Source organism: Miniopterus schreibersii, assembly GCF_964146895.1.
Source record: "Miniopterus schreibersii genome assembly, chromosome: 2".
Taxonomy (NCBI): domain Eukaryota; kingdom Metazoa; phylum Chordata; class Mammalia; order Chiroptera; family Miniopteridae; genus Miniopterus; species Miniopterus schreibersii.
In genome coordinates, this window is record NC_138102.1 from 181,061,585 (window position 1) to 181,162,807 (window position 101,223).

Genomic DNA, 101,223 nt, shown 5'->3' on the forward strand with positions numbered 1-101,223 from the left:
GAAAAAGTGAAACAACAGGAACAGAAAACTGCAGAGGTGCCGAGCACAGCCCTGCGGAGGAGGAGGGAAGACAGGGTCTGGAGACGCTGGGGAAGGCAGGCCACGGAGCCGGGGGTTCCTGGGGGCCCGGGTTTGGCTTCATGCTCCGCGGCCTCCGTTGGAAATTCTTTTCTTTTTTTTAATTGAATTTATTGGGATGACATTGCTGAAATTCTTCATTTTCTCTTTGAACTTGTGTTTTGCAGGTAAGTCCAGTGGGACAACGGCGCATAAGCAGAGGAGGTTACCTGAAGAAAGGAGACGCTGTAACTTTAGTGTTTTTAATGGCAGTTTCCCCAACTTTTGAACAAGGGACACACATTTTCACTTTGCAACAGACCCCAGAATTGATGTGGCCGGTTCCGCGTGCGGCGGTGGGACGGGCTGGGACCCAGGGCAGCGGGATCCCGGCTACGCCCCTCTGGGCCTCAGTTCCCCCACCTGTAAGTGAGGGGTCGGCCCGCTGGGCGCTGTGCTCCTGTGAACATTGCGTTGTCATTAGAAATGGAAAGCACGGAGAGCCCATCAACACCGAGGGAAGCCAGTACCCAGGGAAAGCGACGGCGAGAAAGCCAGGCCCGGGGAGCGGACGATCACAGGCAGCGAGGAGGGGACTCAGGCGGCCAGGCCCGGCCAGCTGCCCACCGCCTTCCGGGCTCTTCTCTCTGCTTCTTTAAGCGATTTGGGTCCACAGGGAGAACAAGTGTTTCAGGCGTGGGCCGGAAGGAAGCAAAGGTGAGCCCCCAAGAACTAGGCCTGGATGGTGGGATTTTAGGCAAGACAGGGGGCAGGTTTCAGCATCCTTAGGCTACGCTGCCTCCTCTCCCCTCCTGCCCCCCCTTCCTTCTCTCCTGCCTCCCACCCCTCCCCTGGGCTGTGACCCGAGGGGGAAGCGAGAGTGCAGGGCAGGGACGATGGGGGGTGAGGAAGGGGCCCCTTCAGCCAGTCCATTTCCGCCAGTCCAAGCGCCTCGATAGCTAAGGCTCGTACACCCCCAGATACAGTGATCCCCCTCTCAGCGCCGTCAGGAGCCTGCAGCCAGGGAGATGGGGCGGGGGCGGGGGAAGGCAGGTGGGAGGGCTGTGGAAGGGGAACAGGTGGGAGCAGGCAGGTGAGTCAACAGGGAGCCGAGCGGAGCCGAGCAGGGCTGCAGCCGAGCCTCCCAGCCCCCCTGCAGCTGTGTGCTAGCCTCTCCCAACCCTGTGGCCCCCTCTCCCGTGCCCTCCCCATGCCCACCCCCAGTGCCCACAATGGCACTTCGCTTTGGCACCCCAGAAAGTCCTTGCTATGGGCTCTTGTCAAAACTTGCCTCTCCTGTGTCCCCCAGGTCAGCTCGATGTTGACAAAGAGGCCTCCTAGAGGAGTCACTGTCACTAGTGTCTGAGCCAATGACAAACTGGTGACGAGGAAAGTGTTTGGGAGGGACTTTGAAGCGCCCCCACGTCACTCTGGATGGGAGGCCATCTTAGGAAGAGCCTTGCGTGTACCTCTCCCCTCCTGTCCTCGTGGGTGTGGGCTGGGTAACCTCTAAGATGTGTCCCAGGTGGAAGGTCCTGAGGCTAAGTTGCTTGAGCCCGAGGTCATCTTTAGTCACTGCTGCTCACCCAGGTGTCTGCCTGAAGGAAGCAGACAGGTGAGCTTGAGACCCTGTGAGGTCTTCCCAGGGCCTGCAGGGGCTGGGTAGAGGGACATCTCTGATGAGCCCCTGGCTTGTGGGGGGTGAGACCCCCCGGGGTGCTCCCACCTGGCAGAAGGGCACCAGGGGCCCTTCCAAGAGCATTGGCAGCTGGGCTGCTCACGTAGCCCCTGCCTGCGGGGGGATGGGAGTGAAGGGGAAGCTGGCAGTTGTCACCTTGGTTCAAGCCAGCCCCTTAATTCGGGGTCTTCAGGTCCTCATCTGAGGCCAAGTCCTTGTCCTACCTACCTCTTGGGGTTTGGCAGGAACTCAGTGAACTAAAGGATGTGAAAGATGTTATGCAAATGAGAGACATGATGAGTTATTTGTTGGGGGACTTGGATCCCAGGGAGCCTCTATCTCCAGGAAAGACGCCTCATGTTCTTTTATTAAGCTGTTGAAGCACATGGGACGCACAGTGATTTACCCAAATGGCAGCCATGCTGCCAGCGCTGGTGAAACGGGTCATTCACAAAGCAGTGCACAGTACTTCACAGTGGGTGAGCTTGCCTGTTGGTTCCCTGTGTTTCCTGAGGTAGCTGGCACCTTTGCATAGAAGATTCCTGAGAATGAAGAGGGTGCCCTCTGCTTCCTTGCACACCGAACGCTGGGTACACAGTTGAATAGAGCTAGAGATGGGAGTAACCCTCAGACCCAAAGGTTCCGCGGTAGACGACCAAGTTACGGCCACAGTCCCATCCTGGTGCCTTCGCCCTCTGCAACGTGACTTGACCAATCTCCCAAGAGGCGGAGCCCAATTCCCCCCCCTTTGAACCTGGGTTGGCCTCGTGACCTGGACTGGTTCAAGAGGCCTTGCAGCTGCTGCCTGAAACACCACGAAGGAATTTGGTGAAGGAGAAGAGGCCCCTGCCATAGCCAGACCAGCTGCCTGACGTGGCGAGGCCATCTTGGCCTCACAGCTGAGCTGACATTCCAGCTGAGCATAGCGCCTGGAGTGAGCCCAGAAGAAACCAGATAAGGAGCCACCCAGCCCACCCATAGAGGCTTGAGAAAAGAAACCCTTGTCTGAGTTTTGGGGTGGTTTGTTACATAGCACTGGCTAACTGAAGCCCAGAGAAGGGAAAGGACTTACTCAAGGCCTCACAGCAAGGCAGAGACCAAGTCTGACTATGACCAGGTTTCCCAGCTGCTCCCAGAGCCCTTCCCACCACAGTGTCCTGCGGCCAACTTGATCAGCCCAGCCCGTGTGTGTGTGTGTGTGTGTGTGTGCATGGGTGTGCGGGGCTGTAAGTCAGTGGGCCCTTCCCACTTCCCCTGAGTTATAAAGGGTTGGCTGACATCCACACAAGATTCTCCTGTCCCTCACCTCTTGGGAGGGAGGAATGGTTCATCCCATTCTACAGGTGATGAACTGAGGCAAAACTGATGGACAACTTGCAGCCACACAGCTAGAAGGTAGCAAAGCTCTAACTCAGACCCACTCAAGCCTCTGAGGCCCACTCAGAATCCTTCCCACTGGCTCCCAGGAAGGGGAATGGCAGGTGACAAAGTTCCCTCCAAGGGTTGGTGTTTCAGAAAGGGACACACACACACAGACACACACTTATCCATATACACATATGTACCATACACACATCCATACCCCCCACACAATACACACAGGCATGACACACACAACACACACACACACATAACATGCACATGTACACACACAGCATACTTACACACCACACATACACACATATGGATCACACACATAACACACATACACACATACACACATACAGATCACACACATACAGATCACACACATACACACCATATACACATACGGATCACACACATACCACACACATACACACCATATACACATACGGATCACACACATACCACACACATACACACCATATACACATACGGATCACACACATACCACACACATACACACCATATACACATACGGATCACACACATACCACACATATAACACCCACATCACGTTGGCCTCTCTCTATCTATCTCTTCTTCCCAACCCTCCATCTTCAACCAACCTACCCCAATGGACCATATACTTTATTAAAAATATATAGTTACAAACTCCATTGTCAATCTGGGTTGGGCCCGGGGGGCTTGGAGAAACCACAGAGAGGGATGGCCTTTGTCCCTTGGGGTCCCACCTCTGCACCCAAACCAGCACCATCCAGGCACCAGGATGGCTGGCTTTGAGGGCTCAAGGGACCAGCCAGATGGGCAGGGGAAGGGGCGAGGCTTGCGGGGGGTGGGGGGTGCACAGGGTGGGACTGCGCCTCCTTGTCCTGCAGGTACAAATGGCAGAAGGTGGATTGGGTGCCTCCATCTCTCTCCATTTATAGATATTTACAAAAGAAAGTCATGAACAACAGGTCACAGTCATGCAAAAGAAACGCACTCCTCCCTCCCTCCCCCAAAACTCCCCCCCTGCCCACCCCAGACCCTATGATGCCCACCCTCCAGAAGTCCAGCCGCTTTCCCCAAGGTTCTGAGAACAAAGGGCGCACGTCCTTGAAGGGTGGGTGGGGAAAGGGTGGTGAGTCTGTGGGCCCCGAACCACCAGCAGGTAGGCGTTGGGAACCCGGGTGACAGGGCTGAGGGTTTCCTGGGCCCTTCCCAGGCCTGCGTTCTGGAGTCAGTAGGAAGAGGTCCCTCAGCTTTGAAGCCCCCACCTCTCTCCAGAAGGTTCAAGGAGCCAGGGTCAGGTCTGTCCTGAGTGTGGAGGGGGTGTCCTGTACCCCACCCCCCAGCAGGGGCTCTTGTGGGAGGCGACGCGGGCAGGGCCCGGAGGTCAGATGGCCGACTCCCTACGGTAGGAGATGTTGTCCAGCGGGAGGGTGGCCTGCATGCGCTCCAGGTCCAGGTGGCTGCCGAACTCGAGCATCCGGATGATGCCCGCCTCCTCCTTGGAGCCTGCCTCCAGGCCCAGGCCCGCGGCCACGGCCGCCGCGGCCGCCTCCTCCTCCAGCTCCTCCTCCTCCTGGCTCAGCAGGGCCAGCTCGTTCTCGTAGCAGAAGGCACTGGGCGGGGGTGGCGGGGCTGGCAGCACCGTGATCTTGCTCTCCTGCAGCTCCCGGGCGGAGCAGCAGGGCGTGCCGGCCACCTCGTAGGTCTTGTGGAAGCGCGAGTAGTCCACCTTGTAGTGGCTCTTCTCCTCGAAGACCACGGGCTCGAAGCGGTGGCCCCACAAGATCTCGCTGGCCAGGTAGGAGCTGCGGGCCTGGGTGGTCATGGCTGTGGCCTCCACCATGCCCTCGAGGATGACCACGATCTCAAAGTCCTCGGACTCCAGCTCCTCCTTGCCCATGCCGTACAGGGGGCTGTCCTCATCTATCTCGTGGACGATGATGATGGGCGACACCAGGAAGATGCGGTCCAGGCCAATGTCATAGCCCACGTTGAGGTCCCGCTGGTCCAGCGGCAGGTACTCGCCCTCCTGGGTCATGTAGGGCTTAATGAGCTGGGCCCGCACGTGGGCCTCCACGATGTGGCTCTTGCGCAGGTTGCCCACGCGCCACATCAGGCAGAGCTTGCCGTCACGCACCGAGATGACCGCGTGGTGGCTGAACAGCAGTGTCTGCGCCCGCTTCTTGGGCCTGGCCATCTTGGCCATGATGGTGCCGATCATGAAGGAATCAATGACGCAGCCCACGATGGACTGGACGACCACGGCAATGACCGCCAGCGGGCACTCCTCCGTCACGCACCGGAACCCGTAGCCGATGGTCGTCTGCGTCTCCACCGAGAACAGGAAGGCGCCCAGGAAGCCGTTCACGTGCATGATGCATGGCTTGGGGGTCACTGGGGCCGCCCCACCGCTGCCCACGGGGGCCCCCGCCGTGGCCACCACTGGGCTGGCCTCCAGGTCACCGTGGAAGAAGGCGATGCACCAGAACAGGAGGCCAAAGAAGAGCCAGGAGACGAGGAAGGCCGCGGAAAAGATCATGAGCATGTAGCGCCAGCGCGTGTCCACGCAGGTGGTGAAGATGTCCGCCATGTAGCGCTGCGACTTGTTGCTCAGGTTGGCGAAGTAGACGTTGCATTGGCCGTTCTTCTTGACGAAGCGGTTGCGGCGTTTCCGCCGGGGCACGTGGGCCTGCCCGTTGCGGCTGTGCCCGAGCATGTCCTGAAGCAGGCGTGGTCACCTGGGAAGACACAGGGCCTGGGCGAGAGGGGGAAGCCAGACACGTGAGATGCTGGGGGCAAGGGGCTGCCGTCGGGGTGGCCTCTCCGAGGGCCCGGGAACCCAGGCTCCGGTGGCAAGGCCCCCACCCAAAGATACTCAGAAGGGGAAGAGCCCGGACTGGCACCTGAGACCTCCCCCGCCCTGGCCAGCAGAGCGTGACAGTGAAGGTGGTTCTGACGACAGTGTGGGAGTGTCGGGACCTGAGCCAGGCCTCCGTGGCTAGCCCAGCTCCGGGTTTGGGGGCTCTCTGCCAGGCCAGAAGCTGAGGCGTCCAGGATCCAGGTCCTAGTCCCAGCCCCTCACGCTGCCCCCCACAACCCTCCTTTGCCCGCGGTTCCAAGCCCGAGCTTCCCAGTGCTCATCTTGGCTCCAGCCTCCCAGCAGTAGCCCTGAGCAGAGGGAGCTGTGAGTGCTCTGGCCCCAGCTCACCTCCCTGGGTTCTGCCTCTGCCTTCTTGGGTCTTTGGGGGGCTGGATGTTCTCCTGTCCTGTCCAATATGATAACCACTGGCTACCTGTGGCTCTTTATATTTACTTAAAATTAAATAAAAATTTCACTCAGTTCCACGGTTGCACAGGCATGTTTCAAATTCAGGTGTTCGTGGCTGCTGGCGACCCTCCTGGACAGAGCTGATACAGGACACTTCCATTGTTGTAGAAAGTCCTACTGGGCAATGCTGGAACCTGCATCCCCACCTCTGTTCCTGTCGTGTCCCCAGACTTGTTGGGAGCAGTGGTGGGTGAAGACAGCAACGGTGGTCAAGACAGAGGAAGGGGGAACCCTGGCCTGGCTCCTGTGTAGGTATCACTATTCCCATAAGAAAGGGAAGAGGGGCTCAGAGAGGGGCAGTGACCTGCCCAAGGCCACACAGCTGATAGGTGGGTCCAAGCCCAGGCGAGTCTAGCTCTTAGCCCCCACGTGCTGTCAACATCGATGAGTCCACGGTGTGGAGACTCCGAGTGGGGGAGGTTACACACCCACTGACCAGCAGTGTCACCTTCGGACAGTGCATTTCACCTCTTTGCGCCTCACTTTGTTTATCAGTAAAATAGGGACCAAACCCTACCTCACAGGACTCAAGGAGATGGTAGGTGCTCGGTGAGAGCCAGTTGCCCTCCTGCCTGCCTTCCCGCTTCCCCGGAGCAGGAGGAAGCTGGCAGAGGCAGGACTGGGCTGTCAGCATCCCCAGCTGTTTCAGCAGAGGCGGCCCCTCACCCCACCGGGTGGCGGGTGGCGGGTGTTGGGCGCACCAGCTGGGCCCCTGGAGGGCAGACCCTCCCTCATCCCTCCCTTCCACTGCCCCAGGAGAGAGAGATGGTGCTGCCCCAGCGGCTGGCAGGGCCGGCCCAAGCCTCGGTTCCTGGTAACGTTTTGGCCCGGAATTATATAAGGCTGAAAGTTTCTATTTTCTGTTCTATTCTTCTTCCTGATCTAATTGTGCATCTGTGGCAATGTTTATACACTTCCCCGGTTCAGGACAACTCGGTTGCCGCAGCAACCGGTGCGCACCAACGCTGTAATTTAGAGATCAACAGCTCCAGAGCCTGCCTCTTCCAGGGAGAAACGCCCTCTCAGCCCAGGGAGACTGAGCCCTGCGCCCACCTCCCCCACGGTCACCCCACCCCTGCTCTGGGTTCTTCTCCCTTCTCCCCCTCAGAGGAGCTCCCTGGGTCCCACAGTCCTGGATGGAAGTCCAAGGTCCACCATGTAACTTGCGCAAGTTACTTGATTGACCTGAACCTCAGTCCCTTCATCTGGAAAATGGGATCGGTGAGACTCATCAGCCTGAAGACCTAACGGGTAATGATGGCGCATGATGCTGGCCCTTAGGGATCAAAATTTCACCTGGGCATCCCCGGCTCTCTCTGCCACCTCTCCCAGAGTCACAACAGCCAGGGTGCTGGGTGCACCTTCTAGGCCAGAAACAGTTTGCAGGGAGATCCTCCTTCATTCAACATCTCTGCTCTGTCCCTTCGTCGTAAATGCCTCTATTAATGTCACTGAGGAACCAGAGCAAGTAGGAACAGATGATCCCTGATTTTAAGACCCTCATTTTGCATCTAAGGCCAAGGAAGCCAGAGCTGGGACAGACTTGCTAAGAGGGGGTGGACCGGCCTCCTCACTCCCACTCCAGAGCTCCTGGCAGAAGGTGAAGGTGCCCCTGGGAAGGGGAGCTTCTTCCCTGGAGGGCACTGAGGTGAGGTTTGGCCCCAGCAGGCCCTGGCCCCACAGACCACAGGTCTCCAAGAAAGTGGCAGAGGGGACAAAGTGTGGTGACCTAGCCTTTCATGGATGAGGTCACTGAGGCCCAGAGAGGGTGAGAGCCTTGTCCAAGGCCAGGGGACCCCTGGTTCTCTGCCCAGAGGGACTGTCCCTGAGCTGGAGGAGGTTCTGGTCTGCAGGAGAGGGCTCTCCACGAGGTCCCCGCTCCCCAGCACAGTCCACTGTTCTCAATTTGTGAGTAGAAATGACAGGAGTCTAGGCCAAGCCCATGCCCAGGGTCAGCCCCAAGGCTCCACATATCCCCACCCCTACACTCATACTCCCAACTTCAGTCCTCACCCCAGCCCATCACCCCAGGCCCAGGCATCACCCCCTCCCCCTGCGCCTCCTCTCCTGGTCACAGCAATGCTCCTGAGCCCCTGCTCCGTGCCCGCCCTTGGCCCGTGCTGCCTCGGGGTACTCAGAAATGTTTATTCCTGGGCGGTGGGGAAAGCTGCCTCCGGGCACAGGTGCGCCCCCCAGACCCAGCACCCTCCAGCACGGAGGAGCCTGTGTGTGGCCTGTCCCCCTAAAGCCCCTTGCCTGCAGGGACCTGCACAAATAAGAGAACACCTCTGTCACTCCGGGCAGAAACGAGAGGCCCACCTGCCAGCGCGTGGGCAGACTGCACCGTGCCCGACCAAAAAGTGAAAAGTACGAAGCCTGGCCTTGTGCCTCCATGTGACAACTACGGGAAGAGGGCCAGGTTTTCTTTCCCTTGTTTGTCACATGGGGCTTCCTGATGAAGGCACAATAGCCCGAGGGAAAAGAGCAACAGAGAAGGGGCACAGGCGGCAAAAGATGGGCGAGAGGCATTGGCAATTCGGCACCATGCTCTTCTGAATATATGTGTTGAGAGAGAGAGCACGCATGTGTACCCGGTTGTTTAGGGGCCTGTATCACGTCTGCAATAAACTGCACTTTCCTGGAAGGCAGGGAGCTGGTCTAATCTGCTTGCTGGGACGTGGAGGCCCCGGGAGGCGGGGTCCCTCTCATAGCCTTGCTGGGGGACCTCAAGCAAGTCCTTCTTCCTGCCTGGGTGCTTCCTCTAGGCACTGCCCTTTCGTCTACGGCTGCATCCCGGGACTCCTTTTGTGGTAAAGATTCTTTCTTTGGGGCAACGATGGGGATGCGACATGCTGGCTGCTTTTTACAAATTTAGTGTCCTTTCTTGGCAAAGTGAAGAAATGACAATGCTGTGTCAATTACCACTTTTTAAAAAATTCTACTGTGGGACTTTCAATAATAAAGATTAAAAAAAATTTTTTTTAAAGTTTACTGTGTTGTGAATGTCCAAAATCTGAAGCCCCTAGTCCAGACTTCATTGGACAACTAGGGAAACTGAGGCAGGGAGCAGGGATGTGGCAAGGTGAGTCAGCAGTTGGCCAAGGACCCCAGGGAGATAGTGAAGGTGACCAGCAGGGGGTAAGGGGGCTGGAGACCCTGCCTGCCAGGGGTCCAGAGGACATAGGAAGAACACCCCGCTCCTGTCACCTCTGCTTTTGTGACCCTGATTTTCCCTCTGATTTTGTGACACTGAATGCCTCTCCTCCTTTGCAAATGAAAAGCTGATAGAGTGGCAGCAGCCCCGGTGGGTTCCAGCAACCGGGCGAGTCTCCCCGTGCGCATCCTCACCACGCGTGGGACACATGGGGGCCGCGCCTCGGGTGGCCTCCAGCCCCAGACAGCAGCAGCAGGAGTGAGTCTGAGACCCAGGGCGGCTCAGTCCACACTCACCCCCCAGAGGGCAGGAGGGAAGGGGCAGAAGCCCACACTCGGGGGCACTTTGCCAGCCCGCAGGGCCTTTATACATCTCGTTACTGGGCCGGACAACACAGGAGGTAAAGGGATTTGTCTGAGGCCACACAGCTCAGCCACGGGGTCCAGCTGGACCATCATCTGCGGCACCCAGGAACGAACCCTCTAGAACTGCCTGGTCCATCTCACTGAAGCATCAGCAACCTTTCGTGTACTTAACAGGTATTTGTTAAGCACCTACCATGGCACAGGCAGGGCTAGTATTTCTCTTCCCAGCTAAAGAATCACAGGCTGGGATGGGGGAGGGGGAGGGGGAGGGACACAGATTGGGGGTCACACAGTAGAAGTGACAAAGCTGGAATTCCAACTCAGGTCTGACTGGCTCCGGGTCCCTGACTCACCCTGGTCCCCAGCCCCCCCCTTCTCCAAAGCCTTCCCTGGCTGCACTGCCAGCTGCCAGCCCCACCTCCTCTGAGCCCGTGGACCTCACTGTCTGCACCCCAGACTTCTTTTCCACGTTATGAAAATAATGCGCTGGTTGAACGCTTGTGTTTGGGTGGCAAGCCCTGGTTCTCAGTCTCAGCTCTGTCCCCTCCTAGTGTACCCCCTTTGGACCTCAGGGTCTTCATCTGCAAAGTGGAGACAGTGATGGCGGGGCCTCCCTCCCCGTCCGACAGGCGTTGGGGGGGGAATGCGCAGAATACGAGGAGGGGGCCGATGAAGAAGAAAACCGGCTTCCAGCCCTGGCTCCACCGCTAACTGCTCAAGCCACGGGCTAGCTACTCCTGTCTGCCTGAAAATGGGGCGCAGGGACATAACTGCTCCCTGGAAGGAGAGCTGGGAAGATGTAATGAAACAAGGCACCAGCCTGGTCTGAAATAAGGCCGGTGATCCATTGGGTGTTCCTGTCTGATCAGCTCCCCCATCCCCGAGCCTCTCTGGGGTCTGGATGGGGAGACTGACTCTTCTACCATAGGGAGCAGGCACAGGGGGGTGGGGCGGGGCCAAGGGACCAACTCCGTGCACCCAGAAAGGATTCTAGAGGGTGGGAAGGTCTCCCTGGGGAGGTAGAAGGAACTCACACCATTGTCCCATTTCCCAGTCCCCGAGGAGCACAGAGCCTGCCCCCTACTCCAGCTCTGAAGGAGGCCTTTTGGGCCTGACTACCTAGTTAGGGTGGGGGTCCTTTCAACTCTAATACACAGGGCTTTGCAGGGGAGGGAAAGGGCTCAAGGACTAGGCAGCTGAGCTGTGTTCCTCAGAATAAAAGGAGGCTGAGGATGGATTTAGCCATGGGGGAAATGGTGACAGGGTGTCCCCTCCTGCCCATAGCCCTCTACAGGCCCCTGTCCTGCTCCTTGGATCCTGGGAGATCTGACTCTCTTCTCGTTGTGAATGTTGAGAGCCCATATCTTCCCCCTCCCAGTGCAGTGGCTTTGACTACGGAGCCTCTGTCCACTTTCTGCCTTTGTGACCTTGGGCAAGTTTCTTAACCTCTCTGGTCCCTGCACTCTTCATCTTTGGTGGGGCTAATAATAGTCCTTACCTCATAAGATCGTAAAGAGGGCTGGGCCGGAAGCAGGCTCCAGCAGGTTCCTTGACCTCTCTGAGCCTCACTGTCCCCATTTGGGAAGGAACATAGTAATTAATGCCTACCTTGCACAGCGGTCCTGAGGGCCAGACACAGGCTGTCAATTGTCATAAAAGTGCAGGCCACACAGTGGGTGCTCAGTGAACGCTGCTCCTCCCCCACACCTTCTTCTGAACCCTGACATCCCACTGCTCACCTAGCACCTCCCTCGGCGGACAAATGACGTTGCAAAATCGCCCGGAGCCTCTAGCACCCACTTCCTCTGTGCGGGCTCAGTTCTGAGTGCTTCCCTAGGATCAATGCCTGCCATCCTCACCATGACCTCAGAGGAAGGTACCATATTATCCCCACTTCAGAAGGCACAGAGAGGTCCAGCAACTCGCCCAAGTTCACACAGCTCATAAGTGCTAGAGTCAGGATTTGGACCCCCATGGTCGATACCAGAGCATATGCATTAGACGCTGTTCTCCTGCCTCGAAGAAACACGGTCATGTCCCACATGTCTTCCACTCAGTAAACATTCATCAAGCCCCACTATGTGCCGGGTCTGTTAATTCAGTCCTATTGGGATGAGGAATGGGGCCATAGGATGTGGGAGCCAGGACTCGGGTCTCTGATTTCAGGTCCAGCCAGAGCCTAGACACACAGGCGACTCGGCTCCAGAGGGCCTCTGAGCAGTGGGGTGAACCAGCTTGTTCTTCCAGCTCTGCACCCCGTCTCTCTCCCCCAGCCACTCAGCCTGCAGGTGAAGAGGTTTAGAAAGCAAGTGCCCCAGAATGTCAAACAGGACTTCTGGTCATGGCCAGGTGGTAGCTGGCTGGTGGCTGGAGGGCTCAAGGGCCACTGTGCCAACCTGCCAGTAAGCCCTTTGCTGCATCGCTGACACCTGGCCCCTGATGGAGAACTCACCCCGCCCCCCCAGGAGCCACTTCTAATGGCTAGACTGTCCCACCCATCAAAGCGGCCACCCAAACACCTGTGACCCTCCTCCTACAAGGATCTGAAGGCCAGCGGGCTCCCCGAAAGGCTTCTCTTCTCCAGAACCCCAGTCTCACTGGCGGCGAGATTCACGCCCCCACCGCCTTGCTGTGGCTCAGGAGCTGGCCTGCTGCGCACTCGCCCTGAGGTCGCTCCCTCAGTGACTATTTACTGCACACTTGCTGTGGGTCAGACCGGGCGCAGACTCACCCAGCTTATGGATCAGCTGCGGAGAGAAGCTCTACACACAACAAGCAGAAGTGACAGCCAGCAAGTGTAAGCTCTGGAAGAAGAAAACGTCTTTCATGGTGAGAGAGAAGACAGGAGGCTCTAGTTTCGTGGGGGGGTCCCCAAGGCCTCTTTGAGAAAGTCGCATTTAAGCTGAGACCTGAGTGATAAGTGGGAGTCAAGTTGTCAAGAGAATTGTGTGTCTGTGTGGACAGTGGGGTGTAGAACATTCCAGAAAGTTTGGTGTCCTGAGAATCTTCAGCAAGGACAAGTAGCAGGAGTGAAGTGAGCAAGAGGGAGAATCGCCCAGGCCGAGGCCCCAGGCCGTGGGTTTCATCCTCATGGCCGTGGGAAACCGGCAAGCGGGTTTCGCCTGGTTTGGTCTTTTGAATTTTCATGTGAATCTTTAAGAGAAGGAGGAATGAGAAGTGATACAATAACTCCTGTGTATCCGCCACCGGGCTCAAGAAAATATCCTCGGTGTAGCCCAGGGGCACCCGCCTGTCCGGCCTCGGAGGCCTCCGCTGTCCGAGTACGGTGCGCACACGGGAATAAGCGTGCGGGGCACAGTGAAAGCAGGAGGCCGGCGAGGGGCTCCCGCTGCTGCCCACGCAGGCGATGGCGGTGGCTCAGAGCTGCCAGGCCGGGGCAGTGGAGCTCGAGAGAAGTGAGCTGATTCGGGACACTGGACAAGGAGCCGGGGTAGGGGTGGCTTGGATGGGGAAGTTGGGAAGAGGGGTGACAGGAGTGGGCCACTGAAAGAGGACCAGGTTTGAGGAGTGACACTTTCCAGCACGCAGTGGCCTTGGAATGTCCCGATGGAGATGCCCAGGCATGTCAGGCCCAAGGTCTGGGCGGAGTTAGACTGGCTAGAGCTTGACCGCCTGGGAGGGTGGACGAGACCGCCTAGGGCAGGAATGCGGGACAGGAAGAGAAGAGGGCTCGGACCCAGGCAGCGCCTCCCGCACAGGAGGCCCGGACAGGGGCGGGAGGCTGTGCTGCCCAGCGAGCGGAGCAAGGGGACAGCGGCCGGAGCCAGGAGAGGGCGGTCCAGCAGAGCTGCCCAGTTGGCCCTGACCAGCCCAGGCCTCACTGTGCTTCTCCACTTGGAGTCCCTCCCTCCCGGGCTAGAGGGGCGGACTCCTGAGCAGAGGAGAAGGGGAGGCGCTGGGGCTGGGGTAGCTGTGGTGGGCCAGGGAGGGGAGCAGAGGTGACCCCCACACAGCTCACGAATGCCATCCCAGCCAGGGCTGGGAACGGGCGTGGAGATCGCTGCGCCCTATCCTTGTCCTTGGCCTCTCAGGAAACAAGTCTCCAGGACCTGGGGCAGCTGGTTGGGGAGAGTGTCTCCCAGAGCTTTGGGGAGTGGGGGCTGATGCCCCTCATTCCCACACACACAGGATTCCCTGCATTTTCAGCTGGGCCCAGAGGATGCACCTAAGGAGAGGTGTGGGGAGACGGGAGGTTTAGGGAAGGGGAGTCAGAGCCAAGTGCCAGGATCACTCCCTCCCTTGCTCCCGGTGGCCCTGGGTGGCTTTGGAGAGCCATGGAATTGCTCGTGACACTTGTGTGGGCTCCTGGGACCTCGGCCTGCAGACAGTCACGCCCACAGGGAGCCCAGCCTGGAAGCAGCCCGCCGCCCCTCCTGAACAGCTCACCACGCAGCCAGCAGCAAGGAGGAGGGAGCCCTGTAAGGAGCGGTGTGGGTCTTCAAGATGTGTTTTAAGTGAGAAAAGGCAACAGTGATGAATACCAAGTATAGTATCTACCGTTTGTACAAAAAAGGAGAGAAAGAAATTTTTAGATACACATATTTGCTTGTCTGTGCTTGTCTACGGATGGCGACCCAGGAGACTGGTGCCACTGGCTGCCTCCGGGGAGGGGAAGCAGGTGGCTGGGGATGGGGTGGGAGGAAGAATTCTCACTGTATTCCTGTTGTGTCTTTTTAATTTTAGAACCATATGAATGTATTACCTATAGGAAAAAAAGGCACATAAAAAGTTTTAAAATTAGTGTGTACATATGTGTATTTTTCTGAGAAGGATCACAGCATTCATAAGGTCCTCAAAGGGGACTGTGATCCCAGGAAACTTGAAAACGCTTCACTTCTGTGCTGTGCAGCTTTGAGGAAATGCCTTAACCTCTCTGAGTCACATCCATAAAATGGGGAGGAATAACATTCACTGCATAGGCATGTTGCGAAGATGGACAGTGATAGTGGAGGGTAAGGGTTTATAAACTGTAAAGTGCCGAAGCCCTTGTTGAACAGGATGACAGTGTTACCGTCCACTCTCCCCACAGTTCCCTGCAGGGTGCCTCTGAGCCCACCATCCTCCCAGCAGCTCTGATGGAGGCCCTGGCTGGCCCTGGCCTTCCTCTGTGTCCTCCAGGCCTGAAGGCCCCTCTCTGGTTGCCCTCCGGACTCCCCCACCTCCGGCCTCCATGTGCACACCCCGCGCAGTGCCCAGGCTCACCTTGGCTGAAAATGCCACCTGGCCCCTTCACCCTCCGCAGCAGGGACAAGCAAATTCGGCTTCTGCTCCCGGTGTCTGCCCGATGTCTAAGAGGCATCGCAAACTCAGCATCGCCAAGACCAACCGGTCGCCCCTCCCCTCCTTCTCCATCTCAGTCTGTGACCTCCCAGGGGGTCCACTCAGGCCTAACACCTGGTGTCATCCTTCCACCCTCTCCAAAGCCAATCACTGTCAGTGGTATAAGTAGCATTTAGTGTCCAGGTCCTCATGACATCCTGGAGGGGCTGCTGATATGTTCATCCCTGCAGGGGGTTCAGGAGCTCCCCCAAGCAGGAGAACCCCCAGGCTGGGACCTGGACGCTGGTCCCACACCCAGTCCACGCAGCCTGCAGAGTGCTCCCTGCGGAGTGCTCCCTGCTCCGAGCCACGTCACTACCAGACAACTCCGCAGCCTCCTCCCTGCACCTCCTCTCCTCCTCTCCCCCTGCAGTCCCATCTCCATGGTCTGAGGACCCCCTCTCTGACCTCAACCCCTCCGCTCCCCACCCCCACCCCCACTCCCAGCCACTTGGGTCTTTCTTCTCGAACACACCCAGTTTATTCCTGTCTCTGGCTCTTCACACCGGCTGTCCCTTCTGCTTGAAATCCCCCAGGACTACTGCTCACACCTTCCTACCATGCGGGTCTTGATGCCAAGGCTGCCTCTTCCGAGAGGCCCCAGGCACTCTCCGTCCGCCTGCGTCCTGACCTCCTCGCAGCGTTTACCCCATTTCATTTGCAATCTCCTTAAGTGCAGGGACCTTGAATCGCTGCCTCACCCCTGAGCCCCAGACGCTCAATAAACATCTGATGACTGACAAAGAAACAAGATAATTTCAGCCCGTCATAATTCCCATAAAGGACCCAAGCAGGGTGATGTGACAGAACGTGACCAAGCAGGAGTTATTTTTGTCACCGTAGTCAGGGAAAACCTCTCAACAAAGGTGGCCGCTGAAAGGAGACCAGAAGGAGACCTTCTGTGACACTGGAGTGGGGGCAGGACATCTGAGGCCTCGGGCCTCTGCCTCACTCTCCCACAGACCACTAGCTTCTCCTCTGGCGTCCCTCAGGTGTCCTCCCGGGGGTGATCAGGGCATCCTGGCCGGCTTCATACCCAGTGTCCTAGGCCCAAAAGATAAGCTCCAAAGGGCGGCGGGGAGAAACGTGTGCAGGGCCGCGCAGGGTGCAGCCAACGGGCCTTAGAAGGGTCAGAGTGAGCGGGAGGAGCACTCAGCCCCACTCCTGCCCCAACGTTCCAGCTCATCCACGGCCACGAGTGACTAGCGCTATCAGAATGCCTTCTAGGCGCAGGCGAAGAGCTAGGTGCTTACCCATCATTTCTGCCCATCTGCCCAGCTGGCTGCTGAAGTTAGAGACTCTCAGACTCCATTCTTTCATTCATTCATTCATTCATTCATTCATTCATTCATTCATCACCCTAAACGTATGTTGAGCTGCAGTGGCATCTGCCCTCCTGCCTGGTATGTCTCTAACACAGTACAGTGCCTTGGCTCAGAGGGCGTCTAGAAATCACTGTGGAATGAGCATTTACTGAGCACCTACTACGTGCTGGGGGAAGAGAAGTAAGACTCAGCCCTGTTTTGTTGAGCTCTGCATGTAAGCATACGAGGACAGGAGAGAAAGGGTCTGCACAGCCGGAGGGCTTAGAAAGAAGGTCCCCAGGAAGATGTGGGGCAAGCAAGGAGCGCAAAGGTGAAGCAGGGCTGGGCCAAGGCTGGGCTGGGCAGAGAGCAGGACCTAGGCCCCGGGGTGGGGGTGTTGACAGTAGGCTCGGGGCCTGGAGCTAAGTGGGCTACTGGGCAAGGGAAGCAGCTTTCAAACTTTTTGACCAAGAGCCAGAGTAAAAACAAACATATTGTACACTGCTATTCATTATATAATATATATTTTAAAAGCTGAAACAAAAGCATCACAAAATAATACTTGCCCTCACTACATGCAAAAGTGCTTCCTATTTTAATTTTTTTTTTAAAAAAATAAGTAGTGAACTCACTAAATCAATTTCACAACTACCGACGGGTCAGGACCTGCATGCAATTTATTTATTCATTTAAAATATGTTCTTATTGTTTAGAGAGAGAGGAAGGGAGAGGGAGAGAGAGAGAAACATTGATGTGAGAGAGAAACATCAAGGGATTGAGCTCACAACCTGGGCATGTGCCCTGACCGGAAATCGAACTAGTAACCCTTTGGTGCACAGGACAATGCTCAACCAACTGAACTGAGCCACACTGGCCAGGGAGGACCTGCATGCAATTTAAAAAACACTGACCTGTGGGGTTTTAGGAGCTGTGAGTGGGTTGAAATGGGGATCTAGGGCTTGTCTTGAAGCTGTGACTGACCCTGCTTGAACCATGGGCTTTGGGGGGGGGGGCACAACCATGGGAAGAGTTGTTGGAGGTCATGGGGAATTCTTGGAACAGGCTGTTAGGTCCTTAAGGTCACAGGACTGCTATGCTGTGGCCCAAACAATAAGAACTCTGGGTTCTGAGTCCAATCCCTTCTCCCGAACCAGTGTGAAAACCTGCGGCTCTGCTTCCCTAACAGATGCTACTCGGCAATTGCTGGCACACCTCCAGTGACAGGTAGCTCACCCCTTCCTCAGGCAGACCCCTAGAGTATGGGGAGTGAGGCTCTGCCATGCTATGGATGCAGCTGGTAACTAACTCTCTCCTTGGCTGGCCGTCCATTCCCCTCTCTGTCTCCTGGCCTGTCATTTCAGGGACCCAGGCCAGTTCCAGCATGAGGTCATGGCCCACTCTGTACCCCATCCGGTTCCCTCTCTTCCCTCTTGCCCTGTTCCTGCCCCAAGTCTGGGGGATGGACAGAGGGAGGTTCTTTCCAAGGTCAGGTGGCCTTAGGAGCTGCAGCTGCACTGCCTGGCACTGGCGCTCAGCCAGTCCTGCCCCCACCCAAGCAGGTCAGGAGGGCTGAGAGGGTACAGGGGCAGGACTCAGCACAAAAGTTAGCCAGAAAAGCAATGTCTGAAGGTGATGGCTGGTGAGCGTGGGGGCTGGAAGCCTGGAAACCTGCCAGGAGTTGTCACTGAATGGTTGGGCCACACAGCAGCTCATGTCAACAACAGGCCTTGTTACACACAGGCTCATGGGGTCTTCCCAGTGACCCCCCCAGCAGATGCAAGGGCACAAGCCCACCCTATGGCTCAGGGCAGGGAGGCTCAGAGAGGTGAAAAGGCTGCCCAAGGCCACACAGCCACTCAGGGGTGGAGCTGGACTTGAACCAGATCTTCTGTTTCCCATCCATAGGCCTCAACTGGAACTACTGAGGGCAGAGGAGATAAGCCTTGGGGAGGGGGGCAGGGGGAAGTGGCCACCCTTCCTGTCAAGAACAGGCTGGGTCCCTCAAGTCCCAGAGTGCAAAGCAAAGGCCAAAATGGGAGGTAGGTATCAATTAGCAGAACCTTCTAGAGACAAGTGGGCTGCCCCGGGAGATAGTGAGCTCCCCATTGGGAGGGGTGTGGAGGGCTCTGATGCCCATGTGCCAGAGTGGCGGCAGCCCCTTCTGTTCCCCACAGCAGCCATAGCCAGGGCCATTCTAGTTCTGTGCCTGCCACCTCCCCTGTATGGCCTCATGGGGTTCCTGAATCACTGAGCCCCATTCCATCTGTCCTCCAGGCGAGCAGCACCTTAACTCTCACTGGGCAGAGGGGGCCCAGGCTTCTCAGGCCTGTGGTGGGAGAGGAGAAATTCCTACAGGGAGTTTGGGGTGGGGATTGGGAGAGGAGCTGCAGGGTGGGGTGGGGGAGAGACTGCTGCGAAGTCCCATAGGCCAGATAGGAAACCTGGTGCTGACTCTGCCACGAAGTCAAGATTGAGCAAACTCCCTCCCTCATGCCTCAATCTCCCCATCAGTGAAATGGGATCAGGCCCTCACAATGCATGTACCCCTCCTCCCCAGACTAGCTAAGGTCCCCTCCCATCCTTGCAGCCCAGGTGGAGCCTCAAAAGGAAAAAGCCAAGCACATCTCCCTATCACCACAGGCTGTCCATGTTTCATAGAGGAGCTAAGGAAGGGGTACAGTAACCCGGTCAAGGTCCTGTGGGAAAAGTGGCTGAGCTGGGATTTGATCCCGGGCCTGCCTGACTCGGGCAGCCTTCCTAATTCAGCTGCACCAGCTGGGACACAGGGCTGCTGCCCCTTCCCCTCACTCCAGTCTGGGGGGTTTCCCAGGAGAGGGACTGATAAGATCCAAACCCGGTCGTATAGGGAGTGTCTGAGAAAGAGAGTGAAGGTGTCGGCAGCCCTGGGGCTGGAAGGCAGAGGAGTCAGGAGGAGCCCTGGGTTCTAGTCCAGCCCCAGCTCTGCCACCATTGCTGTGGGACCCTGGGCAACCACTGTGTTCTCTGGGTCCAGTTGCTCCAGCTCCCATCAGAGTGCTGGAGGAAAAGCAGACATAGGAGCAAATCAAGGTGACCAGGTAAAGCTGGGGAGAGCTTTCTCCATCGTCCCAGGCCCAGGGGGTGATCCTGCCCAACTGCACCCCTATGCCCCGCCCACTGGGCCCACCTGAACAGGCCTAGACCAAAGCTCCCAGCGGATAGGTCACCATGACAACGCCTTCTCCCCACACAGCTCCGGCTGGGGCTGGAACACCGAGGCCATCATTCCCAGGAGCCCCTCTCCTTGACGTGCCAATGTCCCTCATGGGCACCTCAGCTCCCCCTGCCCACTGAGGCCAGATGTTCCTGCTGCTGGGATTAGGGGTGGTCAACAACTGGCCAGGTAGCCACAGGGAAGAGGGGGAACCATCGCAGAGAGAAAGGGGAGCCCCGGGCTACCAGAGACTCATCATCCCACCTGCAGGAGGCCAAATGGAGGGTTCCAGAATGGCTGCAACTGGGAGCACAGGTAGGACAAAGGATTTACAGCCCCTTCTACCTGCAGGGCCTTGGGCAAACCCTTGCTTCTCACTGAGCCTGTTTTTCATCTGAAAATAGGAGTGATGGGTTGGTCCTCACAGCGTGGCAGGGAAATTACCTGAAGTAATGAATATAAAGCTCAGCTCAGGGCCTGGCACACAGGGGTTGCCCCCACTCTGCAGCTGGACCCCGAGAATTCCTCTTTGTCACCCCAGCCACCAAGCAATATCACCATCTACCCGAGCAACTCAGGTGTGCATGTGAGTGTGCAAGTGTGAGTGTGCGTGCACATGACTGTGTGCGGGTTGGGAGGAGACAAGGCATGGATGCGAAGGGAAGGGCGGGGGGCCACACCCCAGCGTTCCTCCTACCCATTTGCCTGGCTTGTGTGTCCTAAAAAGAACGGTGGTCTGAGAATCAGGCAAAACCCACCAGTTCCAATCCAGTCCCAGCCACTTTCTACTTGTGTCCAGCCAGCCACTCCCCCTGGCTGAACCTCAGTTTCCCCTTCTGCAAATGGAGAGAACTGCGGAGGCCCCAAGTCTTCAGGTTCACCACGGGGACCAGACTGTGGGACACAGGGGCAGGACTGGCCCAGGCTTTTGGGAGCTGGGGTGAAACCCATGGCAACCTGGAGCGTGAGCCCACCCTGCCCCCCACGCTGTACCCCACCCACCACCCCGTGAGCCGCGCGCCTGCAGGAGCGCGCGTGTGACTCAAGGCCTATTCATAGCTGCGCTCCACCAGCTGCATCGTCACAAGCAGAGGGGCCTCAGCCCATATTATTATTTCAATTACCATCTGAATTAAAAGTTTGAGCAGCGATCAGCCCACATAGCAAGGGGAAGAGGGAGCAGGAGAAAAATAAAGATGAGAAGAAGGGCTGGGCCCGGAGATCCCCCCACACCCCAAGGAGGGCTGGTGGCTGACGGAGCTTAAAGGTTAGACCAGCCCCCAGGGTTCCTGCCCGTCCCCTGCCCAGGGCCCAGGGTCCTCGTGGGGATGAAAGAGCACTTTGGGACCATAGCCCAATGGTGGCTACTTTGTGGAAATAATTCATAAAAGCAGATTCTTGGTCACACGGATGAATGTACCGCGCTAGAGAGGGTGAGGTACTGACCCAAGGTCACACAGGAACCACGCCCAAGGTTGCTGGCTCCAAGACCCTCTCATTGGGCAGGTCCTACCCAGTTTCCCCTGACTTCACAGGCTGCATGACACACATCTGTGGGTGGCTCTAGGGCAGGACCAGGGAGGACAGACGTGGACCTGCTGTCCCTGCTTGTTCCTCTTCCTGTTCCCAAAGCTTGACTCCCCTGCCCATGGTCCTAGCCTCTCAGCCCTCTGCCAAATCACCCAGCAGTCTGCACCCCCAACCCCAGGCCTCACGCCACTGTCAGCCCCAAAGCCCCTCCTCGCCCACTGGTGAAGGGGACAGAGCCCTGGCCCAAATCGAACTCTCTGGGTACTTTTGGGTGGGTCATTCTTGGTCTCTGAACCTCAGTCTTCCCATTTATAGAATGAGCTCTCCCTTGGGTGTTTCTTCAGAATGGAGCCCCCAGAGGGTCCTTGACGGGGTGACATGCTACGCAGGCGACAGACCATCTCCTGCCAAGATCCAGCCCAGGGGAGGGACGTTCTCCATTCGTCCCAAGGAACTCCTGGAGACAGCCTCCAGGAATCAGACTGGCCTGGACTCAAATCCAGGCCCCTCCATTTCCCTGCTGTGTGACCTTGGCAAGTCACATAGACTCTCTGAGCCGTGGCTCCCCCATCTGTAACACTAGGACATCAATTCCACATTGTGGGGTTGCAGGATTAAAATGAGAAGGGATTTGCAAAAGCTCCTAGGCCAATGCCTGGCAACAATGTGAGTTTCCTTGCTGGGAAACAGGTACCTGATGGGAGCTGCTTCCCAGCTCCTCCTGGGGGGGTATCAAAGACTCCTGGGACTTTGGAGGTGGAGATGTCATTCAACCTCACCCCGAAAGGAGTCACCGGGTCAGGATTCCTGGCAGATACTCATCTGGCTCTGCTTGAATAGCTCTGGTAGGGGGATTGAGGAGCTCCCCATTTCACACGGGATCCATAGATCCCCCCCTCCCCCCCGCTTTCTCTACCTCCACTCGGAATCTTCTAGAAGGGCTACAACCTTCCAGCTTAACCCCAACTCCAGCCTGCCCTGCCCTGGGGCTGCCTGAAACTGACTTCTAAATGAACCTGAAAGGGAGATTTTCAAATAGACCAAATGAGGGACGGGATTAATGTCCAGGGATGGTAGGGATGGGGCCAGGGAGCAGGAAGGGAGACAGGAGGGAGCCAAAGTGAGAACTGGGCCCTCGAAGCTCCTGGGTCCTGCCTGGCTTGCCACTGTGTCCCACGGGGGTGTGCACCTGCCTGTCCACTTCCAAGCAGGCCTGGGAGCCAGGAGCCCCGGGTTCAGGCCCCAGTTCTGCTTCCTCCACCCCCCCAAACCACCACTGTGACCTTGGGGGGCTCCACTTCCCTCTCTGGGCCTCGATTTCTACTTTTGTAAAATGAGGGCACCAGAGCAGTAATTTTAAGCTCCAAGCCTTGTGTCTGAATTGAGACACTGTCCTACTGCTCCTTCCAAGGCTAGGCCTGGCCTGCCCCTACCTCCAGCCTAGCCTGCCAGGAGCCATGGGCCCCTGAAGAGACCCTCTCTCTTCTCCGGTACCCCTCTTTCACACCTAGTACCTTTGAAGTACCTTCTGCTGTCCCCATTTCACAGGCGAAGAGATGGAGGCATAAGGAGGTAAAGTCACTTGCTCAAGGTCACAGAGAGCAATTCAATATTCAGGACTCCTCCCCTGTGCCCAGGAGAGCAGCAGAACTCAAGGGCATCTTTTTTCAGGAAAGTCACCACGATCTTGAGTGGCCAACTGTTCTCTATACAGATGTAGACTCTGCATGGGGTGGGGGTGGGGGCTGACCAAGGTCATGCACGTAGCAAGGCAATGAAACAGTGGGGTCCTGAACATAGGCTCCCGGCCTCCCAGGTCCCACCTAACCACGGGAACAGCAACATGGTCTGACCTCCTGCCCTGACCCTGGGGTCTCCCCAAGATTAGAGCCCTTGTCCTCCCACTTGGCTGCTCCCAGAAGCCCCCCACATCTGGGGCTGAGGCAGAAAGAGTGAGCAGGAAGACAGGAAACAAAGTTGAGGGTTGGCCGCTTGTCCCCTGGCCCTCTGGCCCTCCCTCTCTTCTCCCTGTGCAGGGGGAGCGGTGGTGATGTAATGCACTCAGCTTGGTCCTGGTGCCAATCTCAGAAGAGAGACGACAGATTGCGTGAGCCAAATTTGGCATTCTAGGGGGAGAGGCATGAAAAGTGGAGATGTGGAGGAGAGGAGCGAGGAGCCTGGGGAGGTGCAGGAGAAGCCCCCTGCCCAGCAGACCCCAGCGGCGCCTGCCCTCTTTCCACTCCAGCCTCCCTGTCCCCAACCCACCTAGACTGGAGGCCTCCCCTCCTGACTCTGAGAGGCCAGCCTGGCTGCTCCCTGGCCCCTCTAGCCCTGCCAGTCCTGAGCCTCCCCCCAACCAACACACCGTTCCAGCTCCATTTCCCATCGCCACTAGTCTCCTGGTTACCATGTTGCTGGTTGTCATGTCGCTTACATGTCCTCGTGACTCAGTGGTCCCTGCAGAGGGGCCCCCTCCTCCTCACACCCCTCTCAATTCTCGCCCCCGCCTCCCCCAGATCCACATTAAGAACCAACCCGCCCTGTGAGCCTACACTGCTCCTCCCCCCTTCCCTCTTATCCTAAGCTAAAAAACCTTGTCACAGCATCTCCTAAAGCTTCTCTATTCTCTTCCACAAATGTCTAAGAACCTACTATGCTCCAGGTTTGTGCAAGCTGCTTTCAGAGACATCGCATAGTCTGTAAACCACTCAGCAACCCAATGAAGTCAGTACCATCATCTCCAATTCTCCAGTTGAAGAAACTTAGGCTCAGAGAGGTCAAGACAGCTACTCAAGGTCACCCAGCAGAGACTCAAGGCCAGCGCTGTCTGTTCCCAGTCAGCGGGCTTTTTCTGGGAGAGGAGCTTCCTTTTCAAGGGTAACCCAAGAGATCCTGAAGAATGGCTCCCAAGCCCCAGATCTTCCCTCTAATTCCTGGACCCTCCTCTCCTTGGTCAGCCCTCTATTTCAGGCCATATTACCCCTCCCCATTAGCTATGCATTTTCCCAAAGGTAAAATGAGTCCTTACTCCCATCTTCCCAGCACCTTCCCCAGCCTATGAATGGCTCACGTGAGCCCAGGGGCCCTCCTTGGAGGTCAGTGGGGCAGGGAGTGGTGTCCTCATTTCACGATATGGAAATTGAGGGTCAAGGAGCAAGTGACTTGCCCAGGGTGCTGGTTCCTCAACTAGCTAAGCGGATTTCTAGGAGCATGAATGGAGGATATATAAGACCTGCTGCCCAGTGTAGAAAACTCCAGAAAGAGCCCCTCCTCCCAGTAGAGAACAGAGTGGAATGTTCTAGGCTCAGTCCTCCAGGCTCTAGTTTGGATATGGGTCAGCTCAATGGCCAACGGCCTTTCTCTTGCCATGTTGCACCCCAGCCCTTCTTCCACTGCCTGCTTTGGCCTTTTGTTCCCCTCATCCCAGTCCAAGCCAGGGCCATAATGTGGTTCTCGGGCCCCCAAAGTCCTGGCACCAGGCCCCCAAAGTCCTGACCCTCTGGAGATCACAGAACTGGATGCGGAGGAGACACAGAATAAACATTTTACACACGCATGCACACACACATGCACGAACTCAGGGTATGGCTCCCTCTCTGGGCCTTGCCAGTGTGACCTCCCTTCCTGAGCCTCTCAACCTGCTGCTTGACATCTTACAGCTCTTCAGGCCCTCATCTGCCAGCTTGGCCAGGACGCCCTGCCTCTAGTCCCTCCACCACACTCCTGCCTCCTACCATCTCCCTGCACCCTCTCCCCACCCGGGAGCCTGGGCGAGGGGAGGAAGTGGGATGATGCTGGTAGGGGGACACTCAGGCACGTTGCAGGGAAGTTTCCCTGCTCCGGGGTTCACCCAGACCTCTCTCTAAGGAGGGAAAAGCAGCCTGTGCCTCTCCCCACAGCTGTCTCCACCACTGTGAGATGAGAAATGCCTCATTTACTGGATCCTGTCCTCTCTCCCTGGGGTCACCTGGCCCAAAGTAGGTGCTCAAGACATGAGAAGTGGGATTTTATTCTCAGTCGGATGGAAGGGCCATCAGCAAACAGGCTGCAGCTGGGGAGGTGGGAAGGCGAGCTCCTCCACCCCCTTGCCACTAGTCACCTGCCTTGAAACTCCTCTGAAACCCGGTGAGAAACTGGGGATGGGTGGAGGCGGGGAAAGGTCGTGACCGGGGCAGGAGGTCAAGGCCAGTGCAACCCACCTCTCCCCCGTTCCTGGCATCAACCCAGACCTCGCCGCTCCGGACAGACGGAAAGACAGAGCTCGCCAGCTGCTGGGAATTCGCGGGAACCCGGTCGTGGACAAGGTGCTGAGCGCGCGGGGTCAAAGCAGCTGGCGCAGGACACACAGACTTCCGCGGAGCGGGACAGACGGGCGGACAGCGCCAGCGGAGGGCACGGGCCAGGCTTACCGCGGGGCAGAGGTCCGGCGAGTGTCCGGGAGGCAGGGAGCCGGCGCTACATCCCACGGAGCGGTCGGGCGGCGTCCCCACCGGGAGGGGGAGTCCCGCAGCCCCCTCCCCGCAAGCCCGGCGGGCCGGGCCCGGCCCCTTCCCCGCCCGTCGGTGGGTATGTCCGTGGGCCTCCGGGCCTCCGGGTCGCCGCGCCGCCGCACGGTCCCGGGCCGCTCCCGCCGGCCGCCCAACTTTCAGCGCCGCCCCGCGCCGCGCCCTCGGCGCCGCCTGGCTGTCAGCATCGTCGGGCCCCGGGCCCGGGCTCAGAGCGCGGGGCTCCGGGGGCCCATGGCTCTCGTCGCCCGCGCTCGCCCCCCGCCCCGCCACGGGCGCCTGTCCCCCAGCTGTCCCCCAGCTGTCCTCCGCTCTACGCGGTCCCTCGCCCCGCGCGCCACTCCCTGCCCCGCTGCGCTCGCCTTCGGCCCCGAGACCCCCTCGGCCGACCGGCCGGGGCTCCGCCGCCGCCTGCCCCGCCCGCCCCCGGGTCTGCCCCTGTCGGTCTGTCCCTCCCGCCGTCCCTCCAGCCGGGTCTGTCTCCGTCCGCTCGTCCCCCCAGTCTCCCCTCCGCTCCCTCTCCCTCTGCCCCGCGTCTCTCCGCTGCGCGTCTCAAATCCGTCTCCCGCCCCGTCTCTGTCCTTCTCCGTCGTTCTCTCCCCGCGCACCCTCGGTGCGGCCCCCGCGGTCTCGGACCCAGGCCCCCGCCCCGGCCGCGTCCCCGGCTCGCCCGGGAGCCCGAGCTCCCGCCGCCCGCGGCGCGCCGAGAACTCCCAACTCGGCTCACGCCGCCCCGCTTTGCGAGACTTTCGCCCCTCCTCACACGTGACCCGCGCCCCGCTGCGGGGGCCGCGCCGCCGGCTCCACCGCCGCGCCGCCAGCCCCGCAGCCCCGGGCGGCCCGCGGGGCCCAGGCCGCCCCGTCCCCGCCGCGGCGCGGGGGCGTCGAACCCCCTCGCACCAGCCCGTCGCGCGGGGCTGGGGGCTGCGTGGCCCCGCTCCTTCCCCAGATCCTGCCCGGGTTTTCCTCCCGGCTCCAGGAGCGCTCCTCCCAGAACCCATTCCTGCACCCCGCGCCCGGGTTTTCCAGGCCCCCTGGGGCAGGTGGCAGGGGTTCCTCCGGCGGCGAGGGGAGTGGGTGCGAGAGGGTCGGTGCCGGGCTCCCTGGGGCCGGGCCACTCCCTCCACCGCCCGCTTCCCCTCCCGAAGAACGGCGGTTAAGGACCCTCCGCACCCAGCTCCTGCTGGAGGGACCCTCACAATCACCTAGGGCAGCACCGTCCCATTTTACAGACTGGGAGACTGAGTACCGAGGGTCACAAGCCTGCCCGAAGTCACCCAGAGGTGGCAGAGATGGCCCAAACCCCACTCTCTTGTTTTCTGCATCCCTATTATTTCACAATGTCTTTATATGGGAGGGTCACGCTGTTCTTACTGCCCTGTGCCCCAGGTCCAGGCTCCACACACTCTGGACTGTGCGGGGAAGACCCCAGCACCCCACGGCCCCTGGAGAGCCAGCTACTTCCGTGGCCATTGTGCCACCTCACCCCAACCCTCTGAGAAAGCAGGTGGGAAAGGGCTCCTCCTCCAGGGCAATAGGATGAGAGAACACCTGCAGTTAGACAGCCAGAAGGACTTCCCAGGGAGCCTGGCCATCTCTGATTACCCCCAGTTAAGAGAGGGAGAGGCTGAGGTTCCCCAAAGTCGGACTGAGAACTCATCACATATGAAATCTCCAGCTCCTTCAAGCTGATTCCCGGAACAGTGACTGCTTCCCTTCCCCTCAGACCCTCCCCACCTGAAAGGACCTAGTCCCAACTCCTTGGGGTGATGTACAGTCAGGCCCCACCTTACCCCACACCCCTTATACCTACACATACACCCTGATTCCCACAGATTCCAGAACACTCCAGATGCTTCCACACCTTTCTGCCTTTGCATGTGCTGTTCTTCCTGCATGAAATTCCCTCCTTCCTTCTCTGCCCAGAGAATTTCTGCTGTTCTTCAAGTCCAGCCTCCATGCTACCTCCCCTGGGAAGGTCTCCTGACACCCCCTGCAGAAGCCATTCATCACCCACTCATTCATTCATGCAGCACTGGGCACAAGTTTGGTTCTTGTTAAGTGAGCTTGGAGTCAGGCTAACCTGGGCTCAAAAACACTTAGGAACCGCATGACCTTGAGCAAGTATTTTATTAACCTGTCTGTAAAATGGGGGCCCTAACAGTCCCTCTCCTCACAGGAATAGATCAAGTGAGGTAGATGCACAAGAATGCATAGCTCATAGTAGATGCTCGATAAGTGACTATCCCTCCTAGGTCCTCCCTTCACCACTGTGCAGACCTCCACAGTGCATGTCCCCTCCCATGCCTGTCTCCCTCATTACCCGGCTGTGCCCTCGCAGCCAGGCAGCCAGGACTGAAGTTCTGTTGCATAAATCTTGGTGTGTGAATGAACGGGGGAACTCAAGCCATCCGAATGCTGCTGGTTCAGCTGCAGACATGTGCCTGGTACCTACCACACCTTTCCATGGATTGAGAGTAGGAGGTTGCAGGTAAGGCAAATGACCTGTGGTCTCTTCACCTGGCCAGAGGCCTGGCTGGGTAGTGGCCCTGAGAGTGTTGGATGCAGGGGCAGGAGGAGGGGCAGGAAGAAGGGAGAGATAGAGCCAGGGGTTTCTGTAGACCCAGAGCATGTGTTCCTGATACTAGGTCACTGGGCACAAGTTTAAAGAAGAGGTGGGGACTTGAGGCCAGTGACTTTTGGGAGAAGAGAAGAGGCCTGGTGGCTGTGATGTCACAGGGGTTGAGAAGAAAGGTGATGGCCACCTTGCTAGGCCTGGGGCTGCAGCCTGGCCCCCATTGCTCATCTCCTGTAAGGAGGGTCTTATGGAGGCCGAGGGTAGACTGGGAGTAGGTGGGGAGAGGCAAAGAGGGCAGTTCCAGGCAGGTAAAATATCATGGACCCCAGGAAAAAGAATCCCTTCTCCACCATCCAACACTTATGTGACTGGGCAGCTCACCTCTCCTCTTCCTCTCCGGGCCTCGGTTTCTTCATATGTAAAGTGAGAGGATAATACCCACTTTAAGGGGCTGTCCTGAGGATGATTAAAGTCTCAAAGGGGAATGCACATTGTTCATCCCACGTTCTAGTAGCTTCTAGTAGGCAGGGGTAGGGAAGTGAGACAGGTGTGCAGAGGCTGGGGGGGGATAGGGGTAGGCTTGGCTCTCAGAACCTGGGTGACCCCGGGAAAGTTGCTCGTCCCCTCTGGGCCTCAGAGTAACATCTAACACAGAAGCACCCCCTGGATGGAGTTGGGGGACAAACACTCACTGAGTGCACAGCATCGCCCAGCACTATTCTAAGCTTTCACAGTCACTGTGTCCTTTCACCCTTACCAGAGCTCTGCAATACAGGAAATGTTGCCAATGGGAAACCGAGGCAAGGGTTGTTAATGTTACAAGTGGTGTGGCCTGGGTGGCCAAGGACAACTCTGTAAGTGTGAGACTTGCTCTGAAGGTTGATGGAGATCAACGGTAAAACCTTTGTCTCTTTGGCCAAGCATCCTGTTCATTCTTCATTCTCATCTGGGCCTCACAACAAGCCTGTGAGGCAGAGACTGTGACTAGCCCTAGTTCACAGGGGAGGACACTGAACCCAGACATGGAGAAAGGAGTGCCCAGGGTCACTCAGGAAGTAAGCACCTGTCTGACCCAGGATTTGAACCAGCTGCTAGTTTCTGGGGAAAGATCATTCCGGGCCAACAGAGCACTCGCTAATGGGCTCATTCTAAGAACCCAGTCAGGCCTCTCTGGTCCTACAGGGGCCCTAGGAGCGTGTGCCAAGGGCTGGGAGGACTGGAGAAGAGAGGCCAGGAAGGTGGGACAACTGGGGAGGGAAGGGAAATGGCCTATTCAAAATGCCAGAGTCACAGGGTTTAAAGAGTTTTGGCCTAGAGGGTCCCTTAAAGTCCGGCCAGCCTATTCTACCGATGGGACAAACTGAGACAGCCCAGCTGCTTAGATTAGAAATCAGACCAGGACACAGCTGGCTTGTCTCAGGAGTCTAAAGTCTGAGCAGCCTTGAGGGGTGAGGACCAGAGGTAGGGAAAGGCGATGGGGGGTCCAGAGGGTCAGGATCCACCCCAGCAGACTGTGCCCTGGGGATAAAGGACTGTAGGGGTCTCTCCCACCCTCCGCTTCCACCCTCGCCCACCCCCCAGTACTCAGTAGTCACCAGGGTGGAATATTTTAGCACCTATAGGAAAACTGCCACAGACGGCCTGTGGCAGCTGTTGCTAAGGAGACGCTCCCAAAATAGCCCCCCTCCGCCAACCTTTCCCGCTGCTGCTCCTGCTGCGGGGAGGGGAGGATGGCACACAAGTCCTGGCCCCAGATTCACCCACCCACCCTGGCCCCTGGTGCCTACATCTGCCAAAAACCTGGGCAACCTAAAGACCTGGGCAGCCTCAGGACTGCAGAGGGGACAGGAGCTAGCCTGAGCATGCCTGTGGCCTCAGCCAGGGGAAGGTCACCCAATTGAAGGGAGATGGGAGAAAAGAGTCCTGCAACCAAGCCCCCCAGCACGTGCCTACACATGCACAATCAGACCTCACAATCTTACACATCCACTGTGCACACAAGTACAAACTCACAAATGCCCACCTAGATGTGCATATATACCATCAAAGATACAAATAGATGCAGGGGTAAACACATATGCCACAGATACACAACACAGACCTGCAAGCACATCACGCAGCCATAAACACACATATTTACATACACGTACACAAATATGTGTCTTAAGTAAACACGCACATATACCCTCCAACATATGCATGCCTGGCACATACACACACTCCAGTGTATACACAGACTCAGCCCATGAACACACAGCGGTCCAGACATGCCCAGCATGTGGCATTCAAAGGGAATTAAGTGGTACTACCCATATGTCCGGGGTCATATCCTGGGTCTCCAGACATCCTCACTTAGTGGGGAACCTCTATGATCCAGCCACAGGGTGGCAGATTAGGAAGCGGTATACAGGAGGGTGTGTGTGTGGGGGGGAGGGGTAATGTCCCTGTGAACCCCTCTAAGTGGATGGTCTCGGGACCAAAGGATCCCTGGTGCCCAGGAGAGCTGCCCTGGGCCCATTCCTTGGCAACTGAAAAGTGGGGGGGAGGGAATTCTCACCTGCAGACTGGAAACCTCTGGGCATGGAGAGTCTGAGCCCCAGGTTCACTGTGCAGCTGGTTGACAATGAGGCTGCAGTTGGGGCTGGGGTGATGCGGGCAAGAAGGCAACAGGGTGGCCACGGTGATGGTCCTTGACACGTGCAAAACACTTCACAGTTTGTAAGCCACTTTTACACGTTATTTCACAAACTTGGTAAAAGCTACTCTGAGTGGTATTGTTCGCATCTCTGAGACCAAGACAGGAGAGGGGATTTTGAAGACCACACAGCAAATTACTAGCGGAGGCACCAGCACCCAGCCCCACGTGCCTTCCGCTCGGCTGCGCTGTACCAGCTGGAGGGCTTTGCCCCCGATTCGCCCTGGGATATCGGCAGCCAAGCCAAGTCCTTCGTCTCCCCACCTGAAAAGCTGAGAGTGAATCCCCAGGGGGGTGTTCAAGCAGCAGTTTGTGGCCACAGGAGGGGCTGGGGGGGGGGGTGCCTGCGAATGCCCTCGGAATGCCCGCGCAAGGGCGCCGAGCGCCGAGCCGCTCCCCTCCGCACTCGGCCAGCCGCCGTCTCTTCCAGCCCGGCTCCGCGGCTCCGGTTCGTGCATCCGCGTTCCGGGTCTTCGCTGGCGCCTCGTCACTGGGGAGACGCGGCCAGCGGCAAGCGGTTGCCTTGGGAACCTCGCCCGGAGCCCGGCGCCGAGCGCACCGCTCCCAGCGTAGGGCGCAGGGCCTGCGCCGCGCCCCGAGAGTGGCTTTTGGGATCTAGTAGACACCTGTGGCCAGCGGCCAGAGGAGGGGGCGCTGTGGTTAGGGTTGTTACGTTTTTCTATTTCTTTTAATTAAGGAGTAGCTTAATACATACATGTTGAGAGTACAGATGGATGATTTTTACGTCTAAATAAAACCCGCGTAACCACCACTCGAATCAAGATACAAAACACTTCCAGCGCCCCAGAAGGCTTCCTCGGGCCCAGAGGTTATTTTTAATTGTCTTTTTTGCACTTCTCCGGGAATAAACCGGCGAGGGAGTGATCGCCTTCCAAGGACACAAAATTTCCGTTTCTTCTCCAGCCTTCCATGGGCTTCGATGTCGCGAGGCTTACTCCTTGCAAAGCGCTTTAGATGCTGAGCTAACCTAATACCCTATGAAGTCAGCACGACTTGGTTTATATCCAGGTTTTCGATAAGAATACTGTGACTTGGAGAGGTTGAATAAATTGCGTAAATGGTGGAGCTTGAGACTCCAACGAAGGTCTTCCCCACCTTGACGTCTATCTCCACGTCCCCTCCCTCCCCCTTTTCCCTGGTCCTTGGCCTCTTTTAAAGAGCTACACAAATAAAATGAACTGGGAGCCCTGGCCGGGTGGCTCAGTTGGTTGGAGCGTCCTCCCATGCAGCAAAAGGTTGAGGGTTTGATTCCTGGTCAGGGCACATACCTAGGTTACTGGTTCGATTCCCGGTGGGGGCGCGTGCAGGAGGCAACCAATGGATGTTTCTCTCTCACATCGATCTTCCTCTCTCTTTAAAAATCAATAAAGACATTTTTTGAAAAAAATCAACAGAAGCATATCCTCAGGTGAGGATCTAAGAAAACGCACTGGGAGAGTGGATCGTATCATATATCTGCACAGTTGTGCGTGTAATTCCTTTCACTTGGAACTCTACTCTCTTCCCCCAGGTTTTGTCCCTGAGGCAAGCAAGCTCCTAATCATCCTTCAAAACCCACACGGGCATCTCTGAAGCTTTACTAACTGAAATCCTCCCTCATCGCTCCCCCCAACCCAGGGTAAGACTCTCTCCACTGTGCTCCGTCCAACACATGCACAAGCACCTACCTCCCACAGCGTCTCAAGGGTTCCTCGAGGCTGCCTCTAAGCTAAACCTGCGAGGAGCCAGGCACACAGCTGGTCTTCAACAAATGTGTTTGGAACTGAAAGTGGAGAAGAGGTTTTGGATCCTTGATCTTGCCGCTCTGCAAAAATGGGGCCTGCAGTGGCCCTGCCTCATGTCACTCAAAAGGTATTGATTGGGGAAAGAGCTTCACGACCACCTGGGGCAGAAAGAGAAAAGCTGGATTCAGTTACAGAATGGGCTCGTCTGCGCCTCCCAGGCCAGACCTCGGGGCTGCGTGGGAAGAGTTCATTCCTTCCACCGGGGAGCGTCCACTCGCCCAGGCCAGAAGAACCTATAGTGGCCCCTAGGGACCCGAAGGGAGCCCCAGGAGCCCCAGCCCATACCTCCACCTTCCCTCCAGGGCCCTGCCCAGCGAGAGAGACACCGATTAAGTGGTAGCGTGTCCTCAGGATGGTGATTTTTACGTTACATCCACACTTCCCTTCCACACAATTGGAGGCAGTTGACAGGATATTTGATACAGTGGGGAAATACACCAAAGGGCTACGACCAGGAAGGAAAAAAGATTACGTATGCTTCTCTGGGTTTTTATAGTTAAACAACTCCCCCATTCTCTGCTCCATAAGTCTGACTTTGAACATACGTTTTGCTTTGCTAATGACAAAAAAAAAGAATCCGTGCCTTTGAGCTGAAGGAAATTTCCCTCCTGGCTTCCCTTCAATCCCGTTTTTACAGCAGACACATTTTAAGTGTCAGGAAAGTGAGGAGCTGACGGGTTAGGGACTTGCCTGGAACCACCTGGCACCAGGAAAGTGTCTGATGGTGCAGGTGGCCAGTGTGCTGGCATGGGCTACAGCCAAGGGTTTTTAATGAGTAGGATTTTCCCTCTTCTCCAACGGTGGGGTGGTGGGGGATGGGGGGTGGAGGGGTGTTCAAAAAATGCTCCACCTTGGAGATGGGCTAGATATGAAAAAGGCAGGGCTGATTACTGAGGACAGAGTGGTTGAACTTTGGGGAGAGGAGATCCATGGGATCTGGGGAAGCAAGAGACAAGTCTGAGTTTCAGTTTCCTCATCTGTAAAACAGGGGAAATGAGCTCCCTGTCTTAAGACATAGGGAGTGTCAACTTCATAGGAAAGACTAGATACAAAGAAGGCCAAGTAACCAGTCAGCAATACTTCTGTCTTAATTATCCCCATTAACAGATGGGAAAGCTGAGGCCCAGACAGGGGACATGGCAGGCTCAAGGCCACTGTGGCGATGACAAGATCTTGACCCAGGAGTCATTTGGCCAGACTTCTTTCTCCTCCACTGATGTAGTGATCGCTCCTCAGACCTCCCCTTGCCTTGGCCAGTTCCCCGTGGCCCGCCTTGGAGAATCAGAGGGAAGAGGAGCCTTACTTCAGCCCCCACTGGCAGTTGGAATCGCTTCTCAGGACAGATGTTTCACCAAATGGCAAATGCACGTGCTTTTCCCTGGCTTGGGGAGGAGGTGGGCGCTGAGAAGGAGATGCCAGCTGGTTGGGCAGAGAGAACTATAGCCACACCTGAGGTATTTAAATAGCCACCGCCTTCTCTGGGCACCAGCTGGAGGGGAGACATCTGGGAGGGGAAGGGGGGTGCAGGGAACAGAGCAGCCCATTCACAACCTGTCACCCAGGCTGAGTGCCTGGCTCCTCCTCCCAGAGGGACCTGGACCACCCACCTCACCTCCTGAGGCCTCAATGACCATCACCTGCAAGATAAGGATTTGAAGCCTGCTCACAGGGAGCCTGCTGAGGCTGAATGGAGAGAACCTGACTAACGTGTCTGACCTGGGCTGACACCCTGTAGATACTCACTACCTGATTGCTATTGTTATCCCAGCCTCCGTGCCAGCGCAGGAGTCCCCACTGCAGCATCCCTGACAAATGGGCCCTCACCCCCTGCTCCCCCACTTCTCATGACAGGGAGCTCAGCACCTCTCATGAAAACCCACAGTGTAATGTAATGAGTTAATTGCATGAGCCCTGAAGTCAAACTATGCTCTACTATTTAGTGTCTGTGTGACCTTAAGCAAACTATTTAACCTCTTCATGCCTCAGTTTCCCCAGTGTAAAATGGGAATAATAACAGTACCTCCCTGGTAGTGTTGTTTAGATCAGTGCCTCTCGAGCTTTCATATGCACATGAATCACCCAGGGATCTTGTTTAACCAGAGATTCTGATTAAGTAGGTCTGAGGTGGGGCCTGGGATTCTGTGTTCCCAGCAGGTGAAGCAGATGCTGCTGGTGGTTGGAACACAGTTTGAGTCTCCAAGGACTGCCTTGTCCCGGAAGTCATGATGAGGGGGCCATGCAGGGTCATGAGTAGAGAGGATGGGGTGGGAGGCCAGGAATTTAGGGAGAGATTAAGGTCCCGAGGGGGAAAAGGGAAAAGGGGTGTGGTAAGGCCCCTTGGCTCAGGTGGTCCACTCCTACAGTTGCAGAGACCAAGGCCCAGAGAGGGTGGCTGACCCTCTCAGGCCACACAGCACTGGGAGGACTCCTGCCCACCTGTGGCCCTTCACCCTTCCCTTCCTGCCTCCCAGCTTTCCCGCCAACAACCCCCAGCCTCCTGGAGTGTCTTCTGGCCTGTGCTCCAGTTTTACATCTTGTCATACCAAGAAGAGGGAAACATTAGCGAGGTCAACCTGACTCCAACCTAGGAGTCCTCAGATACCACTGTCCCCCTCCAACAGGTCAGGTTGGGACAGGGTGGCTATTTAAATAAACATGAGGCTGTGTGTGTGTGTGTGTGTGTGTGTGTGTGTGTGTGTGTGAGGCTCCAGCTGTTCTCACCCCATTAAGCCCAAGGAGGAGGCTTCAGACCCCCAGGATGACAATAGCAGTGGGTCACCATGCACCGGGCGCTTCCAACCTGCTAGGCTCATGCCACCAGTGGCAGGCAGGACTCCACCTCGGCACCGGGGTTATGAGGGGCCATTGGCTTGCCCAAGGCCACCCGCTGGAGGACCCCCGGTTCCGAGGAGGGGAGGCAGAGCCCAGACTCCGGCGGCCACCTCTGGGGGCACTGGCGGAGCTGGACCGCGAGCCCCTCCCCGGCCGCGGGGGCCCCGGGCGGCAGCCCCCCTCCCGCCAGGCCGCCCCCCGCGGGGGCCGCGGCTCGGGGGGCGGGGCCGGGGGCGGGCCCTGGGCGGCGGCGCGTCCCGGCTCGGGGCGGCGGCCCGCCCGCCACGTCACCCCGGCCGGGCGCGCGCCGGCGGCGTGCGGAGCGCGGGGGCGCGGCCGGGGCGCGGACGCGGCCGGGCGGGGACGTGGCAGCCGCCGCGCCCGCCGGAAAGTTTCCCGGGAGTTGGCTGCGCGGAGCGGGAGCGGGCGGGCGCGCTGGACATGAACGTGTTCCGGATCCTCGGCGACCTGAGCCACCTCCTGGCCATGATCTTGCTGCTGGCCAAGATCTGGCGGTCCAAGTGCTGCGCGGGTGAGGGACCCCGAGGGGGGCGGAGCACCCGAGGGCCCGGGCCACCGGCCTCTGCTGGCCTGCCCCTGCCCCTGCCCCTGCCCCTGCCCCCGCCCCCGCCCCCGCCCGTGCCCCTGCCCCTGCCCCTGCCCCTGCCCCTGCCCCCGCCCCCGCCCCTGCCCCTGCCCCTGCCTCTGCCCCTGCCCCTGCCTGCAGGGCTTGGGGGGCCTCCTGGTGTCTGTTCGGGGTGGGGACATCCGCTGGGGGTGAAACAGTTTTCACAGCTCAGCTTGCAAAGAAAATAGAAAGTTGTGCTATATCAAAGAAGGAGACCCTGGAGGTTAAGGAGGGCGGGCGGGCTCGGGCCTTTCACAGCCGCCCCCCCGCCGCTGCTGATTGGAAGGGGGGGGGAGGTGACACCCCTCTCCCTCCGGGCATCCCCTCTGCTCCACGGGGCAGCACCGACTGAGGCCCATTGTTCTCTGTACTCTCACCCAGGCCCAGGGGGGAAGGGGAGGTGGGGGGCAGAGGAGGTATGAACACAGTGGCCCCCAACTCTGTCTTCTCTTTCCTTCCCCCTACTCCTGCTCCCTCCACCTACTCCAAGGATGCCCCCCTCGCCTCCCCCCCCTTGCCTATGTGTGGCACAGGCATCTGTGATGTGGCAGGAGGGGCCAAGCCCAGCCCAGGTGGGCATGGAACTGCCCCTGAGCAGAAGCCGGGGGAGGGCGGGAGGGGTGGGTCTTTTGCCCAGTAGTCTGGCTGCCCTGGTGGGGGTTTGGAGGAGTTTCAGGGCTTGACTGGTGGTGGTCAAACAGGCCCAGTGCCTTAAGAGGCTGCCCGGGCCTCCTGCGGCCATCTTTGTCTGCTGGGGTCCTGCAGGTGCCACCTTGTTCTTGGCACTGGGTTGAGGAGATACAGAGGTGAGTGTAGGCTTCTTGCGGGGGCCAAGGAGGCAGAGCGCCAGCCCCTGAAGGCTTCTTGAAGGGTGCAGCTCTGTGCTGGGTCCTGGAGGTGGGCAGGGTGTTACCCAGGAAGGTGTGCTGTGTGAGGACACCGGGATGCAACAGTCCAGAAGTTATAGAGGGCAGGGCATGCCCCTGGAAGGGTGAGCAGCCCTATTTCGGGGTGGTCTGGAAGGGAAGTGAATCTGGGGAGAGGGTTGTCCAAATGTGACAGGAAGCTAGGGAGTTGGGACTGTAGAGCCATGGGAGGTTTGGGAGCAAGGGAGGGGGCTCAGAAGGGGACCTGAAAGCTGTGCAGAGGGTCCAAGAGTGGAGGCAGAGAGCAGTGTGGAGGCCACCAGCTGGGAGGCTTGGTGGGGAGGAGGGGTAGGTGCTGATGAGAGGGTCATTGCAGAGGGAGTGCTTCTGGACTGGGAGGCCGTTCGGGTTTGGGGTTTCTGGAGAGACATGCACTCACGGTTCCCACTCAGGGGAAGGGGGCCAGGAACGCTGAGCAGGGAGATTGGGGGCAGAAGGACCCTGGGCTGGGTGTGCAGCCATGACCAAGAGGGGACTCTGTTCTCCAGTCCATTCTGTCAGGCACTGTACTAGACTCCTGGCATATAACACGGGCAGCACAGGCAGGATCCTGGGCTGCGGAAGCGGACTTTCTAGCAGCGGGACACCACCAACAAACAGTGGTAGCGACTGAGTAAATGACATAGTTTGAGGCCCTAGGTGCTGTGGGAAGAGAAAGGATAGCCTGTGAGTTCTTGCCATGCTGGTAGGAAAGCTGGCACAGGCCTGATTGGAGTGTGTGAGGGTGAGGTGCCTGGATGCCAGCCCCGTCGGCCCTAAGGAGCAGGGCCTGGTATGACCCTGCTGACTCAGCCCTGAAGGCAGCAGGAGACTGGAGCTTTGTTCTTGCTCTGCCCCTGACTCAATGTGTGACCTTGGGCCTCAGTTTTCCCATCCGTCAATTGGGAGGAAGGGATGCACCTGGTTGGTGGTCCCATATGTGCTTAGGAGCCCTCAAGGACTCTGGCCAGGTACTGACTCATGTTCTCTTCCATGCTCTGGGTCTCCATGCTCACCTTGCTCTGGTGGAAATTATTCATTGCTTTCAAAGGAGTGTGAAAAACATTACACTCCAGATCCCCAGGGCTCCTCATCATTGAGTAAAGTGTAAGTAAAGCCCAGGAGCCTGGCAGACTGAGGATGGAGAGGGGAGGGGAGAGGTGGGGGAAGGCTGTGTGAGAGGGGTTGCCAGGCATCCCCCACCAGGGCTGCTTCCTGACCCTCCTAAATGGGGCTGAGGCCTCCCAGCAAGGCCTCCACGAGGGCTCAGTGAGATGGTACAGCAACAGGCACAGCCCAGAGCTGGTCAGTATCATCTCCCCCAGGGGGCTCATTCCCATTCCTGCAGCAGCGCCAGACCCCCAGGGAGGCACTCACCTTCCCATTGAGTCCTCTTTAGCCCTCACATCAGTCCTGCCCCGTATGTGTGAAGAGGCCCATTTTACAGATGAGGACTGTGAGGCTCAGGCTTGCCATGCTGGTAGGAAAGCCGGCACACGGACCCAGCACTCTCCGGAATGTGAGAGGCTCCAGTGGTGTTCATCCTCAGTCATTAAATCTCTCTCTCTCTCCCCAAATGTCTGTCACCAGAGGAATAGTCACATAAGGCACAGTTGAGGCGCATGAAGGAGCCAGGCCCTGAATCAGATAATTCCACTTCTCAGTGCTCAACTCCCCAGTTGTTCCATTACATTTAGGATAAAATCCAGACGTGTCAATGGCTGGAGTGAGGGAGTGAGGAGAGTGATCTGACCCAGGCAGGCCCTCAGGAGCGTGATAAGGATTTGATTTTTTATTTTAAGGGTGCTTGGGAGCTGCTTAAGGGTTTTAAGCAGAATTTATTTTACAAATAGCCCATTGGTTGCTGGTGGTGGCTAATAGCCCGTTGGAGGAGTGGTGGGTGGGAAGCAAGGAGGAACTTGGGAAGACCTGCTGGGGATCGTTGAAGTGGGATGGCTCGGCCGAGTGGGAGCTGTGGAGCTGAGAAGCAGGTTGGGGGACTCCAGGATGGCTCTGGATTTTCTGGCTTGAGCACAGAGGGGATGTGGTGGCATTTGTGAAGGGGAGACAGAAGAAGAGGGTTTTAAGGGAGATGATGAACTTGGAGGGGAGTCCAAAGCTGGAGTGTCCCTGGCATGTGGGCTGAGATGGCAAAGGGACAGAGGGAGAAGAGAGGTTTAGGTGGCGAGGAGGACAGGAGCAGCTGGAGGAGGGGAGGAGCCAGCGGTGTGGACAGTGGTTCATGGTAGACATGGTTCGGGATAGACTGGGAGAGCGAGGATAGACTTGACCTTTGGAGGCGGAAACGCGGGCGCATTGATGGGTATGGTTTGGCGGTCTCCAGACTGGTGTGGGCTCGAGGAAACGAGAAAACGGAGGCAGGGCCTCTGCTCTCCCCATTCTGGAACCATCTCCATGACGTATCAGAAGTGGCCCACAGGAGACCAGGAAGCATGCCAGCTGAACGCAGCTTCAGTTCCTGGACTGGATCCTGGAACAGAGGAAGGGTGTCGGTGCGAAAAGTGCTGAAATCTAAATAAAGCCTGGAGTTTAGTCAGTAGTGCTATACTGATGTTAATTCTTAGTTTTGGTAGATGTTCTGTGCTTATGCAAGATGTAAATAGTGGAGGAAGCCGGGCAAAGGGTACATGGGAACTCTCTGCACTGTCTTTACAACTCTGTAAATCTAAAGATATTCTTAAAATAAAACGCTAAAAAAGGTCAAAGCAGGTGAGGAAATAGCATAGAAAGTAGACTCTAGTTTTGTCATCTTGATGCATCCATACATGTCATATGTGTGCACATGTGTCATGTGTCGGATGAGCCAACAAAGATTTGGAAGGATGCAGATTGAGGCTTTGGGATTCAGGTGATGGCTGCTTTCTAATTTACAGCTTTATGTATTTTCTGATTTTTGTTTTACAAAGAGTAAAAATAGTCATAATGTTTATGACTAGAAAAAAAGGCTTTTTTACTTTTTAAAATCTGGAAAAATAAAATAGAATGTTTCCCTGGCCCTGTGCCTTCCCCACCTGCTCTGGTCTCCCCAGTGAGTCAACCTCATCAAGTCAATGAGCTGTTCTCCAGAAGACCTAGCTTTGGGGATTGTCGGTGGGGCTCTGCGAGTGGAGCACAGAGAAGCCTCAGGGACACCCCCAGTCCCCATCATACCACCCAACACCCTTTCCAGAGCAAGAACTGAGGCGGGCACACACGGGGTGCTGGGAACTCAGTGTTCCTTCTCTATTTGGAGACTGGGAGACAGATTGCAGCCTGGTGAAAGGAACAGACTCCAGTGACCCAATGAGGAGGGGTGTTTCCTGTTCCCTGGGAGCTACAGTGCCTGGACGGGGGTCTTCATTAAGGGCAGTTGGACACTTTAAAGCCTTTCCAGCTCAGGCTCGGGGGCCTGGGAGTCTGTGTTCTCATTGTCTCCTGTCCCCCTCTGGCCATAGGCATCTCTGGGAAGAGCCAGATCCTTTTCGCTCTGGTCTTCACCACCAGGTACCTGGACCTGTTCACCAACTTCATCTCCATCTACAACACAGTCATGAAGGTGGGTGAGGGGGATGGGAGCCCGTGGGGAGGGCCTGCTGAGGCCCCCCACACCATGGGACATTACACTTGGGAACTCGGGCTGTGGAGCCAGGCACACCTGGTTTGAGTCCCGTCTTTAGGGAAGAAAGGCTGCATGGGAGGGAATCCTACCTATCTTGCAGGGCCAGCGAGGATTCCATGAGATAAGATATGTAAAGTGCCTAATACCCACAAGATATTTAACCAAAGCGAGCTCTCTTTCTTCTCCACATCAGAGATGTCCCTTTGGGACTCCAGGCGTCTTGTCTCTAGGGTTGGTGGGAGGGTGCTGTTGTTACCTGTGGGGTGTGAACTTCAGTCAGGTCCCAAAATCAGTCTAGTTAAATTCCACACGCAAGTGGCGCACAGCACCTGCTCGCTCAGCTCACTCCCTGCCCGAGGGCCTGGCTTGCGCACTGCAGACCCAGCCCCGGGCTTGATGGAAGGTCTAGGAACAGCCAAGAGGTCGGTTTCCACATCTTTCCACTTCGATTCACTCACTCATTGCTGGGCCCTGAGTTCGGGGCTGGGAATTCAGAAGTGAACAGAACATGGTCCCTCTTATAGGAATCCCCTCATCGGGGAGACATTATTACACAATTTACAGAACATGTGACCATGGGTAGCAGTGAGATTCTTACATAGGGCGCCATGGTGACAGAGTATGTGTGCCTCATTCTGGTGAGAAAAGACTTCGAGGAAATAATCTATAACTTGAGTTTTTAAGTACAAATAATTATTTAGGCCAGTGTAGACCCGGACCAGCAGCATTAGCATCACATAGAAACTTGCTAGAAATTTAAATCCTCAGGCCTGCTCAGACCTACTGCAGCAGAAACTGGAGGCAGGGCAAGCGGCAGTCACCTATGTGATTGTGATGCACATTCAAGTTTGAGAACCTCTGGCCTAGAAAGTGTGAGAGGCCAGATCTACAATCATACGCTGAAAGGCAGCTATTAATTAGAAAAAGAGAGCTTTTCTGAAGGAGCAGTGATCAACTGATTCAAGGGGTGTTAGTCCTTGCAGAAGGATGCTCACAAGTCACTGATGTGAACCTAGGAAATTGAGGTTTTAAAAGTGCCCTGGGTGCGGCCGGTGTTGCTCAGTGGTTGCGTGTGGATCCATTCATGGAAAGGTTGCTGGTTCATTTCCTGGTCAGGGCACATGCCCGGGTTGCGGGCTTGATCTCCAGTAGGGGGTGTACAGGAGGCAGACACTTGATGTTTCTCTCTCCCCCTTCTCCCTCTCCCTTCCTAAAAATCAATAAAAACATATTTTTAAAAATTAAAGTGCCCTGGAATGCCACTGCTAAATCCTGCCACGAAGACTAAGCCTGGCCTTTTGCCTAATGCTTTACTGGGCACCTTTGAGTCCTCACGGCAGCACTATCATCCCAATTAGAAGCACAATTACTTAACAAAGGGGCATCAGCTTCAGGTTCTAGACTACTGGACCTAAGAGAAACTGCGAACACGGTTCACCTCTTCCCCCTTACGGCAGGCAGAGCACTAGCCATCAGGCTTGGTAGGTCCCAACTCAGGGTGGCTTTGAAGCCCAGTAAATAGGTTGGGAAAAGGCTTCATCAACTTCCAAGTGTCTCTGTCTTTTTAGGTGGTTTTTCTCCTCTGCGCCTATGTCACAGTGTACATGATCTACGGGAAATTTCGGAAAACGTTTGACAGTGAGAATGATACGTTCCGCCTGGAGTTTCTTCTGGTCCCAGTCATTGGCCTCTCCTTCCTTGAGAACTATAGTTTCACTCCCCTGGAGGTAAGGAAAGAGCCCCAGGAGACTAATTCTCAAAGGCGAACATGCTCCCTAACATCATGCCCTGTGGACCTCGTAATGTCTGGGCTTCTTTGTTACAACCGTGACTGCCACTCATATTGTTCAGCTAGTTTAGAAATGAGCAACAAGCTGTCCATACTGCTCGTTGAAAACGGGCACACCTGAACAGTGATGTTCATGCGCAAAGTGTCACGGCACCACTTAGGCTCCTGAGACCTGTCCAACAGGTGATTAGCGGACACCAGAGCGCAGTCCAGGCTGATTTCAACTCGGTAGGTCTGAGCTGTGGCCCAACAGTGTGGGGCGACAAGCACCTCAGGAGATTCTGATGCTAGTGTTCTCGGACTGTATTTTGAAAAACCATGGCCTCAATTAAGGCGAGTTTATACAATAAAACTCTGCAATTAAAAATGCGTTGTAGAAATGTTCATGCTGTTGTGAAAATAGCATGCTTCTTTAGAGGTGGAATGATATTCAGATTAAAATAGTAAAAATTGCCTGGCCGAGTGTGGCTCAGCAGTTGAGCATCAACCTAGGATGCAGGCAATTGGGGTTCGATACCCTGTCAGGGCACATGCCCGGGTTGCAGGCCCGATCCCCTGTGGGGGACGTACAGGGAGCAGCTGATCGACGACTCTCTCATCATTGATGTCTCTCTCCCCCCATCTCCTTTCCTCTCTGAAATCAATATATATTTAAAAATAAAATAAAAATTAAGAACATTTTTACTTCACTGTATTCTCTCCAGTGAACACGTTTTAGTGATTTTTTTAAACAAATGGACCCTTCTTGATCTTGACCAACTTCCTCTGACCACTTATCTCCTTGGCTCAGATCCTCTGGACTTTCTCCATCTACCTGGAGTCAGTGGCCATCCTGCCCCAGCTCTTCATGATCAGCAAGACAGGAGAGGCCGAGACCATTACTACTCACTACCTGTTCTTTCTGGGGCTGTACCGGGCACTCTACCTAGCCAACTGGATCAGGCGGTACCAGACTGAGAATTTCTATGACCAAATTGCAGTGGTATCTGGAGTGGTACAAACCATCTTCTACTGTGACTTCTTCTACTTGTATGTGACCAAAGGTAGGTGCTGGGAGGACAGTGTTGTTGGCACCAGCCCAGAGGCACTTACCCATTTAATATTTGAGGGCAAACGGCAGTGTGAACAAAGGCAAATCTCTGCCCCTCATGGGGCTTATTCTAATGGCAAAAGACAAACCCAAGTATTTTCAGGAAATGGTGCTGTAGTCCAAATGGGACGTACTATATGCACAGTGCTCACATTGTGCACAAGGAAGGCCGATATGAGGTAACACAATTTAGGGAAATAGAAACCACTCCAGAGAAGGGCCTACATGTAAGCCCTAAGGCAGGCAGCAGCTTGGTGTGGACAAAAAGGCTGGTGTGGTCCACATCTATGAACAGATGCTGGAGGCCGAGCAGGGCGGTACAGGCCAGGGTGAGGGGTCTGCAGTGCGCTCTGATCGCAAGGGCTGCCGTTGGAAATCATTTATACAACAAACCCACCAACAGCCAAAGCGTAGTTACAGGGGAGTCGCAGTGGTTCGGAAGAGGTCATCAGTGGAGAGAGGTGGACAGATCTCTTGGGGGCAGAGTTGAGGGACTGCTGAAGGACTGCCTGAGGTGTGGGCTAAAGGAATCGGGTGCTAAACTTAAGGCCTAAGGGGGCCGTGGTGGTGATAGCAGCAACCAAGATGGGGTCAAGTGAGTCTGTAGTTAACTTGTAGTGAAGTTTCCCCTTTGGCTTTTTCATCTGAACAGCTCTGAACTGGGCATTAAACTATTTGCACAAAGTTATAAAGGAGTCCTCTCTTCAGTACAGTGAACTTTTTTTTTTTTTCTAAAGAATTTTAATATTCTGTATCTCTATTTTCTTCTAGTCCTAAAAGGAAAGAAGTTAAGTCTTCCAATGCCAATTTGAGGGCCCTCAGGGAACAAGGACATGAAGCCAACTGAGATGTTCTACTGAGCGACTTATACGTGACTCAGACCAGTGTTAAAATTAAAGCCAGAAAAATGCTCAGTGTGGATGGATTTCGGCAAAGCACTGGTCATTTTATCTAGAAGACCTCACCAATATCTCCTTTATAGAGGTATTGAAAAATCCGGGCCAATTACACAAAAATGGTGCCATATAGCATCAACAGGAGCATTAAGAAACCTTAGGTGCCTAACTCACGAATGGGTCAAATAAACTACTGTTTCCTAAGGCCCTAGCGTGAGACTGCGCCAAAGCCAATCCCAGTTGGGAAGGATGTCCTTCTGAGTACAAGGCAAACAAGTCACCAGCTCCGGCAAGACTTAAGCAGTCTCACGCCTGACCTTTAAAATCAACTCGAGTCTTACTGTGGCTCAGAGTAGTTCCACACTCAGTACTTTAAGTAACAATCCTAGGTGAGTACCATTAGCATGATGACCATTTTACTGATGAGAAAACATACCCAAGCCTTTACCTACTAGGTCGTTTTATTGCTTTGTGACTTGATTTTTTTGTATTAACATCAATCAGTCCCAACTCCTTTTCACATTTTTAGGTGCTAACTAAGGCAATTTCCAACATCCCCAACCCTGATCTTGAAGCAAATAAGAACCCTATGTAAGAGGACTACCATTGGACTACAGTCAGAATTTTTAAGTAATAAAAAGCTCACACCTTATTGTCAACAGTGTTTATTTATACCTACAAAAGAAAACAAGATGGTATCAAAAAGGACAACTTACAAACTAAGAATAGTAACATAGCTCTTAGCATCCTGTGCCTGAACATCACACATCTACAAATCTTTCAAGTCTTAATGCAACAGGAATGTGTTCAGAGACCAGCAAGGACATGAATAGAGAGCACTGATCCCAAGCAAAAGCCACCAACCTTTCAGATGAGAGAAGTCCACACAATGAATTGTTGGGGAGGGACTGGGGTGAAGCAGCCCCATAGCTTAATATTGAAATCCTTTCCCTAAATGAGTTTTAACCATGACCGCAATACTTAGCATCAAATGAGATCTCATTTGCTCATGTTCTGAAGTAAAGACAGAACCTGAATTATGAGCGACAGACATGGAGGCAGAAGTGTTACTCTAGAGCTATAGAAAAAACTCTGCTAGATTCCAGCTGTGCTCAGGCCACAACAGCTTTTGAGATTTGGAACATGCTGTTATTTTGACTATGTGATTACAACATCCCTGGTGGAAAAAGGGAGGCAAGCAGCAAACTATTGCTTGCTTGCCCAGAGACCTTTCCTAAAAGGGGACGCTTCTCAGACCTGCAAGTGAGTATGACAGCCCCTCTGGTGGCACCTGTTTAAAAAAAATAAATAAATCAGAATTTTGGTGTAGAAGTGTCCACAATGGACTGGTCAGTACTTAAACAAAAAATAATTTTTCTGGGGGGAGAGAACACTTTGGTTTAAAAGCACAGAGCAGTTTTGCCACATTTTTCCTGTGCCTACTTTACTCTTTCAGCCTCAACTTCTATAAGGGGAAAAAAAGAAGTTAAGAAAGAAGAAGGGGGAGGATGTCAAAGTTCTCACATGCACATATTTCAACTTATGCTGACAACCTACCTGTATGTTGCACAGTCAACCATACTTTCAGAACCCCTCAGAAACAATCCCTTCTCTCTCCCTTAAGAATTTCAAAAGGAAAACAAAAAAAAAACCTCAAGTATTTAGATATTTGGATCTTACAAACCAGTAAACACCTTAGCCAAAGAATGCAGTGGAGCCTTCCCCCTTTAACTACATTGTGAATGAACAATACTGATGACATTAAGTCTCACACTAGATATGGCAGAAGTTTCTGAGTCTGTCTGATCTCCCTGTCCTGTTCCAGTGAACATGAGAGCAGAAAATCCTTTCGAGGCCTGTTATAGGTACAACAGTCAACATTACTATGAAGGGGACAAACTCACCTACCTTCAGATGGAGGAAAAGTAAAAGGACTTATGGTTTAGTCTTCTGTAACTTTTCTTAAGCACTACCTACCTGTAAAAAGCTGAGTGCAAAAGGATGCAGGAAAACTTGCACCCAAAAGCTGTTACAAAGCACTGCAGAGAACACAGTATGAAGAAAGAGGTCTTTCTTAATAAACCCTTAAGATTCTTTATTCAAGATAACTTGGCCAAAAGGGCTTAGCGGGCAGAGTTGCTTTTATTGACGTCTACAGAGTTAAAAAAAAAAAATTGCCCATTGAGTATATTGCTTATAATTAAAGGTGGTTTTTACACTGCAGGTGAATGCAATTAACTGGTTAATAAAAGTAAATTTTCAGTGAGCATTTATGTTCATTCTGCTCACAGCTGTCCTGTTGAAAAATGAATTTCACAGATGGTCCCTGTTTGTACGGGGAAGAAAAATAGGCAGCTTCCACCCAGATGCTGAGATGCTACATTTAACCATTGCAATAAACACTTGGGGTTTTCAATTTAAAATACTCAAACTTGGCAATTCAATTTCTAACCTGACACTAAAATGATTATTTTTCAGTCACTGGGAAGGGGGAGGGCAGAGTGTAAAGAAAACCAATAAGGAATTTTTCAAAACTGCGAATGCACTCAAAAAGCTAATCAGCCAAAACAACAATGGCAAAGCACTGTCTTAAAAACTCATCAGGCCTGTTCCAGCTTGGGAAACATTAGAAAAGCATTATAGAAAATGTGCAGGGAACTCCCTTGGTTTTCTAACTCAGTAATGAGAGCAACTGAAAGCACAGATGCCATCTTCTTCTGCAGAGTCCAACCCTTTACCCTCCCCACCCACTCCCAACTCAGGACAATGAAAGGGCTCCCCCGTGGGGCCTAATACCTTGCTTTTCCTTTAAAGATGAAAAATAGCTCAAATATCCTCAACATGCAAGAAATCGGGGAGAGAAAAACCTCTGCCAGTCGGCTATATATATATTTTTTACAAAATCTATTATTACAGACTGGATCAATTTGGCGGGCAGAAGAAACCTGGCAGTGAATTCTAACTAATCTGCATAAAAGACAAACCACAATGGTTGGGGGGGGAAATTAAAAAAGAGAGGGGGAACAGAAAAAAAGGGAAAGACAGCGTTCCTTTAAATGTAGTAAGTCTGCACAAGTCACTACCACTCGAGTGGTTTCATTTACGTGAAGGGGGAGGGGGAGGGGGAGGAGGGGGGTATTGGTAGGCAGTCTGCCCCATGTAACCTATCATACTGGTAGCTCCAGGAGGCTGTGCAAACTGTTGTGACATCAGTGGCTGTGGTTGCTGCCCAGACCGGCCTATCCCACTAAACTGCTGGCTAGAGCTCTGTGAACTTCTCCCAGTTGAGGTGGTGCTACTAGCCCCGTAAGTGCCAGCGGCATATTCCTGGGCTGTATAGCCACTGGTGCCATAAGCAGCTGCACCATAGGTGCCTTGACCATAGGTGTATTGGCCTGCTTGTGCTCCAAAGGCAGAATTTGGACTTCCATAGCCACTGCCATTAGCGTAACCAGCTCTATCGGTTTCACTACGATCCCGATAGCTTGCAGAGTCTCTCCGGCCACCATCTTTGACTCCTCGAAGCCTCCGGTCACACTCATCCTGATACATCAGATTGGGATTATTGGCTGAAGAAGTGGTCCGGTATCGAGAACGACCTCCTGACAAAGGATACGATGAATTTTTAATGCCAGACTTATGATGCAAACATAACCAGCCATATGTAAATATTCTACTAGGTACAAAAGTATTCAATGTTCTTTCTCGATCAAAAAACATACCTATAATTTGAACCTTTAACAGAACTTATTCAAAAGAATGGTAAACATAAAGGATACTCAACTTCCTACCCACTTAGGACCTGTCTTGGCTAAGAGGTATGTGATTTAGCATAGGCTTAAAAAAAAAAAAAAAAAGACAAGCGGCTAAACTCACAACATCGTGAAAGACCTACTAGTGCAAGTGGTACACAGGTGTTGCTTTGTGGTCCTAACTGCCTCAGAATCCTCCCACAAGCTTTAAGGAAAAATGTTCACGCTCCTAGCTCAATTCTAAACCCAAAAAACCTGTATATGTAACACCTCTCAGGTAATTCCACTGTAGAGCTTAAACATGCATGCAGTAAGTTGGAGAAAAGGAAATACCAAAATGGTAGTCAGGAGGTGTAGATCCTAGTGTATTTTGCAACTAATTTTTAGATCTAATAGCTGTGCCTGTTCTACTACCATAAAATGGTGTAAAATTAGGTATTAAAGTAACCATAATTCAGCTTAATTTTGAATATGCACCATGTACTTCAAAATACAAAGGTCAGTTTTACATTATCTACGGAAATAATATGCTGCAAAAGTAAGACAATCACATTGTCTTACTCAGAAGAGATTATGAAAACCATTAAGCACTGTCCTTTGTTACTAAGCAACATACTTAATAAAAGCCTACACAGAATTAAAAAATAAGGCACAATGAATACAAAGAGATACCTTGGCAGTACCTGGAAAACTCCAGGACTTACCCTTACCCCCTCCTCCGCCGCCTCCTCTGTGGTCCACCAGCTGCATCAGCTTGGGGTTGATAGCCTGATTGGCTTCTTCCAGCACTTTGATCAACTCTCTGGCCTGCTTGAGGTTTCCTGGGGTGAAGAAGGTGTAGGCGGTGCCCTTGTTGGTGCTACGGGCTGTTCGGCCAATGCGGTGCACATAATCCTCTGAGCTGTTTGGATAGTCATAGTTGATCACAAACTTGACATCTTCCACATCTTCAAAGCCAACGACGAGTCAGTGTGTAGGTTGACGTGGCAGGGAAAGAGAAGGTAAAGGACATGCCAACAACAGGTGGAAAGCACAAATGCAGATGACAGCAAGAGGAGAGAAGATTAAGTTAGTGACCACTCTGAACAGGAACAAAAAAAGACTCATCCCAACAGAGTAAAAGAGGATTAATGATTCCTGGGACATGCATAGGAAGTGCATCTTTATCAGCTGTAAAATCCTAAGGGAATCCCATCCAACCAGCCGAACTCCTGCCTCTTCTGTATTTTAACCAATATACTGACAGGAGTTATACCCAATTCCAGCTCTATCCTTTCCAAAACTGGAACGAAGAAAGCGGTAGCACCGTTACGTTATATGGCCAAATCACTTCTACTCTGTTGGGAGAAGCCTGGCAAGATCTACCAGAAATATAACAAACTTACCTTTAAACCAGTCACAGAGCAAAATGAAAAAAGAAACTCCATATACTTTATTACTACATTTTAAGGAGACTTAATCAAAACATTTAAATTTTGCTCTTATATTTTAAAAAACCATCCAGAGCCCAAGTACACATCTAATTTCCTTTGCAGAACATCCAAATTATCTCTCCCCTTTCAATTACAAGAGCACATTACACTAAAATTTCACTGTACTACCAAGCCCAGCTCTGCCAAATGAAGACTTTTGCTCAACTCAAGGTTATTTTAACTCAGTACTTGCTTCAATGATCAGATTGTCTATATAACCTGGGAAATTAAATAGCCAAAGAGTGTGGGAAAAACCATGAAACCTTGAGACACAAGTTTAATGTTCTGTCCACTGCTGGGAATAGGGTTGAATAACCTCCTAATGCTTAAAGTATGTAAATGTTAGTGTAATGCTTTCAGCTAAATGTATCTTTTTTACCTACTTAAACAAACAAATTTAAGAATATAACAAAGAATCCTAATGTTTTGTGGAAAAAAATCTGCATTTTACAAAGAATATTCAGAAAATATCCTAGATAAAACACAGATTTTTGTGATATAAAGAATTAAAAAACATTCTCTGTTTGTTACCAGACCGATGCACGCTCCCTCCTCCTTTGGGAAACCGCTGCAGCCGATCCCGTCTCTTTGCCTTTTATTTTTGGCGGCCTCCTTTCGAAAACTCCGCCTTCTGACACGGGACCACTGGAGCGCGGGGAGCATGCATCAAGGGTCCGTGGCAGTGAGAAGTCCCCACACACGCTCGCTCTGTGAACTGGCTTAGATGCTTCTCTGTAGCCCCATTTGGTTGCCAAGCGCCGGAGAACCTGGGTTCGGGTAAAAATTTCAGGTCCTCCAACGCCTCCCCCAAGGATAATTGGGGTGATTGTAGAAAAAAATAATTAATAAAAAAATATAAGTTACATCCAAAGGGTCAGACTGCATCTATTGCCCAGACTGGATTAATTTCAGGGGGAAAGGGGTGAAGATTAAAAAAAAAAAAAAAAAAATCAGCTATTGTTAACGGGCCTGCGAAGAAAGGGGCATTATGTCTGTTTCTTATTACAATAAAGGCTCCTCAGTCTTTACTGACCCCTAAAGTCCTGAAATCACACCAGAAAGACGAGAAGGCAGTCATCACAGGGGGCAGCGTGAGTCTCCGGCTAGGGTCGTTGATGCAATAAAGGAAAAACAAAAATTTACAGGGCCAGGATGGATGTGAGATGGGGGGATGGGAAATTATGTTCCATGATCACATCTTCAGAGATTGGATAATGCTCCTTAGTCAATCCCATTGTGTATGACCATGGGCAGCAGAGCAAGCTGAACCACTGCACTGGATGTCCAGACGTGTGCTTTCCTAGCAGAAAGCACTAGGGACCGAAGTCAACGGTTCAGATACTAATACTTGGGAGTATTTCTGGAGGGGCTCAATAGGGGGCAGACATGGTGCAAGTTCTTCATACTAGAAAGGTGTCCTGTGTGTGCACACAGAGCTGGCTGAGGACACGTAAGAGCAAGCGCAGAATTTGATTTTCTCCAGTCAAGCCTGCCCTGATGTTACTTGTGCACGGCCACAGTATTATCTTGCTGCCTTTAGAGAAGATGCTGTAGCAGGGTGAGAAATTGAAAAGTTAATGTTTTGGCCAGCTGCCTAGGGTAACAACTTTTTGTCTGACAAGCCCTGTAACATGGCCTGAATCTCCAATCACTAATTGGGAGGGACAGACTAGCCAATAGGCTCATCTAGAGCTGCTTCGGGCCAATGTAGATTTGCCTCAGCCATGTACTGAGTGATCTGCAGCTGATATCAAAGCTTCTGTTAAAAAACAAAACAAAATAAATTCAATACTTTTAGCTTAACAGCATGTAGTTTAAACAAAAAAAATGGAAAAATCAAAAATATCCCAGTGGAAAGGGAGTAATAGTGATTTCCTGAGGGTGACTATTATAACATTATGGGAATCAAAAGAACTTACCTGAAGGGAACATTTAAGAGGCCATCGCTCGACAGGAAGTGAAAAAAGGCCTGGTGACTCAGCTGAAAATTGCACCCCTGTCTATGAGGTAGAAGCCTTCACTTTCCAGGATCTTGTAGGACCTTGGTCAGCATTCTGCCATTTTGGTGGGTTTTCCCCCTCCTTTTGATTTTTACAAGGCAGCAAACAAAGGGGCCCAAAACAAGCACTGATGTTGAGTAACAAGAAACAGACTCGGGTATCTTCCCTCTCCCCGCACTTGGATGAGTGGGGGTGGGATGAAGAGTCTTAAGTTATTCTAATGGTAGCCAATTGATTGGGTTTAGAAATGCAGGGGGCCATGGAACAAATATTTTTAATTGTCTAGGCAAGATGCACAAAGAAGCTACCAGCACATAGCAAGCCTGTTTAAAAACCACCATCACTGAAAGCTTTTATGTAAACTGCTTTCAGGCCTCAGCCTCTTCTCCCAACAGGCCCAAGTTCTAACTGCACAGATCCAGACATGACCTCAGAGGGCAGAGACAGTTTTCAGTCATGGCTGCAGGTCACCACCTCTGAAGGAGGGAATGATGAGTGCAATGTAGTCTTCGTTACATTTGTACTCCAGTTGTCTGAATAGTTGCTCTCTTTATGTCAAATATAAGAAAATATGGTACTTCTCATCTTACTGGGCAAGAAATTAAGTACCTGTCAATAATTTAAAGATCTCTGTGATAGAAATATCACCTTTTTAAATATAAGTTTTGACTTACCCCTGTTTAAGCTTAGAATAGGCTTAAGTACAACAAAGTATCTCTGTATATCTTAAATCATAAGTCAAAAACTCTAGAACACTACCAGCCTCAAATTAAGATTTTGAATTGGAAGATAGCATTTTGATGACATGAGTATGGGTAGAGGGGATGAATGAGTACCCATGATAATTTTACTTCAGTAAATAAAGTTGGGCAATGCAGACTTATTTGCAGAATGATATCGTGTCTATAGACTTATTAAATTGCAAGAATATATTGTCTGAGCATTCATGGCATTGGACCTCTCTCTCTATATAGCACAGACTGGTATAAAGAAAAGAGTAACTGAAAAACTAGTTCCTAACAGCTAGGTGCAATCAGGCTCATTCTATCAAGACAGGTAATAGAAGTTGAGCTGTTTAACTGAAGGTCTCCTCTCCCTCTAACTGTATGAACAGTCATGCCTAGGCCTTGCTGCAGACCAAAGTCTGTCTGTTAGGAGCAGGAAGAGACTTTGAAAATAAAATAAAATAAATGTCAAGGTTAAAAAAAATTGTGAGGGGGTAAAACAAAAAAACAAAAACACACTTTGTATTCTTCTCTTTTAAATATTTACCTAAACACACATATGTAGAACTCTAATTTGAAATGACAAACAAATTTTTAAACCAAAAGATACGTATACCATGGACAGAGACACCTATCTATACAAACCTAGCCCACGGGAGGCTACATCTGTGGCAATGAGGATGGGAGCCTTTCCAGAACGGAACTCTGCAAAACAAGAGCAATACTATGAAAACCAAGCTATGCAAGGCTAAGTGGTATATCTTTAAAAAAAATGACCAAGTAAACATTCCTAGCCTTTACCACACCAAAGTAAAATTTCAAGTAATGGTATCAGAGCATGCCAAGGTCTTTTAAATTTAAGGGAAATAGTAACTCTTTTGAAAATCTTTATTATATTCTCTTTTAGCAGATGAGCCAGAGCAGCAATAGACAAAAAGGTACCTCTAATAAGGGATGGGACACACACACACACACACACACACACACACACACACACATCAAGCCATGATTAGAAGCTTGGAACTCTCCCCCACCACCTCCACCCCCAGCCCATCCTTGGAGAAGGGGAGAGAGGCTGGAGATTTGAGTCAATGATCAATCATGCCTACACAATAAAACCTCCATAAAAATCCAAAAAAATACGAGGTTTGGAAAGCTTCTGGGCTGGTAAGCATATCCATAAAGGCAAGAACTTATGCCCCACTGGCGTGGCTCAGCGGCTGAACATCAACCTAGGATCCAGGAGATCACAGTTTGATTTCCGATCAGGGAATATGATCGGGTTTTGGGCTCGATCCCCGCAGGGGGCGTGTAGGAGGCAGCCTGTCAATGACTCTCTTTCATCATTGCTGTTTCTAGCTCTCTCCTTTCCCTTCCTCTCTCTGAAATCAAGACATTAAAAAAAAAATTTTAAAAAAAGACAAGAACTTATTACTTAAAAGTGTAAAGAGCCAGCATTACTGACCTTAAAGGACAACAGAGATATGCCCAAAATGCCCCCAATATATTCCATTAACTAAAGCAATGCTAGGCAAACTCCAGCTTGCAGGTCAAATCTGACACAATGCCTACTTTTACAAATAAAGTCTTGTTGGACACAGCCAAGCTGTTTCTCTACATACTGTCCATGACCATTTTTGTGCTACAACAGCAGAATTGAACAGTTGTGCCACAAACCACTATACGGCCTGCAAAGCCTAAAATATTTACTGCCTGGTCCTTTTATAGAAAGTGTGTCAATCCCTGAAATAGAGTATGAACAATGCTTAGTTGTGAACTCACCATTAAGTACCCAATCTCTTTCTGGTTGACTCTTGTCTCCATGGATACACATAGCTGGCCAACTGTAAGAAGTGACCAACATTTTAGAAATCTATTTTAATGAAGGAGGAAAACCAAGCTTTAAAAAGAAGTGCAGCCATATGGAATTATGAAGGTTTGTCATAGACTACACAAATGTATTACTGTCCATTTAAGAAGCAAAGGCATTATTGGCCATTATTAAAACATACAACATTCACAATACCAATTTAGAAATACCCACTGAACTATGAAACCTGAAACTAACCAATTCCTTCAGTGCTGCACTCACCCATCTCTGCGCATCCTTCGAGTGAGGTCATCACAGCGTCTTTTTGTCTCTACAAATATTATTGTCTTATTTTCCTTTTCAGCCATTATTTCCTCCATGAGCTGGATCAATCTGAAAACAAGACCAGCAACAATGCAACCATTCAGAGACCTACACATTATGCAGAAGCTGTATCTGCAACATCAACTCCCCACAGCACTATCTTTTCACATTACTTTTCTATACAGCTGGTAATTATCAGAGCTGGAATTTAAATCCAAGGATCCAGAATCCTTTGTCTTTAACCACAATGTTCTGATAAATGATATGAAAGATGGATTGTTGGAAAGGTAGCAATGCTTTTAGTGTTTTCAGACCCCAAAAAAGGTAGTTTCTCCAATGCCTTAATTTTGGAGGATTATTAAGGAAAGGTTTATGAGCATTATCAAAACAGTGAAATCATTCATACTTGTGGTCTTTTTCACTTTCCATGCAGACATCCACAATCTGGAGGATGTTGTGGTTGGCACTCAACTCCAGATTGCCTACATTGATCTGGGTATAATCACGAAGGAAGTCCTCTGCAAGCTGTCTTACTTCTTTTGGCCAGGTTGCACTCCACATCAATGTCTGCCTATCAGGCTGTAAAGAAAGGAAAGGATTTCTTTTAGGCTAAGGAACTGCAACAGGCAAAGGGTATTATTTAGAGCATACTACCAACTTTACATACCCTGATTTGGTCAACAATTTTACGGATCTGGGGTTCAAACCCCATATCAAGCATTCTGTCAGCCTCATCCAGCACAAGGTAAGTACATCGGCGAAGATTTGTCTTTCCTGATTCCAGGAAATCTATCAGGCGGCCAGGAGTAGCTATACAGATCTCAACACCTGTAAAACAAAACCGAAAATCTAGCAACTAAGAACTTTTTGTAAAAATATCCTCACCCAAGGATGCAACTGGGTTTTTTAAAATTGATTTTCAGAGAGGAGACTAGGGAGAAACATCAATGTGAGAAACACTGGTTGGTTGCCTCTGTAAGCGCCCCAACTGGGGATTAAACCTGAAACCTTTTGGTGTACGGCATGATGCACCGACTGTGTCATCTGACCAAGACAATTAAGAATCTTTACACACTGTCCAAGCCTCGTCACACTAAGAAGCACTGGCTCTGGTGGTTGAACTCCATGCTGCAGAGAACTAACTACATTTTAATACAGCACTTGGGAAAGCACGATGTAAGACCTTACACATAATCATCAAATCTTCACAGAGTATAAGTCTCTAGCCATGATGAACATTCTGAAAGTAGCATTTTAACCATATCTGAGAAATTTTTAAGCTGCTGTAATACTGAATTTTTTCACAAGAACCCATTATTTTCCTCTTAAATGTCATTCACAGAAATTGGCAAAATGAGATAATTCTTATAAGCTAATTTTAAAAAATTACCTCGCTCCAAGTCTCGAATCTGGGGACCTTTAGGAGCACCTCCATAAATGCAAGTACTCTTCAATCTTGAACACTTGCCATAGTCATCGGCCACCTGCTGTACCTGCTGGGCAAGCTCTCTCGTGGGAGCCAGAACTAGACACTGAAACAAAACACATATCCCAAGTTTTAAAACAAGTACAAAAGGCCATCTAATTATTTTTCTCCTGTCTAATTTGGTACTTCACACTTCTTTTGTATCCCCCAGAGAATCACTGAGCAATTAAGAACTGCACTTGAATTAATGCATATGAAGGTAGTATGCATAGTGGTTAACAGTAATACTGATTCCAATTCAAGCTCAGTTATTTAACAGCTGTATGACCTTAGGTAAGTCATTTAATTGCACTAAAATTTATTAGTAAGATGGGGATAATACCACTTCCAGAAATGAAAGATAGAGTTGACAATGAAATCTGAAAAAGTATGTAAAGCACAGTGCCTAAAACACAGTAATCCTTAAACTGCAGTTATTCTTAGAATTCTAAGCAAACGGAAACACACTTACGATTGGACCATCTCCCCTTTCCAAGTATGGCTGGTGGTTAATATGAACAATTGCAGGCAGCAAATACTGAAGGGAAAAAACAATGACAATCTTATAAGAAAATTAAGTCATTATCTTAACAGTTATAAATTATCACAATAATTGATTATGGCTAACTAGGAAAATGAAAAAGAGTACTCACAACTGTGACAAATACATGCAATGTGAATTTAAACATGAAATGTTTCCATCTATTTCATATAGGTAATAAAGCTAAAATATTACTTATACAACATGAATTAAAATTTTATAAAGAACTGAGGAATATATATGGATAATTAGAATAGCAAAATAAGTTACCAAAATGTTAAAAATCTTCCCATGCTGGTACATACCGCTAATGTCTTCCCAGAGCCAGTCTGGGCAATGCCCACCATATCACGGCCACTAAGAGCCAATGGAAATCCCTGGCACTGAATTGGAGTTGGTTCTGTGAAATGCTGATCCATCAACACGTCCATTACGTATTCTGTAAGAGAGTATTACTGCTTTTAAGTAAAACTAAGAACACAGCCAGAATTCTAAAAAACTATTTTTGGCAGGATTTGCCCAGCTTTACCTCTCCATGAAAAGTGTGGTTTTTTTCTTTAGTTACTAAATCTCTGACTACCTCTCAGAGGACTGCTCCAATAGCCATTTACCCTTCCCTTCAAAAACCTGAAAACCACTGCACTCAAGTATCTAACAGGGCACTGGCACATGGTAGTCACTTACTGTTAACCAAATTCAAATTATATCCAGCTAGAAAGCAATTCCATTCTGCTGTTTTCTAAAAGATAGAGGCAAAACCCCTAGGGCAGTGATTTTCAATGAGTACGCAGCAAGAATTTTTAAAACATGCAATACCTGAGTATCTAATCAGGGGCACTGAACTCTGTTCCCTTAGATTGTTAAATAAAAAATGGCAATAGCCAACACAATAATAACCATCCAGTGTGAATGAATCAAAATTCTACTTATTTTTTGGTGAGCTTGGCAAAAAATGTATTTTTTGGTGTGCCACAAAGTTTGAATAATTAGTTTGTGTGTGCCATGAGATGAAAAAGGTTGAAAATCACTGCCCTGGGGAAGAGGAAACACTCAAAAAAAAAAAAAAAAAAGTTCTAAAACAGATGAGCATAAAAAAAAATCTTATGCAACAATATATTATTTACTTCTAGCCTCGAGTAAGTTTTTAAAAGTAAAAAAATTTACATAATTACCTTTGTGAAAGGTATTCTACTTGGGTTTTCAACAAAATCCTGAGTATAGTTCAGAACCTTTAAAAAGATCTATTACCCATTTTTATCATTCAGCCCAAATTAACAATGAAGATCCTGGTGAGAACGCTTACGTGGGAAGTTCGCATGATGGAAGGCAAACACAGGTTTAGGACAAACATCTCCCCCTCTCACTGTAATCTCCTTCTTACGGCGTAGTTCATCAACCTCATACTATGGGAGAAAATGAAGGAAGACAAATTAGTAAAAAGGTTATTTTAAACATGCAAAAAACCATATGTAGCAATTCAGTTGAACAATTATTATCCAATCCAAAATTAAAATGGAAAACGTGCGAGGAGCCTCCCAACTTTGTGAGTCAATAAAGCAGGTGATAAGAGTTCCATTATTCACAGAGAAAACAGATCCTCAGACATGTTAAGTAGCTTGTGCAAGGTCAGAACTATGAAGAGGGAGAAAATGTAGAACTTGGGACCAAGTGTTCTTTCCACTATACTTTCTTCTGAACAAGTAGAGTGCAAAATAATGAGGTTAAAAAACCAGGAGTACACAATGACAGTATTTTAAACTTATTTAACTTACTTCATAGATGAAAATACATGACCTCATAGAGTTAAAACCATATGACAAATTGACTGGAAGCATGAACAACAAATGAGAACCAAGCAATCAAAACATGAGGTATGTATTTAAACTGGTTCCTCTTATGAGTACTAGCAGTGTTAAGAATTGAAGTACCACAGCACTAGAGTAAAACATGTAACAGCAATAGCACTGTATGTGTAAATTCTGGCTATGTCTACTTGGTTCATTACTGTGTATTAAAAAGGTAAATAAATAAACACCACCCCCCCTCACCGGAGTCAGCCTTGCCACTTCTGGATGTTCCACATAAAAGTTCTTCTCAAACTTGGGCAGCTCACTCAAATCCCACTTCTTTTTACGTAAACGCTCCCCAGGATTACCAAATTTCTTCGGGGGAAGGCCACCACCTCCTCTTGCTCCAAATCTAGAAATAGCAAAAATTTTAGCTATTAGTATTTTCTTATTTGAAGGTATGGAGAAGTTCATCCAACTTTATTATCCAACAATACTGTTACAGGTATGGTTACAATAGGTGAAAAATAAAAACTCTTAATATATCATGAGGATTACAACCAGATTCTGGAATCCAAAAAGGTTTGAATTTTAATTCTGCCACTAACAGTATGATTTTGAGCAATTTCTTATGCAAAGTAGAAATAATATTATCACCTACTTCAGAAATCGTTGTAAAGATAAAATGAGTAGCCCTAGCTAGTTTTGATCAGTGGTCAGAGTGCAGCCAGAGGACTGAAGGGTCATGGGTTCAAATCTGACCAAGGGCAAGTATTTGTTGCAGGCTCAGTCCCGGATGCTGGTCAGGGCATGTGCAGGAAGCAACCAATTGATGTGTCTCTACATTGATATTTCTCTCTCTTTGAAAAGCAATGGAAAAAGTATCCTCCAGTTGAAGATTTAAAAAGAAAAAAGACGAAATGAGTATATGTAAAGTGCTTAAAACAGTATCTGGTATAGTAAGCAGTCAGTACAATTTAGCATTCGACAAATACTTCCTGGGTATCGACTATATACCAGGTACTGTTTTAAGTGGTCAAGACACTCAAGTGAATAAAAAAGAAGTCTCTACTCTTATGTAATTGATATTCACACAATTAGGTAATGGAAGACATTAATTTAAGCTTAAGGGCAAGACTGTGACAGGTAGAAAAATATACTTTAAGAGAGTAGCCCCATAGTTGGAATAACTTCCTAGACCCCTTTACCCCTTTATATAGTGGCAATCACTCCTTTGTCCGCTGATCTGCTAAGGAAAACTACTAGGACCCCTAAAAAAGCTAAGCAGTACTATTAACTGAACCATAACTTTAGCCAAGAAACCACAAATAAGTCTTATCTAAGGTTTTTAAAACTCAGGTTTAAGACCTTTGATTTCGCTTTATCTTTCACAATGGACAAGTTCAGCTGGAACACAAATATGATCACCAGCAGAACCTGAAATGTTCTCCTAGAAGAGCCCTAATACTGAGATGGTCTACAGCATGTTTCCATTCTATTTCCTCACTCCTGACAACACTATACTGAACTTAATTTCCCTTTTCCATCCTAACCCACTCAAATCATGAACTTGCAGATGGTTCCACTTTATACTTGACAGGCAGTAATTGTACTATTTTAAAGGACCTTAATTTCCTGGATTTCAAACCATTCTTAAAACTCTGGCTTAAAGACCTAGCTAGACATTTCTCTAAATACAAGCCAATTTAATTGATGACAAGAAATTTTCTTGGGATTACTGATAGGCAGAACTGATTCAATTTCATTTATGCTACTGCTCAACTAGTAAGAGAAATTAGGAACCAAAACAGGAAAAGCATACAGATACATATATCAAAAATATAATATCCTTGACATTTTCAGTATGCCCTCAGGTCCAAAGCTCAATATTGACCCCACCAAAACCACCTCTCCCCCTCACTTATAAATGTCTCAACCAACATCATTTTAGATTATGGAAAAGATACTGAAGTGAGTCTTGCAAAGAAAGTAAAAATGACCAAAGACCAATTTTTAGACTGTCAGTATAGTTCATATAAATTTACATGGTTCTTAGAAGGTGCCATTTCAATGCTGCTGCTGCATCCCAAAGCTGCCCAGACCTTAAACGATCTAAGAAAACAGAACTTTTCAAAGTAAGGTTCCTTTTTAAGATTTATGAAAAAGTAGCCCTTTTTTCAGTTTTCCTTTCTTCCTATTGCATTGGCAAATTATCCAAGATACAATTTGAAACATGCAGTTCTTTAAAGGATGCTGTCTTCCACCTTTAAAAGTAATGCTGATTTCAATATATATATATTCAAGAGAGCCTTTTACTCTTCCATAATTTCTTAGCACATTGGTACTACCCTTTAAAGATGCATGTGTCCTAATTCCCGTGGCATACTATGCTGCTCATTAAATGCTTTACTGAGCACAAAGTTTAATTTGGCTTTACACTAAATGCAGCTTTGAAGATTTATATACTAACATGCAAAATCATGCTAGTTTAAATGAACAATGCATACTTTGGACTGTACATGTACACTAACTTCACTCATTCCCTTTTCAAAATAATCCATCTCAGCTCTGTAACAGTTACGGACAAAATAGCAATTCAAAACAAAACAATTTTTTCATAGTAAATGTAGTTAGAGTACAGACTTCGAGTGTCACTTCGCTTGAATAATTTTTAAAGCTTTTTAAAAAAATGCTGATACTAAAGAGTTGATATGGGATAAACTAAATATGGATCAGTAATTCACTTTTTCCCCTTTTCAAGTTTTTATTATTAAAGCATGTATATGATGCAATGAACTATTAAGTCAAACACCCATGGTAAAGAAATGGATATGACCTGTTACGTTGGTAGCTTCTATATACCTATTTCAAATTTACCACCCCTATCATAACTATCCCGAATTTTTAAAAATCCCTTGCTTTTTATAGTCTTATCATATTTGTAGGTATCCTTACATGCATTGTCTTACCACAACTTGGCTTTTTTACTGTTATATTCTACTGTATGAATACCCACAATTTATCCAGACATTTGAGTTGTTTCCAGTATTTTCGTGAATGATGCTGGTGTAAACATCTTCGTACATGAATACTGGAGCATGTACAAGGGCTTCTCTAGACCTTAGAGTTTAGGGTATAAAGCTTGAGAGGAATTATTGGACCATTTAACTTTAGTAGGTAATGTTCTTTTTCCTAAGCGGTTGTACTGCAATTCACTTCCACGTTTAGCTATACTGTGAAACACACAGAAAACGGTCCACTTCTGGTCCTCCAAACTCAGATAAAATACATTTTCCTTCCTAACAAGGTATAAATAAAAAGAATCCGTTTTTATTTTGTAAATTAAGTGATAATTGAGGTGCTTGTGACTAGTAGATCTGACCCTTGTGTATTGGAACCACAAAAGACAAGTTTGGAGAAAACAATCAACAGCACACCTACCACAGAGAGACAATTACATGCAATATTTCAATTCCCGAGAACAATGCAAAGTAAAGGCAACTTTTATTACAAAAAAGAAAAAGCACAAATCAGCATGGATTTATCTCTTATGCTACCTTTTCGTTTAGTCAACAGTAAGATTTGAATTTCGGTTATCTGGGAGGATTTTGGTTTTTACCCTGTTAACTTCCAACCCGGTAGCCGTGGCCTTACTACATGGAAAACTTTCTAGCTAGGCCGAGAAGCTAATGCTCCAGTCCAATTATAGAAAATAAGGCCAAAATATGGAAAAGTAAAAAAAAAAACTGCAAAGCTCCCTCTCCCCCAACCCTCCCTTCGCAAACACGGCCATCTAGATGGCAATTCCATTGCTTTATATTCCAATGTGAGTCCTTCCGATTACTTAAATACGACTAATGGTGATTCTTGAAAACTAGAAGGCAGCCTTTTTAGCCTCTAGTTTCAGACCAGGTTTCCAGTTCCGTTAACAGTTATCTCTGGCGACAGATAGCACAAGGGAAGCCATTTCGCGTTAAGATTTTCCTAGGCTGAACTTCGAGATCTCATTCTGTCCTCAACGAGAACATCCGTGTCGCACAGATGAACGCCGAGGCCCGGAGAGATCAAATGACTTGCCCAAATGGGTCGGGCTCGAAAGCCGGGAAGCGAGGCGAGGCCCGCGCAGGGTCTGCGACGGCGAGGCCGCCGCTCCCGTTCCCCGCGGGGCTGAGGCTGGGGCCGGGCCGCGCCACGACGGCGTCCGCAAGGAGTTGGGGCGCCGCCAAGCCACCGCCCCTTTGCCAGGTCATCAGCGACCCCGGGCCCAGGCCCACCCAGAGGCCCGTGCACCAAATCGCTATGTTCGAATGCCTCGCTTCCCGGAGTCGGGAGCGTTGCTCACAGGCCTGCAGTTCCTCTCAAAGTCTCCCGCTAGACCGCAGGCTGCGGTCTCCCAGGGAGGCAACCACCCCACCCCCACGGACACACAAGGCCTTCCCTCGTTTCCTCCCCCCTTACCCTCCACGGTCACGATCCCGGTCCCGGTCCCCAAAGCCGCCTCCGCGCATGGTCCCAAATGGGTAGAGATCTGGGAGCGGGGCACGGATGGCCGGGCTCGGGAGGGCCTGAGGCTCCGGTCTGGTGACGACCGATGGCGGCGGCGCCTCCGCTGTTGGGGCGGCGGCAGGCGCGGCGCTCTCTCGCTCCGACGCGCTGTCTCCCGTCGCAGACGCCACCGTCGCCGCCTCTCTCGTCGGAGACGGGAGCAAAACACAGAGAATCGGGGTTATAAAGTCAGTGGGTAGGTTTGGCTACGCTCAAACCCGGCAGCGCCGCGGTTTAGGCGTCTCCTTCCTTCCCGGCGACTGCACAAAATGGCGGCCGGCGCTGAGACTGCTCCGGCTCAATGCTACGTACGTCGGAGACGATACGTAAACAACGTGTCGGAATAGCCCCCGGGCTTCGTGGAGTACTACGGGTATTCTTGGAAGCATTTTACGTCAGTTGCGGAGATGGACGCATTTTGCGGTCGGTAGCCGGAAAACAAAATACGGAGTGGGCGTAGCGTTCTCGCGCCGCCTGAACTAGAACGGGGGTGGGGGTGGGGAGGTGGGGGAAGAGCCTCCGGTGCGACGTAACATTCTTTGCGTCGTTAGCCGGCCCACTGTTGCGAAGATGCGCAGTGTGCGTAACGCATTCTGTTTGAAGAATAGAGGCTTTTGCCGGGTTCGACCGCGGGAAGGAAGCCGGGCCTCCGTTTGCAAGTTGTTGTGCAGAGACAATAGCAGCCCTCCACATAAAGTCGTCAAGCTTCGGGGACTCGGGTGCCAGAAGCCCCGGAGGGCCTTCAGGGTCCCTGGCTGGCGCTCCTGCACCGCCCCGCCGCCCTGGGCCTGCCGAGACTGCCGCGCCTCCCGGCGCCATTTCCTTTCGGCTGCCTCTCGCCGAGCTGTCGCCGGCAGCCACGACGGAGGCGCCCCGTCCGTTCTTTCCGGCGGCGGTCGGGCAGCGACGGCCCAGCTGGGTTAAAGCACTTTCCGCTGCACTAGGGTCACGCCGAAGCTCAGGTCGTCAGGGGAATGTTTACACTGCCCGCGGCCGAGCGCAGCGACGAACAAAGAACCTGATGTGGGTGGAGCCCCTCTTAAGGCGGCCGCCAGGGTCCCTCGGCCGCCTCCAAATGGCGCTGCCTCCGAGCCGCCTCGGCCGCCGGTAGGCCGGCCCGCGGGCTGCTTCGGACGGACCATCTCCGGCCCTTCGCGCTCTCCCGAGGGGAGCGGTTTGCAAGCTGGTCTCACACACGCGCAGGGTGGAGGGATGTCCTGTTTCTAACCCGCCCGGGCCGCGGTCTCAGTTCCCTCCAGGCTGGCTTCCTTTTCCCTCCGGCTTCCTTCTCCCTCGGACTGCACTTGAAAGCCTCCCCCGCTTGGCCAGATACAGCCACAGAATTGTCGAGCTCTTATTTCTGTAGTTGGGTGCAAGTGGGGAGACTGAGGCCCCTGATTGTGGGGGCTGACTGATGTCTCTTACTCTGTTAAGTGTTTCTAAAGTTATTACGAGAGCAGCATGAGGAAAGGAGCTCCGTGACAAGCCGGCCAGATGTCTCCTGGGCCACGGGCGCAGATGAGTGATTGGATTCATTGGACGAGTGTTGGATGCCCAGAGAGCCAGCGCTGTGCCGGGAACTGGGGCGTAGCAGTGAGCAAGTGAGTTCCAGCACTCATGGAGTTACAGCGGGGGAGATGGACAAGGGTTTATGTCGGGGTGGCTAACTAAAAGAAAAAAAAAGCAGGGAAACGGGATGGAGTGTCTGCTGGTGACATAGTGTTACATAGGGTGTCCTGGGAATGGCTGAAGTGACACTTGAGCAGAGACCTGAAGTGAAGGAGTTAGCCTTACTGACATAGAGGAAGGAGCAAGTGCCAAGGCCCTGAGGCACAATGTGGCCGGATTAGGACAAGGAGGAAAAACAGGAGAGGGCCAGATTATGAAGGGCTCCTTGGCTACTGTAAGGACTTTGTTTTTTCCTTTCAGTAAATTGGAAATCTCTATAAGGTTTTAAGCAGGTTGACGTAATAAAAGGACCCCTATGGCTGCAGTATGGGAAATAAATTGAGAGTAAGCTAGGGCACAAGCAGGCAGATTAATTAATTAGGAGGCTGGTGTAGTAATCCAGGCAAAAGATGATGGGGCTTAGTGCAGGTTAATAGCAACCAGTAAGGGAGAAATGGTCTGAGTGAAAAGTGAGCTAATGATTTGCTGATGGTTGGAGTATGAAAGAAGAGTCAAGGATGAGTCTTGTAGGAATTGGCCAACAATTAAGCTCCTACTGGGATTTACATTGTATAGGCACTGAAGGAGTTTTCTGGACTGGTTTGCCTATCATATATGCTGAGTAATTAAATCTGAGGCTCTCTATGTAATAAATAATTTATGAAGTAAGGTAGACCCAGTGAAATCCTCCCTACATTTTGCCAAGGGAAAAAATTCATATTTAGCTACTAGATCAGATCCTTTTTTTACAGCATGTCATAACTACTTTGTCTTCGTAAAGCTTTTCACAGTATGTAACCATATATTTCTGCCATTTTTTTGCCCTCCAAAAAAATTAAACTTTTAGTCTTCCTCTGGCCGATAAATTTCTGATTATAAAGTGAATCCATAGCATGCATTTCTCATTCTTGATATATCTCTGTGTTTCTCTGCAAATGATAGTTGAAGCTTATTATGTTTTTCTAAATACAGAGAAAGATTTTCATTAAGTTGGACTGTCAGAGAACCTAGGAATTTCATTAGTAACAGGCAAGACCGTTGGTAAAAATTAAAATATGCTTTTCTTAATTCATCTTTTTGAAAACCTAACCATACCTTACCATGCCATCCCATCCACCAATCACGCTCATTGGCATTTACCAAAAGATTTGAAAACTTATGTCCACGCAAACACTTGCAGAAGGATGGTTATAGCAGCTTTATTCATAATTGCCAAAACTCGGAAGCAATCAAAATATCCTTTAGTCAGTGAATGGATAAACTGTGGTACATCCAGACAATGAAATATTATTTAGCGTTAAAAAGAAATTAGCTATTAAGCCATGAAAAGACATGGAGGAACCTTAAATGCATTGTTACTAAGTGAAAGGAGCCAATCTGAAAAGGCTACCTATTGTGTGATTCCAACTATATGACATTCTGGAAAAAGCAAAACTATGGAAACAGTGAAAATATCAATGGTTACCAGGAGTTGAAGGGAGGAAGGCAGGTAGAGCACAGAGGATTTTTAGGGCAGTGAAAACTATTTTGTATGGTATCATAATGGTAGATACATGTCATTATACATTTTCCAAACACATAGACTGTACACCACCAAGAGTGAACCCTAATGTAAACTATGGACTTTGGGTGATTATGTGTCAATGTAGTTTCGTTGATTGAACCAATGGGATGTTGATAGTGGGGGAAGCTGTGCATGTGTGGAGGCAGAGGATATATGGAAACGCTGTATTTTCCACCCAATTTTGCTGTGAGCAAAAAATACTCTTAAAAAAATACCTAAGAACTGACAGATGCTGCATGCTCATGCTCACTGTGTTCCAGGCCTGTGCTGAGCTTATATCCTCATCTGTAAGTGAGACACCAGTAAAAATAAAGATATGCACGGGACTGTTTGACAACAAATTCAGAAAAATGAATAATTCAGTAAGAAAGGAAAGAGATTCAATCCTAGATGATATTCGGGGATTTTCAATTTATTGGTAATGTTTCATTTCTCAAGAATTGATTGTATTATTGTTATACCTTTTTATCTTAAATACTTCATGATACATTTAAAATATGAATGAATGAGAATAAATGCAATTTGAGCTTCACATGAACTTGCTTACTGAGAAACTGGTTGTTAGATCACTCTTTACATCTGGTCTGCTTGACAGTGTATTTTATTCCTCAATGTTACTGGTGCCCAGTTATACTCTCCTTGTGTAGTTAGTCACACTAAGGCATCTTTCTAGAAATTAATCAATACTGGGGGGCTAAACATATTGAAGACCAAGGCTGAAGGCCTGACCCTGAGGCATGGACCATTCACACCATATGAGACCTTTTGGGGAAAATCCAACTAGCCTTCCCAAGCTGAACCCGTCTCTTTGCCTGCATTCAGACTTAAATAGTCTTAAAAATATTAAATACAGTGGTACCTCGGTTTTCAAATGTGATCTATTCTGGAAGCCCGTTTGAGTTTTGAAACGTTCGAAAACTGAGGGATCCGCAGCTGACAGCTAGGCCTCATGATCTTGCCCTCAGCGGAAGCCATGTGGCATGTTCGAATTCCGAGGCATGTTCGAAAACCAAAGCATTTCCTTCAGGGTTTACGGCGTTCGTAAATCGAAATGTTCGTCAACGGACACATTTGAAAACTGAGGCACCACTGTATTTAAATCTTGTGTTGCTATTTTACTTCCAAAAGTTTGTGTCTCATATCCCTGACCATATCCTAAGCTCTTGAAGATAAACTCTTCCTACCCCAAAGGTCCCAACATAGAAGACGCTCATACTGATGACCTCCAAGGAACCATGCCTCCTGGTATACAAAAGCCTGTGTAATCGCCTCCCACAATGACTCTGGGCTTAGTGCCTGACTCACTGGCCAATAGGACATTAGCAAAGCATGAGGCAAGTAGAGGCTTGATAAGCACTTGCCCTTTTGGAACCCAGTTGCCACATAAAGAATCTCAGGCTAGACTACTGAATGATGACAGAGAAGTCCTAGCCTTGCAGTGATCCCTGCCAAGACCCAAGATACATGGGTGAAGCCATCTTATACCCACCAGCTAACCCACAAGTTGCATGAGAGAGCTGTTTCCTTGCTCTGAAAGGAATGCTTCATCTTTTTCTAGGTGTTGTCATGTTAGGATGTGAAGGTAGAATTGCTATAGCCATCTTTCGACCATGAGTGGAACTTCTGGAGAAACAAAACCAGCACACTGAGGATGGGAAAGTGGAGAGAAAGAACCTGGGTCCATGATGACATTATAGGGTTGCTGAATTAACTAACTATGGAGCTAGTTGACCTCTGGACTTTTTATTATATAAGAGAGCATATTTCCTCCTTTTTTTTTTTTTTTTTAAAGAGAGAGTCCAAGGGGGAGAGAGACAGAGACAGAGACAGAGATAGAAATATCCATGTGAGACACATTGATAGGTTGCCTCCCTCATGGACTGGGGCCCCAGCCCACGTATGTGCCTTAACCTGAATCAAACCCCAGACCCTTCAGTCCCAGGGCCTATGCTGTAGCCCGTGAGCCAAACCGACTAGGGCAAGAAGCTGTATCTTAAATGGCCTTGCAGAATATAGAAAATTTGCTCCTAGATGACGTTATCTTTGTTTATTCAAAGAAGCAGTTCTGTGGTTTAAGAAACGTAAAATGAAGGGCGGAAAAAAAGCTCTCATTTCTCAGTACCCCGCGCTGTGAACAATTCTGGTTGGTCTCTTCTTTGCAAATTGCAGCTTCTAAACTTTGCACAAGCCGTCCTGCGGGTTACGCTTGCCTCTCCCTGTTTTGGAACCCCACAGTCCAAGACCACACTACTGACTAAATAATCATTTGCTCTTATTCTTTCATAAATATTAGTCTTTTCTCTTAACTAGTGTACACATACTTTGAGAGCAGAAATCATAGTCTTCCTGTATATTGTTTATCACTTGACATTCAATATCCAATTAGTGAGTGAATGACTTAATGATCAATTATCTTTTGTAACAAATGGTACTCTCAATGCTTGGATTTTTATAAAAGTTGTTGCAATATAAGATTAAATCTTTTTGAAGTTTATAAAGATCGTCATTGTAAATATTTTAATTTTTAAATATTTTTATCATGTACACATTTTGAAAACTAAATTTTTGCTTAATTAGAAAAAATAATACACTTACACATTTCTAAATTAGTATTTGGAAAATTTTACATTCGAATTAACTTTAACATTTAAAAAGATTTTGAATTCTCTACCCAAAACTTTAAAAAGTCATGCTAACTTTAATCACCCCAAATTGTAAAGTTCCTTATTACTGTCCTCTTTATCTTTCCAATAAAATATGTATATTTCAAAATTACATTCTTTAAAAGTATTTCAACTTGTCAAAAAGTCAAATGATTTTTAAAATCTAGCTTAATGTTTCTTTTCTGTTGCTATAAAGCTGAGTGTACTGTTTGATACTGTAAGTTAAAAAAAAGCTTTTTGTGTGTGTCCTGTAAATTTTTCTTCCTCAGATGTCTCCCTCCTTTGGAAATGTACCCTCTGTAAGTGTTCGAGGGGACCCTGGAAGAGAGGAACAGTTCTGAGCTCTCAGCCTTCCCTTCCGCCCAGCGGTTCACTTTAAAAAGCTAAAAGGAGAGGGGGTGGGGCGGGCGGGGCGGGGCGCCTGCGCCTGCGCCTGCGCGTCTTCTAGTAGTCGACGTCACGGCGCCGGCGCCGGCGGACTGTACGTGCGCCACGATCGCCGCAGCCATTTACTCAACCGGGCTGCTGTCTCTGTAGTCGCTGCTGCCGCTGCTGCCGCGTCTGCCGCCATGGCTCAGTACAAGGGCGCCGCGAGCGAGGCGGGCCGCGCCATGCACCTGATGAAGAAGCGGGAGAAGCAGCGCGAGCAGATGGAGCAGATGAAGCAGCGGATCGCGGAGGAGAACATAATGAAATCCAACATCGACAAGAAGTTCTCGGCACACTATGATGCCGTGGAGGCGGAGCTCAAGTCCAGCACCGTGGGCCTTGTGACCCTGAATGACATGAAGGCCAAGCAGGAGGCACTGGTGAAGGAGCGGGAGAAGCAGCTGGCCAAGAAGGAGCAGTCGAAGGAGCTGCAGCTGAAGCTGGAGAAGCTGCGAGAGAAGGAGCGCAAGAAGGAGGCCAAGCGGAAGATCTCCTGTCTTTCCTTCACGGTGGGTGAGGAGGAGGAGGCGGGCGAGGAGCAGGAGGAGGCGGCCACGTTTGAGGAGGAGTTGGAAAGGGAAGAGATGGCCGCGAAGAGGAGGAAATTGGGGAAGAACCCAGATGTGGACACGAGCTTTTTGCCTGACCGGGACCGCGAGGAGGAGGAGAATCGGCTCCGGGAAGAGCTGCGGCAAGAGTGGGAGGCCAAGCAGGAGAAGATCAAGAGCGAGGAGATTGAAATCACCTTCAGTTACTGGGATGGCTCCGGGCACCGGCGGACAGTCAAGATGAAAAAAGGTAACACCATGCAGCAGTTCCTGCAGAAGGCGCTTGAGATCCTGCGCAAAGACTTCAGTGAGCTCAGGTCAGCGGGGGTGGAGCAGCTCATGTACATCAAGGAGGACCTAATCATACCCCACCACCACAGCTTCTATGATTTCATCGTCACCAAGGCACGAGGGAAGAGTGGGCCCCTCTTTAATTTCGACGTTCACGATGATGTGCGGCTGCTCAGTGACGCCACTGTGGAGAAGGATGAGTCGCATGCGGGCAAGGTGGTGCTGAGGAGCTGGTACGAGAAGAACAAGCACATCTTCCCCGCCAGCCGCTGGGAACCCTATGACCCCGAGAAGAAGTGGGACAAGTACACAATCCGGTGAATGCAGAGCTGGAGTAGGCTTGCTCCCCGGTTCCTTCCAGGCTCCCCACTCCCCGCATCTCCAGGATTCCAGACGCCCGGCTTCACCCCTCCTGTGATGTGACTGATCATCCCCTGCCCCTGATGCTGTCATTTACTGCTTTTTTCTTTTACATAAAGAAATGCACATGTTAGAGTCAGAGCGTTGTGTTTTATTGTAAAAAATATTTTTGAGATAAAATTCACATAAGAAAGTTCACCGTTTTGGCCATATGCAAGTGTACAAATTCAGGGGTATTTAGTACATTGAAAATGTTGTGCAACCATCACCTCTATCTAGTTCCAGAGTATTTCCAGCACCCCAAAAGGAAACCTCTATACCCATTAGCAGTCTCTCCCTCAGGCCCTGGCACCCTCTAGCTTACTTTCTGTCTATATGGATTTGCCTATTCTGGGATTTTCACATAAATGGAATTATACAATTGAAAAACAGCTAAAGTGAGAGACTCAGGTACCCCTTCCCCAACTATTTTCAATAGGTTTATTCATTCATTCATATACATAGATATATTCCTGAATTTACATACAATGTCAAGTTATAAATCAGGGACTTTTAAGATAAATAAAAGATTTAAATCTCTGCCAACTTTCCTTTAATAACATGGGGGAAAAACAAACTCTTAAGATCTGAAATGTGAGACTTTTTCTATTTTTTCATCCCCTAATAAGCACTAACAAGCAATTTGCATCAATTCACCACCTACTCCTTGGCATCCCCAATTCCTCCAGCAGTTATTGCGAAGGTGGCTTCATTTTCAGGCATCTCAGGGCTAACAGAATGCAAGGGAACAGAAGTTTATAAAAAGCTCTATTTCTAAAAATACTATATTCATGCCACAGGCATCATATTCCTATTGAGTTTCCAGAGACATCTCAGAGTTGGTACAGCTAAATGTGGACTACAGAATTTACAAGTATCAACCCTCACAAACATTGAACAACTTTTTTTCTTTAATTCTTAAAAAGTTTATTTGAACCAAACTGAGGATATGCTGGGAAGCAAGATATCAAATGCTCCTGAACAACTATATGCAAGATTCTGAATGTCAAGAAAAACTTAGAAATAGGCACAAAGAATAACTGTTTTGTGTAGCAGTCCCTAGGGGCTTATCTGATTCTAAAGGGGTGTGCACCTTTTATTGACTAGACCAATGTAGGGAGAAACTGAAAGACTGAAATGAACTAAAAGATTACTAAAGTACCTTCAGTGGAAATACAGGTTGGCTAGCACATCTTTCCAGGTTATCCAACTCTTATGAGGACTCTGTGCTTTTCATTGTCTTTGAGCTATTATTTATAACTATAAGTTGTATAAAACTATGAGTAATATAAATTATTCTTGTCCACAGAAATGTAAATTGTGTGAGGAGGCATGTAACTGATTATTGTTCTATGGATACCGTGACCTGTTTTTGATCAGTTTATAATTCATTTCAGCATTCCTTATCTGACTACATATGTGTGGTAATCTGATTTTTCATCTAGTTACAAAATCTTATTGGTTACTGCATTAATGAGTTGAATAAACTCTCTGACATTTTATATTTGTACATGAGTCTTTATATGCTCTTTAAAATTTTAGCTTTTAATTCTACAACTCTGTAGAGTTAATTTGTAGGACACTAATAGCAATGCAGATTATTCCAGTCTATAGCAATGGAAATGAACTTCATTTCCATTAAATTGTGTAGAGAAGCTACTGATTTCCCTTCAGTAGAAAAGACAACTTCATTTATTGATTTTTTGATTTTTTTAGAAAAAGGGAAATACCAATTTGTTGTTCCACTTATGTATGCATTCCTTGGTTATTCTTGTACATGCTCTAACTGGAGATCGAACCCACAGCCTTGGTGTATCTGGACAACACTAACCGACAGAGCTACCCAGCAAGGATCAAAAAAGACAACTTCAAATATTACAATTTATTGCCTGGTAGGATATTAACCAATTCTGCATTTACTAGCAAATTTATTTCAGCATTCCTTTGACTGACTACATAAACCTCTCAAATTATCCTTTGAATTGGTGGTTTCCTCATTAATTGCTTAGTTGAATAAAATCTATGATGACTTTCATTTTATATTTATTTGCAATAAAGTAATGTTTTTAACTTTTTGAGAATCATACTTTAGCATATACTAGACCCTACAGATTTTACAAAACTGAGACAGAGTCCTTCCTCTCAAGTCAACAGGTGAGCTATGACATATGACAAATAAGCTGTTCAATAAAGTCAGTATATATGTTATAGAATTCTAAAGAAAGGAGACATTATGCCAGGTAGGTTGATTAAGAAACATTTGAAAGGCCTTTGAGGCAGAAATGGCAGTAATCCAGGTAGAGGAAATAGCATAAATTAAAAACTGGAAATAGAGAGCTTGTTTCATGTATAGGAAAGGGGAGAAGAACAAGTTATGCTTAGATATGTTGCACTTGAGGTACTTCTGGAACATTCATGCAGAAGAGTTCTGCAAGCAGTTAAGAGAAAAATGTACACTTGAGGGCCAGCTATAGCTGCTTACAGGAGCAGTTGCTATGGTGACATTTTAGGAAATGGGCTGGGTTCCTTTTTGTAGTCATTCCTGTATACCTGGGAATTCTGAGAATCCTTTTCTGCTCAATTCTTGGGGAATTCTTTGTTTTCTTTTAGCAAGAAATGTCTTACCTGTGTATAATGTGATAGTTGAAGACATGAGGGTAGCTATGGTAGACTAGCTATGACTACCCTAAAAAGATCATCCCTAATACACTAAGAAATAGTGTAATGATTGAAAGTGCAGACCCTAGGTTTAGACAGCATCGATTCTAATCCTGATTCCATACTTTATTAGTTGTGTGGTTTAGGCAAGTCCATTCATTTACTCATTAAGAAAATATTTATTGAGCATCTGTTATATCCCTGTTGTACAGACTTGAGATCTGTAAGTGAAAAAAATAAATACTCCTGCCCTTGTGGAATTTACATTTGGGGAGAAGGAGAGACAGACAATAAATAATGGACATAATAAATATATTATGCAATATGTTGGAAAATGATGTGAGGAAAGAAAAAGTAGAGCTGGGTAAGGGAAACTGGAAGTATGGAAACTGGAAGGAGGCTAGTTGCAATTTTAAATAGGCAGATCACGATAAGCATTGTTGAAAAGGGAACATTTGATCAAATTCTTGAAGTAGGTGAGGGAGATAACCAGAGGAAGGGTAATGGGAAAGATTAGTCCACTCGGGGAACAATAAGCGCAAGAGCCCTCAGGTAGGTGTGTGCCTGAGGTGTGTATAGAACACCAAGGTGCCCACTGAGGTCGCAGCACTGTGAGCAAGGGGAGAGCAGGAGGAACAGGAACAAGGCGATTCATGCAGTGCTCTGTAAGCCACTGTAGTGACCTGGGCTTTTATTATGAGTTAAGATGGGGAGCCATTGGAAGATTTTAAGCAGAGAATAAATATGATCTTAATTTCATAAAGGATTGCTCTGACTTCAGTGTTTAAAATAGACTATAGAGGAGCAATGGTTACCTAACTGCTTGGGGCCTTGGTTTCTTCGTGTGTAAAATGGGGATAATGACCTCTATCTCTTAGGGTTGTTGTTATAAACAATGAAATACATTAAAGCACTTGGTGTAGGCCTAGCACATAGTGGCACTCAATTGGTATTAGCTCTCACTATTAGCAGCAGCATCTTCTCTACCAAAAGTTGACATCAAGGAGAATTCTTTGTGAGAGATCTTTAGGGACCAGAAAGAAGAGAGTATGTGCTACACACACTAGAAACTTAGAAAACTAAGTTTTGACATTTTAAACTCTGACCTAGTTTTGCTGTTTTTATTCAAATTTATGAAACTATGACATAACTAATCTCTGTGATAACTTTATCCTTTATTGAGTCTGCAGAACCCTAGTATTCTCTTAGGACTGTAAGAAATGCAGAAGCTGTCTGTTCACGCACAGTTTGGAGGGCTTGATGAAATATACAAATGATTGAACATGGAAGTCCATTCATTTGTTAATTTTACAAATAGTGACTGAGTTCCTACCATGTACCAAATAGCTTGCTAGGTACTAGGGACATTAAAGAAACAAACAGTCCCTGTTGTGAGGGAGATGTATGTGTAATCAGTTGATTACAATTCAGACTGAAAAGTATTCAGAAAGTTCTAAGCAAGCAATCTGTCCAAGATATAGACAAATTTTAGTAAAAATATGAAACAATTCTACTATCTATTTAACAAAAAAACATTTGTAGCAAATTTCTAGAGCTTGTTGAAGCTCCATAAAACACAGCATTTGAATATTATAGTCTTCTACAGGACAGGTAATGGAAAGCAAAATGGTCTGAATAAAAACCATACAGATGTGGGAACTGATTACTTAATATTTATTCAATGACAATATATAATAAGTACTGTGATTCATTAAAAAAAACAGATTAAGCACTTGTCTGATTTCTTTTTCACTGATTCTTCCCTCCCTAGAGTAAAGAGTTATTATACATCTTTGCCTTGTTGCTCAGGGTTGGCTAATCAATCAGTCACAAATATTGCACATCTATGATATCCCAGGCAGTGTCCCTTAAGGATTTTAATGTCCAGCAAGGATGACATATGCTATACTATAAATCGATACCAATGGATTTAAGCTCCATGAGGACAGGGCCTTGTTTTTCTGTTTTGTTCACTGATCTATCCCTAGAACCAAGACCAGCTGATATGTAGTAGGTTCTCTTTAAAATTTATTGTTTATAATTCTTAATTATAAATTAAAGTACTGTGAAAATATATAAGGTGTGACATAGGGTACAGCCTAGGCTGCAAGGGTCAGGGGAAGTGACGTTTAAACTGAAACCTGAAAAGAAAACTGGCAGAAAGAAAGGAGGAGAACATATCCCTGCCATGCCCTATACTTCTCCTGCACTTACCACACTTCAGCTGGAATTGATTATTTCAGCATCTAGCTTCAGTATAAGCTTTGGAAGGTCAAGGACCAAGCCTGTTTGTCAACAGAATCTCTGAATCCCTACTAGTACATAGTAAGAACTTCTCAATTTATTGACTAATTTTTGAGAAGGAAATTTGAACAATGTAGTCCATTCCAGTGACATAATTACAGCCTTTCAGGAGAGGCAAGTTTATTTAATACCATATGTACAAGAATCTGATTAAGAATAAGAAAATATTTACCTGTCATAAATCTTGGCAATTCTCAGTTCCCCTCTTCCCTTCCGCAAGCTTATCCTTGTTGTTGAAGCATGCGCCAGGATGTGTCCCCCGATGGGTTTTTTGGGGTCTGCCTGAAAACTGAATTAAAAACACCTTTTCAGGTTACATTATACAGACTATATAGAGCAATATCTGCAATTTCAAGGCAACCTCTCTGTGGAGGATGGCAGGGGATGGAATAGGTGTGTATGTATCCTGAACAAGCAGAGTTTATTAACTTTGGAGTGAGGTAGGGTTTGGAGCCATCCAGCTCAGGTTTCTGAGATTCCTGTGATAAACAGTTCATGTTTTTTGTTTGTTTGTTTTTTTAATAGAAAAAAACGCAAATAAAACATTACTCGCTATCTTAAGATAACTCTTGGGGTTAAGCAATTATTCTTCTTTGCAAAATACAATTTATTTATTCATGCATATATTTATTGGAAATTTTATTAACAGCCTACTATGTGCCAAGTACTACTGTAGCCTAATGAGTAAGAAACACTCAACCCTCCTTCAGGATGCCATGATGTAAACGAGAGCAGACGGAGAACATCCTTCTTATGCGTTAACTGTATGTTGGAAGCCCTCAATATTGTACAGGTTATGAACTTGCCATGAGAATAATCTCAGATATGGAAGTTATAAAATATCAAGGAGAATATTGGGCTGTAGAAAGACTGAAGCTACCACAGAAGGTAGACCAGTTAGAAGGTTCTATCAAGGGGAGACAAAAGAGGGTAGTCAGAGTTAGCTACATGGGCAGAGAAGTTTTCACAGCTGTGTTGCAGATGGCCTCTCAATACTGCCTGGTACTTCTCCTATATGAGCAGAGTTAGCTTCACCTCCCCTTTGCAAAACGTCAGCAGTCTCCTTAAGTCCCCTTCTGTATTCTTGTCCCCTCATCTTTGACACCACCACCTGCTTCTTCACAAAGAAAATGAGGGCTCATGAAGAAGCTCCCTCAACTCCACCTTCTTTCTATCTGCCACCCACGTGCTTATTTACAGTTGTAGTCACTCTTCCTCCCTCCCTCTCAAACTTTTTTCTTATTTCGCAACTCTTTCACCTCGATGCCTTTGCACACAGGGTTCCCTCTGAAACGGAAGCCTCTTTCCCACTGTTGTCATCCCTTCTTGGGAGCCTTGCCTGATACCCTGAAATATTGTGTAGAGCCTGCCCCCTCTGTGCTCTCAAACTACTGTAGTAGTATTCCTCTGTTAAAGCACACTACATTGTAATTTTTTTTAATTCTCCCCTGAGGATACTTTTTCCACTGCTTTTCAGAGAGAGTGGAAGGGAGAGAGAAAAACATCGATGTGAGAGAGAGACATCAATTGGTTGCCTCCCACATGTGCCCCAACCAGGGCCCAGGATCGAGCCTGCAACCGAGGTACATACCCTTGGCTGAATCAAACCCGGGACCCTTCAGTCCGAGGCCCGAAGCTCTAACCACTAAGCCAAACTGGCCAGGGCTACATTGTAATTTTTAATTCATGGGTTTCACTCCCCCTATATTCTAAATCCTTGTTTGTCTTTGTAACTCCAGTGCTTAGAAAAGTGCCTATATATTATAGAAGGTACTCAATAATATTGTTGAATGAATAAAGAGAATTTGGGTCTCCTTGGTCCAGATAATTTTGGACACAGATTTGTGTCATATCTTTGAAGAATCTATAATTCAAGGAACTTTTGAAGGGTATTCTGACAGAAAGGCAAATGTAAAAGGAGATAGAATTTCTCCCTAATTGAAGTAATCTCTCCCAACCCCGGTGCAGATAATTGAAAGAAAAGCAGGAAGCTAGAGCTTCTAGATGTATAGCCATGGTGTTTTCTTAGCAAATTATTATTTGCAGTTTCCACTGTAGTACCCTGTGCACAAAGAGAATAGGTATTACTGCTCGTTCTTGATTATTCTAGGTGAAGAGCCTGAATGTTAAGAATTCATCTCCAAAGGGAGATGATTTTGAATGAACTAAATAGGGAGATATATGATAGGATTTGCAAACGTACTAAGAAAATATCTAGGAAGATATGGGGAGAAAAAAAGAAATGAGTCTTCAACTACGAGGTTATGCTTAATCAAATAAATTGCAACACAGCATAAAGCCTTAGCTCTGGGAGAACAGTAAGTCAATTCAAATTTCACCTGCTCCTTCAAGGTATTTGGGATTCTGTGTAGAATTTGGGGATGAATTTATGGCTCTTAACCTTTTTTTTTGAATCCTCATCTGAGGATCCCCCCCCCCCATTGCTTTTCAGAGAGAGTGGAAGGGAGAGAGAAAGAGAGACAGAGACAGAGACATCAACTGGTTGCCTCCCCACATGCACCCCAACAGGGGCCAGGGATCAAGACTGCAACCCTGGTACATGCCCTTGGCTGGAATCAAACCCGGGACCCTTCAGTCCAAGGGCTGATGCTCTAACCTCTGAGCCAAACCAGCCAGGGCATCTTAACCCTTTTTATAGGTCACTAACATGTTGATAATTTAATAAAAGATATAGACTATCTCCCAGAAAAATGTACATGTGTACATATATGTTTAGGAAATTCATGGTTTATTTCCCCTCTGGTATAGATAGGTATTAATAATAATAACAACCAAGCCCAGCCAGGAGTGGCTCAGCGGTTGAGCGTCGACCTAGGATCCAGGAGATCGGGGTTCAATTCCCGGTCAGGGCACATGCCCGGGTTGCCGGCTGCAGCCAATCAATGACTCTCTCATCATTGATGTTTCTGTCTCTCTCTCTCCCTTTCCCTTCCTCTCTCTGAAATCAATAAAGATATATTTTAAAAATAATAATAAAAAGAAATAACAACCAAGATTTATTGGGCCCTTACTATGTGGCAGCCCTTACTCTTCTGACTCATCTAATTATTTCCCTTTGCTTGGATTCCATGTTTAGTAAATAACTTTGGATTAAAATTTGGATTCCTACAGAGGTCTGCCTACACTGAGAGGATGTGCTGGTTATAAGAACCTCAAATGTAGTTACATTTTTCAATATCAGTAAATGGCCCTCTGAACTTTGAGTCTCATGAGCTCGATTAACGTGAGCCTGCCCCTGAGAGATGGACTAGTTCTTGGCAGGCTGACCAAATCAAATCTCTGCCTGCAAGCCTGAGGGCCCTGAACTCCGGTCAGCTCACCAGGGTCATGGACATATCTCTGCAAAGCCTCTCAGATGACAGCATGCCAACCTTTCCCGTCATATACAGCCCTGATGTACTACTGTGTGGTATATCAACTTTGGAGTTGGACCTGGGTTCAAAACTTGACTTATCAGCCAGACATGTGACCTTGGGAAAATTGTTTAATCATTTTAAGTGTGTTTCTTCATTTTAAATGGGGGATAACGAAATGTGCCTAACTAGCAGGGTAGTTGTGAGAATAAAATGAAATCATTTAGGTAAGGCATTAGCTCAGTGACTACAATTATTACTTGCTTTCTTAATCCTGACTCAAACATGTAATCTATGTTACCTTGGGCTACTTAGCTTTATGACTCTCAGTTTCTTTAACTGTAAAATGAGAACAAAAAGACCTTATGCCTTAGGGCTGTTGTGAGGATCCAAGATATATTTAGCATAACTCATTGGGAGCCTACTATATGCCAGGAACTGTGCCAATTAGTTCCACCCTTACAGTAATCTTGGCGCATAAGAGATAATCAATCAATGATAATAATAATTATTATTTAACTAAACAATCCAGATAAAACATGTAGACCAAGAAAATCTTAAAGTTTCTTTGAACTTCCTTTGAACCAAGTCTGGAGGTAAAGTACAAGAAGGGGTTACAGGATTGCACATTCTTTTAGAGGACTTCAATTTACTTCTATTTCTGACCAAGTAAAAACAGCTTCAGAAAAACACCCACATCCCTCCTCTAACCTGTTCTCTTATTTCCCCCCCTTTTGTACTTCCCTCTCCTCTTCTTTCCTCCTTGTCTTGGGGGGTGGGGGGGTGTGATGAGAAAGAGGAACAGATGGGGGTGGATATTATAAATAAAGAGGGGCCAAGAAAGATTGTTTTATTTATGCCCTTCTGGTTGAACAGAATACAGCCTATCATTTCACCGAGGGTAAAACCCGAATAGCCTGACCTTCCAACTTCAAATATGAGTGATGGGGTCATGAAGCATCAGTTGCGGCGATGGTAGGGCAGGCGGTAGCTTCCTGGGAGTGGGATGGGAGGGCAGCACAGTGAGGCTAAGAAAGCATACTTTCGAAGTCAGAGATGCCAAGGTTAAAGCCCTAGCTGTTTTTTAATAGTGCGATTGAGTAAGTATGAAATACTCTGAGCCTCTGTTTCCTCCTTTATAGATTAGGAATAATAACAGTGTACATATACCTGAAATACTTGTTGGAGTGGGGGCCTTGAGGGGCCTGGGCAAGGGCAAGCTTGAGGGACGGTGGGTCCTCCTGGTACTTTTGACTTGCTAAGGGGTAAGCTTACAGATGGAGTGTTTGAGCAGGGGTCCACCGAGGAGAAGACTGAGTGAGCATGCCCAAGAATAAGGGGGATGCTTTGAGATTAGGGGAGACAGGGAGAAAGAATACTTCCAAAAGAGGAATGTGGGAGGAAGAGGGGATAGTTTCAAAACAGGAGTATGTTTAACAAGTTTTGTTAGCTAATCTGCCCCTTTTGTTTCCTCCCAAAGTATGCAGAAAGATCTACACTTTTTTCCAACATTTTGAGGTGGAATTCTAGAGTGATGGGGAGCAGGAGAAGGGTGGAGCAACATACTGAGACCAACTCATAGAAAGGACAGGGAGGCCAAGGAGGCTGAGTGAATGACAGAAGGTAACGCGTGGAAGCACCTGGCACGTGGAGGGCGATCAGTAACTGTAAGCCCTCTTTGTTGCGATGGGGAAGACTGTAAGTTCAAGCGCCTTGGACAAGGGCACCATGCTGGTGGCCCTGGTTTAATGTTTGTATCAGACCACATTCCCTCTTCATTCATGCTCATGATGTTGAATCAGTGGGAGACATCCCTAGAGAATAAACTGACTCCACATTTACAAGACTGCAAGTGTCCTACAATGACTTTATGCTCTAGGAAGACAGATACACAAATGAAGTAGGCGGCGTGCTGGTCTTATCCATGGCTCATCTCATCATTTGCCCTGGTGTGGAGCTTTATAGCCTGATACTCTGACTTTTATCTCCAGACCTTCATCAACATCATTCGAGTTCTAAAGTCCGTATCCGTAAGCCTCGTCTAGGGGCTGCTGCTACTGCTCTGCTGTATCATCATATGGCAGCTCCTAGCCTCTATAATTTTGTTTCTTTTTAATACAGTGTGGTATCAAGTACAATGCATGGTATATAAGCCTCAATTATTGTCAGCATACTTGGGGACTCATACCAATTATAGTGATACTTCTCTGGCAGGCCCCAGGCAAGCTGTGGCTTGGAGTTCCTCAGCACTGAGAAACAAAGGTATTTTCTTTATGGGAGGTTTTCTAAAAGCATTTAAAATCCTTTAGTTTAAAACTGTCCTGTTTTGTTTTGTTTTTTCATTTAGTGTGGTAATTTATGTGTCTAATATAAAGACATGCATTGAATTTGCATTGTTGTAATTTTAAAATACTTTAGAATACACTAATTATGGTGAGCCTTGTTTCCTTACAACTTGGCTAGGTGGAGGAGATGATGTTTCAGAGCAGATTCACCCAGCAAAAATACCAGCCTCTGTTACCTTCTCTGGCTCTTTACTTAGCTCATTTCATTATAAATCTCCTCCCCTCTCTTACTCCTTCAATTATTTCCTTTCTGTCACCTCTCTGTTTCTCTTGTCATTGTCTTACTGGAGTATACACAAAATGGCTTTACTCTTTTTGGAACTTTCTACAAATATGAGAAAAAAAATCCCTATCTGTGACCTAATTTCCACTGATTTCCTTTGCCTTCTAACTCCAGATAGCCAGTGTTGGCCTCTCCTATGTTCCCTCCCCACACCTGAAGAAAGAACACTGCTCTTTAACTTGAACTGTTCTATTTAAATGCAACCCACTGAGCCAATGAGTCATTTTCTCTTTTTAAAGTAAGCCTTAGAAATCTTCCATCTATCTTCAGTTTAAAATTACTCTGTGAAGTGCTTCACATCCTATGTATAAAGACACCCTATAAAACAGAGACGATGGCCTCAACCACTCCAAGATGAACAGCAAAGCATGCCCTACCAAGACTAAAATTTTGAGTTCAATGTCCATCACTTACTTGTCTTTTTTTATGGAGGCAAGGCACATAGACTCTTTTGTTGACTAGTGAATTTTCAGAATCTTGATACATACATTTTCAATAAATATTTATTGAATGAATTCAATGATTGATTTTCCCATCCTCAATTTTTTTTAACTTGCCTTCTATCATTTGTATAATTAGTCCTTTCATATTGGAATCTCCTGTGATTAAGTAGAAAATACTCATAAAAGAGTATTGAAAAATGGGAGATATGCAGAAGGTGCAGCAACACTCTTAGGGTTAACTTAGAAAATGCCTAACAAGAGACACATTCATTTCAATACAATTTGCAGAATATACACTAGCATATCAAATATCTTCTAACATATATGTCAATCTCATGACTTTTTATTTTATAATTGGAAGTTTAGGGAATGTAATGTACAGCAGAGTGACTGCAGTTAATAATAATAAAAAATAACATGTCAATGACTCATTTATCTTCTACGCTTTGATGTACTCAGTTTTAGAGTAATATCACTATGTATTGAAACCATTAGAGTGATAATTGATGGAAGCAAGAATCTTCAATGAATGTTATTATAGAAAAAGGTATTTATACCAGCCTCCAAGTATCACCTCACAAATTGCTTATTGATTACAAAGGGGAAAAAGTCTTTTACAATGCAGAAATTTTGTGACCACCATCTTAATCACATGATCAAACTTAACATCCCTAATAATGGGACAAACTGCCTTATAGTTTTCCTGGGAAAAGTGTTTAGCATTTCAGATTTATTTATTTATTTATTTATTTATTTAAATATATCTTTATTGATTTCAGAGAGAGGAAGGGACGGGGAGAAAGAGAGTTGAAACATCAATGATGACAGTCGTCATTGATCGGCTGCCTCCTGCACGCCCCTGACTGGGGATCAAGCCCACAACCGGGGCATGTGCCCTGACAGGGAATTGAACCTTGATCTCCCAGATCCTTGGTCAATGTTCAACCGCTGAGCCATGCCGGCTGGGCTGTTTAGCACTTTAAATAATGAGAAAAAAAGCACCCCCAATTTGAGGGACATTCTGAAAAACAGTTGTATTGTGCTCTTCAAAAATGTCAGTGTCATAAAAAGTCTAACAAAGGTTGAGGAACTGTTCTGATTAAAGGAGTCTGAAGAGATATGAAAATTACATGCAACACATGATCCTCCCTTAATCTTAAGTCTAAAACAAAACAAAAAAATGCAAACAATTATAAAGGAAATTATTGGCGCAATTGGAGACACTTGAATACAACTGCATATTCGATAACATGAGTATGCCAATATTAAATTTCCTGAGTGCAATGATTTTGCAGGAAAATGTTCCTGTTCTTAAAAGAGATATGCTGAAGTATTACAAGGTGAAGTGTCATGATGTATACAAATAATTCGCAGTGGTTCAGAGGAAAAAAACCTCAAATGGTTCACCAAAATATACACACATACACACATTTTATATGAGTGCGTGCACACACGAGAGAAAAAAATGTGGCAAAATGTTAACAATTTGATGAACCTCGGTGAAAGATATATGTGTATTCATTATACTAGTTTTGTAACTTTTCTCTGGTTAAAAAATTTTCTAAATAAAAAGTTGCAGAAAAGACCTTTAAAAAGCAATATCATGGATTGAGGATTATTTTGATTGCTTCTTCAGATACATAATCTTCAGAATTTTTCATGGTAGCAACTAACCTTTCTTCAAATTTTTGGTTTTCATTACCCTCTATCACCTCTGCTTGTGTTTCCCTTCACTGCCATCTTTCAAACAGAGCCATCAATAGGTGCGTTATGTGTACAAATAGTTCAACAAATTCTACATATGTCTGATACGGACTGAAATTGTTCCTTCAAACAGTAGACTTCTCTCATAGGACCTCTTATAAATATATATATCCTGTAAAGAGCCAGCTTTTTTTGTTTTAGGCTAACAGCTTATCAGCGAAATAAAGCTATTCATACATCTGGAATATGTTTTAATTTCTCTGGGATCTTTTTCTTATCCTTTAATATCCTTTTAGTCCCAGACAAAAGCGGAACCCAAAGTACCTCTGACGATAGTTAAACTATTGCTTTATTTTATAAAGAACTAGAGAAAAATAGGTTCTGGATAACAAATAAATGATATTTGCAATTATAAAGTAATATGCACTGTGTAATAAAGAAATTTGTGATGTATATGTTCCCACATCAGGACTGATTATATTGGAATTATTTTCTGTTCTACACTTGAACTCTCTGTTATTAACCTTTGTGAAATACAAAAGCAGAATATTGGGGCTTACGTCATGGTTGCTCCTGGATCGGCAGTCATTTGGTTGGTCACAAACACAGCCACATTATATTCTGCATCAAGAAATAAAATTAAGAAACTAAGATAATGGCAAAGTAAATATAAACAATTCTTTGCTTAGATTTCAGAGCTTAGGAATATTGTGTCATGAGTTTATTTTATAAACAAAATTATATTCCTATCTTTTCTTTAAAAACGTAAGTTGATTTAAAGCTATTATTGTTATTATTTAGGTACCTTATTACATTAGAATCAATACTTTTGATTTTTTTCAAAAGAGTGGTATACCCATGAAGGTAATTTTAATTTTTAAAAATGTATCACCTCCTGACATTATCCTGAGCTTCTCTGCAAAGTCTACTCAGCAAACTGCCACAGGTGCTATTCTGTTAGTGTCATTTTATTTTCAAAATCTACCTTCTGAGATTTTTTGGAGTCGTGATAACATCTGGGCCAGTTTTTGTTGTCGTTCAGCCAACTCCCCACGACCACTGAAATCCACTCGAAAAAGTGCCATTATTGAATCAATGATCTGTAGAGTTCATGTAAAAATAAATATGCATTTGAAAAGGAAGAAGTTAATATGAATCAGAATCAAGAGAAGAAAAAATATATACTAAATAGCTCTGTGAGTGAGGAATATTTAAAAGCTTGTACCAATAGCTTGAAGATGCCAGCTTCTTCGTGGAACTTGGCTGCTACATAGTCAAGTAGCTCCATCTGATGTTCACCTAGTGGGAAATGCAGTGAGAAAATGTTATAAAAGCTGGAAGATGCAGAGTCTCAGATCAGTTATGTCCTTGAGAGTCAGGCAGAAGAGAATCCTGGAAGGGTTTTCTTAATTATTTGTAACTTTATTAAATATGATTCATATTCTGCCTTAGCATACATGCCAAATGCTACATTATCCATGTTACTCTCCATTTCAAAGACAAAGAATAAGAAATAATTTGAGGACATTTTAATATCTAAGGACTTGCCAGATGATACAATTTGTGGACTAAATTAATTTGGAGAAAAGTAAAATAAAAAAAGATAACAGTGTCAAAGTGTCATAAGTATCACTCATATAGTAAATCAGTGCTGCCAACCTGAAAACAGCCTAAGCATCCAACTGCATGGGGTTCTTACTAGTATATGCACGTGCATAAAGGACATTGTCCAGTACTGCATCATGGTCTACATTGAAGCGATCAGCAATATCTCGGAGGCGATCTGGACGGCTGGAAGGCGCCAAAATTAAGGAACTAATAAAGCAATTCCAAAAAAGTTTAGACAACAACTACAAAAAATAATACTGTAAGGAAAGCAACAAAGAGGTAAAACAATGTACCTGTAAAGGTAATCTGGAGGATGCTAATAATCACTTCAAATCTATACCAGATTTTATTTTTCATAAGTGCCTCATGAACACCTTGGGTAATGGTTAAAGAAATGATGAGGCAGTAATGCATTTAAATATTAAATTATCTAATCTTTACAATAATCATGGAAACCAGTTGTTATGGCCTATGTTACATTTTACAAATAAGGACAATGACGGAATAGGCAAATGACTCAGGATTATGCAGCAAATCAGTTACGAGAGAAAAACTAGATGCTAAGATTTGTGAATCTCTTTCGTTTTCATGTCTATAAAAATAGATGTATTCTAGGAAGATAACATCACTGAATTACAATTCAAGTTACTTCAAAGTGAATTAATTCATTCTCTTCACACTCCTCACTTGTTCAATATGAAATAGTTTATTATATCATTAATCATGTTTTGCCAGTGAATAATAAATTTCACTATATGAACTTAAAGGATCAGAAAAGTAACTTCAAAGATCAGAAGGGAATTACTGACCTTCTTCTAAAGGAATTGTGTTAGCTTTCTGAAATTAGTACATTCATAGGGAGGTGAGTTCAGTGTACCTGTAAAGGTATTCTGGAAGATGCTAATAATCACTTAGATCTATCTAAACTATAAAGGAGTAAAAACATTTTTAGGTCTTTGGTGATCCCAACAATATGTCTACAGTATATTCTCTAAAGTGAAGTGAGGTAAAATAAAATGCACGTCTGGGGTCTCATTTCACTTTGCATTCATATAACACTGATCACACTGTAAGTAATTGTAAAGCAAGAACCATTTATAATCTAATTTGTGGCACTTGCAACTAGTTCAGTAAATACTGAATTGAATTGGCTTTTCCTAGCCATCTATATCCTAACGCACTATGTATGTTCAGTTCTTCAGAGCTTCAATGACAGCCACTAAAATCTTCCATTGCTACTGATATATCCACTAGATGTTTTTGGTGGACAAGTCAAAGAAGACAAGGAATTAGAAGAGGCAGTAAAACCATTTTTCACCATGTCAGTGTTTACAAAACTTGGTTACTGTGTGACAAGAGTATAAAAATTGTGTTGATGCTGAAGAAAGTTCAAATCAATCTACAAATATTTATTAACTGAATACCATATGGAATCAATTACCATAATAATAAATTACCAGTGCAAGGCATTATGGAGGCTATAAGGAGTCATAAGATAATTCACACCAAAAGGTAAACATAAAACACAATTAGGCAAAATATAAACATATAAAATGAAAAATATCAAGAGAGAACAGAATATGTGTAAGAGACACTGAAAGAATGAGAGCATTCTGCTGAGGCCCTCAAGTGTCCTTGTCCCTCCCTAGTCACTCTTGTATAGGACTTGGCTTCTAAGTGTTCCTCTCCACCATTCTTGATAAAATCCAAATTGCCCAAACAGTGGTTTCTAATCTGTAAGAACACTTCCTCCCCCTCCAAGAACCATCCTTAAACAGCTCTTTCTGAAACTAGCTGAACTCCAGCTGAACTCCTCTTGCTACAGCCCTACACAGCATTCCACCCTCCTTCCCCAACTTAGAAGTTTCCTTCAGAGTCTTCTTAAGCCCAGTATTCCCAAATAAAGTATTCTGCAAACAGTTCTCTGGTGTTTCTTCTACTGGGGTATTGGAGTCTTTTGGACAGTAAATTTAGGGGATTGTATGATTCAGAAAGATTGTGAGGTCATTACCATGCAAATTTGTCTTGACAGGCCAGATGAACATTCAAGAGTGAGAGCAAAATAACGCATTTTCAGAAATGCCAGGGCTCAAGTTTACCACCTGCATCACTTTTCTGAAAAAATGATTTGAGTAGGTACTCCAGGAAAACAGAAATACAGGAAAGAAGATGATTTGGGATGCAAGAAACAATAATGAATAAAGAAAACAAAAACCTTAATAGTTAAGTCCAAATAACTGCTGATGGACAATGTTTTCAAATTTTAATAGCAAAGCATGTTTTAGGGGCAGTCTGACTGAACTAGAACAGACTGATCTTTTTGCCTCTAATAGTGGCAATTGTGAGTAATGAGCTTGGAGAATTAGGCTGGGGCTGCCTTGTGAATGGCCTTATGAACTCGTACATGTCTTCCCTATTGTTAATAAGTTTCCTCTGAACCTAATACCTCCTCAAATTACTGTATTTCTTCTTCTACCCACAGATTAACACACTGCCTCAGTTCCTTACTGCTTATCTACAAGCAGCTTCCATCATCTCACTTTACTGCCAGTGCTCTCTTGGGCTTCTGATTTCAAACCTCAGTGACCTTTCTCAGTTTGCACTTTCAGTCTGTCTGCCCGTCTGTCTGTCTGACTCTCGCTTCACGGAACATTGCTGACTACACTTTCTTCTTGAAACTCTTTTTGCTCGTCCTTCACATCCAGATTTCCTCCAACTTCCTCTGCTTCTGTAGGTTCCTCCTTTCAGTCCTTTCTAAGCACCGGCACACCCCAACGTTGTGTTCTCAGTTCTCCTCTCCTCTCCCTAAGCTCTCGTGCCCCCGTGGCTATGACATCCGTGTCTCTGGGCCCCATCCCTTTCTCAAGCTGAGTCCAACATTTCCACCTGCCATATGGATATCTTCCTATACCTCACATTCGACACATTAAAATGAAACATCACCTTTTCTCTGAAAGATGACCTGCCTGATTCTGTCATTACCATCATGATTCTCCCAGAACGCAGGCAAAAAACCTGTGTGGTTTCTCAAAGCTCTTTCCTTTGTCTACCAAGTTCTGTCATCGAGTCCTATCAGTTTTCCTCCCTCATGTTTCTTGTCCTTTTCATTCCTACTGCTTCCAACCTAGATCAAGTTCTCACTACTGGCCCAGAACATGGCAAAAGTATCTAATTTACATCCACCAAAAACATAGATGTGAGAGAGACATGTCAATTGGTTGCTTCCCACACGCACCCCAAAGGGGCTGGGGATGGAGCCTGCAACGGCGCTACATGCCCTTGGCTGGAATCTAACCCGGGACCCTTCAGTCCACAGGCAATGCTCTAACCACTGCGCAAACCGGCCAGGGCTGAACTGCGTTCTTTGTCACCCAGACAGGCGCTGCCCTCTTCCGTTCTGCGCTCGTTCTTTCACCCTTCTCCACCCTCCCCGACTCCCCCACCCTGAGCAAGTCAGTACCTTCTGTCTCCTTGTAAGTACAGTTTCTGGAGAAGAGGGTTAAACATGAATAAAATGTCATTTCCTCCCGTGTATTTGTTTTGTCAATTTCACACTAAATCCATTCAAAAATGAAAACTTTTTAAATAAAAACTGATTTGAGACCTTGACCAGCAATTGTTTTTCCCTTGGCTTTCTCATTATTGCTGGTTTAGGGGATGATTATAAAAATTATGTATTTCAAACAAACTCTTTTGTAGTAACATTACTATGTCACACCGCTATGTTAGCAACTTGTTTAAGTAAAAAGGTTACAAAGTATTTTCTGTATCAATGAAGATAATCTTTCCTCCTGAGTAGCCACCTGCTCCTGGAAGTTGAGCTGTCACTAGGAAGCAATGAAAAGTTAATGTTAGTAGGAATCTTTATACAGATGAATATATACATTGACATGGGATTTATGCTGGTTGCAGTTCTTTAGTCAAGGTAGCAAAGAATCATGATTCCTTAGTTTCTAAACAGCATATTCTATTTTTATAGTACTAACCAAAGGCAAAATTAAAAGTATTCTGCCAGCAGAGTAGTAATTCAACAAAGAATGTCAACATCTCTCAACAATGGGAGATACTCATGAAAGCCAGTTCTCCTAAAGAATAGAGGTAGAATTTACTAACTTTCTTCTTATAAGAAATAATCACAAATATAATTTATGCTATATAATTCATTTTAGTAACCTTTGATTAATTTATGACAAATTTTAAATGTTTCTTTATATGTAGCAGTAGTTCATATTAAGGAATTACTTTATATGAGGAACATGCATTATTTCATTTATTTTTCAAGACAACCCTAAATTTGGTACTATCATTATTCCTATTTTGCTGATGGGGATAATTAGAACAGTAAAGCAACTTGCCCAAGTCACACAGCTATTAATGGTAGAGCCAAGACTGAAGCCAGGGATTTTGATTCCAGAATCCCTTTCTTAATCATTTTGCCATGCTCCTTCTACTTACGTCAAAGAAATGCACAGTAACGTCTTTGTGCAAAAGGAGGTTTTTCCCCCTTACTTTGTTTTAGAAAAATTTGTTTTTTAAGTTTTTCTTAGGGCCAACCTTACTCCATGGAAAGTAAGGGATTCAAGGCCTCAACAGATTTTATGACATTCTTGAAGATACGACATAGAAAAGATGGAATGGAAAAAACTGAGACAGTGACAGCTCCTCCCCACCAACACACTCATATACCCATTTACTTCATCCCTGTTTCCATTCAGGTGTTCAGAGCGCAGCACATCGCCTCAAGCATCACACGTTCAAAGACTAGCTCTGGTATTTGTAATATGGGCAGTTAACCTCTTTGAAATTTAGTTTCCTTGTAAATCTGTTCAGATTACATGAGATTATATAAAGTACCAGGCACAAATTAGATTAGTAAGTGATAGCTATGATCGTTATTATTGTTATGTATCCTTACCACAGAGGGTATGAGAGAGTTGGGTTTTTCCAGTACGAAATTCTGTGAAATACAGAAAACAAAAACAAAAAGCACATAGTTTTTAAATATTTCCATAAAGAATAAAATATAGCCTCAGTGTACAGTTTTCTTTTCCAACTGTCAAATCTTACACATAAAGCACCACCACATCATGAATGGATTCTACATATATGGATACCAACAATAAAAATAACTTGTAAAGGTATTTTTTTCACAGAACTGTCCTTTAGATAAAAATTAAGTAAAACTAAGTTTTCCTTAGAAATAGTCATATAAATGAGAGTTTAAGACCCTTCCATAGGAAGGAGAGCCTGGGGTTCTCCCACTGAACTGAGATTCTCAAAGGGGAGCGGAAGGAGTCTCAAACTGGTGGGAAGATGCCCTAGCTACCAAAAAAGCGAATTCTCTCTGGAGGAAAACTTGCCCACTCACCAATTTAGGCCCTCTGAACTCCCACAGCTTAAAATCAGATAATAACCTCACAAATATTAATAAATATACAAGATGATAAGCCACTGAGACTGAGATAATGAAAACCAGATTTCTCTAAGTCAACAAAAACATAAATAAAACAACAGATTTAATCCCCAAGGGCTTCAAATACTGGAATTGTCAGGCACAGTATGTAATATAGCTATGCATGAATTGTTTTGAAGAAAAATAGAGGATATAAACAGGGAAGAGAAAATCTACTGTGTTTATTCAATATGCATTTCTTAGAAATAAGATGTTTCATTATTCAACTACCTTTTGAAAGAATGTGAAAACAATTCTATCTTCTATAGAAGTCAGAGATAAAACAATGAAAAATGCCAATAAGACCCATCTATTAATGTTGGAATATATTTTAACTGTAGCTTAGAATAATCGTGTATTATAATTGATATTTCATCATAAGTTCCAAATTAGGTACAATTTACTATTGGTTGTTTATTTAATTATATATGTATGTGTGTGTATATATGTGTATATATATAATTTTTTCCAATAACAAAATATTAAGGTTCTGCCTACCTCCAAAAGCTTCTGTGATCGCCATGCTTTCAATTCCACCTCCTAGCAACTTACTAGAAATAGAAAGCAAGCATTACTAACAGGAACAGAAACAGAGATATCAAGAAAGGAGAAAATGTTAATATAATTTCTTTCTACATCTATCTATCTATCTATCTATCTATCTATCTATCTATCTATCTATCATCTATCTATCTATCTATCTATCTATCTATCTATCTATCTATCTATTGAACATGAACAGGAATTCTTGGCTGAACAAATGTAACTCCATCTGCTTAGATCACAGGTTCTACTGTGTGAGGGCTGGTGGATCAACAAAACAACTTGTAAGCCCTGCTGTTCTGGGTACCAATAGGAAATGGGCTATACAGGTTTTATGTCTCAGTTCTGTTCTTTAGAACTGAATAGGAATTTGAATAAATGGTCTTATTATTAACTGAGTTTTTCATATTGTACTGGGACTATGTTTCTAAAAGTCAACAAAATATTCAATTTTTTAAAAATATACTGAGAGCCCGGCTGGGCGTGGCTCAGCTGTTGAGTGTCAACCCTAGGATCCAGGCGATCAGGGTTTGATTCCCTGTCGGGGCACATGCCTGGGTTGTGGGCTTGATCAATGACTCTCTCATCATTGATGTTTCTGTCTCTTTTCTCCCTCTCCTTTCCTCTCTCTGAAATCAATAAAGATACATTAAAAAATATATATATATACTGAGAAACATGAAAAATAGATACTAGGAGAAAGGAAATGATAAACTAATTTTAAAAAATGATTTGTAGATTAATACAGGCTGATTCAGAAACTATATTTTTGTTCTGAATTTCTTTTAAGAAATTTAATACTGTTTCTACAAGTAGTTTAAAATTTATTTGCTTCAGTTGCTTTTTGAGGGGGAAAAAAAAAAAACTTCAAAAGAAGGAGCTATTTTTTACTACTTCTGGTAGAAACAACAACCAGATAGAGAAAAAGAAATATAGTATTTCAAAGATTGTGCTTAGTGATTATAAAATATATGAGATACACACTCAAATTCCTGGCTCCCAGTGGTGATATGGAAAACCATTTTCCTCTTCTCACTGTACTCAAACGCAGTCAAAAATCCTGGTTCCTACAGAAAGACAAAAGGAAAGGTTTAAAAAGGGTATAAGATGATGGCTTTAATTTCAAATGCTGCTGAAAATTATAGACCTGGTTATCAGAATCATTATTTGATATAAGCTCAGTTCATTTGTCTTTGAAGGCAGCACAAGGTCATGGTTAAGAACACAGGCTCTTGAGCCACCTTACTCAGGTTCAAAGGCCCAAAAAGCTCTACAGAAAAGCTTGAATCAAAGCATATGGTTTTGCTTGGAGCCTGTCAGCAGCATGATCTCTCATAGTCTGTGGGCCCAACTATAAGGTATGGGTTTGGCTCAGCTTTAGCTCAGCTACCACAGTGAGCATATTCTTGGTCATATCTATCTCAACTGCACACATAAAGACCCAATCACTGTCAGTCTTTTTCTAAGCCAAAGCTCTCTTATCAATTGGTCTATACCAGGAGAAAGTAACTTCTTTAGTGTAACAGCCATAGATATATTTGAGGAGACAAAACAAAAATAAGAGGAATGTAAAAAAATTAAAAGGAGAAGGAAAGGCAGAGAAAAAGAAAGAAAAAGAAATATAAAGGGAGACAAAAAGAAAAGTTTAGTAAAAATAATTACCTTCATAGTGTCTCAGGTCTCTTAATCCCTGCCTCAATCTTTCAGAAATTAACTGTTGCATTTTATCACTGAAGTGATAAAAAGTTAACATGGAGAGAATAGTATACAGGATCTACAGGAAATTAGAGTTCCCACAATAGTTTCTAGTGTTCATAATGAGAAAGGCTACAGAGACTCACAGGGCCCTTCTAAGCTAAAACAAAGAAAGGATTTTGCTTACAATGAGTTTATTGGCTGCCTCTTTAATCTTGTCTACTTTTGCTTCTGAGAGCCCTTTGACATTGCATAGGGCTCTTCTTGTTGTCATTTGTATCCCTTTGATAGTACAGATTCCTACTGACTTCAGTTTCTTAATGTCAGCCACATTCTGTAAATAAAAGAATGGAGCAGATTGATAAAATACCAGCCTGAAAAACTCCCATACTATGTCATGTGCTTTTGTGTCCATCTCCTTCCACCACGATGCCAATTTTATACAAGCAACCAGGTGGAACCCACCCACCATGTAGCCAAATGTTCTCAAAATATCTGAGTAGAACATACCCAGCACGCAGCCAAATGTTCTGGCTGTGCCCTGATTTCCCAAGAATGTTAGTGAGACCATGGCAATGGAACAAGGACTTAAAAAGAAAAGTCTGTTGGTAGAAAAGCTAGCAAATTTATCACACATTCACCCCCTCAGTTCAGCTCCTTCCTTCTAGAGAACTTCATTGCCAGTATGTTCTTTTATATTTTTTAAAGATTTTCCCCCCTCTACCCTTAGAGAATGCAAATAGCTACATCACCAAAGGACCAGAATTTACTCTTGCTCCTATTTTCTAAATCTAACTGAAAGAGATAAAATATGAGGCTTCAAAAGATAATGTCAGAGAAGTTTTACTATCAACTGCTGTTGAAATTCATTTAGCTTATTTGGAGTCTGGATTTCTATAAACATCATTTACTCTAATCACCTGACACAGAACTGAATTTTCTTCTGTTGAAGACAACAGATGTAGATAGCTCTGAATACCCCCAGTTGAATCAGTGGTTCTCAAACAGGGGCAATTTTGTCCCCTAGGGACACTTGACAATGTCTGGACAAACTTTAGTTGTCACAACTAGAGGTGTGCTACTGGCATATAGTGAGTGGTTAGAAGCGAGGGATGTTGCTAAACACCCTACAATGCACAGTACAGCTCCCCACAACAAAGAATCGCCCGGTCCCAAATGGTCAATAGGGTCAAGGCCGAGAAACCCTGAATTGGATAATTTCACATAGCACTGAAAAAATACTTACAATTCCATGTTTTTGTAACAGGTCAATGTCTTGAAACAAAGATTCCTAAGGGAGATAGAACAGAAAAAAAATGGAGCTTTAATTCTTCATACCTAACAGTTTAGCATCTTTTAAAGAGTTAACTCAATATTATGGTCACTCCAACTTCCTCAAAGTCCACTTCTCCAGACAGACAGAGCTAGGATCAACAATGCTTTTACAAAAACATTGTTACATACTTAGAAAAGCCAAGATCAAAAGGGGCTGGGAAGTCCAATACTTTTGTCACGGCTTCTTCAAATTTTAAAGATCTTAACCCAAAGGAGTGGAACAACATTTAACCTATTTTAAAATACGGTTTCTCAACCTTCTTTCCCACCAGACCTTGCTCTCCTTCCTCTGCTGTTCATTACCAGAATGCACAGGAACCAGAATGGCCATACCAGTTGTTATTAGCATGATTTCATGCCAGTTGCTAAGTAGCTAATCTTAGCGCCCCTTGCTAAACAAGTCGTTACATACTTGTAATATTGCCTCTCTAGAACTGTTTTATTTATATCCAGTTTCTAACTATAGCAGCTAACAGAGAAGGAACCTCATTTTTGCGGCATGACTGCATGTCTACACACCTTTCACTATTCTTGCCATACCTCTTCATCTTGGAACCCTGGCTCCTCCAGCACAACCTGATCCTCCTTCATACCGAAAGGCCAGCACCAGGGAAAAAACAACAAACAGCTCTGGGAAAACAAGAAATACTATTTAAGAAGTAGTCATAGATTATATAGTACAAATTCCTTTGCCCGGAGACCTCCTTGATTTTATTTCAAAGTCACCAAGGACCGGAAGGACGACTAGAGAAACATGTAGCTTGGAATGACTGGCTGGCCTCTGCTCTTTCCGCTGAGACCGGGCAGTATTTCTCCTGTGAGTGTAAGTACGTGGGGGTGGAGGGCTTAGTTTCTTCTCTCTCTCTCTTCAAAACTGGTCATTTTTTATATCTTTTGATTTCCTACAGCACAGCTCATTATGACTGTCTGACATCTTTTTTATTATCTTGGAATGCTATTCAGAATTGCATATTGCTATTTAACCTTTCATGTTTATGTTAACAACAATCTTGGACCTGATAGCGTTCTTCCTGTACCCTCCCTGCTGCTAGGACTTAGTCTACCCTCAATAAATAGATTTTATTTTTCTCCTAAAATACGAATACCTTCCTGCTTGCTAATTATGAATGGGCTCTCCTGTAACATATCTTTTTGCTTCCCAGAACATTAGATGTATTTTGTATTTACTAGTTTTGTGAAGATTTAAAATTATAGTGGCTACCCAATACTATAATATAATATTAAGGCCAAGAAAACAGAACCCAACACTCTTATTTAACACCGCAGCTGTTGTATTAAGACCTCAGGAATCTGCAAGCCATGGCTGCATTCATTATGATAAAATACGGTCCAAGTAATTCAGGTTTTTGGGGCCTATTCCATCTCCTCACTTGATACTAAAGTTGGGGCCCAGCAGAAGCGGGGCGCGCAGTTAAGACGGAGGTGGGGTTGCTACCCCTATGCTTCTAAACAGCCAAGTGCGGAGGCCAGCGAGAAGGCCGCGCAAGCGGGATCGCCTAGAATACCGTCCCTCGGTCACCCACGCACGCGGCGGCCCAGCGTCCGCACTGACGTCCCCGTGGGCCGAAAAATCATACATTTCTCCCCCCCTTGAAAAAGCTAAAGTGTTTTTCTCTATCTCACTCAAGCAGCAATTGCTGGACCGGACACTGGGAGGGCTCCCAGAACCCCCAGGCTGTGCCCCCGCCGGGCAGCCCGGCCGCGTCACCCTCAGCAGGAGGCCTGGTCCGCGTCCGCAGCCGGACTTTTTCCTGACACGCGATTCCCTCAGGAGGAGGCTGAGGGGGCTCCTCCGCGCTTGGGCCCGGCTGGATTTAACGTCGGGATGCTGCTGGGAACCCCTCGAGATCATTGAGGTTCCCTCCGGGGGGGGGGGTGAGGGCGGGACCCCGAGGGCCCAGCGACGACCACCAAGTGTTACCAGAGAGAAGGGAACCTGGCGTTTCCCCTCAGATTCTTCACACGCTTCCCTTTTTGCTACAACCCCGCTCGTACCCACAGCCTCCGAGGTTTTCCAAGTGAATCCCTTCCGCCCGCCAATCGAGCTTTCCAGTCAGTCCTCAGGGATTCTGACTCCGAACCAGAACTCGGGGACCCGCGCCTCGCGCGTCACCGACCACGTTCAGCGCAGCCCGCGGCAGTTGGACAAGCGCAGAGGGGGGCGGGCCCAGGGTGGGCGGGGCGGAGGCTGAGGGGCGGGACAAGGGGGCGGTGAATGGGGGTGGGCGGGGCCGTGGGCGGGGCGGGGACCGCGGGGCGGGGCCCCAGGGCACGGAGGACACGTGTTGAAATCAGGGGGTGCAGGTACCGAGGCGGGAGCGGAGGTGAAGACAGGCAGCTGTGCGAAAGAAGGCCTAAGGCGGGGGCTGTTCCGAGAGGAAGAGACCCCTGGGAAGGGGACGGGAAGGGGAAGCCCTGGAGGCGGAGGAGGGCTGCTGAGGGGCGGTGGCTGAGTGGCGGCAGGCGATGTGCAGAAGGGGTTGGGAGAACCAAAATGAGGCTCTTCCCCTCCTGCTCAAGGCTTTTTCCGCTCCCGGTTCTTCACACCTGGCTGCACTAACCCCTCAGCGTTCCTAATTTCTTTCTTCTGACTCACCACTTGCCACTCTCTAGCCTGCGAGTGAGGCACCCAAGACCCACTCAGGATGGAGAGTGATTGTTCTTCGTCTTAACTTGAAATTGTATTTATTTATTTTAGGATGGGGCAGTCTGCTATTATTAAACACTTTCACAAAGAGGTTGTCAGTACATACACTTTCCAGGGGAGAAGGAACGCGCGGAGCAGCCTCCCGCCGGGGGGGCTCGCTCGGGCCCTGGAGGTGGGGTGGAGACGCTCCTTCCTCCTGCGTTAGCTCCTCCCGCGCCTCCCGACGCCACTCAGACGGTCACCGTTTTCCGCCCCAGCAAGCACCCTACGAAATCATCACGTTCCCCCTCTCTCTGCGCGGATGCCGGTTCCACGCGCACGTTCTCTCCACTCTTTTTCGAGAGCACGGCGCCCCGGCGGAACCTGCGGGGCGGCGCAGCGCGTTGCCACCCGGCCGTCTCGGTCGCGGCCCGGCCTTTCCGGTGCCTCAGGGGCCGCGTGGCGTCCGGCCGCCGCGCCCTCGTCCCTCCGCCGGTCCGGTCGCCGGTACTGGATGATACGCTGGCCGCGCGAAGACCTGCCACAAAGTTAACTTGGAATTTTAAATAGACAACAGAAGCCAAACCTATTTTGGGCCCAAGCTTTTAAACAGAAACTTTAGGCCCGCTTTCGCGCCCTCCTCCCCCCGAAAGGCGGACTGACTGAGAGTCATGACACATCTGAAAGAGCATCTGTCGAGGTGGAGGCTGTGATGATGGATCTTGGATGAATCTCTGTGCAAACAGCTTTTGGGTTCCAGACCTAGTACAGGGCGACCCTTTGTCTTCAGTGTCTGAATCATTTGCTGGAATAAATAGCAAAAAAAATTCCCACAATAGCGGTTGGCATTTTGTAGGGCACCCCCCCCCCAGGTGGATTGTTCAAAGAGCCAACTGCCATAGCTCTTCACAATCTGTTATTTCCCAGAAACATATCCTGTCCTTCACGTTAAGTGGAAATTAATGCTCATTTTGGGGATGAACTGGATAGTGATAATAGGCTTTCACTTTGAGGCCTCACCTAAAATAATGATAGCGATTTTTGAGCAACTTGTTAGATGGAGACATCAACTGTACAGAAGAGCTGCAAAGAGCACAGCAAGATGATTTAGGGAAACATAACATATGTAGCTTGGTGTAGTGACAGCTGGGAGAGAGAAATGTTCATAATATTTGAAGGTTGTGTGCAGTACATTCAAAGAAACTGAAATGAACTTGGTAATAAATTTGTAAAGTGAGGGTAAAAATCTTGTTTGAATATGATATTGATGGTTATATACAACTTTTTGTTTTTCTTTTAAAAAAACAACAAAAACCCCGGGGTAAACAGTAGACATGAAGACCTTTCCATCCAAATCAGAAAAAAAAGATGTATTTCCTATCACACAAAAACCCTGACTGTGACGGTGCCATTTCAAGTGAGTGGGGAAATGATGAATCCAACGAATGGTGTTGGGACAACTAGGCAGTCATCTGGAAGAAAAATGAAATTGGAACCATACTTCACACCTTACCAGAATAAATTCCAGATGGATCAAGATTTTCTTGCCCTCGATCTGGAACCAGACACTTCCTCAAAGATCCCTGGATCCTTTCAGTGCAAATAGCATTTTAAGACCACAGTCTGGCCCGGCCAGGCGTGGCTCAGCAGTTGAGCGTAGACCTAGGATCCAGGTGATCAGGGTTCGATTCCCGGTCAGGGCACGTGCCCGGGTTGTGGGCTCGATCCCCAGTTGGGGATGTGCAGGAGGCAGCCGATCAATGACTCTCATCATTGATGTTTCTCTCTCCCTCTCCTTTCCTCTCTCTGAAATCAATAAAGATATATTTAAAAAAAAAAAAAAAACATAAAAAAAAAAAAATCACAGTCTGGGTCACTGCCACTGGGTCAGTCAGTATTTCTAGGTCATTTCAATGGCTAGCATTAGGAAATAGTTCTTTTTAAAATAGCTCTATTGAGCCCGGCCGGGCGTGGCTCAGTGGTTGAGCGTCGGTCGACCTGGGATCCAGGCGATTGGGGTCCGATTCCCGGTCAGGGCACATGCCCAGTTGCAGGCTTGATCAATGACTCACTCATCATTGATGTTTCTGGCTCTCTTTCTCCCTCTCCATTCCTCTCTGAAATCAATAAAGATATATTTAAAAAAATAAAAAAATAAAATAGCTCTACTGAGGTAGTGTGTCTATATCTGTGAATCTTTCCCTACATTTAAGATAGTGAACATATCCCTCACCCCAAAACTTTCTTCAGGCCTCTTTGTAATTCCTTCTATCCTCTCCTTCCCTGCCCTCTCTTAACAACCCCCTCACCCCTGTTCCTTAAGAAATTGTTTATTTTTAAAGACAAAATATATCCTCAATTCATAATCAATTAAAAGTAAGGACTACAGGATGTTAACTTCATCTTTTCAATTTAATATCCGAATTTCCTTTATTCCACGCTGAGAATACTGGTTCACAGCAACACGGAATGACTGAGTATCACCCAATTACTCATTTGCTTTATCACACGTTATAGTAAATGCTTTTTAAATGTTAGTTCCCTTTGACCCTCTACTCCCCTCCCCTTATAAAGGGCAAAGAATTCTTCCCCATGATTTTCTCTTCTAATATTTACAAAGAGCAAAGATAGGTCTTTTTATCTTGACCTTTCTGAGAGGCCTATGGTTATGAGTCCTCAGTAATTTCTGGAAGGATGATCTTGGACCCAAGCACTATGCCAAGGATTGTCTTGAAAGACAGCGATGCAATTTACCCTGGTGTAGAAAACCAGGAGACCTTCCCTCTGAGGGGGGATAGTGGTAGAGATAGGTGAACGGGTAATTACATCTAAACGGTACCTGCTCGTAATGGGGGTGCATGAAAGGCTCTGGGAGCATGCAGGAGGGGCACATGTCAACCTTGCTGGTGGGGTTTCAGGGAAGACTTCCCATCTACACGGGGTCCTGAAGGAGGGGCAGGAATTAGCAATGTTGGGAGTTAACAGGGAAGAGGGAGAAGGGATATCCAGGTATAGAAGCAGCAAGAGGCAAAAGCTGCAGAAATAGGAGAGAGCGCTCCTAAGAAGAAAACTACAAATAAAGAGTTGACTGTGGCTTAGGTAACAAAGGGAAGGTGACAGCGCTCTGGTTATCTGAGCTACACGGCACCTTATGCATGGCCGGTGCTCAATGTGTCCTGGTTTCAGGAAAAGACTATACTTTTTCACAGCTGATAACAATAACAGTAATAGTTGGTAGCAATTACCAAGTGAAATATGCTATTCCAGGAACTTTGCATAAGTTGTATCATGTAATCATCACAACAACACTGCCCTGCTGGGCAGGCATTCCTTTCCATATTTAAGAAAACAAGTTCAGAAAAGTCAAGTCACACAGCTACTAGGCCTAAAGTAATACATCTATTATGAAGCAAGGCAGGGCCAAAGCTTGAGCTCCTCCTCTATCACCCTTCCTGCACCCCTTTACCTGGGCAATATTCTCTAAGGGGGGGTCACCAAGAGTTATACTCAGGGTTCAAATGAAGATGCATATCCCTGGGAGACACCGTAGGTCCCAAGATTGCGCTTATTTGCTTCTTGGTTCAGGCAAACAGCCCTCTGCATGATTTCTTCACCATTGGCTGTGCCGAGCAGACCGCTCTAACACAGAATAGGTCACTCTTTGTGCACTGAGCCCCAAATGATACCAGCTAAGCCTCTCAGCCCTGCTGCGCCTCCTTCTGCACACTGGCCCCTGTACCTCTGGGCCTCAATGAAGTCTCTCTCCACTTAGTTTTCTTGGATTCCACACAGATCTCTAGCAGAGCACTAATGCATTTTGATCTACACATCCTACCCCCTCTTCTAGACTGTAAGCCCCCTAAGGTCAGAGACTGCGTCCTTATTCATCTCTGTATCCACAGGCACGACACAGAAAAGACACCTAGTGAATCAACTTCTCCAAGCCCCAGTGTCCTCCAGGAGAAATGGAGGGAGCAGTACCATCTCCGGGAGGGTGGGGGTGGGAGTGGGGGGACAGGAGGATTAACAGAGATGATGTCTAAAAAGGCTTTAACGGAGCACTCAAGACATAGTAAGTGCTCAATAAATGATGTCACCTACGCTTACTATGTTACATAATACATATTTCATTGTGTTATTAATAAGTGAATGAAAAAGTTAGTAAGTAAATGCATGAATGA

The 101,223-nt window shown here is 47.8% G+C and overlaps 4 protein-coding genes and 1 pseudogene across 7 annotated transcripts; 2 read left to right on the forward strand and 3 right to left on the reverse strand.

The window, feature by feature from the left end:
• Nucleotides 1–3,729: 3,729 nt before the first annotated feature.
• KCNJ4 (potassium inwardly rectifying channel subfamily J member 4) lies at nucleotides 3,730–25,846 on the reverse strand. Its single transcript, XM_081128856.1, has 2 exons — nucleotides 25,736–25,846; nucleotides 3,730–5,867 (listed from the first exon to the last, which is right to left on the reverse strand). The coding sequence occupies exon 2, from the start codon at nucleotides 5,826–5,828 to the stop codon at nucleotides 4,497–4,499; it is 1,332 nt and encodes a 443-aa protein (XP_080984982.1). The 5' UTR covers nucleotides 5,829–5,867; nucleotides 25,736–25,846; the 3' UTR covers nucleotides 3,730–4,496.
• A 10,229-nt stretch (nucleotides 25,847–36,075) lies between these two features.
• KDELR3 (KDEL endoplasmic reticulum protein retention receptor 3) lies at nucleotides 36,076–45,327 on the forward strand. Its single transcript, XM_081129672.1, has 5 exons — nucleotides 36,076–36,273; nucleotides 40,730–40,830; nucleotides 42,462–42,620; nucleotides 43,473–43,725; nucleotides 44,544–45,327. The coding sequence occupies exons 1-5, from the start codon at nucleotides 36,183–36,185 to the stop codon at nucleotides 44,582–44,584; spliced, it is 645 nt and encodes a 214-aa protein (XP_080985798.1). The 5' UTR covers nucleotides 36,076–36,182; the 3' UTR covers nucleotides 44,585–45,327.
• On the reverse strand, nucleotides 45,318–63,429 carry DDX17 (DEAD-box helicase 17). Of its 2 annotated transcripts, none has more exons than XM_081129657.1 (13): nucleotides 63,003–63,429; nucleotides 58,806–58,956; nucleotides 58,061–58,160; nucleotides 57,063–57,196; nucleotides 56,689–56,754; nucleotides 56,142–56,283; nucleotides 55,419–55,579; nucleotides 55,158–55,330; nucleotides 54,710–54,820; nucleotides 54,400–54,461; nucleotides 53,263–53,322; nucleotides 49,131–49,367; nucleotides 45,318–48,270 (listed from the first exon to the last, which is right to left on the reverse strand). In XM_081129657.1, the coding sequence occupies exons 1-13, from the start codon at nucleotides 63,050–63,052 to the stop codon at nucleotides 47,765–47,767; spliced, it is 1,953 nt and encodes a 650-aa protein (XP_080985783.1). In that variant the 5' UTR covers nucleotides 63,053–63,429; the 3' UTR covers nucleotides 45,318–47,764. The 2 variants fall into 2 exon arrangements, with proteins under 2 accessions (XP_080985783.1, XP_080985782.1); XM_081129656.1 differs by having other exon boundaries at nucleotides 49,125–49,367.
• A 234-nt stretch (nucleotides 63,430–63,663) lies between these two features.
• LOC308553638 (protein FAM50A pseudogene) lies at nucleotides 63,664–72,153 on the forward strand (annotated as a pseudogene). Its single transcript, XR_014000594.1, has 2 exons — nucleotides 63,664–64,690; nucleotides 69,254–72,153. The product of XR_014000594.1 is annotated as a protein FAM50A pseudogene (transcript).
• DMC1 (DNA meiotic recombinase 1) lies at nucleotides 70,745–96,540 on the reverse strand. Of its 2 annotated transcripts, XM_081129663.1 has the most exons (14): nucleotides 96,412–96,540; nucleotides 94,936–95,025; nucleotides 94,307–94,351; nucleotides 93,248–93,394; nucleotides 92,350–92,432; nucleotides 91,321–91,373; nucleotides 90,286–90,327; nucleotides 89,125–89,197; nucleotides 85,462–85,553; nucleotides 84,988–85,061; nucleotides 84,748–84,862; nucleotides 84,323–84,383; nucleotides 75,786–75,902; nucleotides 70,746–71,381 (listed from the first exon to the last, which is right to left on the reverse strand). In XM_081129663.1, exons 2-14 carry the CDS (start codon nucleotides 94,984–94,986, stop codon nucleotides 71,312–71,314), a joined length of 1,023 nt encoding a protein of 340 aa, XP_080985789.1. In that variant the 5' UTR covers nucleotides 94,987–95,025; nucleotides 96,412–96,540; the 3' UTR covers nucleotides 70,746–71,311. The 2 variants fall into 2 exon arrangements, with proteins under 2 accessions (XP_080985790.1, XP_080985789.1); XM_081129664.1 differs by lacking the exons at nucleotides 85,462–85,553; nucleotides 89,125–89,197 and having other exon boundaries at nucleotides 70,745–71,381; nucleotides 96,412–96,521.
• Between the last annotated feature and the right edge of the window lie 4,683 nt (nucleotides 96,541–101,223).

Excerpts from the sequence above, each read along its gene's own strand:
- KCNJ4 (XM_081128856.1), bottom strand. The coding sequence starts at position 5,828 with ATGCTCGGGCACAGCCGCAACGGGCAGGCCCACGTGCCCCGGCGGAAA.
- KDELR3 (XM_081129672.1), top strand. The coding sequence starts at position 36,183 with ATGAACGTGTTCCGGATCCTCGGCGACCTGAGCCACCTCCTGGCCATG. Across the intron at positions 36,274-40,729 it reads GCGGTCCAAGTGCTGCGCGG|GCATCTCTGGGAAGAGCCAG; the intron begins GTGAGGGACCCC and ends CTCTGGCCATAG. Across the intron at positions 42,621-43,472 it reads ATAGTTTCACTCCCCTGGAG|ATCCTCTGGACTTTCTCCAT; the intron begins GTAAGGAAAGAG and ends TCCTTGGCTCAG.
- DDX17 (XM_081129656.1), bottom strand. The coding sequence starts at position 63,052 with ATGCGCGGAGGCGGCTTTGGGGACCGGGACCGGGATCGTGACCGTGGA. Across the intron at positions 55,580-56,141 it reads GATTCGAGACTTGGAGCGAG|GTGTTGAGATCTGTATAGCT; the intron begins GTAATTTTTTAA and ends TTTGTTTTACAG. Across the intron at positions 54,462-54,709 it reads CGAAGGATGCGCAGAGATGG|TTGGCCAGCTATGTGTATCC; the intron begins GTGAGTGCAGCA and ends CACTTCTTACAG.
- DMC1 (XM_081129663.1), bottom strand. The coding sequence starts at position 94,986 with ATGAAGGAGGATCAGGTTGTGCTGGAGGAGCCAGGGTTCCAAGATGAA. Across the intron at positions 91,374-92,349 it reads ACTGGGAGCCAGGAATTTGA|TAAGTTGCTAGGAGGTGGAA; the intron begins GTGTGTATCTCA and ends TTCTATTTCTAG. Across the intron at positions 71,382-75,785 it reads ATTGCCAAGATTTATGACAG|CCCTGAGATGCCTGAAAATG; the intron begins GTAAATATTTTC and ends GCATTCTGTTAG.